The sequence below is a fragment of the Eretmochelys imbricata genome, chromosome 5 (genome assembly GCF_965152235.1).
Source record: "Eretmochelys imbricata isolate rEreImb1 chromosome 5, rEreImb1.hap1, whole genome shotgun sequence".
Taxonomy (NCBI): domain Eukaryota; kingdom Metazoa; phylum Chordata; order Testudines; family Cheloniidae; genus Eretmochelys; species Eretmochelys imbricata.
Window position 1 is genome coordinate 115,821,491 of NC_135576.1, and position 144,179 is coordinate 115,965,669.

General features: G+C 43.1%; 1 protein-coding gene across 1 annotated transcript; it reads right to left on the minus strand.

The window, feature by feature from the left end:
- Positions 1-7,679: 7,679 nt before the first annotated feature.
- MOB3B (MOB kinase activator 3B) lies at positions 7,680-80,039 on the minus strand. Its single transcript, XM_077816478.1, has 3 exons — positions 79,622-80,039; positions 15,368-15,570; positions 7,680-7,835 (listed from the first exon to the last, which is right to left on the minus strand). The coding sequence occupies exons 1-3, from the start codon at positions 80,037-80,039 to the stop codon at positions 7,680-7,682; spliced, it is 777 nt and encodes a 258-aa protein (XP_077672604.1).
- Positions 80,040-144,179: the final 64,140 nt, after the last annotated feature.

Here is a 144,179-nt window from a genome sequence, read left to right on the forward strand (position 1 = left end):
CTGTCCTCAACCTCACCTTCAAAAGGCCTGTTTCGGGCCGGAAGGTGGCTTGGATTGGCCAGAGCCCTGGTCTGATGACAGGTGTGGCCTTTTCCTGACACTCCCATTCCTTCTCCAGGAACCGTCCTGACCGTTCTGCTGGTAGAAGTGCGGGGGAGGTTGTGGTCTAAAATGCGTCCGCTGTGTAGCGGGAGTATGGAGGCCCAATGATTTGAGTGGCTCTTAAGTCCTTTAGGCTATGCAGTCTTTTGTCTGTTTTCTCGAAAAAGAGAGCCCAACCCTCAAATGGGAGGTCCTGAATAGTCAGTTGAACCTCACACGGCAGGCCCGAGACCTGAAGTCAGGAGCCCCTTCTCAGGGCTATGCCCGTAGCCATCATGTGGGTAGCCGCATCCACTCCATCTAGTGTGGCTTGTAGCAAAGTTTGCGAAATGAGCTTCCCCTCCTCCACCAGAGCGGAAAACTCAACACAGGAGTCCTGCGGCATCAGCTCTGCAAACTTCGCCACTGCCCCGCACGTGTTGTAGCAGTACCTGCTGATTAGAGATGTGGAGCTGCAATCCGCCAGTGGAATAGACCTTTCTCCCGTAAAGGTTGAGACGTTTTGCCTTCCGATTCTTTGGGGAGGGTCCCTGGAAGCCCTGGCGTTCACCTTGGTTGGCAGCATCAACCACGAGAGAATCAGGTGGGGGATGAGTATACAAATGCTCATAGCCCCTAGATGGCACACAGTAGCGCCTTTCATTGCAATTAGCCAAAGGGGGCAATGAGGCTGGGGTCTGCCACCAAGGTTTTGTGGTGTCAGAGATGGACTTTATAAAAAGCAGGGAAATACATGCAGATCCGGAGGGGGTAAGGATGTCTACCACTGGATCTGTGTCCTCCACTACCTCCTCCGCCTGAATGCCCAGACCCTGGGCAACCCACCGCAGCAATTGCTGTAGCACCCTGCTGTCCTCCAGGGCTAGGGCTGAGGCCTTGCCCACCAGCACCTTGTCCGGTGAGGATGAGGAAGAGACCCTCGTAAGGCTAGATGAGGTTTTTGTTGTTGTTTTCTTTTTCAAGACTTCAGCGTTCATAAAGGGCAAGCAACCATTGAGTGAACAAAGCCCTTAGTATCTTGGTCACAAAAAACAGGCTGTTTACTCGGGAACACAAGGAAGAAAGGAGAGCAGCAGAATACGGATGCTGGACTTTAGAAAAGCAGACTTTGACTCCCCCAGGGAACTGATGGGCAGGACCCTCTGGGAGAATAACATGAGGAGGAAAGGAGTCCAGGAGAGCTGGCTGTATTTTAAAGAATCCTTATTGAGGTTACAGGGACAAACCATCCCGATGTGTAGAAAGAATAGTAAATATGGCAGGCGACCAGCTTGGCTTAACAATGGAATCCTTGCTGATCTTAAACACAAAAAAGAAGCTTACAAGAAGTGGAAGATTGGACAAATGACCAGGAAAGAGCATAAAAATATTGCTCGGGCATGCAGGAGTGAAATCAGGAAGGCCAAATCACACCTGGAGTTGCAGCTAGCAAGAGATGTTAAGAGTAAAAAGAAGGGTTTCTTCAGGTATGTTAGCAACAAGAAGAAAGTCAAGGAAAGTGTGGGCCCCTTACTGAATGAGGGAGGCAACCAAGTGACAGAGGATGTGAGAAAAGCTAATGTACTCAATGCTTTTTTTGCCTCTGTCTTCACGAACAAGGTCAGCTCCCAGACTACTGCACTGAGCAGCACAGCATGGGGAGGAGGTGACCAGCCCTCTGTGGAGAAAAGTGGTTCGGGACTATTTAGAAAAGCTGGACAAGCACAAGTCCATGAGGCCGGATGCGCTGTATCTAAGAGTGCTAAAGGAGCTGGCGGATGTGATTGCTGAGCATTGGCCATTATCTTTGAAAATTCATGGCGATCGGAGGAGGTCCCGGATGACTGGAAAAAGGCTAATGTAGTGCGCATCTTTAAAAAAGGGAAGGAGGAGGATCCTGGGAACTACAGGCCAGTCAGCCTCAACTCAGTCCCTGGAAAAATCATGGAGCAGGTCCTCAAGGAATCAATTCTGAAGCACTTAGAGGAGAGGAAAGTGATCAGGAACAGTCAGCATGGATTCACCAAGGGCAAGTCATGCCTGACTAATCTAATTGCCTTCTATGATGAGATAACTGGCTCTGTGGAAGAGGGGAAAGCAGTGGACGTGTTGTTCCTTGACTTTAGCAAAGCTTTTGACACAGTCTCCCACAGTATTCTTGCCAGCAAGTTAAAGAAGTATGGGCTGGATGAATGGACTGTAAGGTGGATAGAAAGCTGGCTAGATTGTCAGGCTCAACAGGCAGTGATCAATGACTCCATGTCTAGCTGGCAGCCAGTATCAAGTGGAGTGCCCCAAGGGTTGGTCCTCGGGCTGGTTTTGTTCAATATCTTCATTAATGATCTGGAGGATGACGTGGATTGCATCCTCAGCAAGTTTGCAAATGACACTAAGCTGGGAGGAGAGGTGGATATGCTAGAGGGTAGGGATAGGATACAGAGGGACCTAGACAAATTAGAGGATTGGGCCAAAAGAAATGTGATGAGATTCAACAAGGACAAGTGCAGAGTCCTGCACTTACGATGGAAGAATCCCATGCACCGCTACAGACTAGGGACCGAATGGCTAGGCAGCAGTTCTGCAGAAAAGGACCTACGGGTTACAGTGGACAAGAAGCTGGATATGAGTCAACAGTGTGCCTTTGTTGCCAAGAAGGCCAGTGGCATTTTGGGCTGTATCAGTAAGGGCCTTGCCAGCAGATCGAGGGACATGATCGTTCCCCTCTATTCGACATAGGTGAGCCTCATCTGGAGTAGTGTGTCCACTTTTGGCCCCACGCTACAAGAAGGATGTGGAAAAATTGGAAAACGTCCAGCAGAGGGCAACAAAAATCATTAGGGGACTGGAACACGTGATTTATGAGGAGAGGCTGAGGTAACTGGGATTGTTTAGTGTGCGGAAGAGAAGAATGAGGGAGGATTTGATAGCTGCTTTCAACTACCTGAAAGGGGGTTCCAAAGAGGATGGATCTAGACTGTTCTCAGTGGTAGAAGATAACAGAACGAGGAGTAATGGTCTCAAGTTGCAGTGGGGGAGGTTTAGGTTGGATACTAGGAAAAACTTTTTCACTAGGAGGGTGGTGAAGTACTGGAATGCATTACCTACGGAGATGGTGAAATCTCCTTCCTTTGAAGTTTTTAAGGTCAGGCTTGACAAAGCCCTGGCTGGGATGATTTAGTTGGGGTTTGGTCTAGATGACCTCCTGATGTCACTTCCAACCCTGATATTCTATAATTATATGAACACAGATCAAGAATGTCAGGCTCCAGTGTTGCATAACTGAAACCTATACTTGGACATCTAATTAACCATGATGTGAACACTGAAGCCAATTCTGGAACAGTAAAGTCATTTGCAAGAGTCTTCTCTTCCTTTCTTTTCAACCTGTGTAGTAATACAGTGTTTTAGCTGAGATCCATGCCCCTATACTACCTTTACAAAAATCTTTCAAAAAAATAAAGATATTCAAACCTTTTGCCCTATCTCTAACGGTTGTATACCTCTCACAGATTCATAGGCTCCAAGGCCAGAAGGCACCATTGTTATCTAGTGTGACGTCCTATATAACACAGGTCAAAAACTTCCACAAAATAGTTCCTAGAAAATATCTTGATTTAAAAATGGTCTGTGATGGAGAATCACCACAAAATCAAGCTAAATTGTTCCAATGATTAATTACTCTCACTGTTAAAAAGGTTTCAGAGTAGCAGCCGTGTTAGTCTGTATCTGCAAAAAGAAAAGGAGGACTTGTGGCACCTTAGAGACTGTAGCTCACGAAAGCTTATGCTCAAATAAATTTGTTAGTCTCTAAGGTGCCACAAGTCCTCCTTTTCTTTTTACTGTTAAAAAGGTACACCTTATTTCCAGTCTGAATTTATTTAGCTTCAGCTTCCAGCCATTGCAGCATGTGACACTTTTCTCTGCTCGACCAAACAGCCCATTATAAAATATTTTTTCCCCATGTGGACACTTACAGATTTTAATCAAGTCACCACTTAACCTTCTCTTTGGTAAGCTCTCTCAATGCACTCCATATTCAGTGAGAGAGATTGTTGATCAATAGCCAACGGGTCTGATGTTCATTTGGTTGTTTCCTTTGTTAGGTTTTGATACCGTTTCACTTGAATTTACTCAATTATCTTGACAAACAGGACCAAATTAATCCTTCATGTAATACCACCGGCTTCAATGAGGTTACTTCAGAGATGAGTTTGGCTCAGTGTTCAGGGAATTATTATAACCCTTAATCTGAATCCGTATGGCAATGTTTGCAGGAAATAAACAATACTCCGGTACTGACTGACGTGTAATCATAAAGGGCCAAGCTCTGGCTTGCGACACACTTGCTAGAAAAGGAACCACAAAAACAAGGAAAACCTCATGAATAATCACGTGTGCAGACCCTGAGCAAGCTCCCACTGATGTTACTGGGAATTTCGCCACTGGCGTCAAATGTCAATAGGATTAGGACAAAATATTCTATAGAACATGTGCCAGTGTTATGGAATAAATCCAAGCCAAAGTGGATGCAAGGCAAGTATTCTTTGCTAACTCTCTAATCCATGATAACCCCCCCGCCCCCCAACCCAAGACACCCCAGTTGCTTAAGCACACCCTCTCCCAAAGCTCCAACCTTGTGGGTACACTAGTTTACCTCTCCAGGGACATATGATAGTTGAAGTACATAACACAGAGGGTTTGCAGAGGAATTCTAAAACCATTTATCTTTACACTAGATCAGTGTTTCCAAAACAGTGCTGTGTCACATGAAGGTCCTAGATGGGCCTAGGCAAACATACACTTCTCCTGGCCCGCAGTGGCGGTTTCTGTCCCATGGTGCTGGGCCGAGCTCCCCCTGTTGAGTCCTGGTGCACTGGGTCACAGCACCACTCAGCTCTGGCCCAGATGGCCCTCTGTCATGATCTGAGTGGTGCTGCGCCCCCATATATCAGCTCACAACATCCAGAATGGGGAGCTGGGCCCAGTCCTGCAGGACAGGAACAGACACTGCAGGGTGAGTGCAGGCAGGGTGAGCCTGCTCTCCAACTTCATTCTCCCCAGGGCCTCCCCTCAGCACTGGGCTGGGATTATGGTTGTGCTGCTGGGGAGGAGGGTGCACATGTGTAATGCAGGGGTCTCAAAAGGGGTCACCTTAGTAAAAGATTAGGAACGACTGCTCTAGACAGCATCAGAGATCTACAGATCCAGACAAAACAATAAAACATCTACACACACTTCCCTGCCTCTGTTCCCTCACCCCTTCCGAGCATTCTTTGGGCTTAGCTCAGAGTCCTGTAGGGGGTCCAGATCCTCTCCTTTCTTGTCATGCACAGCCTTGTCTTCTGCTTCTAGTCCCTTCTCCTTCCCACTAAATTGGCTCAGCTAGTGAGAGTCTCCTCCTTTTATAAAGTTGCAGGCCTCATTATCAGGTGACCTCAATCAACCTCATCAGGTGATCCATTGCTCAGTTACAACCCTACCTGGCTGGACTGGTTTTCCTGGTCTGGCCACCTTCTTTGACTAAGTGGGCTTCCATTTCAATAGAAGACTGTCAAGGTTTAATGACCCTCCATTGTTAGCCCTGTATTGCCAAGCCTTGAAATTTTATCCCTAAATAAGTATAAAGACACCAGAGCTGGCAGGCTAGTCTTACAATCAAAATGGAGTTTGCAGTTTGATAAAGAGATCAATGCAGAGAATTCATAATCTCAAACTGAAAGTCATAAATTGTACACAGATTCCCCAAATCCCCACATCAATATTAGGCTAGATGAAACAATAGGAGGCAAAAAAAAAGTTTCAGACAGAGGTGCTATATTTCATATGACTGTGCCCTGTTAAAGCTCTTCAGCATTTTATGTATTTGGAGGAATAAAATCTCTGCAGATTTGTCTAAAGTTTCCCACTGATTCCTACTGCCTCTAGTTTATCTTCATTAGACTGGGAAATTTTAACTCTTGTTTTTATCATATCTTAATGATTGCCTTTGAAGCAGATATATTTATTTTTTAACAATTTGTGAAACATGGACTCATTTAAAAGGAGGAGAAGTTGCAGAGCAGCCTGTAATTCAAATGTTAATGGAGCAAGCTTTAAGGCAGGACCTATTTAGTATGCTCCCCACAAGCAACTGAAACATACATTTATGCACCCACAATAAAGAGACAACTGCGTCACAGCTTAATACAAAGTCAGCTTTGCAGTTAGTCCAAAACATTATCAAAATCACAAGTTGAACAACTCAAAACCTGGCCTGATTTAATCAGACAAAGGAGATCATCAACAGGAACATTCTTGATGTTTCCTGTCCTTACCATTATATATTAGTACACTGAGCAATCAAAGCATCGGATGCACTAACAATAATCAATAAAATATGTATGCAGAAGATGACAATTTTGAAAACTCTGGCACCATTCCGTAGCTCGGGCCTTGCCTTTTCTGTTCATCACAGTTGAGAGTAAAATTTTTCAGCCACACAAATCCTTGAATGATAATTTTTGTTCATTTTTTTTTACATAGGATGGAGAAAATTCGTAACTGTCAAATTCTGGTCACTTTGACAACATGTAAAGTAAAATATTGGTCAATATGACTAGTGCTCACAAAAGATGAACTCTAATTGAAAAAGATTTTTAAGAAGGAGATTCTTCGAAAAAGAAGAACAGCTGGGTTAACAGCAAGGGGTCTAGTACTGAATGAAAACGTGAAATTTACACATAAAAACATTTAGTCATTTATATTCTCTTGGATATTATGTCAGACTAGCAATATTCAGTTCTTCCACTTTTGTATTTGTATTAGAACTTATATCCACTATTTACAACAGGCACTAAGAGGAACACTTTTTTGAGAGGTCAGTATTGTAAGCTTGCGTAGTAACATTATAGCATATGTGCCTAACTTTTAAGAAGTTACAAATGCAAGTGGATGTCTAATTTATATGCCCAATTGTAGTCAAATAACCATTATTAGCCAGTTGTACACACAATTAAAATATTTGCATGCCGAAGTACTATGATGGTGCATGCAAATTAGGTGTGTAATTGTATATACATTTTGCATACTCAAAATACATAGCAAATTTGTGCTAAAAAGAAGTGGACTTTAATGGACCAGCTTTAGTGGACCAATCTGAAATGATCAGCCTGTGGATGATGCATTCCATCCAGTAGAGGTACCCAATTTTGTGGGAGGGTAGACAAAAGATATATTAGAGAAAGGCCAAGGAATCAAGATTTCAGTTTTTCAAAAGTAACTAGTTGGATGTTGGTTTGGCATACCCCCAACCAGGGCACTTCAGATTCTGTTTCCTTTTTATCTGAACGACCAAAGTTTGGGCATTAGGGAAGGAGGTAAAGAAAAGTTTCCAGTTTCTTGAACAGATTTTAGTTAGAAGTTGTTGATTGTAAATTACTGATCATCATTCATCACCATCATCATGTTCCCATTACACCTGTGGCATTTAGGGCGGCGATGAAGCTCGTCCACTCCTGTCCGTTTCTGGCAAGTCTTTCAACGGTTCCCCTGCTGTGCCTCAGGTTTTTCAGCTTGGCTTCCACAGCTCTTCGCCATGTTGTTTTCGGACAGCCTCGTTTTCACTTGCCTTCAGGTGTCCATCTTATTGCTACTCTGGTGAAGGAATCAATTTCCATCCAAAGCACATGGCCAATCCATCTCCAATGTCTCCTGGCAATGATGATGCTCATATCGTCTTGGCTAACTGTGTCAATAGGTCTTGGTTTGAGATTGTTCTGGGCCAAAAGGTATGGAGAATTTTTATGACATTTATGATTTTTATGAAGACAGTTTGTACATATCATTTATCATCATTAAGCACCAACAATGTACTTGGACCCATACAAGACCAAAATACAGGCTGTCTCTCCCCCAAACAGCTTACACACTAAACAAAGCAGAGAGAGAGGACAGGATATTTTTAAAACAGTATGATAATGTTATTGTTGACTCACTTCTTGTGGGCAGAGCAGGAGGAATGAGTCTTCAGGGAGGATCTAAGTGAGGACACGGAGATACCATGGTGATGGTTTTATAAAATCAAAATATACAGAGAGAGGGGATAGGAGATATAGATATAGATAGATAGATAGATAGATATAGAGAGCTATATAAAGGATTTGGATAATGACAGCATGGTGGCGTCAGCGAAATGAAGTGGCTTTCTCACCCTGCAGGCCAGATTCCCTCACGGCTGCACTGGTAGTGCAAAAATATTTCTGGTTTTTTGATCTCTCAGTCTATTGCTCTAGAGATGACCATCCCTGGTGTATACTTAGTACCATTACTTCACAGTGGAATGCGGAACAGTCACGAGAGACAATGGACTGGGAAGGTGCAAACTCTTGTTTCAGCACAAACTTCAATAAGAACGACCAAAGACGATCAAAAAATCTAGTGAATTATACATAGATTTATATTTTAAGCTAAGTTTGAAAACTCCCCAGGATGACAATCTTGTTTAATCATTGATTTTAACCAACATACCTTTTAGTTCACTGTAACTGGACAAATGTAACTAACTTCGCTGGTTGGGACTGCTCTCTTTTAAAACATAAACAAAGCAAATAAAAAACCCCAAAAGCTTGCTGGTCCAAATTTCAGATGGGGCTAACAACAGAACAGCAGAGGAGATATATTTTTAGGATTTCTGAATAGTAGCAGTCTGTCAATAAGCTGCATGATTAATAAACACTTTATGTTACATAGATAAACATGGAGCAAAATTGCCAATTGTTTTGTGAAAGGATGAACTGTTCGCAAACTGGAGAGTAACAGTAGCTGCTTGTGGCTTAGGCATAGTGACAACAGTGTTGTGTGATATAAAAGCACAGTGATACTTGGTATGCACCGCTGCGGTCTGGGGATCACGCTAGTCATGCCATGGGTAAGCCAACAATAGGAGAAGAAAAATCTTAGTGTTTAATGTGCGTTGTTTGCCCTGAATACCTCTCTAATTAATACACCCTAATAAACATGGGCTGGCATCAAAAGTACAGTTGAACTGACAAAGATACGTGAAGAAATACTGACTCAGTGTAAGGAAGATGTTGGCCTGACAGCCCTGGATACTGAAATACTCTGTCCACAGAACAAGGTATGGCATGAACAGCAGCAACTCCTGCTTCCTGTCTAGGATCTGCAACCCTGCTGGAGGACATGGAGAGAACATTTCTTCAGTTTCCCTATCTGTTCAAATCTCTGGCTGCTCCTCCAAAAAGCCTACCAATAATGGGCTAATTAACATGCATCGGACAAAGCACACTTTACAAAGAAATACACAATAGTGCATGATGTTATATTAGCATTATTTGAGAAATGATTGCGTACTTCAAAACCAATGAGGCTAGACTTCACTAAGTTATATCTGTGTAAATCTAAAGTAATGACATTGACTACAAAAGAAATACTCTGGATTCACATCAGTGTAAATATGAATAAAATCTGGCTCTGTCTCATCACATACAAGGGACAGAGATAAGGCCAAGTTACGCAATCTGAACCATGGAACTTCCTGACTTAAGTGCACGCAACTAAAGGTGCTGGGGTGCTGCTGCACCCCCTGACTTGAAGTGGTTTCCATTATATACATGGTTTATGGTTTGGTTCAGTGGCTCTCAGCACCCCCACTATACAAACTGTTCCAGCACCCCTGTGTGCAACTGTGAAAACGTTAATGCTGCCCAGTATAGTGTAAGTTTTTCGATGTAGTATATAGCATTGCTTACTGTAAATCAACAGGACATACAGATATTCTGATTAGGTTAATGTAATAAAAAGCCATTGCCTTACTCTTTGGTTTGTCTAGTCCAACTCTTAGACTTGTATTCAGTAAATAGCGTTTTCTATAAAAAAATGTAAAACCATTTTCTTTCAGCAATTTTAGATGTTTATTTTTTAATTGCATCAAAAATTAAGTGAAAATTTATTGGAGCCCCTACCTGTTTTGAAATCAATGGCAATTTTAATACTGAATATAATGGAGCGGATAAGGACATTTTATATTTGATCACTGGGGGACAAATTTAGTCCTAGCATAAGACTGTACCAACTCCACTGGATTCATTCCATTAATTCAACTCCACTGATTCTACTGGAGTAGCTATTGCTTACACTAAGGCTGAATGTGTGCCTGTATCTTTAAATGAGAAACTGTTTTTAATACATATGGTAAGTAGACACTTAGAAAATATCTTGCTTTAATTTGCTTCATCTACACCCCATTTTATTACTTTTTGTTCTCATGAAACAAAATACTTGTAAGAAATGACATCTGGGAGAAAGCACAGATTTCCTGAGGGAGGAGGAGAAGCAGAAGCCACATCAGGAGGAAAAGTGAAGCAGAGAGCCAAATTCTGCTATCACTTACACCAGTGCAAATCAGGAGTAACTCCACTTATGCCAGTGAAGTTACACCAGTGTAACAGATCAGAATCAGACCCATAGTTTGTAAGGCACTTTAGGATCTTTCTAGGGCTTTTAGGGCTAGTCTACCCTAAAAAGGTGTTGTTACTATAGCTATATTGGCAGAGTTATATTGGTAGAGCCCCCTATCCTGCAACTTATGCTGACCTAAGGAGATCTTTTGCTGGTCTAGTTAAAGCAATTCTCTGAACAACACAAGCTCAAGGACTCTTTTGCCAATATAGCTGTGGGTTTTGCTGGCATAGTTATGTTGGCTAAGGGGTGTGGATTTTTCACACCTGAGGGACACAGTCATGCCACCAAACATTGTAGCATAGTCCTGGCCCGTATGAAAAGCATTATGTAAAACATTACTGTCCTTATTAAAACAGAAGAATATGCACATTGAAATATACTGCTACCTATGGCCAATAAGTTGCCCAGCACTGGCATAGGTATGTTTACAGTTCAATAGAATTGTATCGAGATTTGAATATAAGCTTATTTGTGTGCTGGGATTTCCCAGCTCCTAGCACATGATGGGAGAATCCGAGATAGCAGGGCGGAAGAATCACTTTGTTCATCCCCTGGCATTTTGCAGGACTGCCCCATCCATCACTCCCATGAATCTCGAGTGTAACTTGTAATGGAGGAACTCATGGGAGCCCTGGATCTGGTAACAGCTCGATGACATTGTGCCAATGGAAAGCTTGGGTGGTTTTGCTCAGGTAACCTGAACCTTTAAATTAAAAACACTGGTTTCAAAGTACGCTTTGGGTACCCAATCGCAGCATATGTTCTCACCCTCTCTGTGACCTTGCACAGGGTTCCACAGCAAGGAGACTGGACATATTTTTTGATTCATCTCTCCTCTTAATGAAATATAATGTAACTGCATGTTAATCAATAAAGTTCAGTAACCAGAAAGTGTGCTTTTAAAAACTCTTCTGCCTTCATGATCTTGTTCCTTCAGATGAACTCCACCATATTCTGAAGCTAAATTTAGCCTCAAAACCCCACCATTTAAAACAAATTCCTTTTAAAATGCTAATAAATCTAAAGAACAGGAGACAGCCCTGCCTGTAAGTTGCAGGCCAGCTCAATGCATTGAGTTAAAAAAAAACAAAAACAAACAACGACAACAAAACGAACACTGCCGTGCATCAAGGATTGTGCTCAAGACGTCACAGCTTTTCAGGAACAGATTTTATTGCACAGCTCAAGTCACCGTTATCCAACAAAAGGCAACGTACTGGGAACAAATCCTCAAAGCTCACAGCATCTACCTCTGACAGCTAGCAAGTGATTGAACTGACACTGTTGCTATAGCTCACCATTTTATGGTGTACTTACCATGTGCAACTGCCACTGTCCTCTTGAGGTACAGGGCTGGCATTAAATATAATTCTTGTAGGCAGCTATCTAGAGCACTAACTTTTTTTTTCAGGAGACCCTGATCCAGCTACACCAATCCCCAGACAGGAGAGTTTTCAGGAGCAAAAGTGAGAAGCTCTCTTGCCAACACAGCGCTGTCCACAGTGGCGCTTATATCCGTGTAACTCAGGTATTCACACCCCTAAGTGACACAAGTTATGCCGACATAAGCTGTAGTAAAGATGTTGTCGAAGATGTTTATACATTTGAATTTGATACTGATGGAAGCACCTAAACTGGCTAGAAAGCAAATCCAAAAAGGCCTTGCTAAAAGGCCAATAGTTTTTTGTACTTTATTTCTTTTGGATGTCAACACAGCTTACTTGAGGCGGGGGAGGGATAGCTCAGTGGTTTGAGCATTGGCCTGCTAAACCCAGGGTTGTGAGTTCAATCCTTGAGGGGGCCATTTAGGGATGTGGGGCAAAAATTGGGGATTGGTCCTGCTTTGAGCAGCAGGGTGGACTAGATGACCTCCTGAGGTCCCTTCCAACCCTGATATTCTATGATTCAGTGTGTCAGTTTCAGGGTCTCCTCTGAGGAAGAGGGGATAATCATCATATAACCACCACTACAGGCATTTTGCACTTCTAGAATACCTTCCATTCAAGGATCACAAAACATTTTGCAAGCATTCATGAATTTAGCCTCACAACCCCCCTGTAAAGCTGGTATTATTATATCGGTTTTATAGATGAGGAACTGAGGACAGAGATGTTAATTGGCTTGCCCAATGTCACACAGGAAATCTGTGGCAACAGAGTGCAATTCACTTAACAAGATTGGGCTTGAACCACAAGACCATGAATGACTCAAATTAACATCTGGAAGTCACTCTAAAGATGTAACGCACTATACAGTTATCTGTTATTTATTATGAATGGCACTTGGTTCGCTGCAGGAAAAGAGAATAAGCGCCAGGAGCGAGGCATTATATATACAGCAGGGCTGTCATTTGGTCAGTATATTGAAATCTCTCTGGAGCCCCATTAGAATTTTTACCAAGAATCAAATTTAAATTTCAAAATATTTACAGTAACGTCTCAGGGTGTCCTGCTTATCAGCTGTTCGGAAGGGCATGTTTTCAGACTTTCCCTATGATTCAATTATCCGTCCTTGCATTTCTCCTTAGAACTGCCCGCAGTGCTAGCAAGTGAGTCAGCTCTACCTTTTGCCACATGGGACAAAGAACTTTTAGAACTCTGTCAAAATAACCAGGTCTCGGGAGTGGAGGGGAATGACCCACTAATCAGCAGGGCTTAAAAATACAGCCCCATCTTTTGCTTGACTCAAAGAGCTAATCAGGTAACCACCTAAAGGAAATGAGCTATGTACAACCCCAGTTTGCGCTTTGATTTTACAATTGCTGTACTGGGATTTAAAAGTCGGGTAAATCCCATTTTAATAAGCCAGCATCCTGTCTCCAGACTAGTATTTGTCAGCTTTATTATTATTAATCCAGTACCAGCATTTGGAGTTGTTTCCCTTTTTCAAAAAAACTTTGATTCATCAGTTGGCTTTTGGTTTACAGAGCGCATGGCAATCTGTTTATTTAATCAGAGCTTGGCCCATTTTGTAATTTAGTGGGATAATTTTGGCTCATTTCCTGCAACGGTGATCTTGCGGGGGCACAGCTCATCCTTAGCGGTTGCATTAATGTTTGAGATGATTTGTCATGTCTGTGTTCACTTTGGCAATCAGTTCCCTCCTCTCTGCCCAGAAGAAAAGGAAGATACAGACATATGTTTTTATGCATTTCCATGCTGTGGTCTAGGCTGATAGTTGCCAAGAAGATTCTGGAGGAGAGGCAGCAAGAGCAGGTGGGGCTCCATCAGACTGCTGACATGGTACTTCCTCATGCAGGTCAGGGACATAACCTCTTTGAAGCTGCTGAATTCCATCAGAATTCTAAACAGAATTCCCATTCCCAGGAACAGATTGCTGGAATGCAAGAGGATTTGCACACAATGGACATATCACCAGCTGGATTACATTCCTTGCTCTGCAACTGACTCACTCTGGACTTGGGCAAGCTCCTTCGTCACTCTGGCCGAATTCAGGAATAAGGGAGTTAATAACTAAAACTGCCTTTACTCTCTCTGTATTCTGCAGCCAGCACAAACCTCAGGGCTGCTCTAACTTATGGAGCAGTGTTCTCCAAACACCTCTGGCTTATCTCTCATATCTCCTGCCTCTGACATGTCCCCCATGCTGGGCACAGAGACGGGGGATGAGGTGGAGCTGCTTTAGCATCTCTATGCCAGTGGGAAAGCCCTCTCTACCGTAGCCATATCCTCAAGGGCCTGTTTTCACCCCTTTAAGGCCCATTTATGCTGCCAGTGTGGTGTAAAGGAGTCACAGTGCAACAGAGAATCATCCCCTCTGTGCTTAAGTTTTCCCATCTGTAACATTGGCATAACAGGTACCTACAACACAGGGATGTTGTGGATTACTTAATATCATAAAGGCAAATTTCTTAACTGGCCATTCCTTTCTGGGGTCCATTGGGAAACTTGCGTCTCCTTTGCCTCACACCACATTTCCTGCTCCAGTCAACAAAAACACATAACCCTTCCTCGACACACAAACAGAGGCATCTGCTTTACACACAAATACATACAAAAGCTTCTACTTTTTGCACATGTGCATACATGCACACAGAGACACAGACACACAGGCAAGCATCTGCTTTCTACACACAGAGGGACACATTTCTGGTCAGCCATGCTCGTAATGTGCATTTAACCATTAAAAAAGGGGAACAGTGCTAACACTTCATTAATAACTTGTAGGATACAGAATTGCAACTTCTGACTTGTGGAGAACCCTAAGCCCCATCCATTCTAAACGTGCCCATGGGCCCGGTGCTAAAATTTGCACAGAGAACCCCTTTCCAAATTGAACCTTGCCTCTCCTCTCTTTCTAAGATGTTTTTAAACCTTCACGAAATAGTGAAAGTATTTCCCATTTCTGGAATCTAATATTTGGAGACAATAAGTTAAACACTGATCTATCTAGAGCCAAGTCTCCTAAGTCAAGGGAAGTGTCTGGTTTTGTTGCGCTATCAAGTGTCTGAACCTCTGACTGAAAGTGAATAAATGCAAGTGCAGCACACCCACTACTTTCACAAACACCTACATAATTATTACAAAGGAAATCCTAGTTCACCATTATACAGGTCACCTCTGCCCTCCCCTCCACTCCCCCCGCACACATCGCACTCTATTCTTTCTACTTCCCCAACTGTAAATGCTGCAGCAGAGGGAATTGGCCTATTGACAGAGGCACGAGTTCATTTATTTAAATGGTCTGTCTTGAAACATAGACATTTCATTCCTAGTGGAAATCAACTGTGACAGGTTTGGAAAAGGCTCAATGAAGGGAGAGGAAAAGGAGAATTCTCCATAACGTTAGGTTGTATATTACCACTTACCAAAGGCTCTAGTTCCTTGCGGTCTATGACGTTAAGCTCTGTTACAAAGTAATAAAAGTGCTTGTAACAGGTATTGACATGGGCCTCAGCTCCCATGATGATGATGCGGTCGAAGTGATGAATGTAGACATGAACGAATACCCGGAACAGTCTGCATAGGATCTTCTTGCAGATCTGAAGGAAGTTCTTTGGAAAGGGAACACCTGTGAACAAAGAAGGGAGGATAATTGCTTTCTGAAAGGGAGTTCTGAAGATTCAGATATAGGTGCCAATCTAGCAAAGCACTTACACCTAGAGCCCTGAGCACATACAAAATTTCTATCCACATCTGATTCGCAAACATGGTCTGTGGATATAAAGTGGATATCCACAGATTTGCAGGGCTCTAGAAGTAACATTTGGATCCTCATCCATCCACGGTCCATGGAGATCTACATCTATGGATCCAAAGTGGATATCCGCAGATTTACAGGGCTCTACTTATGCCTGTGCTTATCTTTTTACCTCAGGTACTGTGATTACTCACATGTTTAAAAGTGATCATGAGCTTAAGTGCTTCGCTGGATCAAGATCATAGGCACTGGGACTGGTCCCACAGATAACTACAAGGGCTTTGCCATTTACTTTAATTTGGGCAGAGCCAGACTTGTAATGTCCACGCATATGAATCTGATTCCCAAGTGTACCATCTTGCTTACACAAATCATTTTCAGCTCCAGGACACGGTTCCTTGTGCTATGAGATCAAGCCCATGATACATGTGATGAGTTTGGTTCCAGGGGACAGATCTTATTGACTGTGTTGCCATCTTTATACAAAGTCTAAGGTGGAAGAGACTGCTCCAGTCACTTTTTAACCTTCATCCCTATTCTATGCACCTTTTACAACGGCTATTTTAATAGAATGTCTCTTATAAAGTTGGGGCAGCTGCCCCAGTGTCCCATGCACTGTAATGAATAGGCACACACTCCAAAGCTGCAGCTACTGGCAAGGGAACAGCCAGACATCCACACCACAGTACTGAAGAGCACCTCAAAATTCTCTTAAATGAAACCTGATCTTGCAAGGTGCTCTGTATCTTCAGTTGTCACTGGACTTCAGTAAAAGCTGAAGGCATTCAGCTCTTCACAGGATCAGGCCCCTAATGAGCAGCTGTAGCGATAAAGCAATTTACCAGCACCCCATCTAAAAAATCTGACCTAGAGCCAGCCTTGCGAAGTATAGTAGTGTGAACTTTATCACACAGTCACTCTGCATGGCTTTGTGCGCCCTCCTGATTTTTGCTTGGATTCTGGGGTTTGATCAGATCCAACAGCAAAAATTATATTCACTGTGTTTTGCAGAGATATCACCCACTGACCAGGTTCATTTCAAACGTGGCCTGGGCTCATCTGAAACTCGATACAGTTTCCCTCTAAAGGTTCACAAATGCCTGGCCCACATTTCAGGTTCAGAATGAACGTCAACACCAGGTGAATACTCATCTGGGCTCGGAGTTGTGTCATGAAGGTTTTGCACAGCTGTAATTAGAAACTCTGCAGCTCCCCTCACAGTCTTTTGTTCCAACTGCGCTAGAGCTTTCCTTACTATTCCTTTATACCCCTTCTGAAGTGCTTTACAGTTACATTTGCACTTATACAATACAGCAATTGATGTGAAGGCAGCAGCTGTGTATGTTACAAATTATTTCAAAAGGGAGAAAACACTCATTTTTTTTCCTTTGCGTAATTTATTACCAAATGATTCATCTGGGCAACGAGAAACCAACCAGGCATTTATATAAGGAGATTTACTCCTTTTTAAATATTTGGTGATACAAAATATGTCTTCTCTATAAGTAACTCAAACACAAGGCCGACAAAACCAAATAGGGAAAAGCCTATGCTCAGGATCTCCCTCCTCCACTTCTAAACACCAGTGTCCAGACAGCACTCTCAGTAATGTTGCCACCTATTTACATTTAATTTTAGTTGAAAGCATCTGTTCTTCTCCTTTAAAATATTACTCAATCCTCACATCATCCTTGTGAGAGTGCTATAGGAAAGTATATTATCCCAATTTTACAGATGAGTAAACTGAAGCACACAGAGGCTAAGGACTGCCAAATAAATAAGCATGGAAGAGTATAAGAGGCAAAAGAACATATGCAAATCCATAAAGCAGAAACCACTTCTGCAAGAGCAAATTCCAAGCTCATGGAGGGAGAAGGGCATGGCCACATAAATCCACTGAACAGATGGGAAAAATATAGACATCCTGCAGGAAACCTGTGAAGGCACATTGCCAGCCGATCCTCTGTTTGAAAAGAGAAAGGGGTAGACTAATTCCCCTTCTGATGGAGCTCATATTGGTGGCCAGTCTGTTGCAACTCATCAACACATACTGAGACTCCAGAACAACTGGAGCCATTTTCAAATGCTTGAATCCCAATGCACAGGCTGCTCCACGTTAGTTAATGCTGCTGTGGTCAGCATTAATTTACAGGGAAAATCTCACCTCACTTCTACTACCTTGGAAAACAGCATAAAGTGGCTGATCCCCAAGTCCTTCTTCATTTCTGCCAGATACACAGCATAGTGTTTGCAGCATTTCTCATTAATGTAAATAGAAGGGAGTTGGTGGCAGCTGTTACAGAAGAGCTCTATCTTGGTGTATGTGTAAATAGTTAATAGATACAGTGACATCAGATGGTGCTCAAGAATATGCAGTATAGCTCCAAGGTTTTGCAGAGCTCAAAAAACCTGGTGTGTGCAGCTATTTACATGAAGCACTTAACAGTGGCGATGTAGTCTACATTATGGTTGCATAGCTCCATTTTCCCTCCACGGCCACCTTCCCTGGTCCTTTGCTGTGTAAATTTATTCCCATCTGTTACCCTGCACGTCACATGAACGAGGGGAGCAGATAGGTTCAAGTAACTTGTCCAAGGCCACAGAATGAGGCCAATATCTCAGGAATAGAACCTAGAAGGGATCTTGATCCCTAATCCACTGCTCTGACCACTAGAATCATAGAATATCAGGGTTGGAAGGGACCTCAGGAGGTCATCTAGTCCAACCCCCTGCTCAAAAGCAGGACCAATCCCCAATTAAATCATCCCAGCCAGGGCTTTGTCCAACCTGACCTTAAAAACTTCCAAGGAAGGAGATTCCACCACCTCCCTAGGCAACGCATTCCAGTGTTTCACCACCCTCCTAGTGAAAAGGTTTTCCTAATATCCAACCTAAACCTCCCCCACTGCAACTTGAGACCATTACTCCTTGTCCTGTCCTCTTCCACCACTGAGAATAGTCTAGAACCATCCTCTCTGGAACCACCTCTCAGGTAGTTGAAAGCAGCTATCAAATCCCCCCTCATTCTTCTCTTCCGCAGACTAAACAATCCCAGTTCCCTCAGCCTCTCCTCATAAGTCATGTGTTCCAGACCCCTAATCATTTTTGTTGCCCTTCACTGGACTCTTTCCAATTTATCCACATCCTTCTTGTAGTGTGGGGCCCAAAACTGGACACAGTACTCCAGATGAGGCCTCACCAATGTCGAATAGAGGGGGACGATCACGTCCCTCGATCTGCTCGCTATGCCCCTACTTATACATCCCAAAATGCCATTGGCCTTCTTGGCAACAAGGGCACACTGCTGACTCATCCACTTCTCGTCCACTGTCACCCCTAGGTCCTTTTCCGCAGAACTGCTGCCTAGCCATTCGGTCCCTAGTCTGTAGCTGTGCATTGGGTTCTTCCGTCCTAAGTGCAGGACCCTGCACTTATCCTTATTGAACCTCATCAGATTTCTTTTGGCCCAATCCTCCAATTTGTCTAGGTCCCTCTGTATCCTATCCCTGCCCTCCAGTGTATCTACCACTCCTCCCAGTTTAGTATCATCCGCAAATTTGCTGAGAGTGCAATCCACACCATCCTCCAGATCATTTATGAAGATATTGAACAAAACCGGCCCCAGGACCGACCCCTGGGGCACTCCACTTGACACCGGCTGCCAACTAGACATGGAGCCATTGATCACTACCCGTTGAGCCCGACAATCTAGCCAACTTTCTACCCACCTTATAGTGCAATCATCCAGCCCATACTTCTTTAACTTGCTGACAAGAATACTGTGGGAGACCGTGTCAAAAGCTTTGCTAAAGTCAAGAAACAATACATCCACTGCTTTCCCTTCATCCACAGAACCAGTAATCTCATCATAGAAGGCGATTAGATTAGTCAGGCATGACCTTCCCTTGGTGAATCCATGCTGACTGTTCCTGATCACTTTCCTCTCATGTAAGTGCTTCAGGATTGATTCTTTGAGGACCTGCTCCATGATTTTTCCAGGGACTGAGGTGAGGCTGACTGGCCTGTAGTTCCCAGGATCCTCCTTCTTCCCTTTTTTAAAGATTGGCACTACATTAGCCTTTTTCCAGTCATCCGGGACTTCCCCCGTTCGCCACGAGTTTTCAAAGATAATGGCCAATGGCTCTGCAATCACAGCCGCCAGTTCCTTTAGCACTCTCGGATGCAACTCGTCCGGCCCCATGGACTTGTGCACGTCCAGCTTTTGTAACATGTTCCCTTCCTACCATATGCATTGATAACCTACACTCAGAAATGGTTAATCCAAATCATTTGTCAAAATGTCATGTCTGTTCAAATTTAAATGGAACAAAACCTTTCAGATTAACAACTCAGTAATACGCCTGTGGTATGAAGCTGATAACTTCAGAAAGCTTTTGGATCCCCGGGCTGTGGCTAAACCTGGATTAACAAGATTGGGCTGCATTAAATCAATGGGAAACAAGACCACTGGTGAGGTCCTCTGTATTTTGTCTCGTGCTTCCACCCACCGATCACAAAATCTGGCAAGACAGGAATGGTTCACATCAATGTTCATGAAAAAAAACATCACTACAAGTGAGAGAGCTAGGAATTGGGAACGAGAGAGAAAGCCGGATTCTGCAAGATGGTGGAGCTAGAGAGCTCCCTTACCTTCCATTATAATTTTCCATGCACCTAACTAAAAATGTACCCATACTGCTCAATCCTTAGCTGTCCTGAGTTTACAGCTGGCACAGCTGAGGAGGGGGTTCCACATCACCTTTCCACTTCCCTCCACCATCCCAGACCAGTTGAAAGCCCAATCACGTGCTGATTAGGGATGTAAATAACGTTTTAAAAAGGCCAGCAGCCTGTGGCAGTTGCCAAGGATCACAGTCCTTTACTCCACTTCTGGCACGCGCGGATACGCACGCACACGCACACACTCTCTCTGGGTGCCAAAGGCAGGGGCACAGAGAGCTACAATAGGTTTATCAAATCTTAACTGCCATCCTTCTGTAAAAAATGCTGGACTCCCAGGGCACAGAGCATGCAGTGCTGGAGCTGTGAATTCCGACCCCACAAAACTGAGATTTTGAGGAAATGGCACTGTATCGGATTGCCTCACCAATATCTGAATCAAAATGGGTAGAAAGCAAAGGAGTACTTTTGGCACCTTAGAGACTAACAAATTTATTTGAGCATAAGCTTTCATGGGCTACAGCTCACTTCATCGGATGCAAGTGAGCTGTAGCTCACGAAAGCTTACGCTCAAATAAATTTGTTAGTCTCTAAGGTGCCACAAGTCCTCCTTTTCTTTTCGCGGATACAGACTAACACGGCTGCTACTCTGAAACCTGTCAAAATGGGTCAAAGCCTGTCAGAATTATCCAAGGGCCCTTAAGAACAGCCATGATTATTTCAAATGATCCCAATTACTTATCTTCTCAGGCCAAGTGAATACAATATATCAGGAAATGACAGGGACATCAGTTAGCCACTTGCTAATAAGGTGGATCAAATTTCAGCCTTTGGAGTGTTGCCTAACTCCATGAATGACCGCCCCACTACCATGCTCCAAAAATTAAAAAAAAAAACCGCACAGATCTCCAAAAGAAAATGATGTAAAATATATTTATGAAATGTTAAGGTCTGAATAGGAAATCACCTAGGATTGATTTGTGTTATTACAGGTTTGCTCGGATGGATAAAGTGTGAATTCTCCACGGCCCCGTATTCTGTTGTTTCGACATGCTCCATAATAGAGAGTAATTAGTTCCCTTTCCTCTGGGATTGAGTGACATGTCATTGCTAGCATACTGTCAAAATGAAGGAAGAAACTCATACACCATTATTAATTAGCTACCATTAGTTTAATAAATCAAACCAACAAAGGCAAAGGGCCTGATTCGCTACTGCCTTGCACCCTGTGTGCCGATTTACAGATGTGGGTGTATAACCCTACCGCTGGTGTGAGTGCAAAATTCCTGTTGGTGGCATTTTACATGCACTTTGCACTCGTTTTGTAGAGGTGTAAAGGATAATCGGGGTAGAGCAGTAGAAAAATCAGGCCATAAGGTCGCACATGTTCAGTGTTACCATAAAACTACCTACATGAGGCCAATTTTCATAGCCCTGAGACACCCGCAGCTCCTCTGGACTTCAGTTGTGGATGCTCAGTACCTCTGGAAATCAGGTTGCCTGAAAAATCTATTGCACTTACTGTAGATGTAAAACAGACTAAGGCATCTAATTTCCATCACAGATTAACACATTGGTATTATTCATCCATTTCCAGAGCGTCAGGGAATTCACAACACTGTATATTAGAAAGTGAAATCATTTGAATTCCACTTGCCAAGCCACAGGTCTGTGTTTTGGTTTGCAGTGTATGATCAGATCACTGGCTTAAGCTTGCTTTTATCTAGTGGCTTTATGGCTATACTTCCTCCCACTAAATCCTTTTCATGTTAACATGTAATACTAGCATGCTAAATATATTTCTTCCTACTTTATGAGCCATTAATTGTGGTCTTAGTCCTGAGGTCCTTAGTCCTTGGGATTTTGCCTGACTGAGGGCTGAACAATTGAGTAGGACCTCAGGATTTGGCACATACCAATGTAAACACTCAGTGGATAGAGGTGGCTGCAGCTTTACAGTGAACAAATGTCAGCCGCCTTCCTGCTCTGTTTTATCCAAATCAGCAAAAAAAATGAATGCTCCCAGGTTTCAGCATCTGCCTAAATTTGAAGATTGGGTACACTAACTCCACTAACATCAACATTAAAAAGTCAGTGGAGTTACTCCAGATTTAAACTGGGATGTGTGAGGTCAGAATTTGGTCAGATGTTTTGCTCCCATTGCAGCACCCATTTGTTTAGACGTAAACCAGCTGTGGAACGCTATCAGTTCTCAGGAGTCACTTGTACTGATTTCACTTAGATCTCTGACTTGGTAAATCACTATTTGTCACTAACTTGACTTATCAACAACACTATTTACCTCCCTCTCCTTCACAATCCTCTATCTGACACACAGCCCAAATTCAATCCTTCCTTTTCTGGCACTCTGTAGTAAAAAAAAAACCCCCAAAAAACAACAACAACAAAAAAGTATTTAAACAGTTGGACACTATTTTTTAATATAATAAATTCCAAAAGAGGAGATTATTGTCTTAATATAAGTCAAAGGATATTGGAGGCAGAGGAAGCACAAAGGCACTGGATTAAATTGTTGAGCTATGGATATTAAAAAGCAGAACAACAAAAAGACGACAGTGGAACTTCTGAGCTAGCTGCTTCTTGCTGAAGAAAAAAAAAAAAAGGATTTTTGGATGAGCTAACTGGCCTCAATTCAGTTGCAAACTGAGCCAGGGCTCAGTGCTGTGTGAGAAGGGGAGCGACAGAAAGATTCTTTCTGTTAACCTGGAGTTCAGAGTCCCAGGGCTCCCGATTATGTCCCAAGAATATGCCAAGTTATGCAAACGGCTCTCAAACATTCCAGTCACGCAGTTCAAGCTCCTTTGGTTCTATCCTTGCACGCATACACACATAACCCATAAACAATTCTCTGGAGATACAAAGGTCAAGTATATCAGAGGCGCTCGGCTACCTCGGTGATAGGTGCAGCATAAAAACAAGATAGTTTTATTTTATATCCACTCTCTCTTGTCCATACTCCCCCATTTTTCTGTTGCTGTTTGCTTGCACTGAGAAGGGCCTGATCTGAAAAGCTCCCATTAATTTCAGAGAGGCATTGAGCCTGATTTACTGAAGAACAGAGTAAGAGTGCTACTTCTCTCTTTCTTTTTTTGAATTTGAAAAAAAAGTTTTCTTCTTCTTTGCAAACACAGCCTCATCTCTCCTTATCTCTGTAGGTTTTATCCAAAACAGGACACAACTTCACGGTTTGCACAAAGTTACTTTGATCTTGTAGCCAGGCTGGGTGAGTGCACCCACACCTGACCCCCAGATTATTTAATACACTGGTAAAGTGAGTGACACATTCCTTTCTAGTAGCTGGCATTCAGGCTTTTCCAAATCATGACCTAATGTTACAAAAACAAAAATTTCAGTACACTTTGCCCTTCTAATCATAAAGACTAGAGGATAACAGCCTAGTACTGCTACCAGCTAATGAGATAAGTGGTACCTCAGATTATATATTACAATGGAAAAGTGTGTGACACATCCCTTGCCGGGGAGTGGTCAACTAGAGGATAGCAGCCTATTACTCCCATCAATTAATGGTCTGTTAGCTCACATGATAGAGGTATGTGCTGTGGTGAGGAAGAGCCTGGGTTCAAACACTGCTGGTATCCCCCAAGCACCACAGGACCAAATGTGGCCAGGGTGAAAAGAGGCCCTGAGCTGAATGGGTTAAAGGGTTCCATTTTAAAAACTCACAGACTAGACCTTCTGATTCCTCTCCTTGTCTCAGCTTCTGCAGAACTCCCAAAGGGCCTGCAAAATGTCAAGTCCAAAGTTCTACAAAGTCCTTGGTCTACATGGGAAAAAGAGCCACCCTCGATACGGTTTGACATTTTTGTTTTTGAGGAAGCCGGCTGTACATTTCAGACTTGTTACATAGATGGTAAGTCTGTGTAAGGTTCCTGAATGATGTACACCTGCCACGTGACATGGAATGAAAATAAATCCCCATTCCAGGGACGTCTTCTGGGATCCTAATAGTATGTTTGCAATGATTAAAAATGTCTGTTTCTGTGTTTGTTGTTTTGTTTTCATTCTAGTTCTATCTGGGAGAGTTTGGCGAGTCCCTTGGTGATTGTGCACAGAAATAACACTGCATATGTGAAAATCCTTCCACAAGTTGTAGAAATCATTCATTCATTCTCAATACTTCACTTAAAAATATACATGGAAAAAGAAAAGACGCCCCTTGGGAAAGAGACTGAGAACATGCCATTTCAAAACTAAAGCTCAGGTTTGTAATGAGGAGCAAGGAATAATATTCCCGTTCCCCTCCTTCTCTCTCCTCCTACCACCAGCCCCAAGCAAGAGTCTTGTGAAAGATGCCCTAAGCTATTGCTCCTGGAAACTCTTCTGCAAAGCATCAATCCTTCCAAGCAGATGTTTTATGTTATCTCTGTGTGTTACTCAAGGAAGCGTCTGCCCCAACTGCCAAGGAAAACAACCCCAGTGTTGCGGGACTTTGTTCCTCCCCAAAATGAGCTGACAGCTGCAAGTGGTTACAGATAAACCAGGCTACTATGTACTTGCATCCTTCTCGATGTTGCCCTCCTGCCTGTTATCACAGCAGCTGGGCAGAAGAAAGAAAAACAGACTAATCTGTGATCACACTTTCTAAACAGATCAATAATTACTACTACTTATTATTATTTTTACAGGAATGCCATTAGCAGGCAGATGAAAATGCTTCTGCTCTCAAATTACATCTGATGTGCCTTCAATGAATGAAATGACTAGTTGGGCTATTGTTTACTCCCATACGCTAATGATGCTCAGATACCATACTGATAGGCTACACAAACATAAGTACATTAGACAGATGGATTCTGTTCTCCTGTTGCAGATAGAAGAACAAAAGGTCAGAACTCCGTTAAATGAAACCTGTCTATATCCAACCAGCAAGCATCTTCCCTGGTTGGTCTTACAGTAGATTTGAAGACAACTCTGCCGCCACAAGTCAGGAAGAGGATGATGTACTTTTCTTTCGCTTGTTCAACTAGCTTAACAACAATCTAGACAGAGGTGTCTTCTGGGTAAAACCTAAAAACACAAATCCCACTGAAGTAAGTGGAATCAGGGCTTAAATCCTCTCACCTGTGTGCAGACTCTGAAGATTCCCTGGCTGTTTTCCTAAGCAAATTTAACCTGGTGTCCTTGGCCAAGATTTCACCTTTTCCCAGTTGCACTGTGTGCCAGTTGGTTGCTGCCCTCTCAAATGAGAGCTGGCTACATTTCAATGATGCTGTATATATATAGGAAGGGATCTTCAAAAGCTTGCAGCGAGGGGGGGGGGGAAGGGTCCTAGCTGAGCCTGTAGCCATGGTGGAAGCAGAAAAACTGAAGGGAACTTGAGAAGGAAGGGCATTTCCAGGCTATCAGTGACTGACAGGTCTGGTTCAATGCTGTAAACAGGCTTAAGTACCCATTGTAATGGATCTATGGACCTTAGCACAGTGAAGGCACTGGGTGCAATGGAAAGGAAGGATAGAGCCATGTGTCCATGTCACTGCAAATCATAACGCCCTAGCCCCCACAAGCAGCTCTAGATGCATATTAACTAAGCAGGGTGACATGATGGAACTCTGTGGCACTCTGCATTTGAGCACCTTTATACAACATTAATATATTATTCCCATTGGTTCACACACACACCCACACACCCCAGAATCACTCATTACTGAAATGCAGCCACCTTGGGGGAGGAATGCAGCAACCATTTAGCAGCACCCAACATAACAGTTTAGCGCATGAAGAGAAGAACAGCATCTTCAGATGAACCTGCAGGGGGAATTTAGGTAAACAGAATGTAAGTGCCCCACGGAGGACTTTGGGCAAGACATCAAGATTAACATCCCCACTGCATGAGGAGCCATAGATTCATTAAATAACTTTGTCCTCAAAATGCTTGTTCTGGCACTGTGAGCAGTAACACTGCCTCGACGTTCCTCTGTGGTTGTATCCTTTGTCAGCAGAGTCTTTATTTTTGTTAGTAACACTCAGTATATTTAGAAATAAACTTTCTGGTTTTCCATTTATTGCACACGCAGACTAGAAAACGAAGCCATTTCAACAGCCCTTTAAAAAAAAAAAGCATATCATAATTTTAAAACAACACATGTTTATTTTCATAAACTTGTCTCTTTCCTGGTACCACATTGAGATTTGTGACGGTACAGCTGTCAGTATGAATTTGATGGCTCCAGACTGGGAGTGATACAAGATAAATCTCAGAAGTAGCTGTCTGGGGGCAGGGAGTCGGGAAGGATTACCTCAGGCCCTGCTGTGATACCAGATTGTGCTAACTACTCTGGGACAGCTTTCTGAGGAAGCCTGCAGGTACCATACTGTTGAAACAATGGATGGAGGGATAAGTCTTTAGGAAGCCATTCCCCTCCTCTCTTTTTTATCTGTCAGAAACAGTCCCTGAAGAATTCACCACTCTAACACACCCTGTCAAAGGATATAAAATGTGTCCAACACAGCAACCTCTACTGTTTATAAGCCAGTCATAACAGGGAGTGAATCTATAATCTTCATCCACAGGGTGGCTGGGACCAGTGCCCAAATATGAACTCACTCAGTCAGCAGCATCTTGGAATTGGTCTCATTTTGGGAAAATTAAAGGGAGGGGAAACGGTCAGATGGAAGACCTAAGTTTCATGTGTCCTCTTGGACTGTCCTGTCTTGCTCCCAACACGTGCCTGGGGAAGTACACTCACATAAGAGGTTTTGTGTTTGGCGACACCTCAGAGTACAGCATTTACACCACAGAACTTTAACTACTAAGACAGGAGTACCCAAACTTCCATGACACCAAGAGATGCTGTAGTAACTCACCTGTCAGTACTCTGTTACCATGGTGCTAAGCACAATACAGACAGACCACACAAAGAGGGAAAGAGCTACATTTTTGCAAATCAATATATATATATTTAAAACCTGCACACACGCACATATGTAGCCTTAACATTTGTTTGTACTTGTATCTGCCTTAAAGGAAGAAAAGAAATTGCTTGCGTTCCCCAGTGTTAAAAACACACTGTTAATCAGCTATTTTCATCCTGCACGTAGAGGAAAGGGGCCCATGGGCCACATCTGGCTTCTGAGTGGGGTTTTCAGAAGGCAAACCTATTGCGATGCCAACTCCTTTGAGTGTAAAAAAACAAACACTTTAAAACGCATACAGAGAAGAGCAAACCTCAGCAAGCCAGGATGGATCTGCAGTAAAAGGGGATTATCCCTCTAAAAGATACAGTAGACTAATATTTAGCCTTTTAATGTGTTTACATCGTCTATCTAGCCTATTTCTAGTGCAGCCATCACCACAATATTTACATACCAAACAGAAAATTAAGGGTATACCTATACTGCAAAGAAAAAGCAACTGTACCAAGTCTCAGAGCCCAAGTCAGCTGACTTGAGCTTTGCACTGCAGGACTTAAAAAAGCAGTGCAGATGTTCCCACTCAGGCTGGATCCTGGGTCCCCCTTGCTGGGTTTCAGGGCATGGGCTCCAGCCCAAACATCAACACAGCCCTGCAAGACTGACTCAGTTTTCCCGGGCTCTGAGACTCAACGCTGTGGGTTGTTCTTTGCAGCGTACACATACCTGAAGAGTCACTTTAGTTATATTTGTTAAGTCAGGGGTTCTCAACCTTCTTCTTTCAGAGCCGCCCCCCTCCCCCCATATGCTATAAAAACTCCATCGCCCACCTGTGCCGCCACAACTGGTTTTCTGCATATAAAAGCCGGCGTTAGGGGATAGAAAGCAGGGCAATTGCCTGGGGGCCCCACGCCACAGCAGACCCCTGCAAAGCTAAGTTGTCCGGGCTTCAACTTCATCCCCAGGTGCCAGAGCTCAGGGCCCCGGGCTTCAACTCTGTACAGCGGGGCTTTGGCTTTCTGCCCTGGGCTCCAGTGAGTCTAACACTGGCCCTGCTTGGTGGACCCCCTGCAACCTGCTCGTTGTCCCCCAGGGGGCGCCAGACCCCTGTTTGAGAACTGCTGTGTTAAGTGATGACACTGTGTTTGGCCATGTACAAGACAGAGGACAGACAGTCTGTTCACTTATAATCTAAACAAGACACAGTTACCAGATCACTTGGAAGCCCAGAGTTGGGAATACTTAGGATTTTTCTTTCACCATTATTATTATGCTATTAACTATCTGCTTGTGAGTATCAAAGAAGAAAGGGCCAGATGGTCAACTAGCATAAACCAGCACAGCATTACTAAAATCTACAGGCATGAGGTGAGGATCTGGCTCTTTGTCTTCGGAGAGAGGGCTGGGCCAAAACTGGGAACCAACAATCAAGAAAAAATCCTGCACTGTCCATATGTTGTTTCTTTCTCTCCCACTATCAGTTTCATAGATTATTAAGGCCAGAAAGGGATCATTCTGATAATCTAGTCTGACTTCCTCCATAATTCAAGGTATAGCATTTCACCCAGGAATTTCTGCATCAAGCACATAACGTGAGACAATAAACATGTGTCATAGGTCCAGTACTGATGGGCCTAGGGCTAGATGAGTTACATCAATCATTAAACCCCAAAGTCTTGCTGGGTGGACAACCTTAGCCTAAATCACAAGACCGGACTATGATCAGCTACTGTTACTTGTTTCCATCCAGTGTCCCCCCTCTTCAGTCTTTGTCACTGCACACAGGTGCTTCTATTTTCCAGTTTTGTATTCTCCTCTCCCCCAGGAAGGAGTTCCACTCTCCAAGCAGAATGCTTCATGTCCCTTCCCCTCTGAGATTTTCACCATGGGATGAAAATGTCTAGACCACTAGACATTACATCATTAGTCCTGTTATATCATTAGATATAAACATCCTAGGCTTTGCTAATTAGAGCACCATAAATACTAAGACCATGCCATATGAATCTATACTGAGCTTATTAAGTGGGCATAAATCAAGCTCCACATCAGAGAATGGTGAGATCTTCTCATGTTTGGTATGAATCATCACTTTGCACAGTGGGACATTTTCCACATGAAGAAGGGCTTTTTGTTTTGTACATAGGCTTTAAAAAAACAAACAAACAAAAAAATGACTATTATGTAACTTTTTTATGGTGCACTGAGCAGTTTCTCTCCAGCTGATCTGGGCAGGTCATGGTCAACTCAGAAAAACCCCAGGTCCCCTAAAGGCAGCAGAATATATCCTGTTATATAGATCCCAACCTGAAAGCACACAACCCCAGCCAACTACTCATCTTTCACTTTATTTTCTGCAGTATTCCTACATTTAAGCAGATTCTCTCAGTTCAGTTCATTTCTATCCTTGTTTACACAGATTTATCTTAACCCTTAGGTCATGCCTGACGTCTGTGACTGAGTTAGAACACTAGATTTTCTAGCAGCTTGTTCTGGAGGTTTTTTGCCTCCTCTGTGGCATGGGGCACGGGTCACTTGCTGGAGGATTCTCTGCTCCTTGAATTCTTTAAACCACGATTTGAGGACTTCAATAGCTCAGACAAAGGTGAGAGGTTTTTCGCAGGAGTGGGTGGGTGAGATTCTGTGGCCTGCGTTGTGCAGGAGGTCGGACTAGATGATCATAATGGTCCCTTCTGACCCTAGTATCTATGAATCTATCCACTTCACATTACAGTACAGCATCACCACCAAGGAAGCTTGGGGATATCTATACAAAGAGAGCTCTCCACTTAATATAGGTGGTTCCATATGTGAAACCCTCCTATATTAGAGGGATATTAAACCCCCCCCCAAATCTCCAAGGCCATAACCAGAACCACAAGACAAATGTAAATCCTGGCATGACTCAACAGGTCCACATTTTTTATTTATTACCCATTAAAGTACTAGATCCATGTGGCAAAAGGCAGCTCCAGTGCAGCTCCGCTTATCAGATTATGCTGCGTTTGCACTGCTAATGACCCACTGGAATAATGACTTTTAAAGAGCAGCACTAAACATCAGTAATTCATGTGGGCTGTGTTATTTTTCATCATCACAAAAAGGATTAAAATATGCTCCTGCTACAGATGACTTTTGCTTTGCTCAGTTACATTCTATCCATCCACCCATAATCATCCCCTGAGAGTGGAAATTGCAAACATTTTTATTAAGGCAGTAGAAAAAATTTGTCTAGTTTCCCCCTACATTTTGCATGAACCTGTGTACCCTTGGCTGCACTGGTGAACTTAACTGTTCATTGGTCTCCATCTAGTTCAGTGGTTCTCAAACCTTTGTACTGGTGACCCCTTTCACAGAGCAAGCCTGTGTGTGCGGCCCCCGCCCCTTTATATTAAAAACACTTCTTTACATATTTAAACCATTATAAACGCTGGAGGCAAAAGGGGGTTTGGGGTGGAGGCTCACAGCTTGCAACCCCCTACATAATAACCTTGTGACCCCCGAGAGATCCCAACCCCCCAGTTTGAGAACTCCTGATCTAGTTCCCAGGGGACCTGGGCTCACAGCAGGAAAATCTACTGTCACAAGTGGCAGTCTAAGCAGAGGCCAAAGAATGAATGGGCATGGAGACTGATCTTCCTTCTCATTCCTGGAGGTTCTCTCCAGATGAGGGGTAAAGCAGTGAAGCATAGAGATAGCTTCACTGCAGCTGCCCATGCTGCACCTGCTTCTGTGGATAAACAGAGGACTTTAATCATAGAATATCAGGATTGGAAAGGACCTCAGGAGGTCATCTAGTCCAACTCCCTGCTCAAATCAGGACCAATCCCCAATTTTTGCCCCAGATCCCTAAATGGCCCCCTCAAGGATTGAACTCACAACCCTGGGTTTAGCAGGCCAATGCGGGCTATGTGGCCAAACCCTTTCACCAGCACTAAATTTGTACAGTTTGTTTGCAAAATTAACTGCCCCTGGACATATTTCTCATGGCATCACAAGAGACATGCCTATGTCTCTGACAGCAAGGGCTGGCCTTACCATGAGGCAAACTGAGGGTGCCGCTTCAGGTGCCAGACAGGGCACCACTAGGACCCAGAGTGTAGAAAATTGTGTCTGCTGCTGGTGCATATGGATTCTCTCTGCTCTAGACGCACAGGGATGGGGGAGTACGGTGCTGGAGGAAGGAGGGCAGAAGAGACACAACAGGCAGGCAGGAGAAAAGGTGAGAGGGAATAACAGAAAGCAGCAGGAGCTGCAGGGAGAGAGAGGAGGAGGATCCTCTTATGTACCTCTCTAGCACCCCCAGGAGCCTGGACTGATTAACACCAGCTTCTCAGGGAGCTTCCTGTTTCCTGCTGCTTCCCTGAACCCACTTGAGGAGAATAGGCAGTCAACTGAAGCAGTAGGTGCCAGTTAGGCTCTTAAGACGCTGATATCTTCCCTCACTCAGGCCCTGCTACCAGCCTGCTTATTTGTCCCCTTCAATGGAGTGTTGAGAGCCACCATAGCTGGCACAGAACAGCAGTCATGAGTGGAAGAAGAAAACACCCCTCTGGGGCAGCATTAGAAAAAGAAAGCAAGCAAAGGAAGCTTTTCTATCTAAGCAGGAAGGAGCTCTCCTGAGATACATAGAAACAAATGTTCACGGTGAGCCGTCTGGCCCCAGTGAGGATGTGAGTGGTGAGGAGATGCCTGATCTTCCAGTTAGTCAGAGTGCACGTGACCTGGCAGCTACTGCAGCATCCATATCTCCATCTCAAATGGATGTAACCATGCACATTCCTGAAGAAAAGTGTAGATCAGAGAAGAGTGTGGTAGGGGCACAAGAAACAGCTGCTGCTGAGTTTAGTTCCTTAAGTCTAGATGATCCAGGACTGTGGACCCACTTGAGCAGTAGCCTGAGGGACTGCCTTGTACTGCATGGGCCACAGCAAGTGAAAAACTTAATGTTCCCCAAAAACAATGAAAATAGAAGTTTCCATCCAACACATTACTGGTGTGAAATCCCCAATGGTGACAAAGTGGAAAGGCCATGGCTTATATACTCCAAAACCCAGAGCGCTGCATACTGTTTTTGTTGCAAACTCTTCCAGTCTAACATTCCAGCCGCATTGGGTTCTACAGGAACAAAGGAAATCTGGCTAGAAATCTGGAAAAATCTGACTAGAAATCTGACATGCCATGAGAAGGCAGCAAATCACCAGAGAGCATTCCATAGGCGGAAAGAGCTTGAGATGAGACCAAGATTAAAGGCCACCATAGATGATCAGCATCAAGAGAAGACTGCATCAGAGTCTCTTTACTGGCAAAATGTTCTGAAAAGGCTCATTGCCATTGTGAGAATGCTTGCTACCCAAAACCTACCACTGCGTGGCACTTCAGATCAGCTGTATGTGCCAAACAATGGAAACTTCCTTAAAATTGTGGACCTGATGGCTGAGTCTGATGCTGTACTCCAGGAGCATCTAGGAAGAGTCACCACCCAAGAAATGTACACACACCACTACCTTGGAAGAACAATTCAAAATGAGATCATACACTAACTGGCAACAAAAGTCAAATAGAAGATAGTGGCAGATCTGAAGTCAGCAAGATATTACTCTGTTATTCTGTACTGCACACGTGACATCAGCTATACGGAACAAATGACTTTAATGGTGCGTTTTGTAACAACAATCCAGTGAAAATGTACCTGCAATGGTGACTGTCAGAGAGCATTTTCTAGAATTTATTGACATTGACGATACTACAGGAGCTGGTATGACAAATGTGCTTCTTCAAAGGCTGGAAGATACAGGAATTGCGATAGCTGACATGAGAGGTCAGAGCTACGATAATGGTACCAATATGAGAGAGAAGAACAGAGGAGTGCAGACACGGATCCAAGAGTTTAACCCTCCACCTTTTTTTGTCCCATGCAGTTCTCATTCATTGAACCTGGTGGTCAGTGATGCAGCATCAGCTTCCAGTAAGGCTGCTGAATTTAATGTAATTCAAAGCATCTATGTATTTTTATCTGCATCAACTCATCGATGGCAAATTTTGAAGCAACATCTGGGAACATCCTCTCTGACACTGAAACCACCGAGTGCCACACGATGGGAAAGTTGAGTGGAGGCGATAAAGTCTATCAAACACCAAATTGGGAAGATAGATGATGCCATAGTTGCCATTATGGAGGATAATGCTATGACAGGAACTGTTCGTGGGAGAACGGTAGCAGAGGGAAATGGAATCACCAGAAACATACGTAACTTCAAATTTCTGTGTGGCTTAGTGTTGTGGCATGACATACTGTTTGAAATAACTGTTTTAAGCAAGAGACTCCAAGGTGTTGACTTTGATGTATCTGGAACAATGGAACAACTGGACAAAGCAAAGTCATACCTACAGTCTTACCAGCCAGATGAGGGATTTCAAAATGTTCTGAAGAGTGCACAGAAGTTGGCAGAGGAACTTCACACTGAAGCTATTTTCCCACACATTCAAGAATACAAGAGTCACCGAAGAAGACGACATTTTGATTACGAGGCATGCGATAATCCCATAAGAGACCCCAAACAACAATTCAAAGTTGAATTCTTTAACCAGGTGCTACATTGTGCAATAGTCAGTTGAAGAATGTTTCATGCAGCTCAAGGAACACAGTAGTATATTTGGAATGTTGTATGATATTCCAAAACTCCTCACTATACCTGAAGAAGACCTACACCAGCAATGCAGGGCACTACAGACCATGTTGACACATGATGACATGCGCGAGATTGATGCGAGTAATTTAGGTGATGTGCTGAAAGCCCTTTCAAGATACATTTCAGCAGGATCAACTCCAAAGGCTGTTCTGGAATATATGGGCACAAATAAGATGACCACCCTCTTTCCAAATGCTTTTGTTGCTCTGCGCATACTTCTAACACTTCCTGTAACAGTTGCCAGTGGAGAACGCAGCTTCTCCAAGCTGAAGTTAAAAAAACACATCTACGCTCCACGATGACACAGGAGAGGCTGGTCGGCCTTGCAACCATCTCAGTAGAGTATGAGCTGGCCCAGACTGTGGACCTTCAGGAAGCAGTTCAAATCTTTGCAACCAAGAAGGCACTGAAAGCACCACTTTGCTTATTCAAACAGATAAAAATGCCCGTGTTTACTATGCAGACAAGAAGAGTTACATTTGCGGTTCAGTTGTTTGAAAGCGTTACTTAAAATTTTTGAACAAGGCATTTTAAGTTGTTAGTTCGCCGTTATTGGGGTAGGTAGCAGAGCAGTACCATGAGAGGAGTAGAACAAGAAGATGGCAGAATTGAGACCTTTCAAAGTTTTGGCCCAAGCAAGGGGGTATGGGAGCATCATTTGAGCTCCTTACCTCAGGTGCCAAAATGCTGTGGGCCAGCCCTGCCGACAGCAATAGCATGCCAGTGGGACCCTACTGCCTATCAGGTAATGGGGAATGCTGCTATCACAAGCATAGTTGTGTTACTGAATACCAAGGTCCGGCCTGTTCTCTGAATATACCAATATGTCCTGCTTTTCAAAGGGTAGACCCCAAAGAGATTCTTTGTCTGATGACACTGGGAGAAATTCCCACCATGCACTGATACTAGAAAATTATTTCTGAATTTCTGAAATTTCAAAATAATTACTAGATGGAGCCAAAACTCCTAGAACAAATCTCTACATATATGGCAAAAGATATTTAATAAAAACCAATGTATCCTTTGAAAGTTTCCACTATTTGTAAAACAAGCTAAATAAATTATTTTAAAATAATTAACATTAATTATTACAGTTTCCAAAAGGCAATGATGTACCGCTGGGACATAAAGGCTTTCCTTGTTAACCTACTACAGCTGATATAAAATGGGCAGAAAATAAGCAGGACATAGTTATAGACCATCTTGTCCATGAAGGATGCACTACAACTTCCTGAGAGAAAAAGGCGGAGCTCCCACATGTCTCATGGATTTCAAGGAGTTTGGAAGCATTTTCCTTTATTTAAATTAAGGAAACAGGTTGCTGGATTGTGGGGCCAAATTAAACTCTTTTATAATGCAGGTGCTATTCCCATGGATTTCAAAGGGAGCCACACCAGAGCAGTATCGTCTGCAGTTATTTTATCAAGTAAGGGTATGTCTACACTGCAATAAAAGACCCACAGCAGTGAGTCTCAGAGCCCGGGTCCACTGAGTTGGCTTGCAGGGCTCCGGCTGTGGTACTAAAAATAGCAGTGTAGATATGCGGGCTCAGGCTGGGGCTCTGAAACCCAGCGAGGACAGAGAGTGTCTTAGAGCCTGGGTTCCAGTCCAAGCCCAAACATTTACACTGCAATTTTATAGCCCCCCAGCCTGTGAGCTCAAGTCAGCTGACCCAGGATCTGAGACTGTGCTGAGGGCTTTTTTTAATCCCTGGGTACACACACCCAATGTGTCATCTTTAACAGAGGTGGAGGGGGACATATGACAAATCAGGGGAAGTAGCTGAGTACAAGCATGGAAGGAGAACTACTCACTATACAAGCTCCAGAGCAACTGCATGTTATTTTAGGCTTCTTTTTTTTAAAGCTATTCTGCAATTCTTGTGGCTGAGAGAGTCGTGGGGTAACAACTGTAGTCAGTTTGTCAGAATCTGCTATGTGCATTCTGGGGGTATTATGCATCAGCTATTAGCTGCAGGACATTGCCTTTAATGAACCAATGATCTGATCTAGTAAATCCTTTGTTCATATATAACTTGATTCAGAGAGAGATCAACTAAAACAAACAACAAGTTAAAGATTGCATACAAAAGTTAATGATTCATACAAATCTTCTCCCCCGTTCTCTCCCGTCCCATTCCCCCCATAGCCAGTTTGCTGCAAAAGCAAATATTCTTAACAGCTTATTTGGGATTACTTCTCACTGCAGTTATGAAGGAGGTACAGATCTGTCATTGGAAACAGTGTTTCATTTATTTTTCTAAAGCCATCTCAAGCCTAAGGGTTGACAGTAACCTCTGGAATTGTTTTTACAACTTATCAGATGCTCCCTGATATATTTTATTAGCTCTTTGTGGCACCTAATGAAGTCTTAAAAAGCTGTTTGGCATGATAGACTAAAGGAACTTCCAGAATGATCATTCACCGTGGAAGTAGCAGCCATGAGGCCTTCAGAGAGAAGGCCAAATTGGACTATGGTTTAAGTGGCGATCACCTCAGAAAAGTCATGCCAGGTTTGAATTCGACCCAACCAACGTTCTCTGACGCTTTCCTCTATCAAAACCCATGAGTGCATGCCTCCAGTATGCAGAAAGTAAGAAAAGGGAGGTGATGTAGTGACGTATTTTGCTGAAGTAGTCTCTAATTTTGAATCCATCATCTACTGCAAGTGCAAATGGCAGTATTTAGATACCTGAAAAGGCAGAAAAAGGGGCCACGTGTTATCAAATCTTCACTGTGGACTAAAGCCCAAGAGAAATTTCTAGTGTGCGTGAACAGTATATTGGTTATTCAAGTGCTTGGTTTGTCTTGTCTTCTGTATGGAGTATTCCGATCAATTTCCTTTTCCAAACCAGTGGCATCTCTAGCTACTACTAATGGGAAAGAAAGCAGCTTTGATTTTGATTTACTGTGTGCAGTATTTGCTACACATGGATTTTCTTCTTATGGTCATAAAAAACAATGAAGACATTTCATTGCAGGGTAATGGAGATGCTTTTAGATACATTCTGTTGGAAGCAACTCTACCAACTTTCACATAAAATATTTTTATTACGTTTTATGGCAGCAATACGAAAGAATCAGACAAGCTGTATGCAGAGCTTTTCTCCTCTAGAAATATCCATATGGTGATTATTTTACTTATGGGCATACTGTAAGAGTGGATTCATCAGTCTCCGATAATGCTCTGCGTTACAGATAGAATTCATAAGGAATGCAGTATTTTACTTTCATAGGATATTTTCTTTTTTGCTCTCCAAGGCTGATCCTACCTATAAGTGCTACTGTCACAGGGTGCTGTAGTATTAAGGATAAACAGTGTGAAAATTAATTAAGTAGCATGAGCTCTCCACTCCCTCATGGAGCAATGTGGCTCAAAGCCATAAATCAGTAGGGAAAAAAAATTACTACTGCAGCCCAGCTAAATTACACCTAAATACGTTAGATGGCCATGGAGCTATGGTCAGCCACCTTTCTCGCTGACTCAATTGCATGAATTATTAAATTATGTTGCTTACTCAATCTCATCTTAGCTGCACAGTAAATTTTATGATCTGCCATATTACTCTTTAAATAGATATGATTTTTCTAGGTCTCTGGTTTACAATAAAAAAGTAGAAAACCCTTAGCAACAAATTGCTATTTATTAATGAGATTAAAAAAAAAAAGATTTACTTATCTTGCCGATGTTACCTTACAGAATGACATATTATAACCCATCAGAGCCTGGCTGCGTGCACGTACACACACACACAAACATAAACAATCAAACCTTGCTTATCAGAAGACAACTACAAAAATAATTTGAGGTCTGGAAAATATGTCCCACAATGAGAGACTTAAGGAGCTCAACCAATTTAGCCCATCAAAGAGAAAATGAAGCAGGGAGCAGAGCTACGGCTGGGGCTGGGAGCAGAGCCGGGGCTGAGAGCAGAGCCATGGCCAGAAGCTGGGCTGGAGCTGGAGCTGAGCGGAGCTCAGGGCAGAACAAGGCTGGATGGCATTCCCCTCCCAAGGGGGTGGCCAGGGCTCCGCCCCACCCCGAACATTCCTCTGTGGCCCCCTACATGACTTTCACACCTTTGGTATTTTCCCTGCCTCTGTAGATACAGCTCAATCATCTCTACCTCCAGGGCCCATCAAAAAGCTTCCTTAAAGAATCAGATTGCATCCAACAACAGCTGTACCAAAACAAAAAAAATCTTGTTCTGTCTATGAGGTCTTCACCCTTGTTTCAAAATTACAAAAGCGGAATACTGCACCATACTGTCAATATGCTCAAGTAAACCAAGAAACCAAGTAAACTTCTCCAGACAACACGCAGTTTAATAACTATTATCCTCTTGCTTGGTTATGGGGAAGAGGTTTCATTTAAATAGTTCCCAACTCTTCCACTCTGCAGACATTCATGCCCCTAGAATGTGGGGTTTAGTCACACATTAAAGGAGAATGATTTTGCTGGGAACCCTTGTTAAAATAGGTGAACATAGCTTCCCCAAAGTGAACTGCAGGGCAAGAATAAAGGGTAGATGGCAAAGACCTGATCCTAAGCCCACTGAAATGGAAAGATTCCCATTCACTTCAACAGGCTTCAGATCAAGCTCTTGCATGTTTTCATGACACCTTACCAGAAACCCATTATTTGTGGTGATGAAAAGGCCAAAGAACCATTTGAGCTGTTGAGAAACGTCACCACTTTCCAAATTATCTCCCAAAATAATGGGTGACATTAATAAGCTTTCACACAAGTCTCACTGTCTCTTGGGCTTGTCCCAGCTGGAGAGAAACAATATCAGAGGAAACAAGTCGGTACCTGCACCATTAAATGACTGCAGACTGCTCAAAGCCAGGCAAAACATTTTGCTGTCTCTGAGATGCACTTAGCTGGTAATTAACAATAAGTACCTCGATTCTTACACCAGCCAAAATCCATTCTGTGACACTAATACTGGCAATTTCATTTAGATTCTTAATTTCACAAAAGCAATTAAAAATACAGGTCACGGAACAGGAAAAAGGAGATATCCCTACTGAAGAAATTAAATGTTCCCAACACTCGATTTTTACTCTTAGGATACATACTTGGTTTAGGTTGATTTTCAGTAAGCAATTATGAAATATGTCCAAATAGTTTTAGTAACTGATTCAGTATCATAGATCAGGTGTCCCCCTTGTGGTGAGTCTAGCTCCAATTACTCCTTTAGTTTCTCTGTTGAGTTAGACAGAATCTTATATGTACAAAAATAACATCTTAGGTCTACATGGGCAGTTTCTCAGGAACGATCACAAGGCACGTTGCAAATTATAGAGGAATCAATTCACTCTCCCATGAAATGCAGCCACTTCCTGAAGTGGAAGAGACAGCTGTTTAACAGTACCCAGGAAGTTTAGAACCAAAAGTGGGATTAATCCAAATATACACAAGTGGAAATGAGGGCAGAATCTGGGTCATTGATTTTGGTGGATTTAACTGGCACAACGGAGACCATGATCTGGCCCATGGGTTTGTCATTATGATGTCTGACAGCAGAGAATTCTACAGGCTGCCTCAGGCCTGAAGGGTGAGGGCTACTAAAGGCTTTTAGAACTTTATATTATCTGTTTAACTCTCTGTGTTTTTATAGTAGCCTGATAATAGCATTGGGATTAGGTGTAACACAATGAATGTTTTCTGTAAAAGCAAAGCATTAAAAAACATCCAGTGGAAGAGACCATAAAACTGAATGAATCCACCAGCTGAAGACCAAAAAACCCTTAAAATATCAGACAACTGTCTTCAAATTGTATTCAAGTGAACAGTGCTTCCATTTATATTTAAAGACCTCCTCCTTGCTGCAAGTGCATTATCCCCAGATGATGAATATTTGGGGTGCTAGCCTACCTGTTTCTCATGATACCTCTGGTGCATAGACTGAGGGTCAGATAAAGCCCTGATGCAACCAAACTAGCTGGAGGAAGAGAAAGTGCTGTGAACTGTTTCATTGTATCAGACATTTCTAGCGCCATCCACAACACTGAGAAAACACCATTGCAAACGTACAGTGGTCTCCAAGTGGACCCACTTGAACTTGAAGAACTAAGGGCTTGATGCAAAGCATAGTGAAGTCAATGGAAAGACCCCCATTGACACTAAGAGGCTTTGGATCAGGTTAAAATGCTGAGAGACAAAATGTAGGAGCTAAATAAGGTGTAAATAAGATGATATAACAAGTGAAAAATGATCTGCAGTGTTAAGTGCATATTTCTGAGCATATGCTGAGATCACTCAGTTCTGTTTTCCGTTCTGATAGCTCTCGAAAATCACTTTCAGATTTGTAAGCTTTCCCTACTGATTCCTAACCAACTTAGGCTAAGTCATCATAGGGCACTCATACTGATTTAAGAGTGCCCACTCAAAGGGGTGGTGACAATTTTGATACATTGGTGCGACATATGTCTATAAGGAAAGCCTCTAACTTAAAATACTAAGGGCTCCTGAAAGTCAACAAAAGCTTTGAAACTGATTTAATTGGAAGCAGGCCCTGAAAGTCATCAAGCAACAGATCATCATCTTTATGGCCACGGGGTAAAATATAATGGCTCTGAGTGGAATTTCTTCATTTTAAACTCTCTAGAAAAAGGAAAATTGCAACTAATTTCTAACGTTGTATTAGCCTGACCTTAACCAATTATTTTTACTAGATAAATAACTCTACACTCTATTTAAGGGTAGCTGAATAAAGGGGTAGCCCAGCTGAGTTAGATGCTCCACGGGTCAAGTGAATTTCAACAGCAGTAAACAATATATGTAAATAAATACAATTATAATTATCCAAAAACAAGTTACCTGCCTGTAGCACCCAATTAGCATGGAATTTTGAGCCTCTGAGCCAAAGTGAGCCCTGAAAGAAATGGAGTTGTCTCTGCTTAACCCAAGGTAAAAAACTCATCCTAAAGTACTTTTAACAATAGATGTGAAAATGAAAATGTTTCTTTTCTGCCTTTCCTTCAACAACCTACCCAGCAACAAGGAAAAGACTTCTGAAGTATCACCAGGATTATCTAACAAAGGCAGAAAATGTCTACAGTATGTGGAATGTGCCTGGTGCTGAAAAGTCATTGAATAGCACATCTAAATGGAAAATTCCTTCGTAATAATAAGGAGAATAATTTCTGGCTTCCACAAAAACATAAATACCATTTAATTGCCTGGGGACCTTGGAATTCCTGAGAGCCTTGATTACTGCTTTCAAGTAGAAATTCCTTGGCCTGTGCTAAATGGAGATGGCTCAGCAGCATCAAAACATGGGTCATGTCATCACAAGTTATTTTAATTATTAAGAAAAAAATATTTCTGCATGGCAACAGTTATGAAAGAGATTCAGTTGCTTGACATCTTTCCACTCAAGTTCTCAGAAAACGCACTTAGAAACCTTTATTGTAATTCCTACCAAACTTGGCAGATCTCAAGGGAAAAGAAGGGAGGGGGAGAGATTGCTTTTAAGCCCAGTCTTCTTAGTCTAAAAGCTATCTCTTCAAGTAATTGGTGTTTTCTAAAAGCCCCAGCTCCTGGAGTCATGAGATTACACGAGAAACTCCATTTTCATTAAAAGCAAAACAAAGTGAAGTTTCTAGCCCTCGTGGCTGCAGATGTAACCCACACACTTCCTGGGTGTGGTGCTCTGTCCCATCTAGTGGCACCTAGACCACTTAAAGAGAGAGATTAATGAATCTACTAATAGCAGCTCATGCACTAGGCTCCAGAAGCTCCAGGGTTGATCCCGACCGCCAACGACCAGGGTCTGTCGGGGTTACAGAGATAAGCTTGAAAACATGAACCCAAAGGACTCAAAGAGCAGAAGACAAGTAAGAAGAGATCAACACTTTGTTTTAAATCTCTCATAATTTGGGGGGGCCTGATTCACAATTTTTGAATAGTGACAGTACTGTAAACCCTCACTACAATGCAGTGGGCAAATAACAGCTGTTTAAAGTTTAAACAAATGGCAATGAGAGAAACCTTGGTCACCGGAGTCAGAGGTGACTAGAGCCAGCAAGGCATCCCCCCAAATCCTTAATGATGGGTGGCAGTATTGTAATAGCTTGGGTTTTTTTCCTTACCTCCACACCCACATGCATTCACTAGCCTGACAGCTTTTTCTCTTCACTTTTAACTAACACTGATATCACGCCAAAAGAGCAGAGCAGGTTGAAAAGTTCCTTTTGAAATTTCTCAATGGAAAATTAGGTTTTTGACAAACCAGAAATGTTTAGGTAAAGTGTCTGATCTTCCTTAGGATATTTTTGGTCAGCATAATCAAAGGGTTGTTTGGTTGTTGTTTGGTGGTGGTGGTGGTAGTGGGGTGGTTTTGTTTTGTTTTTTGCTTTTTCAGCACAATTTGTTTTTGATGAAAATTCAAAATTTGAGGCTGCAAATGTGATTTCTTTTAATATTTGCCATAATTTTCTGTGGGGGGGGTGGGGGGAAATCCAGTCAGCTCCAGACAAAGTAGCTGTATTTTTTTCCTCTACGTTTCTATCACGTAACACATTCCCACCCTTGCAGACAACCAGAGACATTTTGCCAGCTTGCCACCACCATCCCCAGTCCCCTTCCCTGAAATCTTAAATGGAAACCTTCTTTCCAGCATACCATTTTAAAAATTACTCCGGGGCAACCTTATTTACAGTGCTGCAGGAAGGTGTTCTCTGTTCCTTACCAGGCCTGTTTACTACTACACTGTTTGAGACCTACAGTCTAGCTAAATGCACCACTACGCTAGAGATGACATTGCTTCAATTCAGCAATAGACTGAAGCACATGCTTAAATACTTGTTGAACAGGGATTGATTTAAACCTCTGCTTAAAGTTACACAGATGTTTAAGTATTTTGCTGGGTCAGCGCCCATATTATGAGCAACAACATGGCTTCCTTGTGAGATTATGTGCTAAATATTATTAATCATTATCGGTTTAATGAGGTTTAATGCTTCAAATAAGCAAAATCCAGACCTGCTAACATACTTTGAATTCTTACCCTAACCCTTCACTACTGCAGCCCTGAATTTCTCCTGTACAAAGACAGCCAAATATGCGGAATTATGTGATAAATACCAATCATGGATTTGAACAAGTCTTCACTGTAGATCAGACTGAGACATATTAAACCTGTTTCATTTGTGTTCTAAACCAGACTGGAACTGAGGCATTCAAAGACAAAAAATGACAAGTGTCTTGACTAGCTGAGTCACGGAGAACTCTTTCTGTTTATTATATCAAAACTTAATCCCTAATGCAGTGAAGGCAACATGGAGTGCACTAATACCCTTACCAGAAGGAGCTAGTAGCTGTGTCTAACACTGCTGAAGGAGGAACTAGATCCTATGGTGGTATTATCTGATGTACCGTAGAAAAGGAAGACAACTCAAGGAGCTCAAACCATTTAGCTTAAGAAAGAGAAGGTCAGTCAGAACTTGATCAGTCTGTAAGTACCTATACATGGGAACAAATATTTGATAATGGGCTCTTCAGTCTAGCAGAGAAAGGTATAACATGATTCAATGGCTAGAAGCTGAAGATAGAAAAATTCAGAGTTGAAAATAAGGTGTACATTTTTAACAGTGAGGGTGATTAACCACTGGAACCATTTAGCAAAGGTCATGGTGGTACTGACACTTTTTAAGTCAAGATCGGATGTTTTGCTAAAAGATCTGCTGTAGGAATTATTGTGGGGGGAAGCCTGTGTTAGACAGGAGGTCACACTAGATGATCACAGTGGTCCCTTTGGTCCTTGGAATCTAGGAATCAATGACTTATTGTTATACAATACAAACGGAAAGATTTGAGTAACTAAAATCATTGCTAAAAGAGAAATGCCAATTTAGTGCCAAAGTTTCGAAAGGCTACCCACAAACAGGGGCCAGATTTTCAGGGGCATCCATTTCCTACTTTTCAAAAGTAGGACTCTGTTGAAAACCTGGCCCTTCATTCCCAAGAACAAGCAAATGTAAGTAAATCCTCAAGGAAACAGGATCTGTTACTTTTGATTGCTTTGCCACAATAAGACAAGATGCCTTTTTGCGCAAACCACAGCCCCCCTGCTCATTCCCAGATATAATTTGCTAAAATCGTCATTGCAGGACAATTAGAAACTAGGGACTTTTAACCCCTTTACCTTCCAAATGTTCTCAGTTTAACCAGCCAGAAAACTTTAGATCTCCCTGACAATAAAGACCCCAACCTGACACACATTTCCTCTAGCCGAACACCATGGAAATAATGCTTAATGAGGTGTAATGTGCTACAAATGTGTTTTCAAAGGAGAACTCCACCGAAGAGGCAAGATGTAGAGAGACTCCAAAGCACACATGCCCATGATATGCTCTGAGTCTTCCTGTTTGAGAGCTATAAGCAACAGCAGCTGTAGTTCTGTTAGCAAAAGTAAAGGACAGAGCAGGGTTGTTCGAAAAGAGTGATTTCAATAACTGTTTAGATTTTTACATCAAGAAATTGCATCAAGTAATTCCTATATCGAGCCCGTGATGTCTGGGACGGTGCTGTTAGTCATTCGCTCACTGATCAAAAGCATACTTCCCCTTTGTAACGAGGTTGAAAAATAACCCAATATTACAGCGCTCCAGTAGCAACAACCCATCTACATGGACAATACCATCTACACGGACAATACAGTCTCATCACACAGGTAAATGTCCTCCAGACATTCTAGTTGAAGAAAGTGAGCCGAATTCAGTCTAAGTTAATTAACTCTATTGCCTTCAATGGACTTGTGACCGCTTACCACTTCAGGGCTAAAATTAGGCTAGTGTATTTCTCTTTGAATAAATAACAATGGTTAGATTCTGTAACCCTAACTCATGATGGTGAGCACTTATTCACACAATAGTCACAACTACTCATGTGAGTATGTGCTCACCTTTAACACCTGTGCAAGCTTGTGCTAGCAGTGTAAAGTCTGCACAAACATTTCACAATGATTGAATCTTCCCAAGTCCCCTCTGAGGTAGTTAAATAGGTGCTATTATCTCCATCTTAAAGATGAGAAAGTTGAGGTACAGAGGTGAAAAAACCTGTGCAAAGATACAGAGCAGAGGCTGAATTAGAAATTGAGATGGTGGGGGGATGGAGCAGGGGTGACTCCCAACCCTGTGCATATTGGACAATGCTGTTTCAGTGCCCATCCAGTGTTTCCAACTCTCATAAATTTTATCCAGTCTTGTGATATTTGGTGTTTTTCTTGAAAAGCCCCTGCCTCTGGAGTCATGTGATTGTGACAATCTCAGCTTTTTTTTTAAAAGTAAGGTTCTAGATCTCATAATTGCAGATGAAAGCTTAAAAACGTGAACCAGAAACCAGAAGACCCCAGAAAGAACCCAAATGTTACTTTTTAAAAAGCTCATTACTTTTAAGCCAATCTCATGATTTTGAGCACTTAGAGTGTACTGCCATATTGCAAACTCTCTCACTGTTGATAGCACACATTTTGGGGGTTGTTCCTATCACAGATTTATGATGACTGAAGGAACTTTTTATGCTGTGCCTCCAGATGCGCATAAAGTGCAAAATCATTGTAAGATATCAGTCCTCCTCTATTGTGTTTATTCGTCTGCGGAATCTCTGGGATCATCCTTTTTCAAAACATTTGCTACATTTTCACAGAGATCGTGACGGTCACCCGTAATCCTCATTAAAGTGTTCACAATGCTCCAACCTCAGCACTGTGGCTATTGTTGTGGGGGATGTCTCTTCACACCCAGGAAAAGAGAAGGACAAATATAAAAAAGCCCATGCTGTTGGAGATGATGGAACAGTGTGTATAGTTTGCAACACTTTCACTTCCTTCCTAGCAGGAAATTTTGGATTAAAATGAAAACTGCACCAATCCCTGAACCATGAGACGTCCATGGCACCTCGCCAATCTCACTGACCGGTCTACAGCACAGATGTTTTTCAGGATGTTTTGCTACGTCACTACTCCAGCCAGCAGCCCTGCTAGCTCCACAGAGAGCTGCATGCTGCAGAAATGACTATATGAGGCACCTCCAAACACATCTTAGAATTATATATATTAAAAAAAAACCCACAACAACGACTAAGGGCAAATGCACAGCCTGGTTATTCAATACACAAATCTTCCCTTGCCAAAACACACAACCAAAAATGACCTTCCAAAAGCAGTTGTTCTTTCTGAACAGCTCAAGTAATGATCACCTCCTACTATACTTGAGCTATCCTAATTGAAGTCACACACCTAAAAGATTTTCCTTAATTTCACTGACAAAAAAATTCTGCATTGCAGCAAAGGTTTAATATCTTACCTGTTAACTTAGTTTTTCTGCCTCTCTGAGCTAAAGTTTGAACCTGAAGTTGCTCTGGCCAAACCATAATTCCACGCCCTTACCTGCAAGAACCTACTCAGCTTAGGTCCCGATTCAGCAAAGCACTTAAACACGTGCTTAACTCCACCCATTTCGAGCAACGCATTTAAGCACGTCCTTAGGTCCCATTGACATTATAGAATGCTTACAGGCCTGATTAAAATCTCTCTGAAGTCAACGGAGAGATTTCCACGGACTCAGTGGGTTTTGGTTTAGGTCTAGTTCTGAACAGGGATGGATTTCAGCATATGCTTAACTTCAAGCACATGCTTCAGTGCCGCTTTGCAGAAACAGAGGTTTAGCTCCTGCCTACCTCTCTGTTTTCGCTTCTTTTCACTTTCCTCGTCAATGTTTTTGCTCTGCTCTCTTTGCTTCCTTCTCATGCTCTCACCTCCAGACCTTATTTCACATGGCCCTGGAACTCCCTTACTGACCTGCTCTGCCATCCTGTTTTCTTTCAAGTTGGCCCTTCTCCCATGAAGCCCACTCCTCCATTTTTCTTGAAAAAGAACTTTAGAGACAAAGTGCCCCAACATGGCGATTTGTTTGATGTAGGACCGACAATATTGCCATGTATTGCAATTTTATCGTAAGTCTTGCAATATTTGGTGTTTCTCTTAAGGCGCCAGCTCCTGGAGTCATGTTAGTGTGTGAGAATCTCTTTCTTCTCTCTCTTTTTTTTTAAGTAAATTTTTAGCCCTTTATAGTGAACAAGCAAAGCCTGCAAATATGAATCTAAAGGATCAAAAACCAGAAGGCAAATAAAAACATCCCATTTGTTGTTTCTCACAATTTTGAGGCCTGACTCATGGTTTCTGAATGTTTGGAATTGGCAATACTGCGAACTAATTTAATAAAACTATCCCTAGAATCTTCCTGACCTACAAGGGGCCTGAATCACTTATCGCTACACATCCTGAATTTGTTAGTGAGGTCTAAAGAAAGCATGAAGTTTTTTTATTTCTACTGAAGTCAAGTGACCATAGAAAGTCTCGTTTTCAGGACAACCTGCTTAAATGAATGAACACTGCTCCAAACTGGAAGTAGGAAAATGAGGTGGCTCTAACAAAGCATTTGGAAAAAGAACAATGGATTTCTGGTTCAGAACTTGCCAAAGACAGACAGACTGAACATCCTGCCAGACTATCTAAGGGCCTAGCTAGAGATCGATCCAGGTGGTATTCAATCATTTGGGATGCATCATGAGGAGGAGGAGGAGGAGGAAGAGCTTGGAATGGGATAAGCAGTTCCAAAAAATTAAGAACACTGAGAGTTTTTGTTTAAAAAGTTTTCACCAAGCCTTTGTAGAATGTTGGTTCTAGTACTCCAGGAAGCACTTGGGAGAAACCTTTTTCTCCTGCCCCAAAAGGATGAAGCCCCACAGTTTGTCTAGTGACTACACTGGAATGTAACAAGCGGAGGACAAAGATTGCATCACACACCATGTCTGCAGACCAGACTTCCCAGCACCTCCTCAGGGTGTCCTGGAAAGTGTCTGAACATCAAAAGAGAACTACTTTGCTCTCTTCATCCATCACATATAGTCTGGTAAAACCCAACACCTGGTATAATACTTCCAGTGAGGCACCAGATGCTTCAAAAGGTTTTCAGAGTAAAGCTTCAATGCTTCTCTTCTTTAGCTGTCACATTGCCTCCTGCAGAATAGGAGGAACAACTAGGCATGCAATGACTGCCATGCGGCCACCTCTCTCATCCATTCCAGAACTATAAAGTCTCTGAAAAGATCTCAGTGCATGTAGTAGGGTGGCTACCCCACTCCTTGAGAAAAAGGGCTGGAACAGGCAAGAGAGGCTGTGCAGACCAGCAGCCAATCAGCAAAGGCCTGTGGAGAGCCAATGAGAGCAAAGGGAGAGGCAGCCAATCAGGGCCAGGCTGAACCCTATATAAAGGCTGCCTAGCAAAGAAGAGGGCAGCCTCTCCCTGACTAGCAAGGGAGGAGGACTGGCTTCTGCGGTAAGGAGGTAGCACCTTGGACAGAGCAGCGATGGGCAGGCTTGGGGGAGCAGAGGAGAGCTCCAGCCCAGCTACCTGCCAGGCTGCGGCCCCCCGCTAAAAAGGGTCGAGAAGGTGCACAGGGCCAAAGGGGAAGTGGCCCAGGGAAGATAGGCAGTCAAGAGGGGAGCAAAGGAGGGCAGAGAGAGAGAGGCTGCCACTAGAGGGTCCCTGGGTTGGGACCCAGAGTAATGGGTGGGCCTGGGTCCCCCCCCTTACACTGCACCTGCCCACTGAGGAGTGCGGCTGAGACAGACTGCAACCTGCTCCTGAGGTGAGGGGCTAGACTTTGGAGTTGTGGTTGGCCACTGAGGCAGGTACAAGCCAAAGGACTGCTGTTAACTCTCCCCCCACCCCTGGAAGGGGGTGAGAATGGAGTAGTGGGCAGTGTCCTGAAGAAGATGCCGCTGCGCAGAGTAGCAACGTGGGTCCAAAACCAGCAGAGCAGACGATGGGTAAGACACCACGCACAGAGGGTGCCCCTCAGCTGACAAGAGCTTATTTCCAGAACAACCAGCAGGAGGCGCCAGCGATGGTAAGTCGTGACCCTGTTACAGTGCACAGCAACTGGAGACCAGCATATCTCAAGCAGGACCTCTGGTGTTGCTGGCATATCTCACAAGGGTGTTGTGGGGATCTGTTAGCTATCGGAGCAATTCTTTGAAGATATAAAATAAGTACTATTATCATCATCATCTACATTGCAGAGAGAGAGGGGTGGGGGGGAAAAATGGCCAATATGTGGTCGGGATTAGTAATTACACCAATAACTAGAGAGGTGTAATAATAGGTTTCCTAACACAGTGGAGAACTCTCAGTTTGAAGCCCATGACCAAAATTATCTTACCTGAATCTTATCTAGAAATGAGATGCATCCTGTCTTCAGGATTTGCTGAGAGACTTAAGAGATTTTCTTAGCCTGCACCAATTTGGTTCTATAGCTTTGCAAGACTAGCCTTTAAATTTGCTTGAGCGCGTCCATCTGACTCCACAGAGGTCGAAAATCAAGAGGACAATTTTACAGGAGGGACCAATCACAATCAGGGGCAAGAAGTGGAAAGGTGAAAGCCTTTGTGCACTATGCCTTGGCAGGCCATTAATTTGCTCTGGACTCCTCAATGGTTTTATTTAAAAAAAAAAAAAGGGGGGGGGGGGCAATAAAGTCAGGAGGTAAATCAACACAATGAGCACAAGGCCAGGAAAGAGAGGCCTGGAATCAAATATCCCTCAAGCAAACCTTCCAGAGGAGGAGGGGCGGATGTGCAGCAGGAGCAAAATGAACCCAAGAGGGACTAGGCACAGTCTAGGTATTTTGTCCTTTCAAACCCCCCCGTCAGCCATAAAAATAACCATGTCATCCGGAAAAATTATTCTGGAGATGGTCAGAAGGCAATCGGATGTCTGAGGAAGAAATCCAGTGGGGAGACAAAAGAGTTGGAGACAAGGCATGAAACAAAGAGCAGTTAATATTTACAGTATTTGTACAGCCACAAGTGCAGTACCGGAGAGAGCGTGGGCCTGATTTTCCATTGCATTGCACCACATGCAGTCACTTGTACCTGTGCAAATATATGAAAATCAGGGCCCTTTAAAAAGGTTTCACAACTGGGCAGCCAAAAACTGTGGCACCCAAATCACTAATCACTTTTGAAAATCTTGGCCAAAATGATTAGAATACAGAGATTTTAAAAGCTACAATAGATACAATACAAAAGTTAAGCCCTTGATTTTCTCTGAGATAAAAGCTAAAGACAATTTCTTAATGTGTGTCTTTGCACTCTAATCTAGTTATGAAAAACATCAAATAATAAAACAAAAATATGCAATGTTCAAGACAAAGTAGACAACTGGAAATGTGAACTTGGAGCTCTTTATGCTCGTCTCTCTTGTGGTAATAATCCTGTTGGTATGTGGCAGTAAACGGATTTCAAATGTGGTAAGCAGATGGAAAGCTTTATAGGTATCTTTAAATATCTTCAGATGACTTTACAGTTGATGTTTGTCCCTGGTAGGGGAGGGGAAGTAGCTCATTAAAGACCCAGTGCTAAAAAGAAGAAACATCTGCTGAAGCCAACAGAGGTCTGTTGGCAGAGTTCAGCAGCTGGAGTCTGCAGCTAATAGTCTTTATGTTCCGTTCTTAGTCTGTCTTCAGTCACTGGGAATCACTATGGAGAGTTTAAAAGAAAGCAGTGCCCCTTGGCTTAGCAGAGTATCCTGGAAAATCATATGGAAAGATAAACTTGCCTCTCAGTGCATATAAACTGACAAATAGGTTACAAATAAAATATTTCAGTCAGGGAGAATGGGATTTGTAACAGGATATGGAGCACTGTGCCTCTGATTTGCTGGTTTAAATCTGCTCCAGGTGAATATGAATGCTTGTCAATTCTCAAAACCAAAAATGTGTGGAAGACCTAGCGCCCTAAGAGAATTCGGAGCTGATCAAGAAAAGAACTGACTCCACAGCCAGAGGCTAGAAACATTTTTCCATTTAACTTTTAAGGATAAAATACTATTGAACTAGAAATATTTGCTGTAGATTAATTTTCAATATATTCACTGATGTGAAAAAAAAAAACAGCAAAAAATGATCAACAGCCATTGGGCCTGATCTCCATTGCCCTTTTGTGCATTTTGTGTAGTCACTCACACCAGTGCAAAGTCATGTAAACTAACATTATTCTGATTAAGTAGCATTTGATCCTACTTTCCACTGGTGTAAATGAGTACACAGGGCTCAGTGCAACAGAGAAACCGACATGATTTCTGGCAAAAGGGAAGCAGCAGAACACCCCAACAGAGGGAGGCTGAGAACATGAAAATGATTTATAGAGCATGTGTAGTTGTCTTTTTTTTGTACTAAAATATAAAATGCTACAGAATGAATTTCTGGGTCCTGGACTCTGCTCAAACCCTATCTGTTTAAATTAAAATGGACCTTACTGTTGCTGTCAGCTAGTGCTTATGGTGAAGAACTGTTGGCTTCAATTATTTGTGATCTGTTGTCGCTGTTGCAATACATAGTTACTGAGCACTGATCTACCAAGAGTTTAGTTACATCAAGATACATTTCATTTGTCTTCATCCTGCCTTTTTCTCTCTCTGTTCCCAAGACATGGGCCTGTCAGCTGAGGTACATTTCCCTTCCCCTTAAAGAATATGAAAAGAAATAGAACTAATTTTTCACTGGAGGGATTTTATATATTCTTATACTCTTTGCTATATCTTATCATGTACCTGTGACACCCTGGCACTCCAATATTCACCACTGTCATGTAATTAGGATATGTTTTGTACAAAGTATGTCTTGTGAGGTATCATTCTAAAAGTCTTGATCTGCTAGACAGTAATATCCCATTGGATGGTATGTGCTACCGTCGTATGTGAAGTGATGAAGTTTGGCTATGATGTATGTGTGACTGAAACAGGTTGTGAGGTTGAAAACACCCACAAGCAGCCTTTCAGATACAACAGTAAAAAGGCCAAACAATGTTAATGGCTTAATGAGGACATGCACACAAGCACAAGGATTACCCCAGGGACTGGGTACAGTAGAAACCTCGCAGAGATAGCCCTACACAATGGGAACTGTTTGACCCAGGTCACAGCACAAGAGCTTTCCAGCAAGTGGGAAGAAAATATAAAAGGTAGAAATTGCATCAAGATGGTATCTCATGCTCCCTGCAACAACACACCTGGAAACACCTGAGGGGCAAGGACTGAACTGGGGGAGGTGATGGTCCCAGAGCTAAAGGGATTTTTAGCCTGTATATGAAAACCTGGGAAAACCAAGGCAGCTTGTGCCTTAAGAATCTGCCAGCCTGTTTATCTCTCAGGGTGAGAATTTACTATGGTAATCTGCTTTGATCTGTTTGCGATCACTATAATCACTTCAAATCTATACTTTTGTAGTTAATAAACTTGTTTTTGTTTTGTCTAAAACCAGTGGGGAAACCCATACTTGGGGCAGAAAGCTGTTGCATATCTTCCTCCAGATGGAGGGACGGGGTGAATTTCATGAGCATACACTGTACAGTTCTCTGTGAAGCACAAGACAGTACAATTTTGGGTTTACATTCCAGAGGGGGGTGCATGGCTTAAAATCTAAGGCACCTCCCAGTTGCTAACTGTACAGTGTCATTAGCAGGCTAGTTTACCAAGTAAGATTACACTGTTCTACTGGCAAAAAAAGTCATTAAAGAGAAGTAACTATAATCACAGTAGTGACTATAATACTAGCTTTAAGTGACGGTATCATAGGACACATCCTGCAAGGTGCTGACACTCCAGCCCTGATCTAACAAAACGCTTAAGCATGTGCTTAACTTTGAGCACATGAGTACTTAAGTGCTTTGCTGGATTAGGGCCAGAATGCTCAATACCTGGCAGAATCAAGCCCATGGTCCCTAATGAAAATGTTTTTGCCCTGCCCTGGTGCTGGTAGAAAGGCATTACCCACTATCCTTTGTGACACAGACTAGTGACCCCGCTACATATTAACTGGAAAGGTTGTTCACTGTATCTGCTTAAAAGTTTTTAAAAACGTTTTTCTTTTCAGAACTAGCCCCTGGAGACAATTCTGGGCACAGGAGCTAGTGCCGGCTCAGCAAAGATGGATCTAGGTGCATGAGCAGGTTGAGAGAGAAAACACACACAGTGCACATACTTCCACTGCAGAGACCAGTTTGTACAGCAGGAATGGAAGCAGGTTCAAGGCATGGGGGGGCCTGGTTTTATGGCCTACTCTGAAGCAGCAGTGGGAGCTGGTTAGAAGAAGGGGTAAAATACCTTCTCATGGGCAAAGATAAGGTGGGAGGTATAGCCTCTCACCCATCCCAGGACGTGGTAGGAATCATTAGGCTAACACACAGCTAAAATCATGGATCTTACCAGAATAAGAGACATAGCCTCAAAAGGAAGCAAGCAAACAAAAGCTTAGACCTAAATGCTAACCTCAGACCTATGCATAAACCTCACCATGAGCTCAGGGAGAGCTGTGCCTGACCAAGGGCAGAATTTGACTCTTGGACTGTACAGTTCCTTTCAGGCCACTACGACAATCGGCAAATGAAGATGGAAGTGAACTGACACTGGGGACTTTTTGAAAGGCTCTGAAAGCAAGTCCCGCTTAATCCTCTTGGGCCAACAGCATGGCAAGTAGTGAAGACATAGGGTCCATTTCCACAACACAGCACAGAGTTTTTAGCAACGTAGTTCCCAAGAGGCATTGCCCAACTAAAGCACCACTTTGAAAGTGTACCCCGAAGACTACAATGTGGGATAAAATAATAGCACAGTGCAATTTCTGATACAGAAACACTAACTAGATCACTAACTGCACAAATAACCTCAACAGCAGCTCCTCTCTCTGGCACTGAGAGTATTACAAAGGAGCTGTCAAGTCTATTAAAGGGTCTAAAATGGCCCCCATGGCTGCTCTAATTTATGGCAACTTCCTCAGAGCTGCCTACGACCCAGAATGCTCAGCAGAGCTGAGAGATGCAACTAATCTCTGTTCCCCTGGCACAGTCTCATAAGACGGAGTCTGCAAGGGGGCAGTGTAGTGCCACTTTTGTCGGCCCTACGTAACTTATGCACTGGGGAAATTCTTCCTGGTGTCCTGCATTTCATTGCCCAAGTGTCATAGAGATTGGGGAGGGGGCAAAACCAGCCATATTTTTGAGACATATATGTATGCTGTCCTAATTGCTCCTGGCACTTTGCTCCCATATTCTGAGATTCTTGAAAGAACAGACATCATTATTAGCTCACCTTTCCCCAAATTATGAGACGCAGAATACTTATTTTTAGGGGAAATTTTCTAAAGTGCCCAAGGGATTTAGGTGCTTTAGCCCCCACAGAAATTCAATGAGTCCCACACTCTTAAATCCCCTTCCCCCCCATATTTCTTTATCCTGACTAAGAAGCCCATGTGATTCTGACAATAAATAGCAAAAGAAATAGAGATGAGAGAAAATAAAAGCAACAAAATCCAAATGGAATGAATACATCTTTTGTAAATAACCCCTACGGGAACTCTGGGTATAAATCAAAGTCTGCTTAAACACTTAAAGAGAAGCATCGTTCTCACTCATGTTAGCTTTGATAATGGAGGGACAGAGATTTTTAGTTTTGTTTTAGAAGCAGAACTGGCAAGACACATATTAATAAAAAGGAATGAAAGGAAGTTTTGTCTCTGTTAACAGCTGAGATCCCATAATAGGAGGCATGCTAGGATCAGCTCAGGCAGATGACAGGAGAGATAACAAGTAAATCCTTCATTTCAGCCGAAGGCTACATTCCACAGGAAGATTTTTTCAGCCTGAACATTTATGTCATCACTTATTTCACTGTAAGGCTTCCCAGCTCTTGTTCAGGGCAGCTGCTTCTTCAAAGGGAAGTCCCGAGCGCTCTGTGATCCAACTGTCTGCACAAGGCATGGAACCTGCAAAGCCAAAGTCTTACCGTGCTTGTGCAGACAAATATTTTACTTTACACAAAGTGACTGATTCTTTGGTGTCTACAAGCTGCAACTTACTTGTTTTTGATTTTCTTCTCAGAAAACAATTAAATGGACTGCACAGTTCGCTTTGGGGTTGTCTCCGCCAGAGATTTTGGTTATGCTGCAACTCAGAATGGGAATGTGTGTTGAACATCTACGTTCGAATTCACAAACGTGTTAGTTAGCCTGAGTTATTGGCAGTCTATTAGCTTGAGTTGCAGCATAACCAAAAACTCTAATGTAGCCTGTTTATTGCAGCCCCTTCATTTGTCTCACCACCTGGAAACGATAGGCACGGTTACCTTAAGAGCCTTAAAAGCTCCACCATCAAAGTAAGCCAATTTATGAAGAACACAAACGGCCCGAATCTCCTCTCATTATGCTAGTTTTGCACCCACAACATGCCGCTTACGTCAATGGAGTTTGCTTTTCACTTACAGTCCTGTAAAGAAGAGCAGAACTGGGGCCAAAGCCTTGAAATCGTTGTCGTCCAGTTGAAGAAGAAAAGAGGAACTGACTTGTCCCAAATAGGAAGCTGTCAATTTCAAATTGGTTCCAGTCTAGTGCGCTATGTCTGACTGCCTCCAACAGCCTCCTTCCTCATCAGCATTATTTACAGGGAAGCATCTGGGTAGAGACACTCATTGGAAAAAAAAAAAAAAAAAGATGAAACTAAACCAGCTGAAAACTGAGCTTCCTAAAACACTAAGAGGGTTTTGTCAGGGTAAGGAAGCAGCATGCTCTAGCAGAGAGGACATGGGACTGCAAGACACGAGACCTTAGTCCTGTTCTGCATTTCCAACCCCAAGCGTTCAAAAATCATGAATCTGGCACCAAAAATCATGAGAGGTGTATGTGAGTGTGGGTTTCCCCCCACTCCCAAAAAAAAAGAATACAACTGGGGTTCTTTTTATTTATCTTCAGTTTTCTCTCTGCAACCAGGGCTAGAAACCTATAGTTTTATTTTAAATGAAAGTTGAGACCCTCACATATTCACATGGCTCCAGGAGCCAGGGCTTTAAAAATATCAAACATTATGAGGTTTGGTAACCATTTATTCCTAGCTCTGCCACTGACTTAATGTGTGACTATGAGCAATGGCTTAGGCCCATATTTCCAAGAGAGGCTGTATACCCAAAATTAAGGCAGAGCATTTTGGCCTTATAAATTATCTCTGTCTCCATTTCCTCATCTGTGACACAAGGATAATCATACTTACCTTCATTTGCAGAGCACACTTTGAGAACTGCAGTTAAAAAAAAATAACCCGTATATGACTTCAGTTTAAATATAAAGACAGCCTGGTATGCAACTTAAAAGTGTATAAATTTTAAATTGCCTTATTGTTCTAATACCTAAAAATTTGCTGACACTTTATAAAAGGCCTGACCTCATCCAGACATGTGGTTTGGATCTTCCTCAATTGCTGTGCATTATAGCTCCAACCTTTACAGATTTGTCTATTACCGGGCAAATTTCTTAGTGTTATAGCTTTTTAGGGTTGACAGTATATGAACATTATTTCTTATTATTACACTAAACTAACATTGGTATACACATTCTATTGTAAACTATATAATACAGTATCTGGACTCGGGGGACCATCTGGCTATTGAAATAGGACATTTTTCCCTTACCACACTGCAGTTTGGCCTTTAAAGAAAGAAAGATGAACTTTTTTTTTTAAAACTTCCATCTATTGTCAAACATTAGGTTTCTCTCATCCTGGGTGTTTCTGACTTCATACGTCAGTGCTGGGTCTACTTCCCTTGCCCCAATTCCGAGAGCTGCTGATTCATGGTATGGGAAGAAGGGGCTGAAAACTTCTGCTGTAGCTTTGTGAACAGCCATGACTGTGCTGGTGCTCCTGAGGCACGCGGCTAATTGCGAGTCACGAGGAGGAAGAAACAGTGCGTGTCAGAGGTGGGGTAAACCTGACTCACAAGAAGCTGCAGGTATGTTTGGCTTTTTTTTTTTGGTCATCCCTTTTTCCCCCACTTGGAAAGTGGGTTCTCATCCAAAGTCACATCCAACAGTCATCAGGCAGTCACCTCAGTCATTCATTTGCTCATCATTCCACAGATTTTAAATATGCCCAGAGAATCAGCCAGGTAAAGGATGATGCCTTTGAAAAAGGAGACACTTTTATTCTTACAAGGGTCTGTGTTCTAAGAAACTCCCATCACTTATTTGCGAGTGGAGGAACTGACTCTTGTGGTTAGGAGCGTGCCTTCTGTAAGCCCTTTGGGAAACAGAAGCAGTCACAGCTTGGCTTCATGGTCTCCTTCACCTAAAAATAATTCTTTGAGGTTCAATTCATAACCACAAGACTTTTGGTCTCACCCCAAGTGCATCTGAAACGAGGAAAGTGATTTGATATTTCCCTACTCTTGCTGTCTAAGTATGCTTTGTGGTGGAAAAGAAAACCCACAATAACCAAAAGGTTCAGGGGTCTCTCTCTTGTGAGGGATGCCCGCTCAGTTCCTCTTTGTGGTACCGAGTTATCAGTCCAGCTCAACAGTGACTGTGTCAGACTGTCTAGCTCTTCTCCTGGAAGTGAGACAGCAACATGGGCTGCAGTCTATTAGCACCTGGCTTTCTTCTAACTCTGCTCTGGCATGCGAAGGCAGCTTTGCCCAGCAATAGCGGGAGGGGAAAGTCTGGTGCTTGAATGGGCACACCTAAAGAAGGTTAATCCAGGTTGCAGCAGGATGGGGAAAACAAAAATAACCCTAATACAGGGGGAAAGACTTCTGGCACTTAAGAAACGGGAGAGGATTATTTCATTTTGACAGCATGACAGCCAAACAGTATTTCAGCAACCCATCAGCTCTCTTCCTCATCTGCAATTAAATGAGCTTGCTTCGTCACAGCCACACGGCTGTGATTGTGTTCCAGCTGTAGGCTTCCAACAACAAGCTGCATAGGCGGAACACGGATTCTGGTTCTTGTCTCACTTTGTTCTGTGCTTCTCCGTTGTTGGCTGGTGGGTTTCCGTCACAGCTGCCCAAGCACAAAAGCGCTCCCAGGAGTTGTGTCAATTCAGAGATGCTTACAAACACAATCATGTGAAACCACAACGCAAGGGAACATTCAGCCAAATCCCAGCCTTAGTTACACTTGTGCAACCCCATTGCAGTCACTGGGTTTTGTGGGTGTAACCAAGTTGCATAGATGTAACCAAGGACACAACCTGGTGCTCTCTTTGGGGAGTTGAGCGTCGTGAAGGTAAGAAATAGTTCAAGGGGCTGTGTATATTTGTCACGGTCATATTTTCTATAAGCCCCAAGTCATATAGAAACAAGAGACGCAAAAGGCTTGTATTCAGCAGTGAACTGAAGAAATATGGCACAGAAGTATCAAAGGAAAAAGAACCCTTTTGCTCATTACTGGTTGTCTATCTCCACGGGGCTGCTCCATATGGTGGACATTTTTAAGAGGTATTTGCATCACTGCTTTCAAATGCTGACAGCCAGCTGTGCGAAACAGGACCCCATATGAAGACTATGGTGTTGTGAGCTGCAGGACATTAATGAAGACAGATGGAAGAACCTTTTCCCAGAGGTCAGCCTTCTCACTCAGCAGACGGTGCTGTCCAATGAAGACTTCATTATCATCAAGAGACAGAACAGGAGGGTGGTGAGAGAAAGGAACTGATGGGAAAGGAGTCCCTGAACAGAGGGCTAACGTTTATCTATCGTTGGGTTTTATGCTGCTGCCCATCACCACAGTACCCGAGCACCTGCTATAAAAAACCAACAGCAGTAGAATTTACGAAGACAGATGCTTGGACATAGCAGTCAGTGATTTACCAGGACCAGGGAGTGGATGGGAAGCAGAAGCAGAATTTAGTGAGTGTAATGCACAGGAGATGGCAGGCCTGATTATAGCAGTTTTATGGCAATATGAAACCAGTGAAATCAACGGAGTCAGTGTTCATGTCACGCTCCCCGTCAGTACCCGGACCAGGCCAGGGAAGCTAATGATCCAACCAGCAGACCAAATTTGGTGATGAATCCTGGTCATGTGCCACCTGAGGCATGTTGCACATATGCTAAGAAGAACAGAGTCACACCTATGGCAAACTAGTATAACAGAGAGGAGAATCAGGCCCTAACGTCATAAAAACTTAGGGCCAGATCCACAACTGGTGTGCATCAACATAGCTCCATTAACTTCATAGGAGCTGGGCCTATTTACAGCCACTGAGGATCTGACTGCTGGATGTTAGAGATGGACTGGACCTAGTAAGGGTCAGCTAGTCCTCCCTGGAAACAGAGGCTCTCTCTCTCTATATATATAATCTAGTTGCTATGTTAGTTTAAAACACCTCTCGAGATGGTGCTTATACCCCTCCACAGCCCAGCCTAACAGGGGATTCATCATTAGGAAGTTTTTCCTGATAGTCAGCCCACATTTTCCTCTTTCATCCCATCACAATTCTAATGACCCCAAAGAATTCATTTCTCTTTGTGATGTTCAGGCCCTTCAGACAGTGACTATCCTCCACCCCCTTAGCTGTAATTCGGCCACAGGTGATAATAGTTCAACCATCAAACACCAGCAAAAAGTTAGTGGTCAGCTTTAAAAATGTTTAATTGTTTTGGCTGATAGTAAATCATAAATGTGAGATAACTGATTTCCCCATCTCCATATAGCTCAATGTTATAAAAGTTATCTTGGGAAAAAGCCAGGAATTTAATGCTTCTAAAACTCACATCCACAATGTTTGCTCCAGGGAGATGAGAAGAGGACACATTGGCTGCAGGAATGTACAAATGTCTTTAAAATGTTTTCCCCCCTAGAAAAGGTTAAAGAAGCCAAGAAATTCCCATTAAATCATACAAAACAATAACAGTCAAGAAACACGAGAACATATGGATGGGAAGGAGACCACTAAAACACACAGTTCAACCAGCGTCCTTTTCACTCTGTACACCACACACCATCATCTCGGGCACTCCAATACTATTGTCATGGGCATGAGGAAAGAACCAAAGCAGAACAGGGGAAAAAAAACACAAACAGAATAAAGAAGTCTCATTCATATGTGCCGGATTTCTCTTAGGACAAAAGTAAATATTATTGAAAAGCAAATATGTTGACAAGGAGGAAGGATGGTCTTGTGGTCAATGAACTGGGATTCAGGAGAACTGGATTCAATTCCTCTACCACAAACTCCCTGTATGATCATGGGGTGACAAATCTCTTTTACCTTGGTTTCCTGTCCATAAAATGAAGATGATAGCACTTCCTTTCTCCTACACTTTGTCTGCTTGGATTGTTAGCTCCTCATGGCAGGGATCCTTACTAAGTGTGCGTACATCAACTGGGCCTTGATTTCTGTTGGGGTTTCCAGGACCCCACTGTTATACAAACTATAAATAAATAATCATGTACTGAAATCCTTTGAAAACTGGCCAGATATTATATTTACACTGATGCTGCCCATTGCTCTACCTATGATTCTGGCTTGCTATCGAGGTATCTGGTGAGAACCCACAAAATATTAAAGCGCCCAGAGCAGGAGTTGTGATGTTACACCCCATATTCTTAAAAATATGGTTCTGATATGAATATGGCATCTAAGATATACTTTATACAAGATGGCTCATGGAAGGTATCATTGGAAAGGTATGATTTACTGAATGTGATTATCCAATTTGTATGCCTGTATCATTTCTGTATCTGAAGTTAGGAATATTGGCTATGTAACAATTACAACTGGGTGTGTATTTGGGAGAGACCCATCAGACAACAGGCCACCAGCCTTGATGAACCACTAGGAAGAAACAGTGAGAATTTGAAGATACTAATCTCTCTCCTTCCTGAGAGGCATCTTGGGTCGTAGCTGTGACACTTCTAGGTCAGGTGGTCCTGTCACCTGGTACTAAACACTACCTTGGACTTCTCGTAATTTTCCACTAAAAGGAGGGGGAGGTCAAGACTGGGAAAAAAAAGATTCCCACATCATGTAAATCTTATTTAAGGCTGGGGAGTAGGGCAAACAGGACTCTCTCCTCCATTGCCTGCCCAAGAAGAAAGACTGCTGAAAATACCTGAAGAGACCAAGGAACTAACCCGAGGGAAAAGGCAGGGGTGAGTCCAGATTGAGACAGCGGTCCAGTCTGAAAGGAGAGATAACTGGAACTCTTAGCTACAGAAACTCTACAACTTGCCTAAAATAACATTTAGGGTGAAAAATTACTTCTTGAAACCAGTCTCTTTAAGATTTTAAGTTTAGTATGCATGTTTTGTTTTATTTCTTTAGTGATCTGCTTTGTTCTGTTTGCTATCTCTTATAATCACTTAAAATTTACCTTTTATAGTTAATAAACTTATTTTTTGTTTATAACATAACCCAGTTTGTTCAATTTAAACTGGGGGAGCGGAGGGGGAGAGAGGGAAGAAGTTGTGCATATCTCTTCACATTGAGGGAGAGGGCGAATTTTTATGAGCTTGCATTGTGCAGATCTTTCTATACAGCGCAAGACAATATTATCTTGGGTGTATTTTCCAGAGGGAAGCTGCACTTGAGTGCTGGGCAATTTCCTAGCTGACCTTCCCACAGAGAGCTGTTTGCAGCCTCTGTCTGATTCTACAGCTGGTGCTCCCTACCTGTGTGTGTGCTGCCAGAGGTCAGAGAGCCTGATTCAGCAAAACAGAAAGCAGGAGCCCAGGCTGGTGGAGCAGGCAGGCTCCGTGAAATCCCAGTACATCAGGTGACATCCCAGAAGGGGGTTCCAACCCGTCACGGGGGCATACACATCAATGATAATTTAAAACAACAGAAGTTAGAGATGTGAAAGACCTAGCAGGCCTAGTCCAGGCAGCTATCATACCAAGACTGTTCCTTTTAGTATATTTTTTCATGCTGCTTCATTCATTCTAGTTTATCATGGAGAAGGGTGATAAATGGTGTGTATTGAGAGTATCATAAAAAAATGAATAACGCCCTCTCCCCCTCACCAGACTTTATCAAGGGAATGAAAAGCACAAAAATCAAGGGCTTCTCAATTTCTTAAGTTGAGATTATTTCACTTGGAAACTGAAAACTGACTGACCATGAGACTGGAAGGTGTTAACCCTCTCTGCACTGCCAAATGCCATCCAGCCACTCACATTTGGTTGCTGCTGATACTTGTGTTGGGAAACTAGAAATGTCAGATTGGAAGAGGTTGGTGAGTGGGTGAGAGGCAGGGGGACAGGAAAGGAGCTAATATCAAGTATTTCACTGCAATATGTGAAAGGGTCCTAAATCTTACCTTTGCCCTCTATTCCATACATGCTGCATTTTTCTCTAGAGTGGGGAGAAAGATATTTCATGCTGACAAAATTTAAGACAAAATATCACTACAATTCTCTAGCCAGCCCTAAAGATCTCTGGTGACATTTCAAAATCAAAATATTATGTTTTTCAGCAGAAATGTTTGTTTGGGACCAAAAACTCAAAAGATTTATATTTTTCAGTGGTTAGTTTTTCAACAAACAATAAAATAATGATAATTTCCCACAGAAAGCAGATACTTTTAGTGAAAAAATTCATTTAACCGAAAACTTAATTTTCTATAGAAAAACAGTTTTGATAGACAATTTTCAGCCAGCCCAATAGTACAGTATTATACTTAATTTATATAGTGTTTTCCATGTTTGGAGCTAAGACACATTACAAATATTCATTAGTTGAGCATCAGAGGAGCCCAGCAATTACATAAGTATAATAATGCCCATTTTATAGATGAGTGGATTTGTGATCTCTGTATAAACCAACACAAGTTTTCATCTTTATTAGTTTCTGGTCTGTGTGCTGAATTATCCAGTGTTGTCCCTGATTTTATCATGAGTTTTACTACATTTGCTATTTTTCTTAATGCCCCAGCTGCTCGAATAAGATTATTCTGCAAAAACCTTAGCTTTCATTTAAAAATAAACTTCTAGCCCTCCTGGTTTCAGTGAAAACCAAGGATCCTGAAGGAAAATAAAAAGAACCCAAAATTATTTATTAAATCTCCTGATTTTTAGGGCCTGGCCCATGATTTTTGATTGCTTGCGGTTAGCAATTCTTATGACCTCATACGTAATAATGAACATTATTTTGCCTGTGTTATGACCTTGATTATATTGACCAAGAGTGCTCTGCTCTGTTTGTAGAATGGACAGACATTCATTTGAAATGGGACCAAGGCTTTTGGGGAAGGTAAACTTTCCAAATCACGACGATGGAAAGCACCGAACAGTTCATTTAAAAATGGCAGGGGGTAAAAAGCAGTGAAATCAGTCAGCCAAATCGACTTGGTCCTCATCCCTAAACGTAGAATCCTAAGGATATAATTGTTCAACTTGAGGACTGTAAGGATTACGCATTCATGTGGCCACACGGTTTGCAAGCATCAGCACCGTATGGTTTAATGACTAATAACACTAAGAATCCAAACAGCCACTCAGCTGTAACAGCACTGAGTTCCCCCTTTACACAGTTCAGCCATCACACCACATGTCTCTTTTCATCAGTCCCAAGGTGTGTAAAGCTAAATTCTTTCTCCTTTTCTGGAGCAAATAGCCAAAGCTATATTCAGACAGCAGACATGGGAGGTAACTGCTCTGCTCAGCATTGGAGTATTGGGACCAGTTTAGGGCTCCACACTTTAAGAAAGATGTGAACAAATTGGAGAGAATCCAGAAGAGAGCAACAAACATAGTAACAGGTTTAGAAAACATGACCTAAGAGTAAAGACTGAAAGAACTGGGCATATTTAAATACTACAGCACTGCAAGTTACTGTGATTGACAAAGCATAACTTTTAAAGGGCCATTTTGAGATTTCTGAACTGACCATTTTACCCTCACTGGCAACATACAATGAAAATGCATATTTCATTCATTAGAGGTAATAAATATTTACACACGTGACCCAGCTCTTTTAGTGGAGTGCTCCTCACTCTAATACTGCTTTGTCTGACATGCTGCTGGTGAACACAAACTGCTTGTTAGTTTGACTTCATGAGCAACAAAAACCTGCATTAACTGGGTGACATTTAATGGTCTGTAATATACAGTAGGTCATACTAGATGATCTAAGGATCTCTTCTGGCTTTAAACTCTATGAATGAGAAACCAGAAGTCAATTGGCTAGACCCAAACAGGGCAGTTACAGGCATTTTAGGGCGCCATTTGTCTCTCAAGACCACATCTCTGTATTCCAGCTTATTTTCAGCTATCTGTATGCCCTGTATCAAAGCTCTCAGTGATAAACAGGTCAAAGCTCCGATAAGAAGGGTTGTGATGGTTTCCCCCTTATTTCAGCATTTGCCAGATGACTGTGTTTTGTGTTGCTGCTGAACAAAGAACAGCGGTGGATGGTCAGTTAAAAGCTAATGAAAATAACTTGTCTGCTACAGAGTTTGTATTGTTTTTGTTCTAACAGCTGGCATCTACGAAACCTCCGATATCTGGTTCCCCCTTCCAACTGGTACTTAGATACAGCAACTTGTCACTTGAGACAAGTGCCTATTAAAATTACATAGGCACAGGTAAAAGTGATCCCAATGCACAAGGCGACAGCAGGCACACTTTCCTTCCGCCATCTCACATATGGCATTAGTCTCTCCAAACGTCTTTTCTTTTCTCTTAATAAATTTGAGTGCAAGATTGTTCCCCTGCCTGCCAGAAATCTGTGGGTCGGAGTCTGATCATCTTTTAGGTTTCTGAATGGTGCTTTAATTTTGATCTCCATCAAATAGTATCCAACCTGGCACAGCATACCCTAACAAGAGGGAATCTTACATCAACGCTCGGATATTAGGCCAAAGTTTGTTCTCAGTTACACTGGTATTTCTCTAGTAAGTGGCAGTGGCGTTACTCTAGATTTATACCTGAGTAACACAGCAGAATTTGATCCACTAATTTTAGGAAGGTTTAATATGTGATATGCTGTTAATTATTATAAATAAATTATAATTTATTTATCAGAGTGTCACATCTGAACCCAGAATTTTTGCAGATGAGTATTCACTACTTTTTAAAAAAGTTACTGATCTGTGGCTGAATTTAGGGCCCGATGCTGGGCATCTAACACATTCTTAATGAAGTCAATGGGAGTTACACATGCTTGTCACTTCCCAGGATCAGGCCTCCCCCATTCATCAGGGGCGGACAAGAAGTGACCTGAGCCCAGTGCAAAGCAGGCAGGCTCTGGTGTGAACTGTCTTAAATGCTGTAGCATTGCCCATGAATTTCAGTTCAGACCTGCAATAACTTTGGCTGTTCCAGTGCCGGGCTTCTGTTGAACAGAGACTGCCTTCTGTGATGCACAGGTGTTAAGCTGTGCAATAGATCTGTGACGCGACAAAAAGGCACTACACACTCATTTTCATTTGTGCACCACTCTTAAGGGACAAAAGGCCGCCTAGGTGTCACTAAATGTAAAAGTGCACTCAGCCTCATGCTCTCCACTTTAGTTACTGGCTGACACATCTAGCACAGGAAATACAATCTCACAGAACAGAAACTACATCTAGAACAACCACTGACCATCCGCAGAGCAGAAGACAACTGAGAGTACATCTCTGGTATACAAGAGTTATTCCTATGAAATGACTGTCACAAAGGACACACTCTTCTTCGTTTTCTCTTTTGCTGCATACCCTAACCAGTGTTTCCTTAACCTAACTCGGAGTTTAATATAAACACACAACAATGTTATGCTTTTACATTTGGGTCTGCAACTCAACTGCATATCTAGGAGAAAAATGTAGGCAACATGGCTCCTTCAGTACTTCATACTTACATCAGTTAAGCTATTAGACTTGTCACATACATTCGGAAATTTCCAAAGTGGTGCACAGCGATTGAATTGCACTGCTCCACTCAAGTCAAGTTTGAGGTCATGGTTCTTATCTTCAAGCCAGGGCCCAGTATACCTAAAAGATCACCTAAAGCTCTGGGATGAACACTGCAAACAATAACTCCACTCATCAGGCACAATGGAATTTTCTAGCACCAGGATAAAGCTAATCTGTGCAGGAGACAGAGCTTTCTCAGGGGACTAGTCCAAGACTACGGAACTCCCACAGGAACTAAGGGCCCACCATCACAAACCTCACTACCTTCCACTCCAAGTGCAAGGCTCACTGCTTCAAGCTGTCTTCTCTAATATAAACACACAGCATCGTATACACTGAACTACAGTCTACCAGACTAAAACACTACATTGCATACACAATTCTCCCCGAGGGAAGAGGATTAAAGAATAAGCCACACGTGACAGATGTTAGTCACATCACTCAATGCACTACCGGAAGGTGCTCAGACACACTGGGAATTACGATGATAGAAGAACCTATACAGAATCATTCTCTGCAGCACCGAGGAATCCAAGAGTAGTGTGAACTAATGTTTTAAACTATCTGAGTATATGGTCCCTGATATTTTTTTTAAAGCATAAGGGAGCACACATGTCTTTTATGATCAGAAGTGGTGTTTAACCAGTTACTTTTTAAGCACATTCTTGAATTAAGTCCAAATGTGTCTATAAAGACATGTGGGTTGCCTTTAAAGTAAGCCAATAATGACTTACGTCTGTTTGATTTCTAATTCTACCATTCTGTTTGCAAAAAAACCCAACAAACAAACCAGGTGCAAGTTCAGACCTAGTGTAATCAGGTGCAATGAGGTTATACCTACTTACAAAGCTTTGGAATTTGATCTGTAGTGCATATGACAGAGGCACCCAAGCAGCTCCATGGGGAAGACCGTACTGAGACTTGCACCAAACACTGGACTAAAATCCCTTTATTCCTTAATGATTACATTGCATTATGACTATTATTAGTGCATGACTGTAGCATCTGAAAGCCCATTTATGATCAGGGCCCCATTGGGATAGGTTCTGCACAAACACAAAAAGACAAGGTCACTGCTCTCAAAAGCTTGTATCCTAATGTAACACAATAAATAACTCCGCCAAGCACAACTGAATTTTCTACAATATTTGTATGGTAAAATATTTACTAACCTTTGCAGAGGAAACATGCGAAAATGAACCCTGTTTGAAAATTTTCTCTGCGAGTTTTACTTTCTTCGGGTCTTTATTGCTAAACAGCCAGAGACACCCCAAATCCAAAATGTCACAGACATCTGAAGTCTCATAACATCTCAGACACAAGCCACTTTTCAAAGGTTTCACACAAAGAGTTATTCCCCTTATTCATAATAATATCATTCAGCTCTGCAAAAGAAAGTCACTCACAGACACTTCAGCTCACTAGCAAACTTGCTTTCCGTTCTAATAAATAACCAACCCCCACGTAAGCATCCAGTTCCTCACACTCAAAACAGACCATGTGAACTCCAACACCACTCTAATACACTGCTGACTTTACCCGTGCTGTACAAATGTACAGCAATAGATCCCAGTCTAGGTGAGTTTGGAGTTCAGGTTGTGAGTGTGATTGTGAGTCCTCCATGTGACTAGCCCTAGTTAATGCAAGCGACATCTGACCCTATATGATCAGAACCTGCTACGGCAGTTACTTCCCGCTGGAACAGTTGAACTGGCAAGCTCAAGAGTGAAGACCTATGTACACAGGAGACAAAGCTCTTCTTGTGACTGGCCCGCAAATCTGCATCTTGCTCCCAGGAGAGATCAGATTGAGCACAAGTCTCAGCCCCTTTGGAATGAAATAGAAAACCCACTTATTGGCCCTAACCCTGAGCTTTCCCTCATTAATCCCACCACTAACAAAAAATCCCTGCAGCATGGAAAAAAGCTGAAACCTTCTTAGTTCATTGTAATAAACTCTCTCAGATACCATGGTGATGGCCATGATATAAAGGAACTAGACAGATGGGGAGCCAGTGCTGTAATATACACTCTCCAGCTGAGAAACAATTCCACCCTCATGCCAACTGAGCGAAGGATTCCCTTGTGAAATAATGTCAAAGAACTGACCGTTGTTTTCTGCTGCAGACTCTTGTCAACAGAGGACTGCGATAAGGTGTAATTTACATGTTTGAACTGGAAGCAGACTTTGTCCTCCAGTAAACTGCACACATGGCAACAAGCCAGCAGCATTTACTGGGGAAGAGGACTCTGGTGAACCATGAAGCCTTTTGTCAATGCGGAGTTTGCACTTGGAAAAGGTTCTCCTCAGCTAGATCATTAGGCCTTACATGCTATACCACTAAATGTGCTTATTTGAGGTTTACTACATTTGTACTTATGGCGAGGGAAACATGAGACCTTTTGATTCCTAATTTTGGGCAACATGGTCATTTTCCGATCTGCTCTATGCAAGTGGAGGGTGCGGGGGGCTTGCCAGTCCACCTCAGAGACGGCATAGGGAAGGAATCATGCTGCACAGAGGTACTATTCCTTCCCTCCTTCCATTTTACTCCAACACACTGCCTCTCAACAACAGCAAATTACTGCCCTTGAGCCCAAATCAGCTCATCCGGGGACTGCAGCAGGCACTGCTGCTGATGGATTGTTAATGGTCACGATTTAAAAGTGGGAAGTAGAGTCTGATTTTCAAATTTCAGGTTGAGCGTATACAGCTGACAGTTCGAAAACACCTTTTGGTTTAGAAATGGTGCAAAGCTGCTCTGAATGCCACTAAGAGAGAATAGATCTGGGACTCCACAATGTCATTTATAGAAAGCGCCGATGATGATGATAATAGCATTTTAAAGTATTTTAGACTCCTCCAAAGGACCGTTTTACACTGAGCGTCCAAGTGACAATTTCTGCTCTCAGTAACTCCAGAGCAGTCCCACTGAAGTCAATAGAGTTACACTGGTCTACATGAGAGCAACAGCTGGCCAAAGCTGTCCTGTTTCTGACCATAACTTGCAGCTATACACGAGCTAGTCACTTAAAACTCACAATATCCAATCCCTAAAGAACACTGTTTCCACACTGGATACTTACAAACTCAGCATTAGCCAGTGTTTTGAGTCTTGGCATTAGTCTACTAACTAAAAGAGCAGTGCAAATTGCTTCTGATTAAAATGGCATGACAAATGGGATGGTGACAGTAAGGAGCTGTGGTGATCACTCTTACCCCAAAGTAATTAAGAGTGATTGGGCCTGGAGCTTGTCTAGACTACTTCTACACTTTGGCCCTTATTCTTTCATAGGCCTGAGGTAGGTAAGGCATGTTCTGTAACACGTAAAAACAAGGACCCAAATTGCTCCCAGGAATAATCAGCTACGCAAGACAGGCATTGGAGTGGTGAAAAGGCCAGGCTTTTAATTATCCTGTAAACTGCATTGTTCATTATCCAGACGGGGCTAGTGGGATGCTTCTCAGCCCTGCTGGAGGAGGTGGCAACTCTCTCTCTCTCTTTTTTTTTTTTTTTAAGTTTGCGAGTTGGTTTATCTTCTGGCCCAGTTTATGCAGAGACATCTGTTAGCTCCTGAACGATAGGAACAAAAAACAGGGTGGTGGTGGAGGAGACTTTGACATATAGCCTAGGTCAGCAGAGCCTCAAAACCTTTCTTGAAAGCAGAAATGTTCTGCAATTTTCTCACACACCCACACACACGCGCGCGCGCACGATGTGGTTTAATGACTGGAGAGATGCAATGACCACACATCTGTTCGTGCCCGGTTGATTTCTTCACTCATGCAGGGCAAAGAATGCAGAAGGAATCTCCCTCTTTTAACCGATCTCACTTCCCAAACAGAGAAGGAGAAACCTATGCTTTCCTGGATCAGAGAGTTAGGATACTCTGCTGCCTTATAGAACTGGCTTCCCCAAGTGGTCCACCAGAGTCCAGGGCATACCTGTTTACTCAGGCCTTTAATTAATAACCAGTACCAGGATAGGGTGAGAGCCTATAAGAAGGGAGACACGGGCGTACAATATGTTTTATGCTTTTAGTTATAGTTATCCTTTATAGCCAAATGGAAATTGTTAAATTAATAAATTCTATTTAAAGAAGCCAATTCTTCCTTAGTGGAAATTCCCATGTAATTTAATAGGGATTAAATTGATAAAGTGTTAACGAAATTTAACAGGACTAAAGCTCTCTCACTCAATCCTGAGGCCACTGAAAAGAATCCTGGGGTAAGCGAACGTCTCAAACAAGCACCTGATTGCCAGCCCAACAAAAGACCTTCCAGGCTTCAGCCTACCCTGGAAACAATGGTCCACATTGAACCATTTCAGAACATTGCGTGGCAGATGCTGTCATCTCGTATACCCTCGGAAGATGAGAGAGAACCCACAGTATGACTGTGGACATTACCAGGAAACTATGGACTACACCATAAATTAGCGTTTGCTTTGACTGTTTGCCAGTGGTGTCAGATTTACACCAAGCCTCTTCTGAAGCTACTTATTGGCTGACTAATTTGGACTTGGTTATTTGAACGCTGCTAATCCCCTCTCTTGCCATCCTAAAGAAGAAAAGAACTGGCTTCTATAGAAATTACTCTTAAAACCTGTCAAATTTAATAGAGAATTAAATCCTTGCTATTTTGGGATTTTTTTAGGATTCAATAGTAGGGTTACAATTCTCTATTAAACTGTATAAGGCGGCCGCAAAACAAATATTTTTATATTAATTCTATAGGATTTTCTCAAAAAGTTGTTACTGGAGCTAATTGATCATTTGAGTCACCACTCTTTTTAACATTACCCAATAGCCTTAACAGTGATGTCACTTCCATGACAACAAATGTGCTGTCCCAAAGGCCAAAAAGAAAAGGTATGTGTGAGTGAGAGTGTAGGGTTTGCAGTGGGAAGAAGATCAACGTGTGAGGAGGAAATGGACTATGAAACATAAAGCTCTTCTTTAAACCAAATCCAGCCTTGGCATAAGCAGATGAGGAGCTAAAGTACAAGGGACCTGCTTTAACTTACACTCTCTTGTTAGTTGTTTTCCTGCCCATTCGGAAAAGTCTTATACCACTACTGGAAAAGTGATCGACAACTGTAACTATTCTATAGACTTTTTGAACCATTCTATGCAACTTAATAGAGAATCACATCCCTGTCTTAAAATGCTCCTCAGTGATCCCTCAAGGTCGAGGATGATCTCTTTCACAGGTTTTATTTTTCATGGGTCCTTTGGTGATGGAGGAGTCTGATCCTTGAGCCACAGGCTCATTGGCAGATGTTGTAGGTGTCGTTGGAAGACAGGGTTGGGCCACGATTGCTGCATGACAACTGTCTTTCCTTTCTTCCCTTGCGTTTTTCTGCAACCAGTGCAAGGTGATTTTCCTCAAAAGTGGACGTTCCTTCTCTGACAAGTCTTCACCAGTTATCCCTGTCCCGGGCTGCTGTCTCCCAGTGTGTGGTGTCGATGACACATCCTTTTATGTTTATCTCGAGGGTGTCTTTAAAGTGTTTCTTTTGGCCTCCCCATTTCCTTTCTCCTTTGGTGAGTTGGGCATACAGCAGTTGTTTTGGTAAATGTACATCGGGCGTGTGCACACAGTGCCCACTCCACCTGAGCTGGTGCTGGATAATCAGGGCCTCAACACTGATGATGTTGGCCTCTGTGAGGACACTGACATTAGTACGATGATCCTCCCACTTTATGTTGAGGATCTTCCATAGAACGTGCTGGTGTTCCAGGTTTTTCAGGTGTCTTCTATAGGTCACGCAAGACCTACAGCCGCAGAAGAGAGCTGGGATTACCCTTGCTTTATAAACTAAAAGTCTACTGTGTGTTCTGATGTTGTGATTGTTGAACACCCCCCTGGCGAGACAATCTGCCACAGGCAAGGCTGGCGCAGCAGATTTTGTGCTGAATCTCGTTGGCTATGTCTACCCTCTGTAAGAGATGGCTGCCAAGATAGGCAAAGTATTCTACCTTTTCCAGTTCTTCTTTATCAACGTAGATCTTCCTTGCTGGGTCTCATGATTGAGCAGGGACTGGCTGGTGGAGAACTTTTGTTTTGCCGATGTTCAGAGTTAGCCCTGGGCTTTTGTAAGCTTCAGAGAAGCAATTAAGGGCTGTTTGTAGAGCCTCCTTTGAGTGTGCAACGAGAACACAATCATCTGCGTACTGGAGTTCGGTTATTGTTGCCGACATTACTTTCATTCTGGCACGGAAACGAGAAAGGTTGAAGAGGTTGCCGTCAGTCCGATATTGGATGCCAGTGCCCTGTGGTAGACAGTCTTGGGTTAACGTTTTCATAGCTGCTAAGAAAATGGAGAAAAAGGTGGGTGACAGTACACAGCCTTGTTTTACACCAGTTTGGATGACAAAGGGCTCAGAGGTGGAGCCACTGCACAGGACGGAGGCAGTCATCTGGTCCTGGAGGAGTCTTACATTGGTGATAAATTTGCTTGGGCAGCCAAACTTTGACATGATTTTCCACAGAGCCTCATGGTTGACAGAGTTGAAGGCTTTGGTCAGATCGGTAAAGACCATATACAGCTCCTGTTGTTGGTTAAAAAAAACCCTATACAAACCCTATTGAATGTCTGTTAGGATCCCTGGTTTCATCCATATGACATTCTATAGAACTTTTCCCATGGGATACTATACGACTACCTCAACTCTCAGGCCTTATTGACGTCAGGATCTGGAAGGTGTTAGCTACCACGCATTAACATCCTACTATACACAGGACACTATATCTTTTAAGATGTGTTAAACTGGTCAAGTGAAAGCCTAGGGAGGAGCCTCAGTTTTAACACTGCATTGGCTACACTAGACCGTTCACATGTGTTAGCTAATACCTTCCAAATCCTAGTTTAGACAAGGCCTAGAGCATAAGTAAGTTTGCACTTCCACTGAATGCCAAATTGGTGCTCCTTCGGTACTTATCCAGTTTCTGATCAATTTATACCCAAGAAGTAAATTACACCACCACTTAAATAACTTATCAGTGCTGGAACTACAGTGCAGAAGTTCTTGGCTCCCAGCCCATGTTCAATCTACCAAAACATACGGTCTCTCACATGGAATTCTCATTGCAAGTTACATGCTTGATGCAAAGTCACTTGGTGAAGTTCTCTGGGTTTTGTTATGCAGGAGGGTCCCTTCTGGCCTTAAAAATCTATGACTCTGAATCTTTTTTTCAGTGACTCTTCGAAGAGAAATATTTCCCCAGCAAAATCTAAATGAAAAATAATTATGCCCAATGTAAGGCTCCAGCGGGAGGTGGGAGTGCAGGGGAGAGAAGAACCATCAGTAATTTAATTTATTTTGTGCAGGAGTCGGGGCACACAATGAGCACATCATCAAATAGCTGTTAGATCACCCAGTTCCCCTCAGCACTGTCTACACACAGCATGTTGTAATTAATCGCTCTCAAAGATGAAAACTGCAACTCACCAAATACAGAAATTGTTCCCAGGATCTACTATTTCCTGATGCTCGAATATAAAGATGTTCACCATGCCTTCTACCTGCTGACCAAATATCATACGGCGGGGGGGGGGAGGGGGTATGTGCGGAAGGAGAGGAGAGAAAAGAAACTGCATGGTCCAAGAGATACATAAGAGGCTATGGAGCCTTTGGTTGCTAAGTCATCAATTTGAATCCAGCCTGGGTAGACAGTCACTGAAAGTTGGTGCCATCTGATCGTTGTTTGATGGCCTACATGATGAGATGGTCTCTACTGGAGAAGAGTCCACATCAATAGTGCTAGGTTTCAGCAGCCAAACCTCTGCCGAAAATTATATCCTAGGTTATCTATCTGCTAAACTGGGTTTAACTCTACCACAAAGACTTTGGTTCTTGAGGGCTGCAATGAGCCAAGTACAAGTTTACAAAAAAGGAAGAATGGGCTTATGTGCAGAATAGAGCAGCGGTATACAGACCTGACTGACTTATCAGCCAAAGAAAAAAGAGCTTATCGCCATAGAGAGCAATGACATGACTCCTACGAAACTTGAACACCATTTCTAGATACATTTGTATTAACAAAAAAAAAAAAAAAAAAGTTGAGATCGTTCAACCTAACCTCTTTTCATTCCTAACCTCAGCCATTCCACCTAACCTCTTTTCATTTTTCCTCCCCTCACTTCCCTCCCCTTCCCTCTCCCTATTCATGTCCGTAGTCTCCAATTTATACCCAACAAAGAAAGTAACAGAACGTCACTAGCCGTCACCTTCAGCCCCCAACTAAAACCTCTCCAGCGCATCATCAAGGATCTACAACCAATCCTGAAGGACGACCCATCACTCTCACAGATCCTGGGAGACAGGCCAGTCCTTGCTTACAGACAGCCCCCCAACCTGAAGCAAATACTCACCAGCAACCACACACCACACAACAAAAACACTAACCCAGGAACCTATCCTGGCAACAAAGCCCGTTGCCAACTGTGCCCACATATCTATTCAGGGGACACCATCATAGGGCCTAATCACATCAGCCACACTATCAGAGGCTCGTTCACCTGCACATCTACCAATGTGATATATGCCATCATGTGCAAGCAATGCCCCTCTGCCATGTACATTAGCCACACCGGACAGTCTCTATGTAAAAAAGTAAATGGACACAAATCAGACATCAAGAATTATAACATTCAAAAACCAGTCGGAGAACACTTCAATCTCTCTGGTCACTCGATTACAGACCTAAAAGTTGCAATACTACAACAAAAAAAACTTCAAAAACAGACTCCAACGAGAGACTGCTGAATTGGAATTAATTTGCAAACTGAACAACATTAAATTAGGCTAGAATAAAGACAGAGTGTATGGGTCATTACACAAAGTAAAACTATTTCCCCATGCTTATTTCCCCCTTCCCCCCCCCCACTGTTACTCTCACCTTCTTGTCAACTGTTGGAAATGGGCCATCCTGATTATCACTACAAGTTTTTTTCTTCTGCTGATAATAGCTCACCTTAATTGATCACTCTCATTATAGTGTGTACGGCAACACCCATTTTTTCATGCTCTCTCTGTGTATATCTAGATCTTCCTACTGTATTTTCCACTGCATGCATCTGATGAAGTGGGTTTTAGCCCACGAAAGCTTATGCTCACATAAATTTGTCAGTCTCTAAGGTGCCACAAGCACGCCTTGTTCTTTTTGTTTTTCAGAGTAACACAGCTGCCACTCTGAAACCTATTTTATTACTGTTATTCACACCCTAACATGTTATGTTTATGGTGTCTGGCTTTATGTTGCTTGGCCTTGCAGCTTTGACAAGTTGTAAAATTGCATCATTCTATAATTCTGCTGGCAATCCCATGCAATGTGTGGTATTTGGAAAAGTATTCAAGTTGAAAGCCATTTAGCTTTTTGTACCTTTTGTCGTCTGCTTTTTTTAGGAAAATCATTAAAAAATTAATTACAAAAAAAAAAAAAAACACCCCCGCCAACAAAACCAGGGTTGATGGCCTCAACACAGTAGCCTCGAGTGGGCGTGGAGACTGAACTATCTTTCACACTACAGATATAAATCCTATAAACCAGGATTGAGGCATATGACTAGGGGAATGCAGGGAGCTTGAAGTTTGTGGCTATATAATTTCAGTCTCTAGAACTGTTAGCCTCGGACATGCTATAATCTCACTTCACAAAAATTCAAACTGAGAACAGTGGGGAAAAATTAAGGAAACCACTCCCCACAGCAAGAGGCTATCAGCATAAGAGACCCTTTAAGGCTTTACACTGTCAGAAAGAAGTGCGCCTATCTTCAGCAAGTGGTTTGCTTAGCCACTCACCACTCTGCTATCAGCACCTCAATTCCCATACCAGGTCCTGCTCTCATCCTCCAGTCATTCCTGTGTGTTAGCAACAGCAGATGCTAGCAGGAGGGAGTGAGAGAGACGGAGATCAGCAAATGAACTGCTCAGAATGACTGCAGAAAGCACAAAAGGAAATGGCCATAGACCACAGGAAACACACAGACTGACCCTGATAGGGGGCCCAGGGATGAGAGTACAGTGTAAATATATACAGATGTCCATGTTATAAATTGGTAAATCTCATTTTAACTCACCCAGTTCCTAGTTACAGTTTTTTAACCACAAAGGACAGGAAAGGAAAACAAAAACCCCCCAAAACCAAAACAAAAAGAAACCCAATACGATTGGCCCTTCTGAAACTATTTTTTGACCCCTTCAAGTAGCTCATCAGTAAAAGCTGTGTTTAATAGCAATTATGGAAATCCTACTCTAAATAGTCTGCGTGATGTACATACAATTAAAGAGGGCGTTATTTAATAGGATTAGTTTTGGAAATGTGCACAGTTTCTGTGGATTGCCATTACAAATTCCTCCCTGAATTCCCTTAAGTAAATTCATTTGCTAATGGAAACGGCAGCTCAAATCCTGTAAAAAGGACACAAACTTTTTTTTTAAAAGGAATCTATGGGGGACTCACTGCAGAGATGCACAGCAGTAAATTAATCCTTCCATTAATAACCAGACTTTTATGATGCAGAGTTTCTTTCTGCAGACCTTTTTTTGATCACAGAAGTAGCTGCAGCATAAAGACAGCCTAAAAAGAGGTAAAATAATGCTCGCTGTGCTTTAGAACGACTGTGGTAGCAACAACAGTGCACGGCACAAGATAAACCTCTTTTGGTCAGATACCAGTTTGTAATCAAGTTCAGTTGCTTCAAAGAACGAGCATTTGCCATTTCACTGTGATTAATTTTTCTGAATGAAAATAAGGAGAATCGAAATAATAGAAAGGAGAACGTGCACAGATCCCTTAAGGGAGCTGTGACTCAGACAGCAGCAACCAGGGCCAGATTTAGGGTCAGACGACCCGCCCAGGGTGCTGCAAGGTATTAAAAAGTTTAACAAATGGAGCGAGGAGGTGCCAAACGCACTTCTTGCCTGGTGCACAATTTGGTCCAGGACCAGCCCTGGCAGCAACCCTGGCACACCACAGTCCCAAAGCTTCTGTCTCGTGCAGTGGGGACAGTGAAAGGTGGAACATGGATGGAATGTGCCAGCTAAGCACAGGTATTATTCTAAGAGCTTTCCAAGCAACACGTTAATCATTGGGTGGCAATTATCTCCATTTTACATATGCAGAAATTGAAGCACAGAAAAGTTATATAACTTGCTCAAAGTTTCCCAGGGAGTCACTATTTGATCCTAGAATGTAACCTAGAAGTTCTGATGCCCGGGCATCCACTCTAACCTCTAAGGGAAAACTGACTCTCACGGCAACATTTAGGTCCAAACTTTCAGTGGGCTACGAACCTGGGGTACCTAACTTGGGATGCGTAGGGCCTGATTTGCAGAGGTGGCAAGCACCCATTACTCTAGCCCAAGTCAACTGGTGCTGCACATCTCTAAATGTCAGCACCTAACGTCACTCAAGTTGGGCATCCAAAATCTGAGCCTTCACAACCAATCCAAAACAGAAACTAGTGCCTGCAATAGATAGTGCTTGGTACTCGTGTACAGATGTACTCAGAGCAGGAGATGTTTCTGGTAAGCTAAGAAAAAGGCATTATTATGCAATAATGCTTCATTAGGGTATCCATAAAATCTCCTCCTGAAGTGCCTACGTCTCAGAGGTGTGTAAACCACGTGTAGGAGCAGAAGAGAGTCAACTATGTGAACGAGTGATGGAAATTAGTCTGGGAATTGGTACCGTGTCCCTTTATAACTCACCCCACAAGTGATCTGCATTCCTGGCCAAATTAACAAGATCCAGGTAGCATGGAGGTGCTCCACCGTTACCTGAAATTCCATGCCCAGTGCTATGGGGCAAGAGGCAGGTCAGGTCCCCCAGCTCATGTTACTGATAAAAGTTCTAAGCTGCACAAGCACAGTGATATCAGCCTCATTCCACCATCCTTACTTCTGAAGCGTGGACAATACCTATCTGCCTATCTCACAGGGATGCTATGAAAATTAATTAGCCAGTAATTGCACAGCTCTTTGAACATGCAAAATATTATTACTGACCTTCTTTTGCCTCTTTTCTCCTCTCAATCTGCCATTGGTTGCCACTGCCCTGGTCCCATGGTTGCTCCAGTCCCAGCACAGTGTGCCCCCACAGCAGGGAAATTAAGTGAAACTTAGTGATAATAAGTCTCACCTTGCCTTGGAACTGGTGCAAGAGTACAGAGAAGAGAAGCAAGGATCCAGCTGTATTTCCACTCCCGCAGGGTAAGGGCAACAATTAGGGCAGCATATGAACCTGGCTGGCCTGGTTGGGGTGAAAGAAGGCATACATGGGAGTGGGACCCTCTGGTCTCAGGCATGAGTTTTCACAACCTCTGCTGTTGCATCCGTGTTCTCACAGCATATGTGCACTTTGACCAGAGAGAAGAACAGTCATGTCAGGCCCAGAAGTGTTTGGCTCAAGTATTATAGAATGCAAAGCTATTTTACAGATGAACCAGAAGGCTGAGACCCGAGTTTGGGGTTCTGCTGGCTTCCTGCAGTGTTCCTCCGGTCACTTCTTCCAAAGAAGGAGATTATTAGCACTGAAAGTTTGGGTATTATAGATTATTTCTTGGTTCAATAAAAGCTGTCAACATGTTATCTGCCTCTCCCAAAGCCACAGAATTGACCATAAATATTTTCTGCACATATAAACAAAATCACTGATATTACCAAAGGGAAGTGAAACACTGGAACGAGCCATCACACAACAACGGTACAACAAAGCCCACATACATTTCAGTGAAAGTTCAAAAATCAAGGAGACCTGGAGAAATCTAAACCACTTCCCACTGCCCATAAAATGAGTCACAGCTTCCTTTGAAACCTGCCTTCTTCCTGCTGTGCGATAAACTGGAGGAGTTTAAGTTACAGCCTGTAACCACCACCTTTCATACCGATATGCAATGAGAGGAAAGGAAGAGGGACAAGTCTCTGGAACACAAACCCACAACAAGTCTGCCCACCCACATGATAATCAGAGCTGGGCAGTAAGCAATCTAAAGGTCAGCAGAGCTTACTGATATTTGCAATCTTGCTACATGCTCTCACCTCCCAACAAACCCTTCTAAACTAAGCCAGCCTGCGTAATCTTCTAACCACTTGATTTCAGTATTGCCCTCCCCTTGCTACTCCTTACCTCACTTAAGCCAGATCTTTTCTGAACCTCGTGCTGATAAACACGACGTTCCCTTATCCCTCAGGATAATCACACAGCTTTGAGATTTGCAAGAAGTTAGAAATAATAAAAATAAATTGTTAAATCAAACTTTCTCTAAAGTGCAGTTCTACCTTGAAAAGTGACTAAGGAAAAATGTCGCATCCACAGTTAGCAGCATCAGTAGCCATCATAAAGACTTGGGCACAGACAAGATTTAGATTTTTTTTCCTTCAGAGGATAGTTGCTCACTTTCCCCCCTCTTCGTCTTTTCATGGGGGGACAGGAGAGGGGGCAAAGGGACCATGGATAACAGTCCACACTGTGATCCTGATTCTCCACTGCCTTGCATTATGCACAGCCATTAGAGAAGTGGATGTAAAATGCCACCATCGTGGATAGGTTTTTATGCTCACTTTGTATAGGTGTCAATGGCTACTTAAGATGCAAGGGAGTGAAGGTTCAGACCTGATTGGCCTCAGATAGGCTACTATAGTATTGTTGCCCTTGCTGTTGCCACCCCTAAATAATTAAGCTAAGTGGCTTACCAGGGATTAGTGGCTGGGCTGAAAAGATTTTTATTTTTTTTTTTTTAAAGCAAGCAATCATTTCATCTTTTGACATGCTACTCCTGTGGAATGTCTGACATCTCCCCAGCAGCACTCCAGGGCCTAACACTCTGAGTTCAAGAGCCATTACTATTAGGAAAAGAAATGGAGCATTCCAGGCACACAGAGTGAAATACGGTTTGTGGCTCTAGGCTTTGCTTGGACTCACCCACACTAGTAGGGAATATGTCCTCATTGTTGATCTGCACCTCGATCCAGTCCATGAGAAGGTTCATATACTGGGGTGCTGGCAATGCAGTGGGCTTCTTGTACTTCAAGTCATCCTGCCACCGGTACTCATACTTAGGGCCCCCAGACATCACCGGGCAGGTCCTCTCTGTGCAGAACTCACAGATAGTTCCATAGATCAGGTTGATCCTGTTGAAAAAGTCAACCACGTGAACTGCCACCCAGTCATTTAGGTCTTCTCCATTGGGCAGCTGCACAGCTGCTTTCAGGTCCACTCCCGAGTTCAGTGAGGCCTGTGCTCGTTTATGGAGCTCAAACCTCTGGGTCCCAGGTTCAAATTTGCGTTTGGGACGGAAGGTCTTGTCCTTATTAAAAACTTGCTTGAGGGCTATGGACATGTCTGGTAATTTTCTGCCCTCTAGCAATTAACGTATATATTCAAAGCGAAGACTTTCCTGTCGCAGGTCCCACTCTCGTCACACAAATTGTTGTCAATGTCTATGCAGTCCACCAGCTCTTCCTCTTGAAAGCCCAGAAGACCTCATGTTCCTAAAGACATGGAAAGGTATGTTAGTGTTAAGCCCAGTTCGGGCCTTGTCAATTTGCTACTGTTTTATCATCACGCTCAAAACCATGGGAAGCATATTTTTGGGGAGCTAAAAAGCAAGTTTCCAAAACGTATCAGCCAAAATTTTCAAAGGTGACTAGGTATTTTGGGTGCCTCCAATTTTTAGTACCCATTGTGAAAACCCTTCAAGGGGCCTGATCTTCAGCATGCACTGAACACCTGGCCACTTTAAAATGTCTCAAGTTGGGCACCCAAATCCCGAGGCTCTCAAAATCACTAGTCACTAGCAAAAGGGGAACGAAATGTGTCATGTATAATACATTCCCAGGCTCTTACTGCATCCATAATTTGGGAACATACCTTTCAGTTGTGCTTAATTTTACAGTGATCATGCCTCCTTTATTTACAATTTAACCAAGAGTAATATTGTATCTCAGTTTAGAATGTGGTGTCTAATTGTTCATAAACAACACACAGTATCTATACAAAACCTTAATGATAAATCCATGCTCTCCTTTCTGTGTCTACAGATTAGAAGTATTTATTTGCAGTATTTGCTGCACTTTAATTTTTAATTAAATTAGTATTATTAGTATTAATATTAGTAGTATTTTTAATTAGTGAACCTAATCATTTTACATATCCTTTAGGATCTAATGAGGTGAAACCTATAAGACTGTATAGAAATAATTCTTAAAATGTGTACGATAAATGGAGAATGACATCCTTTATATTGTTCTTTTGAACCATTCTGTGTAACTCTATAGCACAGTCTTACTTTTCTATTAAATTCTTTACCGTGGTTTAAAAAAAAAATCTATGAAAAGATTGTCACTTTCTAGAAAACTCTGTAGGACTTCTCCACAAGAGAATGCTACGCATATTGGTCCCCAAGAGTTTGTGGTGTGTTTTCTGAATGGGTCTGACAGGACACCATTTATGGTTTTCATAGTTAGCCTGCCTGAGGGAGAAATTATTCCTTCCATAACTGCGTTCTATGAACGTGTGCCCAGGGATTATCATCATAAGTAAATGAAGCATAGTGACAGGTGATGTGGTGGTTAGTAGCCAGTTTAATGGGATTTTTTCTTGAGTAACATGTAAGGGCTTTACGAATAAATCTCTAGAGAGGGGGCATTTCATGCAGTGTGTTATTGAAATACAATAACAGACTTCAAATATGCATAAAACTACAAAACTCTTGTACCATTAACTTCTAATGAATTCTCTTTAGGGGATTATGCTGCTCCACTGTTTTCCTCAAGACATACACACGAAAATTTTGCTAGATCGCATGTGCAAAGCACTAAATCTACATTCTTCTGAAAATTATCTCCCAGGCCTTTGCCAACTGGGTAGGAGGAGAAAGGAAATACCCTCCCCGCCTTTTCTGACACCACAAGATACCAACAGAGACCTCGACAGACAGCAATCTGGTGTGTGAGGTATCCTCTCCGTAATGGAGCATTTATAGCCATAAAGAAAACAAAAATAGTCAGAGATTGGCATCCTGCCAATTTGTCAGCGAGACCAGCTAAGCAACCCTGGCACATCCTTGTGCTGCTTCTGGCACATCCTTGCACTGCAAGGGGAGCTAACGAACAGAGGACTGCAAAGAGGGGAGTTTGAGAGAGAGTCATACTAGAATTGCTATGGTTAGGAAGGGCTGCATTGCCAGTGCCAACACTGCTCCTCTATCCAGATAGACAGCCTAACCACGGATGCCTCTACCCAGATCCTGGTGTGGATTTGCGGAGACTGTGGCCTGCATTTCCCACTCACAGAAAGCCAGGCTGGGGGGACCATCCAATATGAAAGGTGCCTGCTGGTGGAATCTCTCAGGAAGCAGGTGGGAGAGGTACAGGAGGCGGTAGCTAGGCTGAGGAGCATCCATGCCCATGAGGAATTCCTCAAGAGTATTCATATGGAGACATCCAAGGCTGAGAGAGCTATCCAGCAAGAGACGACTGCTGTTACACCACTAGGGGAGGAAGATATGGCTCTGTCACAGGGAGGACACTGGCTGCTGGTTATTTCTGGCAGCAGGCAGTGCTCCACCCCTACTCCCAACCCACCCACCATGGTGATGGAAAACCGATATGCTGCCCTGGCAACGAGCTACGAGGAATGACCCCAAAAGGTGGCGGAGGAGAAGCCATGCACCCCAAGGCTGGAAGGATCGCAGCCACCACCCCAATAAGTGACTACAGGGCTCTGGGAGTAAAAGTTGTGAGTGCAGGTGGTGGTCTCTTCAGCCCTTCCAGTCAAGGGTAGGGGGACAGGCAGACACAAATGCATTCTAGAGGTGAATGTCTGGCTGCGAAGATGGTGTCGACAGGAGGGCTTTGGCTTCCTTGACCATGAGATGCTGTTCCAGGAAGGACTGCTAAGCAGAGATGGGGTCCACCTAGTGAGGAAGGGGAAGAGCATATCTGGATACAGACTGGCTAACCTAGTGAAGAGGGCTTTAAACTAGGTTTGAATGGGGCAGGTGACCAAAGCCCACAGATAAGTCAAAAACATGGAGACGTGGGAGAAGGGTTGGAATTTGGGAGGAGCATGGGTTGTTATAGCAGGGATAAAGGAGAGAAAATAGAATTGGGGGAGGAAATCAAGTCAGTATCTTAGATGTCCGTATACTAATGCGAGAAGTATGGGGAATAAGCAGAAAGAACTTGAAATGCTAGTAAATAAACACAACTATGATATAGTTGGCATCACAGAGACTTGGTGGGATAATATGCATGACTGGAATATTGGTATAGGAGGGTACAGCTTGCTCAGGAAGGACAGGCAGGGAAAAAAGGGAGGAGGTGTTGCCTTATATATTTACAATGTATATACTTGGACTGAGGTTGAGATGGAAATAAGAGACAGACTTGTCGAAAGTCTCTGGGTAAGGATAAAAGGGATTAAAAAAAATAATGGTGATGTCATAGTAGGGATCTACTACAGATCACCTAACCAGGAAGAAGAGGTGGATGAGGCTTTGTTTAAACAACTAACAAACTGATCCAAAGCACAGGACTTGGTGGTGATGGGGGGACTTCAACTACCCAGACATCTGTTGGGAAAATACACAGCAGGGCACAAATTATCCAACAAGTTCTTGGAATGTAGTGGAGACAATTTTTTATTTCAGAAGGTGGAGAAAGCTACTAGAGGAGAGGTTGTTCTAGATTTGATTTTGACAAACAGGGAGGACCTGGTTGAGAATTTGAAAGTGGAAGGCAGCCTGGGTAAAAGTGATCATGAAATGACAGAGCTCATGATTCTAAGCAATGGTAGGAGGGAGAACAGCAAAATAAAGATAATGGATTTCAAGAAGGTAGACTTTAGCAAACTCAGGGAGTTGGTGGTAAGTTCCCATGGGAAGCAAGTTTAGGGGGAAAAATAATTGAAAATAGTTGGTAGTTTTTCAAAGAGACCTTATTAAGGGCACAAGAGCAAATTATACCACTGCATAGGAAAGACAGGAAGCATGGTAAGAGGCCACTCTGGCTTAACCAGGAGATCTTCAATGATCTAAAAATCAAAAAAGAGAGTCCTACAAAAAGTGGAAACTAGGTCAAATTACAAAGGCTGAATATAAACAAACACCACAAGTGTGTAGGGACAAAATTAGAAAGGCCAAGGCACAAAAAAAAAATCAAACTAGCTAGAGATGTGAAGGGTAACAAGAAAACATTCTACAAATACATTAGAAGCAAGAGGAAGACCAAGGACAAAGTAGGCCCGTTACTCAATGAGGAGGGAAAAATTACAGAAAATGTGGAAAGGGCAGAGGTGCTTAATGACTTCGTTTCAATTTTCACCAAGAAGGTTGGCAGCGATTGGACGTCTAACATAGCGAATGCCATTGAAAATGAGGTAGGGTCAGAGGCTAAAATAAGGAAAGAACAAGTTAAAAATTACTTAGACAAATTAGATGTCTTCAAGTCACCAGGGCCTGATGAAATGCATCCTAGAATACTCAAGGAGCTGACTGAGGAGATATCTGAGCCATTAGCCATTATCTTTGAAAAGTCAGGGAAGACGGGAGAGATCCCAGTAGGCTGGAAAAGGGCAAATATAGCGCCAATCTATAAAAAGGGAAATAAGGACAATCCCGGGAACTACAGACCAGTCAGCTTAACTTCTGTATCCAGAAAGATAATGGAGCAAGTAATTAAACAATCGATTTGCCAACATCTAGACGATAACGTGATAAGTAACAATCAGCATTGATTTGTCAAGAACAAATCTTGTCAAACCAACCTGATACCTTTCTTTGACAGGGTGACAAGCCTTCTGGATGGGGGGAAGCGATAGACATGGTATATCTTGACTTTCGTAAAGCTTTTGATACTGTCTCGCATGACTGTCTCATAAACAAACTAGGGAAATGCAACCTAGATGGAGCTACTATAAGGTGAGTGCAAAACTGGCTGGAAAACCGTTCCCAGAGAGTAGTTATCAATGATTCAGAGTCATGCTGGATGGACATAATGGGTGGGGTTCTGTTCAATATCTTTATCAATGATTCAGATAATGGTAGAGAGAGTACACTTATAAAGTTTGGGGTCAATACCAAGTTGGGAGGAGTTGCAAGTGCTTTGGAGGATAGGATTAAAATTCAAAATGATCTGGACAAACTGGAGAAATGGTCTGAAGTAAATAGGATGAAATTCAATAAGGACAAATGCAAAGTACTCCATTCAGGAAGAAACAATCCGTTGCACACATACAAAATGGGAAATGACTGCCTAGAAAGGAGTACTGTGGAAAGGGATCTGGTGGTCATAGTGGACCACAAGCTAAATATGAGTCAACAGTATAAAACTGTTGCAAAAAAAGCAAACATCATTCTGCGATGTATTAACAGGAATATTGTAAGCAAGACATGAGAAGTAATTCTTCTGCTCTACTCCGTGCTGATTAGGCCTCAACTGGAGTATTGTGTCCATTTCTCGGCACCACATTACAGGAAAGATGTGGACAAATTGGAGAAAGTCCAGAGAAGAGCAACAAAAATTATTAAAGGTCTAGAAAACATGAATTATGGGGAAGATTGAAAAAGTTGGGTTTGTTTAGCCTGAAAAAGAGAAGACAGAGGGGACATGATAACAGTTTTCAAGTACATACAAGGTTGTTACAAGGAGGAGGGAGAAAAAAAATTATTCTTAACCTCTGAGACTAGGACAAGCAGCACTATGGGCTTAAAGTGCAGCAAGGGAAGTTTAGGTTGGACATTAGGAAAAACTTCCTGTTAGGTTGGTTAAACACTGGAATAAATTGCCTAGGGAGGTTGTGGAATCTCCATCATTGGAGATTTTTAAGAGCAGGTGAGACAAACACCTGTCAGGAATGGTCTAAATAATACTTAGTCCTGCAGGGGACTGGACTAGATGACTTCTCAAGGTCCCTTCCAGGCCTATAATTCTATGCCCTGGTCTACACTAGGACTTTAGGTTGAATTTAGCAGCGTTAAATCAATGTAAACCTGCACCCGTCCACATGATGAAGCCCTTTATTTCGACTTAAAGGGCTCTTAAAATCGATTTCCTTACTCCACCCCTGACAAGTGGATTAGCGCTTAAATCGGCCTTGCCGGCTCGAATTTGGGGTACTGTGGACACAATTCGACGGTATTGGCCTCCGGGAGCTATCCCAGAGTGCTCCATTGTGATTGCTCTGGACAACACTCTCAACTCAGATGCACTGGCCAGGCAGACAGGAAAAGAACCGCGAACTTTTGAATCTCATTTCCTGTTTGGCCAGCGTGGCAAGCTGCAGGTGACCATGCAGAGCTCATCAGCAGAGGTGACCATGATGGAGTCCCAGAATCGCAAAAGAGCTCCAGCATGGACTGAACGGGAGGTACGGGATCTGATCGCTGTATGGGGAGAGGAATCCATGCCATCAGAACTCCGTTCCAGTTGTCGAAATGCCAAAACCTTTGTCAAAATCTCGCAGGGCATGAAGGACAGAGGCCATAACAGGGACCCAAAGCAGTGCCGCGTGAAACTTAAGGAGCTGAGGCAAGCCTACCAGAAAACCAGAGAGGCGAACGGCCGCTCCGGCTCAGAGCCCCAAACATGCCGCTTCTATGATGAGCTGCATACCATTTTAGGGGGTTCAGCCACCACTACCCCAGCCGTGTTGTTTGACTCCTTCAATGGAGATGGAGGCAACACGGAAGCAGGTTTTGGGGACGAAGAAGATGATGATGATGAGGTTGTAGACAGCTCACAGCAAGCAAGCGGAGAAACCGGTTTTCCCGACAGCCAGGAACTGTTTCTCACCCTGGACCTGGAGCCAGTACCCCCTGAACCCACCCAAGGCTGCTTCCTGGACCCGGCAGGCAGAGAAGGGACCTCTGGTGAGTGTACCTTTTAAAATACTATACATGGTTTAAAAGCAAGCATGTGAAAGGATTACTTTGCCCTGGCATTCGTGGCTCTCCTGGATGTACTCCCAAAGCCTTTGCAAAAGGTTTCTGGGGAGGGCAGCCTTATTGCGTCCTTCATGGTAGGACACTTTACCACACCAGGCCAGTAACACATACTCGGAAATCATTGTACAACAAAGCATTGCAGTATATGTTTGCTGGCGTTCAAACAACATCCGTTCTTTATCTCTCTGTGTTATCCTCAGGAGAGTGAGATATAATTCATGGTCACCTGGTTGAAATAGAGTGCTTTTCTTCAGGGGACACTCAGAGGAGCCCGTTCCTGCTGGGCTGTTTGCCTGTGGCTAAACAGAAATGTTCCCCACTGTTAGCCACGGGGAGGGGGGAGGGTTGAGGGGGTAGCCACGCGGTGGGGGGAGGCAAAATGCGACCTTGTAACGAAAGCACATGTGCTATGTATGTAATGTTAACAGCAAAGTTTACCCCGAAAGAGTGTAGCCACTGTTTTATAAAATGTGTCTTTTTAAATACCGCTGTCCCTTTTTTTTTCTCCACCAGCTGCATGTGTTTCAATTATCACAGGATCTTCTCCTTCCCAGAGGCTAGTGAAGATTAGAAAGAAAAAAAAATGCACTCGAGATGAAATGTTCTCCGAGCTCATGCTGTCCTCCCACACTGACAGAGCACAGACGAATGCGTGGAGGCAAATAATGTCAGAGTGCAGGAAAGCACAAAATGACCGGGAGGAGAGGTGGCGGGCTGAAGAGAGTAAGTGGCGGGCTGAAGACAGGGTTGAAGCTCAAACGTGGCGGCAGCGTGATGAGAGGAGGCAGGATTCAATGCTGAGGCTGCTGGAGGACCAAACCAGTATGCTCCAGTGTATGGTTCAGCTGCAGCAAAGGCAGCTGGAGCACAGACTGCCACTACAGCCCCTGTGTAAGCAACCGCCCTCCTCCCCAAGTTCCATAGCCTCCACACCCAGACGCCCAAGAACGCGGTGGGGGGGCCACCAGCCAACCAGCCACTCCACCACAGAGGATTGCCCAAAAAAAAGAAGGCTGGCATTCAATAAATTTTAAAGTTGTAAACTTTTAAAGTGCTGTGTGGCATTTTCCTTCCCTCCTCCACTACCCCTCCTGGGCTACCTTGGTAGTCATCCCCCTATTTGTGTGATGAATGAATAAAGAATGCATGAATGTGAAGCAACAATGACTTTATTGCCTCTGCAAGCGGTGATCGAAGGGAAGAGGGGAGGGTGGTTAGCTTACAGGGAAGTAGAGTGAACCAAGGGGCAGGGGGTTTCATCAAGGAGAAACAAACAGAACTTTCACACCGTAGCCTGGCCAGTCATGAAACTGGTTTTCAAAGCTTCTCTGATGCGTACCGCGCCCTTCTGTGCTCTCCTAACCACCCTGGTGTCTGGCTGCGCGTAACCAGCAGCCAGGCGATTTGCCTCAACCTCCCACCCCGTCATAAACGTCTCCCCCTTACTCTCACAGAGATTGTGGAGCACTCAGCAAGCAGTAATAACAGTGGGAATATTGGTTTCGCTGAGGTCTAAGCGAATCAGTAAACTGCGCCAGCGCGCCTTTAAACATCCAAATGCACATTCTACCACCATTCTGCACTTGCTCAGCCTGTAGTTGAACAGCTCCTGACAACTGTCCAGGCTGTCTGTGTACGGCTTCATGAGCCATGGCATTAAGGGGTAGGCTGGGTCCCCAAGGATACATATAGGCATTTCAACATCCCCAACAGCTATTTTCTGGTCTGGGAATAAAGTCCCTTCCTGCAGCTTTTGAAACAGACCAGAGTTCCTGAAGATGCGAGCGTCTGTACCTTTCCCGGCCATCCCATGTTGATGTTGGTGAAACGTCCCTTGTGATCCACCAGAGCTTGCAGCACTATTGAAAAGTACCCCTTGCGGTTTATGTACTCGGCGGCTTGGTGCTCCGGTGCCAAGATAGGGATATGGGTTCCGTCTATGGCCCTACCACAGTTAGGGAATCCCATTGCAGCAAAGCCATCCACTATGACCTGCACATTTCCCAGGGTCACTACCCTTGATATCAGCAGATCTTTGATTGCGTGGGCTACTTGCATCACAGCAGCCCCAACAGTAGATTTGCCCACTCCAAATTGATTCCCAACTGACCAGTAGCTGTCTGGCGTTGCAAGCTTCCACAGGGCTATCGCCACTCGCTTCTCAACTGTGAGGGCTGCTCTGATCTTGGTATTCATGCGCTTCAGGGCAGGGGAAAGCAAGTCACAAAGTTCCATGAAAGTGCCCTTACGCATGCGAAAGTTTCGCAGCCACTGGGAATCGTCCCAGACCTGCAACACTATGTGGTCCCACCAGTCTGTGCTTGTTTCCCGAGCCCAGAATCGGCGTTCCACAGCATGAACCTGCCCCATTAGCACCATGATGCATGCATTGGCAGGGCCCATGCTTTCAGAGAAATCTGTGTCCTGATCACTCACATGACCGCGCTGACGTCGCCTCCTCGCCCGGTATCGCTTTGCCAGGTTCTGGTGCTGCATATACTGCTGGATAATGTGTGTGGTGTTTAATGTGCTCCTAATTGCCAAAGTGAGCTGAACGGCCTCCATGCTTGCCTTGGTATGGCGTCCGCACAGAAAAAAGGCGCGGAACGATTGTCTACCGTTGCTCTGACGGAGGGAGGGGCGACTGACGACACGGCTTACAGGGTTGGCTCAGGGAGCTAAAATCAACAAAGGGGGTGGCTTTACATCAAGGAGTATTTCAGGCAGGACTTCACGGAGGGTTCCAATAAGAAATGGTGCACCTAAATTATTGTTCTTACAGGAACAAGGAGGTTAGTCTGGCCTCTGATTGATACATGACTAGATTTACCTCGCTGCACCTTCTCTGTGAGTGACTGCAGTGTGACCTAGAGGAATGAGTCCCCTAGACAGGGGAGGAGGCAAATTAGTACAAAACAAATCTGATCTGTGTCTTGTTTTGATCCACTCCATCTATCTTTCACATCTTTGGCTGGCAGCAGACGGTGCAGAAGGACTGCATGCCATCCACAACTCATGGCTGCTCGGCAGAAGATGGTGCAGTAGGACTGTTAGCCATCCTCATCTCTTGCCTGCCCGGCAGAAGATGATGCAATAGGACTGCTAGCAATCTGTATCGCCTGCCTGCTCACCATAAGACGGTTCAATACAACTGACTGCAGGACTAAAGAGAATGACCTGGTCAAGTCACTCCAAATTTAGTCCCTGCGCCCATGTCTGCCCAGGCGCTCGTGGCCGATGTGGCCAGGAGCACCCGGACATGATGATGACGGCTACCAGTCGTACTGTACCGTCTGCTGCCAGAAGGCAATGGGTTGCTGCTACTGTGTAGCAATGCAGTACCGCGTCTGCCAGCACCCAGGAGACATACGGTGACGGTTACCTGAGCGGGCTCCATGCTTGCCGTGGTATGGCGTCTGCACAGGTAACTCAGGAAAAAAGGCGCGAAACGATTGTCTGCCCTTGCTTTCACGGAGGGAGGGAGGGAACGGGGACCTGACAATATGTACCCAGAACCACCCGCGACAATGTTTTAGTCCCATCAGAGTGCTCCATTGTGACTGCTCTGGACAGCACTCTCAACTCAGATGCACGATTGTTTGCCGTTGCTCTGACGCAGTGAGGGGCGACTGAGAACACGGCTTACAGGGTTGGCTTCAGGGAGCTAAAATCAACAAAGGGGGTGGCTTTACATCAAGGAGTATTTCAGGCAGGACTTCACGGAGGGTTCCAATAAGAAATGGTGCACCTAAGTTATTGTTCTTATTGGAACAAGGAGGTTAGCCTGGCCTCTGATTGATACATGACCAGATTTACCTCGCTGCACCTTCTCTGTGAGTGACTACAGTGTGACCTAGAGGAATGAGTCCCCTAGACAGGGGAGGGGGGGGAAGCAAATGAGTACAAAACAAATCTGGTCTATTTCTTGTTTTGATCCACTCCATCTATCTTTTACATCTTTGGCTGGCAGCAGACGGTGCAGAAGGACTGCATGCCATCCACATCTCTTGCCTGCCCGGCAGAAGATGGTACAATACGACTGCTAGCCATCCTCATCTCTTGCCTGCCCAGCAGAAGATGGTACAGTACGACTGCTAGCAATCCGTATCGCCTGCCTGCTCACCATAAGACGGTTCAATAGGACTGACTGCAGGACTAAAGAGAATGACCTGGTCAAGTCACTCCAAATTTAGTCCCTGAGCCCATGTCTGCCCAGGCGCTCCCAGCCAACGTGACCAGGAGCACCTCGGACACAACGATGACGGCTACCAGTCATATTGCACTGTCTGCTGCCAGAAGGAAATGGGTTGCTGCTACTGTGTAGCAATGCAGTACCGCGTCTGCCAGCACCCAGGAGACGGTTACCTGAGCGGGCTCCATGCTTGCCGTGGTATGGTGTCTGCACAGGTAACTCAGGAAAAAAGGCGCGAAACGATTGTCTGCCCTTGCTTTCACGGAGGGAGGGAGGAAACGAGGGCCTGACGATACGTACCCAGAACCACCCGCGACAATGTTTTAGCCCCATCAGGCATTGGGATCTCAACCCAGAATTTCAATGGGCAGCGGAGACTGCGGGAACTGTGGGATAGCTACCCACAGTGCAACGCTCCGGAAGTTGACTCTAGCCTCGGTACTGTGGAAGCACTCTGCCGAGTTAATGCACTTAGAGCATTTTCTGTGGGGATATACACACTCGAATATATAAAACCGATTTCTAAAAAAACGACTTCTATAAATTCGACCTTATTCCGTAGTGTAAACATACCCTATGATAGATGGATCGTGGGTTGACAGACACTTTCCCAGTGGCATCCAAGTCAGTCCAAATTTCATGCCCAACACGCCCCTTGAAGCGATGTTAAACCAAGACCCAGACAAGCTACCAGGCAGGGTAAGGAAAAAAGAAAGCTAAATGCAACTGGCTTTGGAACTCTTTAGTTAAGCACAAAGCTACAGCAGTTTAGAAAACAGCTTCCCAACACAGTTTAATGCTGCTAAGCGACATCAGCTGCAGCTCACTCATGCTAAGCAGCACTGGGCTGTGTCGGTATTTGGATGGGAGACTCTCAAGGAAAAGCCGAGTGCTGTGGGAAGTTGCATTAATAATTCATTTGATAACATGTTCCCTCTGAGCCAGCACTGAGCCAGTGTCCCAGAACGGAGTTAGGGAGTGCTGTGCTGCTGGAGACGCCAACTTTTAGATGAAAAGCAAAATCAAGGTTACAACCACTTCAAGAGCCCACTGTGCTTTCTGCAAGAGTAAGGATGCTAACCCTGGCGTCCTAGCTCATTCCAGCTCAGGTTATTACATTACAGCCACCTAACGCCCTTGACATTTCCATTCCAATATTCAGTTTTCCTTTCTGACCTACACTGTTAAGCAACTACTCATGCTCAAAATGCTTTACAAACCTCAGGCCCAGTCCTGCTCTCACTCACAGCAATAGGAGTTTGGCCACTGACTTCAATAAGAGCAGGATGAGGCTCTTGATCTATTTAAAATACAGGCTGAAAAAATCCACCTCTTCCTGGGACACAAGCCGAGACAATTCTCAACAGGCTTATATTTCTATGGGAGAAATCAGAGGAATTTTTCTGATGACTCCTTTGTATTCCAGATACAAACGTTATTGATTGTAGTAAAACATGTGCCCACGTAGCAATATCTGTGAATTTACATTGGTGTAAAACTGGTGTAACGGGGCAGAGAAACAGGTCCAAATTATTCAGCATAGACAGAAGCAAAATTTCTCTGTATTTGTTCTCTCTGATCTTCGGTAGTCTTCTGTGTATCAAGAGTTACAGTTAAATTCTGCCCTTGGAAATGCACATCCAATTCCCACTAGGCCAAATTCTACTCCAAGTTACACAACTCCCACTAAATTCAATGGGCCAAACCCTCCCCTCAGATACATGCATGCTGCTGGAGGAAGCTGTATGTGAATACCTAAAGGCAGAATTTAAACAAACGAGAAATGCCTGCACATATCTTAAGTGCAGAATTTAGTGCTCAGTATTGTGCGATATAAACCCAAGTGGTTCTTCATTCATCTCCCTGCCCCTTGATTCAATATTAAAAAGTATAACTCTGCACTGATTCTGCATGTCAGATTCATGGTTCATGTTCAGCAAAAGGCATTTTTGATCTCTGCTAAATGTGACTGAAGCAGGGAATACGCAAAAGGCAGAAGAGGCTATTTCAGTAAAAAGACTCATTTTTTCCTCTTTTTCCTCTCCTGTGAAAGTGCAATGGGAAAGAGTATCATCCGACTTCCATGGGATCCTGTGGTGAACCAACCCATCTGAAATAATTTTGTGAGCCCTGCCTGCTGTGGGTCTCTGCCAGCTTATTCAACACCCTCCTAACCCAAAGAGCAGCACAGAAAAGAGAGCGTTTTCCTCTTGTGAAACAGCCAGCATTCCCTGCCCCCTCATTAAAACAACCAGCTCCATTTGTTTTCCAGAATTTACCTTTTCTAAAACTGAGTACTCATGAAAGGCAAAACCTTAACAGCCCAGGAGAATGAAGCTTTTACATCACGTGCAGGCAAGGAAGGAGCAGTGTCAGCTGTCCCACACTGCTTGCCAGGTTGCCTCAACTCCAGCCTGTAGGGATGGTTCCCTAGGATGAGTGATAGTTTAGGTTGGGATTTCTAAAGGAGTCTATGGGAGTGAGGCACCCAACTTGTAATGGAATTCCATGGGATTTATGGAGGCGTGCAACTCTTTTAGGCTTAATTTGAAAATCCCAGCCACAGTCTCTAGGCTCAGTCCAAACCTAAAAGCCCCTCAGCTTCAGTGTTCAGACTGCGATCAAAGGCTGCTCGTGGGGTTGGGGGTTAGGAGCGAAGTACAGCGTGAAACTGGAGTGACACCACCAAGCCATTTCACACAGGCCACCCAACGGCCATTAGATGGCAACACAGTTCAGCCACCACTGAACTACACTGGAACCAGTGATCTAGCAATAGCAGGTCCGACATCCCCTCTACCGGGTTGGGAACACAAACAAAATAAAAACTTGTTGGTGCTTCAGAATCCAACAGTATAAACAAAAGGGAACCCCCGCCCCCCCCAAGTCTAATTTCAGGCAGCTTGAAACACAAAAAGTAACATTAAAAAAACGTAAGTCCTATCCTCAACTGGTATAAATCAGTCTGGCTCTGTTTACTGTCAATAGCGTGAGGCCAGTTTTCATCTGCTGAGGAGGCATTCTCAGGTATAATAGATTGAAGTATTATTGGTAACACAGATTACTTAAGCCATTTTGAGTCTGGCTTTCCTCTCGCTTATACCATTGTAACTGCCTTGACGTCACTGGAATTACTCCCGATTCACCCTAGCGTCAGCAGCAGCAGAACCAGGTCTATTCTGTTAAATAGCAATGTCCTTTGAAAGAGGTGTGTCTCAGTTACCATCCGCTGCCCAAAGGGTAGATTTGGATCTGAGGAATAATTCAGTTCAGCGAACTCCCCTTGCATGTTGACAGGTGTTACGGGCGATGACACTAACTCTGTTAGTGTTTGATAAGCAGATGCTGAGATCTCCTCACGAAGAAAAGGTGGGATCCTTACCGGCTTTACCAGCGGCACCATGGAAATAGAGGCTGCTCTCGCTGCATCTACCACTCAAATACAGGACTCAGACGAACTTTGAAGCAGCTTTTAGTGAGAATATCAGACAGATAAAGGTCACAAAGGAGCAGAAAGCACTTCTTAACCACCCAGTCATCACAAAGAAATCCATGTACAAACATTGTCTGAGTGACTAAGGACAAAAACATATGCCATTTGTGTACACACTTTTAATTAAAATTGCACAATTCCAATGAGTTGTAATTGCAGTCAATAAAAAGAGGATACGCTGTGTTTATGCACACACCTTTCCTACAATGGTGTCAACATACTGCAATCATTCATTAAGCCTCATCATGCCCCTGCGAGGCAGCGCAGTATTATCCCCATTTTACTGAGGAAGGAATTGGAACAGGGTGAAGTGACTTGTCCAGCATCCGTCACAAAGTGAGCCTCTGTTGGCACCCGAGTTGGCAACATACTCGAAAATTCCTCATCACCAGCCCTAACACTCTCCTCTGCCATTCCAAACGCCATTCTCTGTCTTGAGTACTCCACAGACCTGATTCAAAGCCCAAGGAAGTCGACAGAAATACACGTTGACCTTAAGGGGCTTTGGATCAAGCCCTTTACACACTTCTCAAGTTTGGCCTCCTGCCTCCCTATCCATTCAAGCAGCTACATTCATCCCTGGCGTCATTCCAGGATGTAATGGAGTTAAACCAGGAAAGAATTTGGCCCACGAGTGCGTGTGTAAGTGCACATTTATAGCATCACCAGATTCCTATTTGCAACCCACAGGGTTTCACAAGCTAAAATGCATTCTCTGTTTGAAACATCTAAATGCAGCAAACCTACCAAATAAGAAAAACAAAGTGCTGTCCTGAGTGCAGAATAAACTTTTCCTGGGGGTAGGAGGGGGGGTATCTTAGTAGCTAAGGACAAAAACATATCATGCCATTTGTTCATATACTTCTAAGTAAAAATGTGCAATTTGAATTACACTCAAAAAAAACCCCATGTATCTATATCATCGTAACTACATCACAGGGAAAGAGATTCAACATGGGGAAAATTCCCTACTCATCTACAGTGTAGATCAGGCAACAGAGAGTCATACAGTAGTCATGGTTGTGCCTGTATTAACCTGTGTAGGTAACAAGAATCATAAAGGAAATCCTAATCCATTGGCGAAAGGGCCCTAAAACGGGCACACAGATATGTGTGGAGCTCAATCATGCATGCAGGTTCTGACCAGCAACATCCCCTCTCTTCCTCCCCACCCACGTCAGACACACACACCTTCCACCCAGATTATTTGAGCTCCTACCAACAATGGTAAAAGGTACATAATTGCCATTGCCAGAGTAGGCATACATACAAATGCACCGACTGCACCTCTGGCCTTTATGTGCTGGCCCCTCTACATGCCTTGTGGGGAGAAGTTTTGGGAGCAGGCAGATTCAAATGTTTTCTATTTTATGCTCCCCCATCCCTTTGTCCACAGTTTGTGAGACTACTTGGCAGCCAGTATATGCCCATACATAAAATATAAACACTGGAAGATTAATACGTCCAGTGAAAGGATGCAGTCTGTGGCTTCAGGGCCAGATTCTGCTGGCATTTACAATGGTGTAAATCCCACTGGAGCCAGTGGAGTTCAGATTTGGTTCAAAGTCATTTTCATTAAGGGATTACAGAGTTTATTTCACCCTGCATTTTTCCCTTCTTTCATAGCTGTTGGAAGGCTAGCTTTAAATCCTTACATGACAACAAAAAATCAACACTTCATCAAAGTGCTGACTGGAAATAAGCTTTCCCAAATGTTTAGAAGCGTTTGCCATGTAAACCAAAATCTGATTAGCAAGCAATAATGTGCATTTAATTCTGTGTGTGCAAGGAAAAAAACAGGGAAATTGCCTTTACTGACTTACCCCGTTAGTCCCATGTTGTAGGATCATGCCAACAGTGTAAGGGACCCCAAGAAACCCCCCCACAATATTTGATAATTTAATTCTCCAAGGATCAATAGAGTAATTCATATAAATGACACAGGATTTGAGTCTCACCTTATTTACACCAGTATAAAATCAGTTGCCCAGTGATGTAAGATCAGAAATAGGGCCACAATATGTAGAACAAAATATTGAGGAATGTACAAGGAACTCCAATATTTTATCTACTATGACAGGTTTCAGAGTAACAGCCGTGTTAGTCTGTATTTACAAAAAGAAAAGCTCACGAAAGCTTATGCTCAAATAAATTGGTTAGTCTCTAAGGTGCCACAAGTATTCCTTTTCTTTTATCTACTATGGACCTGCAAATACCCACATAAGTAACTTTACTTATGTGAGTAATCCCATTGACTAAAATTACTCAAAGGTGTTTGTACAATCAGGTCCTCAATCCTGAAGCCTACCAGATCCACAAAACCTACTAACCTATGCACGATGGGAGCAACAGGGTTTCAAAAATCACATCTAAACTCCTGATACAAAAGCCTAATTAGCCTACGCTCCCTGTGGATTACTGAAGAAACAAGGAGGAAAACATTAAATAACTTCAAAATAAATAATGACAAATAAAAAAATATTAAGAAATTGGATGTGACTGGAATATAGCTAGAAAACATCAGGTAAGCAAGATACAGTGCAACAAAGAGACAATAAATCCATTTATTCTGACTGTAAACTCTCTAGGGTAGGAAGCGCCATCTTCTTCTTTTGCCTCTGTACAGCACCTAGCACAATAGAGCTGAGGAAGCGTTGTTCTAAGTACCTGCTGTAGCAGGGAGTTTGTTGCCGTAGGCCTCATGAACAGGTCGGATTATGTACAGGAGGCTGCCAGGCAATTCTCCAACACCACATTCTACAGGCCACTATCCTCCAGTCCCACTGAGGAGTACCAAAAGAAACTACATTATCTGCTCAACAAACTCCCTGCTACAGCACGGGAACAAATCTACACAGACACACCCCTAGAGCCCCGACCAGGGGTATTCTATCTGCTACCCAAGATCTGGAAATCCTGGACGCCCCATCATCTCAGGCATTGGCGCTCTTACAGCAGGATTATCTAGCTATTTGGACTCTCTCCTCAGACACTCCGCTACCAGCACTCCCAGCTATCTTCGAGACACCACCGACTTCTTGAGGCAACTACAATCCATCGGTGATCTTCCTGAAAACACCATCCTGGCCACCATGCATGTAGAAGCTCTTTACACCAATATTCCACATGAGGATGGACTACAAGCTGTCAGGAACAGTATCCCCGATGAGGCCACGGCACAACTGGCTGAGCTTTGTGACTTTGTCCTCACCCACAACCATTTCAGATTTGGGGATAACTTATACCTTCAAGTCAGTGGCACTGCTATGGGTACCCGCATGGCCCCACAGTATACCAACATTTTTATGGCTGACTTACAACAACGCTTCCTCAGCTCTCATTCCCTAGTGCCCCTCCTTTACTTGTGCTCCACTGATGACATCTTCATCATATGGACCCATGGGAAAGAGGCCCTTGAAGAATTCCACCTGAATTTCAACAATTTCCACCTCACCATCAACCTAAGCCTGGATCAGTCCACACAAGAGATCCACTTCTTGGACACTACAGTGAAAATAAGTGATGGTCACATAAACACCACCCTATACCAGAAACCTACTGACCACTATACTTACCTACATGCCTCCAGCTTCCATCCAGGATACATCACACGATCCACTGTCTACAGCCAAGCCCTAAGATACAATCGCATTTGCTCTAATCCCTCAGACAGAGACAAACACCTACAAGATCTCTATCAAGCATTCTTAAAACTACAATACCCACCTTGGGAAGTGAGGAAACAGATTGACAGAGCGAGACGGGTACCCAGAAGTCACCTACTACAGGAAAGGCCCAACAAGGAAAACAACTGAACACCACTGGCCCCCAGCTAAACGCTCTCCAGCACATCATCAACGATCTACAACCTGTCCTGGAAAACGATTCCTCACTCTCACAGACCTTGGGAGGCAGGCCAGTCCTCGCTTACAGACAGCCCCCCAACCTGAAGCAAATACTTACCGGCAACTACACACCACACCACAGAAACACTAACCCAGGAACCAATCCCTGTAACAAACCCCGTTACCTACTCTGTCCCCATATCTACTCTAACGACATCATCAGAGGACCCAACCACACCAGCCACACCATCAGGGGCTCATTCACCTGCACATCTACTAATGCGATATATGCCATCATGTGCCAGCAATGCCCCTCTGCCTTGTACACTGGCCAAACTGGATGGTCTTTACGTAAAAGAATAAATGGATACAAATCAGACGTCAGGAATGGTAACGTACAAAAGCCAGTAGGAGAACGCGCCAATCTCCCTGGACATTCAATAACAGATTGAAAAGTAGCCATCCTTCAACAAAAAAAACTTCAAAAACAGACTTCAAAGAGAAACTGCAGAGCTACAATTCATTTGAAAACTAAACACCATTACTTTGCACTTGAGTAAGGACTAGGAGTGGCTCACTACAAAAGCAATTTCCCCTCTCTTGGTATTGACACCTCCTCATCAATTATTGGGAGTGGACTACATCCACCCTGACTGAATTGGCCCTGTCATCACTGGTTCTCCACTTGTAAGGTAACTCCCTTCTCTTCATGTGTCAGTATATTTATGCCTGTATCTGTAATTTTCACTCAGTGCATCAGAAAAAGTGTTTTTTTACCCACGAAAGCTTATGCCCAAATAAATCTGTTAGTCTTTAAGGTGCAACTGAACTCCTCATTGTTTTTGTGGATACAGACTAATACAGCTACCCCTCTGATACTAAATTCTCACACACACTCACAAAATATCATTACGGTACAGTGATCATGATTAAGATGTCAACAGTTACCACACAGCTGTACCCGCAATATTTCCCTGTATTTGGAATATGCATTACTATTATTATTTAATATTTATATTACAGTAGCACTCAGAGACCCCCAGTCAGGATCAGGGCCCTAATATGCAACACACCCTATAGAATTAGATAATGCTTACATTTACAGTGGAGGAGGCCATATAAATAGATGGGTTAAATTAAAGTTCAGTCCCTGCTCCTATGTGTTTTTACAACCTAAGGCCCCGATGCTGGAAAGATTCATACACATGGTTAAATGAATACATATGAGTAGCACCATTTGAGTTTATTGGGATTACTTGCATGCACAGCTGTTTAGTAACTGTTAGCAAATGCTGAATTTTTAACACCACCCACAACAGATCACATCATGAAGCCTATAATCTGACTGTCCTTTTAAGCATTGCAATTTTGCTATACCGTGTGGCGTGTCCACCTCTCCCTCCATATTCTTTTTGGGCATTTAATGGTCTGAGTTGTAATTAATACAGCAGCAGCTGCAGTTATTAGAATATGCCCTCACAGTAGAGGAACAGCATATGCTTCCAGTTTTCAATCCCTTGTGACCCGGCACCTCCTTCCACCGCAAATAAAATATGGCTATTATGGTGGCATGTGCATGGTTTGGGAAGCTGCTCTTATGAACATCACTTTTATACGTTGCTAATGTTTTTATACTCGATTTGATAGTTGGGTTTGGTTTGGTTACTGTGGTATGCGTGGAAATGTAACTGACTTGCCGTCCCAGAATTCTACCAACTATCTCTACAGATATAGTTCTCACCACAATAATTTTTGAATCTCAAGTGTTTTGCATTACACAGAATTTGGAATTTGCAGTAACTGTTTAAAAGGAAAGACAAAGGACTGTTATATTCCTGCCTTTCACCCTTTAAAGAATGGGAGAGCAGGGCAGGTGAAAGGAGAGAAAGGATATTCACAAACACCTTTGAAATTAACAGGTAATGGAATAATTATATACATGGTTTTCTACTAAATATATTTATTTCCTTCAGGTTTGATTTGGTCCCTTCTCAATATGGACTCAAAACTGGCTCTGGATCACGGGTGCAGCTTAATGGGCTGGATTGCGTTCTGGAAAGGTGCACACCAGCATGAGGGCTGCCGTACCCTTTAAAAAGGTGCAGCATGAACTGCCTCTGCTCCAGTGGCCAGCATGGAAGGGGTTGGTGCCACAGCCTGCCTGCCCCATTGTAATGAATGTTGTAATATTTAACACTTGTATACGGTTTTTCATTCATAGACGACCAAGTATCTTTAACCCCATGTCACAGATGGGAAGACTGAGGAACAGATTTCCCTAAAATCACCGAGAGTCAGTAGCAGAGATAACAGAACCGAGGTCTCCTGAGTCCCAGCTTGCAGCCTTATCTGCTCGATGACAGAGGCCCTCCCACTTAGAGATGTACAGCACCTGTCAGAATTTGACAAGCCCAGTCTGAGAGTGCATGACCAAGAAAGTGGTTTCTACTTACAGAGGAGAGAGATGGATTCTGCCTGTTCCTATTAAGCATCTAAGCACGGCTTGCCAAATCTAGTGTGAAATTTCTAGTTCCTTACAAGATTAATAGGTTTGAAAGAAAATGACCAATTACCTACAAATATAAGCAATAACGCAAGCTAAGTCAAAAACCTTGCAATTTTCTCATACTTATGGATTAAAAACGTTACTTAACCTGGTGACTGAAGTTTCCACATATGTGCATCAGAGATCATAATACTTAACTCTCTTCGTAAAACAATGTAAAATCCACAGATGAAAGGCGCTATGTAAGTGCAGAGGATAATTACTGTTATTCCAAACTTTCTGATGCTTGCGCATTACTATTCAGCGAAACACAGCATGGACCTCTGCAGGACTCGATGTGGTGACTTTAATTGTAATCTAGATCTCCTAATGGATGCCACAACGGCTAAGGATCTGTCAGTACTGGCAGAAATCTTTTCAGGGGTTTGGACAGAAATACTCAAAATGATACGTGGCAGCATCGTTCTGAGCTGCAGTAATCCGCTGTATCACAAAGAATGTCAAACTCAGACCAAAGAGAACCTATTGCAAGATGCATTCATTTCAGAATTCCAAGGGAGAATTCATCTTTCTAAGTACTGAATGGAATAACTGTCTTGTACTTAAGGCCCTAGACTAGAACCGAGGAGATCTGGGTTCAGATTCTGGATCTGTCAAAGATGCCTATTATGTAACAATGTCTCTGTGCCTCTTCCCCACCTGTAAAAGCCCGGTAATGTTACTTCCTATGTCCACCTTGTCTATTTACATTATAACCTCTTCCCAGCATGGACTGTCTCTTACTATGTTTATGTACAGTGCCTAGCACAATGGGCCCATGATCTTGGTTGGAGCTTCTAAATGTTGCTAAATACAACACAATAATATACTTGATCCCTAGAGTGGGCAGCCATGCTAATTCTGTACTTCACAGACAGCTGCTTGCTTACAGTTCTTACAGGGACAGCCCCTACAGTCAGTGGTGAGGTCAAAGGGACTGACTGGTCATGTGCCCTGTACTTTCAACGATCAGTGAAATGAAGCTGCTACAGTGTCTGTGGAAAGAACTCACTTCAGAACCTGGTCTTCCTACGCACAGCTAAACATTCCAGCGCTGAAGAGATTTTCTCCAAAAACCTCTCTGTTCACCGCCCTGTAATTTCATCATTCATTCAACCTTATCATTTGGTTGAAATGACCTAGTAATACACAGCAGGAAAACAGCGAGTAAGCTAAATATGTACCTCCTTAAATAAGGATAGTAACATAGCACCTGAACTGTGTTAGTCACCTACATTCTAAAAGCCTAAATCAATATACCAAGTCTTGCTGGGTCCATCTGCAGGACCACACCTATTAACACAGAGCTTTCAAGAGCATTTGCTGTACCTGAAATCTGATCAGAGAAACTACATACAGACAGATCCCTGCCCAGCACATGCGCCCACACACCAGTAAAACCTACCACCTCTCCCTCCCAACAAAACTTCTATAAACTTCTTCCATTTCCTGCACTTACGTTCCCACCCAGTCACACTGAACACAATCAACATAGGAAAGAAGGTGGAAGCCCTTGTCAAACCCTCCCATTCACAGTCTCACCCAGCCTCACCTTCCTTCCCATTCAGTCACATGACTGTGATACCTACAGTGAATGATCACTTGTAGAAGTCACCAAAAAAGTAATAAATACGTTCATCTGTCTTTTAGTGTAATTTAGCAGCTGGAAAGAAGAAAGAGAAGGCAGCACCCCAGTGGGCTTCCCAGACCCCGGTTCTGGGACCTCTGCACTAGAAAATACATTGCGGGAAATAACTCTGTATTGACATTCTTCCGCCTCCACGCTCAAGGGGAAGTCTATAATTCTATTTTATATTTGGATTGAACAGTTTAAGTTGTTTAACAAGCTTTCAAAGGCTCTTCTCTAGCTTTGCACATTGTTTAATCACTATACTACTTAACACAACAAGGTAAGTAAAGAGGTGCCTTGCCCCACAAGCATCAGCAACAATCTGAGAACAGTTTCATCTGTCTCTGTAAACCAGTTTGCACAGGTGGATCCAAACCTTTCTAGCCACTTGGAACAGAGGATTTGCCACACTAGAGCTAAAGGGGCAGATCCTTACCTGGGATAAACTTGCACAGCTCCATTGACTTCAAGCTGAGGATCCGGCCCATAAAAACAAGTTTGCCCCACCAATGCCCAGTACCTGATGATTCAGAAGGAAGGGAACAAAAAATCCATTACATACATGACTGTGAAAAACTGATCAGGAAGGAAGGTTAGCCGGATTCTTTCCTGCCCTGGCGGTAAACAGCTTATGTCTTGAAGCATCATATCTGATTACCCTTTGTGGTCTATGTGGTCACAGCAGCCAACCACCAGGGTAAGTGCACATGATAAATGCTATTTCACTGAAGCCAGTTTGAACTGGAATCATCTCCCTCCTCATGGAAGAGATGAATTTAGTCCTTGCTAAAAAGCAGTTGCTTGTTCTAATTTAAAATCTTAACTGTGAATCTGACACAATTTAAAAGTGGGAGTTTTAATGATGGCTAAGCCCTTGCCCCACAAAATTAGTTTGTGCTGCAAATTTCCCACACCATAATTTCACTAGCTCCCACAAAATCCCTGACCAAGAAAAGAAACCCAGGGCTTCCTATTTATGCTCATGTGTATGTGCACATGTAAGTCCTGTATATCTCTACAGGCAGTTTTCTATTTGTTCCAGGATTAATATCTTCCTCCAGAGCAACAGTGACAGACAGGCACAAATAATAATCAGGAAGATGTGAATTCAGTAGCTCTGACAACAGTCCAGTTTGAAAGTGCATAGCACCTAGTGGAAACAAAGGAGTGACTTCAATTCCAGTAGCTAGGGTTGCCAACCCTCCAGGATTGTTCTGGAGTCTCCAGGAATTAAAGATTACTCTTTAATTAAAGATTGTGTCATGTGACGAAACCTCCAGGAACATGTCCAACCAAAACTGGCAACCCTGCCAGAAGCATCCACATGGGCCCTGATACAGCAAGGCGCTTAAGTATGCGTGTAACTAAGAACATGAGTATTCTGACTGACTTAACTCTTGGTAGCCAGTGGGACTCCTCACGTGTTTAAAATAGGGCTATCGCGTGATTTAAGAAATTAATCGTGATTAATCACGTGATTAAAAAAATTAATCACAGTTAATGTGCTGTTAAACAACAGAATACCATTTTAAATATTTTTGGATGTTTTCTACATTTTCAAATATATTAATTTAAATTACAGCACAGAATACAAAGTGTACAGTGCTCACTTTATATTTATTTTTTATTACAAATATTTGCACTGTAAAAAACAAAAAAATTTTATTCTTCAATACACCTCATACAAGTACTGTAGTGCAATCTCTTTATCATGAAATGTAGAATTATGTACAAAAAATGTAGAATTATGTACAAAAAAATGGCATTCAAAAATAAAACAATGTAAAACTTTAGCGTCTACAAGTCCACTCAGTCCTACTTCTTGGTCAGCCAATCACTCAGACAAACAAGGTTTGTTACAATTTGCAGGAGATAATGCTGCCTGTTTCATGTTTACAATAGCACCTGAAAGTGAGAACAGGTGTTCACATGGCACTGTTGTAGCTGGCATTGCAAGATATTTACGTGCCAGATGCACTAAAGATTCATATGTCCCTTCATGCTTCAGCCACCATTCCAGGGGACATGCATCCAAGCTGATGATACTCATTAAAAAAATAATGTGTCAGTTAAATTTGGGACTGTACTCCTTGGAGGGAGAATTGCATGTCTCCTGCTCTGTTTTACTCGCATTCTGCATATATTTCATGTGATAGCAGTCTCGGATGATGACCCAGCCCATGTTCGTTTTAAGAACACTTTCACAGCAGATTTGACAAAACGCAAAGAAGGTACCGATGTGAGATTTCTAAAAATAGCTACAGCATTCAACCCAAGGTTTAAGAATCTGAAGGGCCTTCCCAAATCTGAGATGTGGAGCAAGCTTTTAGAAATCTTAAAAGAGAAATATTCTGATGCAGAAACTACAGAACTAGTTAGCTCAAAGCCCAGAGCATTTCCACTGTGAATCGTACTGTTCAAGAATTCTAACTCTGCCAGAAGGAGTTGTTTCAGACACGACCTTAACAGAGAAATCTATCTGCTCACGATTTTTTAAATTTTTTTTTTTAAACAAAATCTTATTGGCCACTTTAGTTTTGTTTTGAATCTTATAAATTAACAGTATAGGTCAAGGATGCTTGTTTAAACTTCTCTAAACAGCTTTGTTCTCCAAATACAATTTTCAAGGTTATAATCATCCTTAATATAATAAGCTGCCTCCTTTTGCCATATTAAAAATTATATATTAACACTCAAATTTTACTATTTGAAAATCAGACAGTTACACTGTCTGCAAATTAGCTTTTATGTATTTACAGCTACATATAGGAATATTGCAATGGCGCCATACTACGAGCTGATGCAAAGAGAACCTGATATATTCATAGCCCCGATCCTAAAGCACTTAAACATGGGAATAACGTTATATACACTAGTAGTAGATAAGTATCTGTCTTATTTTTGGCTTCTTTGTTCTGAAAGCCCACGTTCACAGTGTCTGACATCCCTAGGGATGTACTTTCATGCAGTCTTCCACACCACAGAGACAAATACACCATAATACTCATGTGTCGGAGTAATACTACAGATGATGTCTAATTGATGGCCATTGACACCATGTGTCACCCTTGGATAAACTCTCTGCCTTAGAATCCCAGCTGTGCACCCATTTAATCTACAATGCAAGGCAAAATTCTGCAACCACCCTGTGCTATATCCCCCCTTTGGTCTGCTCCTTTTTTCGTTTCAAATGTTTTATTATCCTTTTTCTTTTCCCTTCCCTATTCACAGTCAAAGCCCAGGAGATGACACAAGCCTTTGTAAAGGCCATGAAAGCAGCAGCCACCTAAGCAAAAGGCTTCTGGCTAGATCCTAGGCCTGGTCTGCACTACAGCATTCGATCAACATATGCCGCGTTAGGTCAAATTGATAATGTGCGTGTCTACACTACCGAGCCCTTTCCGCTGATCTAAAGGGCTTGTAAAATCGACACCTGTACTCCACCTCGGCGAGAGGAGTAGCACTAGAGTCAACCTTCCCAAGTCGAATTAGGGGTAGTAGACACAAAGCTGTGTAATTCGACAGGTTTTGGCTCCGGGAGGTGTCCCAGAGTGCTCCAATGTGACCGCTCTGGACAGCGCTTTCAACTCCACTGCACTTCAGCCAAGTTCACAGGAAAAGCCCCAGGAACTTTTGAATTTCATTTCCTGTTTGATCAGCATGGAAAACTCACCAGCACAGCTGACCATGCCTTCCCAGGACCGCAAATGCGCTCCAGTATGGAGCATACAGGAGACACTGGATTTGATTATTGTGTGGGGAGAAGAGTCTGTGCAGGCAGAGCTCCAAACCAGCAGAAGAAATGCTGATATCTATGCCAAAATTGCACATGGCATGGGGGACAAAGGCTACACCAGGGACATGCAGTAATGCCACGTGAAAATAAAGGAGTTCAGGCAAGCGTACCAGGAGACAAAAGAGGCGAACAGTCATTTTGATTCTGAGCCACAGACATGCCGCTTCTATGAGCGGCTGTATGCGATTCTAGGCGGGGACCCCACCAGTACCCCAACACTCTCTGTGGATACCTTACAGGGGCCGCAGGCAAAAACAAGGAGGACATTGTTCAGGAGGAAGAATGCACAGCAGGCAAGCAGAGGATCCATTCTCCCCGACTGCCAGGACCTTTTCCAAATTCTAGAGTCAGTCCCCTCCCAGGATCCACTGTTGCGGGACCGTGATGACGGGGAAGGCACCTCTGGTGAGTACACACTTGTAGTCACACTACAGGGGTTAATTGCAATTGTGGTTAATGTTTAATCGGAGGTAAACAATTGGGATACAGTGGCAGCCAGTCCAGCTCCGCAAAGGGTGCTCCCCGGAAAAGCCTGTTTATGTGCCAAGAGTTTCCCCACCAAAAAATGTCCCCGGGTGTGCCCTGACACTACTTACCCTTTCTTGTGTGTTTACCATGCCTGCCTGCAAACCCAAATCTGTTGCCCAGTGCTCTGCCATGTGTTGTACTTTACTGGAAGACACTTCTTTTAAAAGACAAAATGTGGCTGTGTACTTCAGGGAATGTATTTACTGCTGTGAGGTGTTTCATTCATTGTAGGAGTTAACCTTGTGTTTTCAACAATGTATGTTTTTCCTTGCAGCTGCAACCTTGTCTGTGGGTGCTTCCTCCACACCAGCACAAAGGCTGTCCCGGATTAAAAGGAGAAAAAAGCGGACAAGGGAAGATTTGATGCATTCTTCCGAGACTGACGGGACCCAGTTGAATGCATGGAGGTTTACACTATCGGAGAACATGCGCACTGACCAAGAGAGCAGGAAAGCACGCAGGGAACCAGAGCATAAGACACAAGAGGAGATGTTGTAGTTTATGGGGGGAGCAAACAGACATGTTGAGGTGTCTGGCTGAGGTGCAGGAAAGGCAGCTAGACCTTAGAGTCCCCCTGCATCCAATGATGAACCAGCTGCCCTCCTCACCAAGTTCCATATCCTCCTCTCTCCAGTCCTAGAATGCGGAGGGTGCGGGGAACTCCATTAGCCCTTGAACTCAACTCCAGGGGATGGTTCATGGAGCAGAAGGCTCTCTTTCCCACAGCTTTGATTGCTAGACAGTGCAATTGCAGTAAGCTGCATGTCCATGTTCTTGTCCCTCCCCCACTGTGTTATCAGGCCTTAGACCTGGGTTATCTTTGCTATTCATTACAGTCTCTGTTCCGTGTTTGTTAGCATAATAAAAATGCATGAATTGAGGACAAGAGGCTCTTTATTCACTGTGCACACTGTGGTTGGCGGGGGTTTAGTTTACAGGGCAGTACATGCGAAAAAAGGGGCAGCTTGGTAAGGAACAACACACAGAACTGTCACATCAGTGTTGGATCATTCATGAAACTATTTTTCAAAGCCTCTCGGAGACACAGTGAATCTCAATGTGCTCTTCCTATTGCCCTGGTGTCTGGCTGCTCAAAATGGGCTGCCAGGCGATCTGCCTCAACCCCCCACCCTGCCAGAAACTTTCCCCCCTTACTTTCACAGATATTATGGAGCACACAGCAAGCAGCAACAACGACAATATTTCTTTCACTGAGGTCTAACCTAGTGAGTAAACTGCGCCAGCATCCCTTTAAACGTCCAAAGGCACATTCTACCACCATTCTGCACTTGCTCAGCGTATGGTTGAACTGCTCCGTATTGCTGTCCAGGCTGCCTGTGTACAGCTTCATGAGCCACGGGAGCAAGGGGTAGGCTGGGTCTCCAAGGATAGCTATTGGCATTTCAACATCGCTTACGGTAATTTTCCAGTCTGGAAAGAAAGTTTCTTCTTGAAGCTTTCTGAAGAGACGGGAGTTCCTAAAGATGCGCGCGTTGTGTGCCTTTCCCAATTATCCCACGTTGATGTCGGTGAAATGGCCCTCGTGATCCACTAGCGCTTGCGACACCATTGCGTGTACTCTTTGGCAAGGCAGTCTGGTGCCAAGATGGGGATTTGTGTTCTATCTATCACCCCACCACAGTTAGGGAACCCCATTGCAGCAAAGCCACCCGCTATGTCCTGAACATTCCCCAGAGTCACTACCCTTCTTAGCAGAAGTCTATTGATTGCCCTGGCTACTTGGATCACAGCAGCCCACACAGTAGATTTACCCACTCCACTACATGATTCCCGACTGACTGGTAGCAATCTGGCATTGCAAGCTTCCACAGGACTATTGCCACTCGCTTCTCAACTGTCAGAGCAGGTCTCATTTTGGTATTTATGCGCTTCAGGGCTGGGGAAAGCAATTCGCAAAGTTCCACGAAAGCAGCCTTGCACATTCGAAAGTTATGCAGCCACTGCTCCTCATCCCGTACCTGCACAACTATGCGATGCCACCAATCTGTGCTTGTTTCCCAGGCCCAGAAGCGGCGTTTCACAATGCTACCTCCGCCAGCATCTGACAATTGCTCCATTCCATGGCTTCCAGCACGGCTATTTGTATGGCATCACATTCTTCCACATGGCGGTTCCTGGCTAGGCTCTGCAAATACCGCAGGACGATGCGTGAGTTTGCGATGCTCACAACAACAGTGTACAGCTAAGCAGGGTCCATCCTTGTCATGCTGTGGCATCTGCACGAATAACTCAGGCTTAGGCGTGAAAATGATTGTTTGCCATTGCTTTCAGGGACGGAGGGAGGAAGAGTGGGAGGGAGGAGGCAAGTGCATCATGGGAGGCTGATGACATGTACCCAAAACAACTTGCGAAAATGTTTTTGTCCAATCAGGCATTGGGAGCCTAACCCAGAATTCCAATTGGCAGCAGGAACTGTGGGATAGCTGCCCACACTCAATGAGTTGATGCTAGCCATGGCAGTGAGGATGCGCTCTGCTGACGGAATGTGCATAGTGGGGACATGCAGCATCGACTTTGTAAAATTGGAGGCTAAATGTCAACTTAATTAAATTCAACCTAATTTCATCGTGTAGCCATGCCCCTAGTTTGTATCTCTGGGTTTCTAATCCTGGATTTAACTTTGAAAATATATGGGCAGATCTGCAATAAAATGTAAACTCAAGACAGTCTTTCTTTTTTATCATGTGCATATAGATCCAGTTATTGTGTCTGCATGTATGTGCATGAGTGTATGAGTCTGACAGAGAAAAGTATTCACAGTGAACATTTATTGCAATAATGGGACAACATATTACCTACCATGCATGTTATATAGTCCTCAAAGGCCAACTTTTACTCCTTTACCCACTTAGGGGCTGATTCTAGTCTCACTTACTCTGGTACAAATCAAGATTAACTCCAGTGAAGTCAACAGAGTCACACTAATGTGGATATGCTGTGAGATCAGAAACAAGTTCACAGAGCAAAGCCTTATTTTTTCAATAGTCCCAATGAAATCAATGTAAGTAATGATGGCAGAATCTGGCCCTGACTTACTACCATGATGAGGTTTCTATATCTGAATTTAGAGCATATCATGGTATAATGATAACTAAGAGAAGGGGAGAGGTAAAAGATCTAAAAGGAAAACAGCAAGCACAAAGAGATTAAATCATCTACTCTACAGCTGTAATGGAATAACCTTATGCCTCAAGGAAATCAGGAGTTTCCAGACTTTAGTAAGTGTCATTACTGTTCCATTTCTTTCAGTAGCTACTTTTTTTCCTCCCAAAGGTACTAACTGCTACTTCTTCCTGGGCCGCACGCTCTGGAAACAGAAGTGACACAAACAAATTGACAGCTCTGAAAATCAGCCAAATGGAAAATATGCACTAACAAATATCCAGATATATTCATATTAACGTACATTTTTTTCTCACTGGATTTGACTTTGGAGGCCAAATTCTGTACATAATTCCCTTAGGGCCTAATCCAAAATCCATCAACTTCAATGGGCTTTCAATCAGGCCAATGCTGAAAAATCTTATAGAATGTAATAAGCATTAAACCTATAGGGTTCTGTGGAAATGTAACCGCATTCTACAAAAATTATTAAAAGCTATAGAGTTTTACAGTAAAGAATGAGAGCCTTTCTAAAGTTTTTTGAAACAGCCTGTAGAAATCTATAGCAGGGATCTAATTCTCCATTTAGTTCTATGGGCTAGTCCAAAAGGCATATAGAAAAGTGGATCTGTTTCCATTAAATTTTATAAGGCTTTTCCATAAGGGAGTTACACATCCGTGCAATCTCATTGTTTTTAATAGGGGTGTAACTGAGTGCAGAACATGGCTCTCTGTGTCTAGTTTACAACATATCAATTCAATACCTGCTTCCCTGGTACACAACATGGGAGAGATTTCAGTGCCAGGTACTAGGGAATAAGGAGTAACCCTTCCTTGCTTTTTTATTCATCACGTCCCTTGGCTGGTAGAAGTGTTAGCATCATTTCACTTTGAACTTCATTTTTCCATTAGCAGGCAGATGTTATGGAACGGCTTCACCCAAAGGGCACAGAAACTGTGTTTCAAGCATTTAATTTGTTATCTGTTTAAATCTTCATGTAGACTTGGCTTCCAGGACACTATCAGATGACAACATCAATACTGAATGAAAGCATTATTCGCTGCAGCTAGTGTTCTCATCAGGCCTTGCTGAGATAGGTGACACTTCTCTCAAATCATTTGATTTCTCTTTCTCTCTCAGTGCCTCAGTCAAAACTGATTATTATTATTATTATTAGATAGATTCCTAATGCACCCATCAGCACCAGAATATGTGGAGGACACTTAGTTAAGATAAGACAATACTTTGCAGACTCAGTACATAAGTAGGGATTGTTGGAGTGCAAAGTCGTACACAAGGAGAATCCTTAGTTGCGCTGTTTAGACAACTCTCTCCCCTTTTGCATGGCATGGGAATGGCACAAAGGGGACAGAGGGGAGACCAAGGATCTGGCCCTTAGTTAAGAGAAATTGTAGGCATAAGTTAATAGGCCTCTGTCAAAAATTTGCCTCCAAAAGATCATTTGTTCTGCTTTCCATAAAATACATTAAAAAAAATCAGACGGTCGACTCCAGACAGTAGATGTTTACGAAAGGCAGCTTTCACACTGGACAAATATTCTGACCGATTGCAGGTTCATTCAGTTACACTAACCTAATCAAACAACAGCAGAAGCTTATCTCAGATCATTAAAACTGGTACAGATTGTAGCTGGCTTTAATACTAACGCCTGACAGCATTAGTGCAGCGATATAAACACTGCAATTGTGCCATAATTAAAACACACAGATGTATTACAAACCAGGGCATTACAAACAATATGACAAATTATAATGCCTATCAATTTAGTTTACTGCACTAACGATACAACCCCACATCAATAGCGGCTAATGGCACTATGCTACAAATTCAATAATTACATCCAAAAAATTTAAAACTCAGCAACTTCACATTTCTAGATGAAAGATCAGAATCTAGATCTATACTGGATATAAATAATCACACACATAAAAATACACAAACGAACAAGAAAACCTTCTCAGCAGCAATTAACGCTACGTACAGACACAAACTGGGTCATACATTCTGATTTGGATCTCAATGCTAAAGATGGTACAGAGTTTTTTTCCCCGCCTTATTAGCATTGAATATGGAGAGACATACCTTGGTCAAGACCTTCAGAAGTGAGTAGTGATTTTGGGTGCTAGGTGCCTCACTTAAGGCACTTGAGAGGTGCCCGATTTTCATACATTATTGAGCACCCACTGTATGAAAATCAGGGGTCCCTTGAAGTTGTCTACTCCAGAACCACTACCTTTTGAAACCTTAGCCCTTGCTTTCAGTCTCACCCAGCGAGATCAGGCTAAACACCACATCATTCAGATGGATGACCCAAATAGGCCCCTTGCCACAGTCAAGTTCATAAAGTTGTGGAACTGATTTCTTTGGGTACATTCAGTCCCTTTCCTCCTCACTGGGAGGAGATGCACTGCAATGGTAAAAGCCAGGTAGTCAGGACCCTTGGTGGCTATTCCAACCTCTGCCACTGACTCACTGCGAGAGCTTGGGCAAATCCCTTTGTTTATCCAACTCTAAATGAAGCATAATAATACTTATCTGCATTTAAGGTGAGGCTTAATTAATTTATCCATGCAAAGTGCTTTGAGATCCTGAGATGCAAGTACTTTTAGAAATGAATATTTATTATATTACTGAATACTGGGGGAAGGGAGGAATGACACATAGGGTTCAATAGAAAATTAATACATTTTCTACAGAAATTACTAAAACCCTACAGAACTGAATGCTGAATTATATTATTGCTATGGGTTTCATGAACCATTTTATAGGATTATCCAGCAGGCATATAATTCTCTATTAAATTCTATAGGATAGCCCAAAAAGCTTCCAGAAATATTGTCAGTTTCTATTAAATTCCATTGGACTTCTCCATAAAAGGGAGGTCTCATGATGTAAAGCAACCCTGTCTGCACTCAGACAGACACACACAGTGCTGGCACTTTGATGTTACTCTCCCTTTCTCAGTTATTTAACTCATCATAAGTACACTACAATTCCATTTGTTCAGCAAAGCAAGATATAAAATGTACCACTGACCAGAGAAATGGAAGTGTGCTGGCCTCTGTTAGTGGAGATATTGGCTATGCAGCAGAATGCTATGCTACTGCCAGTACTAGAATATTGGTTATTATGCTTATTGCCAAAAACAGCTGGAAGGCCTTTGTAGCAGCCTTAGCATAAGTAGGCAGGCCAGGAGAGGAGGGGGAGTGACCATGAGACATGTGTGTGTGTTGGGGCTACAGACTCTGCAAAAACACATCTGTAGAACTAATGGCTTGAAACTTCTTGCTTAAAAAACTGGTTGCTCAGCCGTTACTGGTGATAGACAAGCTATGTGACATTTTGAGCATAAAAAGGGAAAGAGGTGTGCGTGATTTGGATTTGACCTTCTGGACATCTCTTGGAACCCCAGCAATAGGCGGGTAGCTGGCCACTTGAACCCTGTTGTTTGACCACTCAAGACCCCTTCAGACTGTGGGTTGCTATTGTTTGGGGGCGCTCTGCATATTTGTATGTGCTTGAGATCTAATAAAATAGTAAGTTTGGATGAAAGCATGTTGGGTTTGTGCCAATATTAAATCAGACAGATGCGCTGTGTCCCCCTTTGATTTGTTCCTGACACCGCCTCGGAAAGAGTACAGCTACCCCGAGCTTTGGGTTGAGAGAACCCTGGGTAACAGCCAACCCTGGGTAACAGCCTCCGAAATTTTCAAACCTGGATGTCTAAAGTTAGGCTCTTAAATCTGTATTTTGGTGTCTAAATAAAAGTGGCCTGACTCTGAAAGGTGTGGAATACCCACAACTTCAATTCAGTTGGAGCTGATGGGTACTTAGCAATTCTGAAAACCAGGCCACTTATATCTAGGTTCCTAAATATGAATCTGGAAACTGAACTTCAGGCACCATGCTTTGAAAACATTGGTCTCACCGAAAGAATTGAACAAACACAACTTTCCTCTGCTTCCCCACATCAGCCATCAGCATGGTATGCTCACGCCTGCATTCCTTCCTCAGGAAAAATTCCCACCAAAATCAAATTGTGTATAATACAACTAAGGACTCTGGGTTTCGGCCCTAAGTGTACACTATTCCATCTTTCGCCCATCCCACTACAAAGGGCATATTTGCCAGACCTGTATACTCAGTTACTCCAAATCATCCATTCCAATCTTTTTTTTCAATTTCACTTTCTGCTCCAGGTCTGGCGTGTTGCCAGTAGGAATCCTGACCTGGCATTAAAAGGCTGAATTTACTGTCTTTGCTGGAAAGCAAAGGAAATTCACATCTGAGCTGTAAAATTCAGAATTCACAGCTGGGATCCTGATTCAAAGAAATCTGTTGCATATTCCCAACCCTGCATATGCAGCCTTTGGCTCCATGTAGTAATTAACACCTATAGCATATCCAGCTCTCTCCGAGCAACCCTCAAGCCCAGAAAACATGACTGCCACCACCTTCTATCCTAGCCAGACTGCTAAATGGAGAACAAGATTATGCCTGAGTAAGAAAAACAAAAGCTGGACTGGCCTCCTTCCATCACTGAGCACTGGTACTGCTCTCTCTCTAGTCTAGGCCATTATTATGTGCTGAGGTCAGTCCTGTTGCCAAGTGAACTTCCTGCATCAAGGGCTGATCTATTCAGAAGATTATCTTGTTATGACGGCCTTGTTGCTGAATATCCTCTTTGCCGAGTAACCTCATCAATAGTAACATATGTGGATTTTGCAACCTTTGGGCATGATACAGCTGAAAACACCCATCGCCTTCCAGGCTGCATTAGCCCTGCGATGCTTGCTCTACGCTGGCCGATCTGTTTAGGGAAGGAGAGTCCAGGTATATGAGCATCCGACCTCAAATGCTCCATTTTACTGCTCAGGATTGTATTATTAGTCACAGGCCTAACAATTATTTTGAATTGGCAATTCAGCCAGAAAAAGCAGCCGGCACCTGGCACTAGGTAGATTAAAATTAAAAAGCAGCACTTCATGATACCCTGATGTGTGATACTGCAGAGTGCCAAAAGCAGCATGGAGGATCTGCTATCAAAAATACTTCCTTGGAATAGGGAGCAGGTTCCCCAGCTGCTTTCCAGGAAGGTCAGCAGAATTCCCATGGACTTGCAGCTGTAAAAGCTTCTAATTCCCTCTACCTTCAGAATCTAGATGGATTTAAATAATAAATCCCATATACAGTCTTCTGTATACTGCAGTCACATTTGCCAGTGGACCCCTCACACTTCTCTTCCTTGTTTCCAGAGGCAACAGGCCGCAGTCCATTTCTCAGCCTGAACAGCTCCCTCTGGGAACCACTAACAACTTACAACATTTTGGCTCTGTGATAGGTTCAGTCTAATAGCAGGTGTCTGATCACAAAAATTTTAGACACTACCTACGACAAAAAATCCTAATTATTCCCCTGGCATCAATAACTAAGGAACCATTATCCATTTCTGCCCCAATGGACACATATTGCCTTTGAAATCAAACACAAATAATGATCCTAAAGTAGCCAGTATCTTACCAATGCAAAGCACTAGAAGATAACTGATAGAAAACAATCTTGCATTTGCCTACAGAACAAACTACATGACCTTTCTCTAGACGTCTGTGACTGTATAAATGCCATTAAGGAAATCAAGTTTCTTGGGGTGGAGTGGGAGGTTTCCATCTTCCTTCCCCGTGGCTTTGATGCTGTAGCAGTTTACAAAGAAAAATGAGTCTTAACAAGCATACATACACACACGAGACAGACAGACAGAGACAGGATACCCTCCAACAGCACTGTCTAGTAATTGGCATGAGGTGGGGAGATAGTTGGTCAAGAGAGGGAAACTGAAGATTTGAACAGATGGGGAAGGAGAGCTTGGACGAATGAATGAGAATGAAAGGGGAAGCTTTGCATTGTTTCTAATTCCCCGCCCACTTCCCTCTCCCAGCTACCCCTACACACACACACACTGGCATCCCTCGGCAGCTCTGTGATTAATGCAGAAAGTTGTGGTTCTCGTTCACTTAGGATGCTGGAGAATAACAGGCTCCTGTTTTTAATATCTGTACCTCACATGATTAATAACTTCTTAAGCTCTCAAAAAAATTCTTACGGCTTTTCACATCAATCACAGAGCGGTTGTTACTTTTCCCCAGCCCAATGTGGTGCAAGAAAATTGTTTGACTGGTTTTCATAATCCTCTCAACAGTGGAGCAGTCAGTGCTCTGCTCTAGTGAGAGATATTCTGGAGCCAAGGTCTCTGGGTCTGGTCATAAAATGCAGCTTCTTATAGCTGATTGAAACTACTGAGAAGAAAGGAATGAGACCTCTCTTGCTGAGAGCACATATGGGAAAGCAGCTCGTTTGCATTTGGCTCAAAGAAGTCAGCTGAAGGGCAGAACCTAAATGAGAAGGAAATTCCCCCAAATTAAAAGTTATTTCCAGTCTCTTCTTAATAGAAATGCTGTGTATTACTCATTTATAATAGTGACTGTAAGGAATTTAATTGTGCACAGCAAAATACCATAAACCTCCTCTGCTCAAGAGCTGTGCTCTACCCACATATTCCCCTCTCAATGCTTCAGACTGAGGATCAAGGACACAATTAAGTCCCAGCCATAATAAGGATGCCAGGCATGAGGAACTCAGATCTGAAAGTTGGGAGACACCCCTAGCACTGGGTAGGCGTGGAGGGAAGAGCTGGTGTGTCATATAATTATTATTATTTATTCGGTAGGCATCCACAGTTGCCCTACCCATCCCATAGAACACCCTAATTAAGATGCTGCTTAGCACACAGCAAAAAGAACTCGCCATACAAATTAATGGGACTTCTCTCTGCCACCAGTACAATGTTCCCAAATAAAAGAAATCAAAAATGGAGAGGGAGAGGTGTTGGGAAACCTGCAATGGCATTTTCACTCCATAGAGAATGCCAATTATTCTGCAATTACAAGGACCCTGCAATAGGAATCAAGCCATGTAGTTACCACTTCAAACACAAGCCTAGTCCTGGAGTGCAACAGAGGTTTAAGCTTAATGTAACTTTAAAAGCCAGCTACTGTATTACCTTGCCTGAGAAGTGATGGTCTCACAGACCCCTGAGCGAGAGGTAGCAGAGTCTGAAAGGACTGCTGTCAGGCATCAGCAAATCCTTCTCTATATTCATGGAGGGAGGATCAAGTAGGAAGAAGCACCAGTTTGCTTGTCATGCTTCTTTTAGTAGACAGCAGTTCTCACACTGCCCTGCCCACAGCTAACCTGTGCAAGTTCCTTAAGGGACCCAGAAACTGATGCGCACTCCTAAATGAGAAACCACTTCAGCTCTCAGTGGATAGACTAGTGAGAGATGGTGGGGCATGATGTGGGGGGAGATGGAGAAATATATACTTTGTCCTCTCTCTCCCACAGATTGGGGTGGGTCTGTCTCCCCGGTCTCAAAGTGTTGCAGTGCTAGACTGAATAGGGAGTGACTCTCTTCAGAGTTAGCCCTGTGAACGACAATTTAAGTCCTTTCACCTCAAACTGAAAACCAATCAAGAAGATCTGGGAGAACCTCAAAGGATTACACTCATTATATCAAAAGTAAACGCTACTGAAGTTAATGGAGTTACAACAGCATGAAACTAACATGAGAGGAGAATCAGGTCCTCAGTCTGCGTGTAAACCTACCAGCAACCTCACTGGGAGTTCTACATCCAGAACAAGGACAGGCTTTGGCTTCAGACACCTTCATTAGCAGCAACAATGGGAAGTTAAAACATTCTGAAGAGTTGGTGTTGAAACAGATCTGTTCTGATGATGCTGTGGCATTTATTTACCATGCTACTTTTCCTTTCACTTTATAATTCTCACATACACAAACACAGCAGTCACCTCCCCCTTCACATGACCCACGCTACCACTAGACAAAAAGAAAAGGAGGACTTGTGGCACCTTAGAGACTAACAAATGTATTTGAGCATAAGCTTTCGTGAGCTACAGCTCTCTTCATCGGATGCATTCAGTGCAAAATACAGTGGGGAGATTTAGATACACAGAGAACATGAAACAATGGGTGTTACCATACACACTGTAACGAGACTGATCAGGTACGGTGAGCTATTACCAGCTGGAGAGCGTGGGTGGGAGGGCGGCGGGAAGAAACCTTTTGTAGTGACAGGCTTTCCATCCCACCCAGTAAGTGGCTATACCATGTACAACAGTTTATGAGTCTGCTACTGCCTCCCACAGTTCAAAACTAGTCCTTTAGCTCGGACAGGAGACACTCATGCTTTCAGTCCCAAAGGTGTCAGTTTCAATCTGCAGAAGACCCAGCCAGCAGTAAAGACATAATAACCAAATGCAGTAGTGTGGACTCATGCTCCTAGGACTCTGTTACTTTTACAAACGAACTACAGTATAGTTACTTGTCTAGCATGAAATGTGAAAAAAATAATCAACACTAAACTGCACTTGTCAAAAGAAATGTAATGGATATACTATTACTAGGGCCCTCCTAAATTCGTGGCCATGAAAAACGTATCGTGGACCGTGAAATCTGGTCTTCTGTGTGCTTTTACCCTATACTATACAGATTTCACGGTGGAGACCAGCGTTTCTCAAATTGGGGGTCCTGACCCAAAATGGAGTTGATGGGGAGGGGTCCCAATGATATTTTAGGGGGGTTGCGGTATTGCTACCCTTACTTCTGCGCTGCCTTCAGAGCTGGGTGGCCAGAGAACAGTGACTGTAGGCCGGGCAGCGCGGAAGTAAGGGTAGCAATACCGCAACCCCCCTAAAATATCATTGGGACCCCTCCCCATCAACTCCATTTTGGGTCAGGACCCCCAATTTGAGAAACGCTGGTCTCCCCCGTGAAATGAGGGCCCAGCTCTGCAGACAGCAATGCAGAAGTAAGGGTGGCAATACCATGCCATGCCATCCTTACTTCTGCGCAGCTGCTGGCGTTGGCTCTGCCTTCAGAGCTGGGCTCCCGGCCAGCAGACACCGCTCTCCAGCTGCCCAGTTCTGAAGGCAGCGCTGCAACCAGCAGCAGCACAGAAGTAATGGTAGCAGTACCGCAACCCCCCCTAAAATAACGTTGTGACCTCCCCCACAACTCCTTATAGCGTCAGGACCCCTACAATTACAACACTGAAATTTCAGGTTTAAATAACTGAAATCATGAAACTTACGATTTTTTAAATCGTAATTAATATATACTATGTATTTTTGCATGGTATCTTTGTGACAGAAAGGATAATTTTTAAAATTTGCTGATTAAAAAGCAACTGCAATCTGCGCTGGAATCTTCATCATTAATACTAATCAATAATGTTCTGTAAAGCATCAATGACATTCAACAGCACTTTGAGGAAGATCAAAATATGGAAATATTAAGGTGGGGAAGCAACCAACTTTGATTTTTCTGGCATTTCTGTTTATCGCATTCATTGCTCAATATTCTGAAGAGCAGCCTCTGACACGTATTGGTACAATCAGTGGTAATTTAAATACTAGATTCACTGAATATGACTATCAAGTCATTAGCACAGCCCATTTTTCTTCCATGACCATACTCAGAGATGCGTCACGGTGGGGTCTCTTCAGAGCTCACGCGAGAGGAGCTGTGTTGGCCTTCCCACACTGTCAATCGTCTGCAGCAGTGGTTCTCAACCCGCGGCCCAATCAGCACACAGCTGCGGCCCATGCAGATGTACAGGTAGTATATATTGTGTGTGGACATGGCCCACATAACACACAGAGAGCTGCATATGCGGCCCACAATGGTAAATAGGTTGAGAACCACTGGTCTACCGAGCTCGGTCACTGTGTGAACCAGTTGCCTGGGCAGGCAGCTGGAAGTGAAAACTCCTGGACCTGTGGCAGCAGCTTGCTACTTAACTGCCACAAAAGGATTTCCTTTCCTTGATGATAATTCAAACCTATTTCCAGAGAGACTGCAGCAGTCCTATGTTACACCCAAGGGCCAAACATAAAAAGGGCTACTCATACCAGGCCTGATCCAAAACTCACGGACATCAGTGGAAAGACTGTGATTGGACCAACAGACTTTGGTTCAAGCTCATACTCTTTTGGGGAGTGTCAAGCACACCAGGATGAAGAAATTTACAGCAGAGCAGCACGTTTTGGCAGCCCACCAATGACGCACAGTAGCCCACTTGTTTGCCTGATGTATAGGTTTCCAGCTAGAACAATATTTTGCCATATTTCTTTCTCTACCATGGGATTTAAAGCTGGCAGCACTGTAGGCTTTGAAATAAACTTTATGAAAAGCTGGTCTGCAGCCCTGTTTTGGCACATCCACAGCTACTTGGTTCACTCACAGTACAAAATATTGCTGTGTTGCATGGAAGCCTGCTCTGCTGACTCTGTCACATTAAAAGCTGTGATGAGCCATTTCAAAATAAATCCTCAGAGCTAAAAGCTTGGGCTGCTCGCTGACCTCACTGCGATGGAAAGGTACTTGCTCCACGAACTCCTCCCTGCTTCAAAAGAGTTTCCTCTCATGGATTCCAACAAAAACACTTGAGATCCAACTCCTTAGGAACAAAGATCTACAAATGGCTCAGGAAATTGGAGGGTGGCTAGATCGGTGTGTGTCTCTAGGACAGGGCTACTCTAACTCCCACACAAATGAGTTGCAAAGTGAGGAGGCAAGTCCCAAATCAGCATGCTGGATCACTGATTCTATTTCTATGCAAATCACATACATCGTGTATTGGCCAACAGTGCTAGAATTAGGACAGGGCTGTGTTCTGTGTATGTGAGCATGAACCAATTTAGTGCTAGTGCAAGATGCCAGAATGGTAGACTCAGATTGCAGTCCTTTGTTATGCACACAGCAAGCCAGGGCCCGGTGCTAATCTGGGATGAATCAGAGCAGAATAATAATGTCAATCAGCTATGCTGATTTGCACCAGGTGAGGATCTGGCCCACAAAATGGACAACAAAGGTACATGTTACCCCTTGCCACTCCACCAATATGAATCAATCTTCAGCGTGCGGCACACCAGGCAAGAAGGGAATAATGTATCCATGCCCATTCAATCTTTGGCCTTTTAGCCAAAATTATTAACCAAGTTACCTATTAGTACTGCTGGTGAAGGCTGTTTATGCAATGTGGACACCCGTCCAGTGGGAACTGACCTGATAAACTTGGAGCCACAGCGCCAGATCCTCAGCTAGTGTAAATGGGTGTAACACCACCTGGTACCGCAAGCTGATGGTACCACCCATAATAATAAGTTAAACTAAGCAAAAGTGGACTCCCTCCTCACCTTACATCCTATTTGCCCACACACATCTAGCTCCGGCAGCAGTCCTGGGACAACACTATTGTACATTTACTCACTGACAAAGACATTCCATATAACATTTGCTACTAACTTCTTAGTTATACATGGAATTAATTCCTAGTGACAATTTTTCAATTTAATTTAGCTAGCTGATTGAGACTTTAAGTCATTTCAGCTGGGCAACAGCATGTCACTAAACTTAACAGTCCCCTCCTCTTTCTCCAACCACGATGGCCAACTTTTTTCTAACCCAAACCCATTCCCATATTAAAACTGCAGGGGCCTGTCAGCAGCACAACGGATTTTTTCTAGATAAGACAACCCCATTGCTATGTACTGACTGGCAGCTGTCCTCTACCACAGAGGTACGGTACACATATATTTTTTGATAACTCGGGACTATATAGAGTATTACACATTACATATTACAAGATAATACTAATATAAATTGCTTTAATATTATATATAACATAGGATATAAATATATATTAACCTTATTCTATCTTGTATTATTACAGGACATAAGAATACTAATATTATATTGCTTTGTAGGTAACTGGCCCCCATCTCTGTAAGTGAGGAACTATAGCTCACACTCAACAGGCTGCAATCTCAGCCCCAGCCAGTAAGATGTCTCTAAACAAGCAAATAAGGAACAACTCTGTCTTTACGAACTAAAGGAGCAGGATTTCTATTTTCTTCTTCTTCTTCTTCTTCAAATAGGTTTTGCTTGTTCAGTCCTACATTCTGCAGTCAAGCAAAAGACCATGCACTGGCAGTTCAGAGCAGTGGTGGAGGATGAACTACTACCACTCTACAATATTTCTAGGTGAAACTTCCTAAAGGTGGGATTCATAGATTCCAAGGCCAGTAGGGACCATTACAACCATCAAGTCTGACCTCTTGCATAACACATGCCACAGAACCCAAAATACCAAGTTTCCTGCCTCCTGGTTTGGTATCTCCTTTGAATGAAGCACAGAGGGGCGAAGAGACATGTTCAAGACCAGAGAGTCACTGCCAGAGGTGAGAATATAAGCCAGGAGGCTCAACTCCCTGCTCTAATCACTAGCCCATATTTCCCTCACATTAAGGACACCTAAAGGGCATCAGCAGGATTTGCAACTTCGACCTTCAGGCTTCGATCCCTAAATGTACAGAAGTTACCAAAGTCCTATTAAAGTAATCAACACTCTCACAAGGGAAGTAGTGGAAGCCCCATTGTTTGAGTCATTTGACTGGGCAAAGATCTAAAAAATATAAATTTAGAGAACACTTTTACACTGGCAGGGGATAGACAAGGTTATTGAGCGGCGTTTTCCCTCTCTAGCTTATTTGATCCTGTGATTCAAGTCCACGGGCCTTCCACCTCTTTGAGAAGAAAGACACACAACAAAGTTGCTTCTGTATGGGAAGGGAAAGTCACTTGGTATGCAAAGTAATTACAAGAGCTCATAGATTCTGCAAGAGAAAATTGATGACATCCTGATTTTGTACCTGCTAGGGGATAATTTAACTATATGGATACATGATGTTAATAAAGCTAGACTCTTCCTACTCCCTAAGAAAGATGAAGAAAGATGACTAAAATCCAGATATCGCTAATTGGTGCAAATAGGAAACCATCTGGAACCTTATCCTCCCAGTCGAAATCACCACCAAGAATGTTCTGTTGAGTGCTAATTTTACTGGCTGCCAAGATGACCACTTTAAAGACAGAGCAATAATGTTAGCCCAACTATTTATAACAACTGATTTATGACGTGTTTAACAGATGTTATGGTAACTGAAGCCAAGGGCAATCTAAGGCACAGCAGCAGAGTGGTCCACAGACACGTACGTCTGCAAGGAGATGTCTGGGGATCTGCACACTCCTGTTTTTAATTGTGGACATTTGAATGCTCCTGGTTTCTTGATATCTTGTTATTTTCACAATCATTAATTCTCCTCCTAGTGGAGACTTTGTACCCCCCCGTTTCCAGAAAGCCCGATCTCCTGCCAATTTTGAGGCCTGTTCTATATTAAGGCTAAGGCAGGCAAGGTCAATAGCCACGAATTCCCTCCAGCACACATCCAAGAGGTCTTCTTTACCCAGATTTTGTTGGTTCAAATGCATAAAGCTGGCAGACTGGTATGGACTCCGGCTTACGGAGCTGATGGCCTTCTTGCTCAAAGGGTCTGGCCAATATCAATAAACTTGACCCCCTGTGCCCACTAGGTCAGCCCTGCTGGCAGGGTTGAACCAACGTCCACACACTCATCACGCACCTGCTCAGGGAATTGTGGGAAACAGAAGGCTGACCGATAAAACCCACAAAACAGTTGTTAATAAAACCAAATTGAAATTCTTTGTTATTTGCTTGAATTCCAAAGAGTATTTTGTCCTTACTTTTTGTGCCGTCTATTGAGACCTTATTATTTCCCCTCTGTAGATCCTCCATGCTCTAGATGAAATCTTGATTATCCCTCCAATTTTTTCCTTGACTGAACCAACCCCACTCTTAACAATGCTTATATACAAAGGAGACAGGTGCCTTATAAATACTTTAGATTACATTACGGGTTTTATATTGCAACCACTGGCCTTCATCTGAAAGGAAATGAAGAGAACTGCATTCAATCTCCAACAATGTTACCATTTAACTAACCACAAGGGGTTCAACCTGTTGAATGGCACAAGACATTCCAACAATCAGAAGCATTTCTTTTTTGATGAACAGTGTAGAACCAGGGCTTGATAAAGTTTATCAGTCCTGAAAGCATTTCAGTCAGACTGCAATATACAGAATCCTATCAGATCAAGACCTTCTAATTACTCATCTCAAGAAATATTCCAGTTCAGAGATGAATGCTTTGTACCACTTGAAAACTGGGATCGCAAGCTTTCAGAAAGTATAAAATCTCATTTTTAGCTCTAACAACTCTTGAGACAGTGGCTACTAAATTCATGTGATAAAGGAAACCGGGAAAAGAGTCAAAAATGAGAATGATGTGAATTTATGGGCCAGTGTCAAACAGTCTGCCAAGGCTACAAACAAATGTGAAAAAAACCACCACTCATCTATCAAAGATACAGTCTAAAGCATTTATTTGTAGTCCTGGTAATTCATAAAATATCAGATCTTAAAACCATCACTATTTCCTCAGACTAGTCATGATTTTTCGGCCACCAGTTCAGGAATTAATATAGCAAATTTCAGCCCTCTGACCAGGATAATTCTAATACACCACCTCCATCTAACAATATCAAAGTGAAACATCTATTGAGCTTCAGAACATCCTGACCACAGGAGATAGTAATGAAATTACTATTATGCCCATTTTAGAGAAGGGTGACTAAGACAGAGAGACATTAAATGGTGTGCCCTTAGTCAGCATCAAGATGTCGTCGGCTTTGGGCTTAGAACCCACATTTTGGGACACCTAGTCCCCAGGTCTAACCACAAGACACCTCTGTCTCCACAGTTTTCAAACCCTGTAGTTTGGTCTCCCACTAGTGAAGACTGAATTCTTGACTTATGCAACATTCCCACTCTCAGAGACCCTGGGAATAAAAGGGCTGGTCCAAGACCAATTCCTAGACATCTTACATGGAAGCACACACTGCTAGTCCATGGCAACAGCAGAAGGGGATTAGGTATTCCTCCTTCAGCGTGAAACCAGCATAATGAGGGGAATAGGCCCTTTTGTTCCTGTATTTGCTGTTTAAAAAAAAAAAAAAGTGATCTAAAATGTGAGTTCTCTCTCATTTTATGGCAAACAAGTCCTTTTATGGAACACAGGTCACTAGCCAAACTCCAGGGAGTTTTTTCAGAGGTGAAAAATTAATGTGGGACTTGTTTTATTATTATTTTTTAAAAGATCACAGAGAGTCACAGTTTCTACTTAGATCAGTAGAGTCTGACACTACGCCCCATATTTTTCATAGAGATATTGTTATGATATGATTATGACATAATTATGATGTACTTGTACTTTGTGCAAGATAAGTCATAGGAGATGTTATTGAAAAGGTTATAATGTATTGAATATGATTATCCTACTTGTATGCATGGGCCTGATTCTGTTCTCCAATTGGCATAAATAGCTGAGAGGAGAATCAGACCTCAGGGAGTTTTGTTTTTTAAAGGAGAAAGGAGAGCATTTGTTCCATGCGCATAATTGAGACACATTTTCCTCTTACACTTCTTTTACACATGTGAAATTAAACTGGAATCAGCGAATTATTTCCTCATTTACAGGCACGAGACAGCAAAATCAGTCTCAACTATCCCTAGCTATAAAGGCCCTGACTCCAGTTTTATGCCATTGTCACCGTACTGAAATCATTGGGGTTGTAGTGGGGAAGTAACAGCGCAGAACCAGGCCCAAGTTTACCATGGGATGGTTCCACTTTGTTTGTTTGTTTGTTTAAAGATTAAGGAGCTGATCTTCATCTGTTATAAATTGACACAGCTACTCCACTAATTGCAATGGAGCTATGCAGATTTACACCAGATGAGAATCTAACCCTGAGAGTTCCATTACAGTTATTGAGCCAAATCCAAGTCCAGATATTAGCAGGCACTTATTCACTGAACAGCATTCTACCTGCTTATGCTAGGGCTGAATCTGGGCCATCTATATTGTGACTGAAACCTTACAATGAAGTCCTGTAACGTTTTCTGTTAAAACTCTTGCACTAGATTCTGATTTCTTTGCACTGGTGTGAAGTCTGCATACGTCCATGGAGTTACACTGCCTTTACATGAAGGTAACCAAGATCAGAATCTGACCTATTTTACTCACTTTAATACTCTGTACAGTTGATTCAGCCCAGCATACTTAGCTAATCTCTCTCACCATATGCTCTTAGCCATGTATTAAGATTTGAATCAGCTGGTTACTTCATCTGCCCTAGTTATAATCTTGTGTCAATGAGAGCCAGAGTTTTCTGTCACTATGCCCCCTCAAGTATACAAGGGGCATCATACCACCATTCATACTGCTCCCTTTGTGTCGACATTTCAAATGAGAGTAAAGAAACGTATTGGCTGCTGCTTTGAACTGTGCTTAACTAATGACAAATGTGCAGTGTTTCATCAGACTGGGCCTAGGGACCCTTTTGGGAAGGATGCTATGTCAGTGAAATTTGTTGCTGTCCCTCTAAGATAAACTTCAGTTACTTTTTATTACTTAAAAGTTCAGACTGATATTCCCAACAGTTTAACACCGCATAGTCTCCATACCAATAAGGCAGCTTCCTCACAGTTTGAAGAAAAATTGTAACAAGTCTTTCTAGCTTCAGAGCTGCAGAAGACAGCATGTTCGGCCAGTACCCCACTGTCTACTAAGCATCTTTGGAATAATGGTGACTATCTTTATATTCCCATTAGACCATAAAGCTGTCACCATCACCACCAAGGTACTGTAGCCATCAATTGCCCCTGATTTATGGCTTAGGGTTAGTTGTTGTAATAGGCTGCAATTTGCCTTTGAGGAATTTTAATCTACTAGTGGAGAAAAACCCTAAATCTTTGTTCTCTTTAGTTTCACTGCGGCATTTTGATTATTTCAGCTTTAAAGGCCCTGCATATCTTAACAACAGGTGAGAAAAAGAGAGGGAATAAGGTAAACCAGTGTCCAAACCTCATCGTTCACCTGCAGGACACTAACAGTGCGCTGCATAATAAATAATAATGCTCAAAACCCAGCTCTTATGCTTTTCATCAGTGGATCTCAAAGCACTTTACAAAGGAGGTCGGTATCATTAGTGGAGAAACTGAGGCACGGAGATGTGAAGTGTCTTGTAAGCCTGGAATAGAACCCAGTTCTCTTGAGCCCTAGTCCAATGCGCTGTACACTTTACCACATTGCCTCCATATGACCACCTCCTAATGGAGGAAAACTAGAATCATCATCAGCAATAACAGGTATACCAGACTGGCCATAGGAGCTTTAAGTACTGTAATCATCAGACCCCTGATATCTAGATGACTAAACCTACCCATTACTACCTGAAGAACAGCCTATCTTCCCGTGTCTAAAACCTTTAGTAAGAACAAAAGGCCCACTCTGAAATTAAATCTACACTTGGTCACTTTTCATTTCCAAGTGTGTTAGTGATGGTTTTTTGCTACTTAATTCAAACAGTTCCTTACCCAAGGATTTTGTGATTACTTTTAAGGTACTACTGCTGTGAAAGCTGATTCCCCCACACTCCTGTAGCATTCTGGCCTCCAAACCATAATACACCTTATTCTCCAGTTCAGCAGCACGGCCAGGATAAAAAGAGTTTGGGAGCAAATGCCATTTCCAATCCCACGAGAGGGTTTTGTGTTTTGTGTCATGACTTAATGCACCACAGAACTTTACTGAGCTGCAAGAATGGACAGAATACTGCATTATGCTATATCTGAGTGACCTTTCAATGGCAGAGAGCTATTTCAGGACTTTACAATTCAGAGATTCCTGCAGAGGGTAATTGTCCGGGGAATAACCTGAAACAACTACTATAAAAGATGTATCTTTGCATGAATCTTTTCTGATTGTTATAAGAACACAAGCTATATTACATACAATATATATATATATATTTTACTGGAGGAACTAGATGGGAAAGGGGAACTGATAATGGTCTACAGAGCCACGATTAAACCACAGAAAGAACGAGGAATACTTGTGGCACCTTTGAGACTAACAAATTTATTTGAGCATAAGCTTTCGTGGGCTAAAACCCACTTCATCGGATGCATGCAGTGGAAAATACAGTAGGAAGATATAGATATATAGATATATATAGACATAGATATATACGTACATAGGAGAACATGAAAAAATGGGTGTTGCCATACCCACTATAACGAGAATGATCAGTTAAGGTGAGCTATTATCAGCACAAGGAAAAAAAAAAGAAAACCTTTTGTAGTGGAAATGGGCCATCCTGATTATCAACAGTTGACAAGAAGGTGTGAGTAACAGTAGGGGAAAAAATAAGCATGGGGAAATGAGAGCCAGGCCAGATCTTGGGAGACAGGCCAGTCCTCGCTTACAGACAGCCCCCCAACCTGAAGCAAATACTCACCAGCAACCACACACCAAAACACTGACCCAGGAACCTATCCTGGCAACAAAGCCTGTTGCCAACTCTGCCCACATATCTATTCAGGGGACACCATCATGGGGCCTAATCACATCAGCCACACTATCAGAGGCTCGTTCACCTGCACATCTACCAATGTGATATATGCCATCATGTGCCAGCAATGCCCCTCTGCCATGTACATTAGCCACACCGGACAGTCTCTACGTAAAAAAGTAAATGGACACAAATCAGACATCAAGAATTATAACATTCAAAAACCAGTCGGAGAACACTTCAATCTCTCTGGTCACTCGATTACAGACCTAAAAGTTGCAATACTACAACAAAAAAAGCTTCAAAAACAGACTCGAACGAGAGACTGCTGAATTGGAATTAATTTGCAAACTGGACACCATTCAATTAGGCTTGAATAAAGACTGGGAGTGGATGGGTCATTACACAAAGTAAAACTATTTCCCCATACTTATTTTTCCCCTACCGTTACTCACACCTTCTTGTCAACTGTTGGAAATGGCCTATCCTGATTATCACTACAAAAGGTTTTTTTTTCTCCTGCTGATAATAGCTCACCTTAACTGATCACTCTCATTACAGTGGGTATGGCAACACGCATTTTTTCATGTTCTCTGTGTGTGTGTGTGTGTGTGTGTATATATATCTTCCTACTGTATTTTCCACTGCATGCATCCGATGAAGTGGGTTTTAGCCCACGAAAGCTTATGGTCAAATAAATTTGTTAGTCTCTAAGGTGCCACAAGTACTCCTCGTTCTTGTTGCTGATACAGACTAACACAGCTACCACTCTGAAACCTATTAAACCACAGGTAACCTGTTCAAATTTGACCCAGGTCAGTAGTGGCTGAAAAAGTTATCATAGCATTTCCATGGCATCTTGCCAGGCTTCAGTGACCAACATGCAGCAAGTTGATGGTGATTTTGGTTTAGCTCCTAGCAGATGATCACTTGCACCAGCCACCTTTTACAGCAGTTTCCAGGGACATGCCAAACACTGGATGGTCTCAGAGTTAACTAGAACCTCTCCCCTTAGAGACACAGTGACAGTGTGAGAAAACTCACACCAACACTGCCCTGTGTTGAGGGTGGAGGATTTCCCCCATTCAAATGGGTCAATCCAGTCACAAAAAAACCAAAACACAAACAAAAAAAGAGGAAGGCTGCCTATTATGAGTAACAAATGATAACTGTCTCACTCCTAATCCAGATCACAAAGCTGTCTTCCTTAAACCCTAATACATTTTCCCCACAGTTGCCAGAGACCAGGTACTGTAATCAGCACTACACCTCTGAGTTGCAGTGTCTCGTCTGTATCTTCACAATCTCATAATGTCTTATTGTTAATCACCTGCCCCATATAAGTTTGTAAAGTGATGGGGGGGGAGGGGGAGGAGAAGAATATCAGTGATACAATTTATGGCTTGTGTCCAATCATAGTAAGTAGGGTTTATGTATAAACACAAAAAGATTTTCAAACCCAGGGAAGTAAAAATTTACGAAATGGAAAATATTAGTGGTTGTATTTTTATGCATAAATGTAAATAATAAACACTTTAAAGTATACAGTCATTTGCAATTAGCTCTTTAAGAAAGACAGACTATCTAACCGTTTCCTTGAGCCAATTCTGCAACATGAACTCAAGTTTGGAGAAATCAGGCACAGCAGTCTTCGCCTACATACAATTTCTGAAAAGACTTGCTTGGTACATGCACATATATGCATCAGATGCATATATGTCATGCATACCCCAAAATAAATGACACACACACACACACCCCTAAATACATGCATCCAACATGAAACAAATGCAGACACAGGAAATGGTCATTGCATTTTGCCATGTTGCATTCTATTCTAAAATCTGCTCTCACGAGACACTGTCTACAGCTTTCCTTCGGCCTTTTTAAATAGTCCTGAAATTTTATATCTGAATATTTGTTACCTGGCAACGTGCTAAGAGATATTCATACCTCTTTTGTACCATGTAGGTCAAGATGTATTTGTTCCTGCTAGTATTCTTGTTGTTTGTGTAAGCTCTGGCAATGTGCGCGGTGCTGTACAATACACTAAACAGAGACAGTTCCTGCCCCAAAGTGCATACAGCCAGCTAAAAGACAGCCACACAGAGAAAGAGAAGGTGTCCTGAGAAATACAGAAGTGAAGGAACCATCTCTTAAATAGTCCTGATCTTTGATGCACATATATCATGTTAATATTGATTTACAAAATGCAATAACTTAAGAACTGGCTCCAAGGACAAAATGCTTTGTAATCAATAGATCTGCAAATGTGTGTTAATCACTGAACAGTATGTTGACTGTAACAGAGTATTTTAAGCAAATCAAACCACTCCATACTCACACAGAACTTCCACTGCGATCAATAGGAGTTTCACCAGAGTAACGAGCATCAGGTCACACGGGCAGAGGCAAGCCAAGATGATACCGTGCAGCAAGTTTTGCTCTACGGCCTTAGTGCCTGGTATTCAGCATCTCTTTTTGTAACAAAGATCCAAAAATTGCTTGAGAATATAGACAAGAAATTATTCCCCTTATCTTTCTCCTAGGTATCTAAGGGTTTAGACAGTGGGAGCGTAAGAGAAGCTGCAAACCAGCTGCTGAAAACTCCCAGAGCTGGAGCCTTCAGAGAGAGACGTTCAAATACACACTGGGTTTGCTGGGAGGATAAAGGATGCCAGAAGAATCTCCCGAAACTCACGATCATATGCCATCCTATCAAGCAGCTCTGCTGTCACTGCTCATCTTTCCAATGGACTGGAATGAAAAGAGGGATAGTAACTCAAGCCATGTTACAAACCAAGCCCTACCTTTACATTCCATACAGGACCAAACTTGAGACACTGACCTATCAAAACAAAGCTAGAGAAAGGCAGGTTCTCAGCTGGTGTGAACTGGTGGAACTACACAAATGTACATGAATTGAAAAATCTGGCCCAGAAGCTTACTTCCTGCTGTAGTTTTATTTTGTCCTTTTGCACAAACTCACTCTAATATCATGTACAATCGCAATAATCAGTGGTACAGCTGGTCAGAATTTTTCTATTGAAACATTTTTTAAATTAAAATTCTTTAGAAAAAATCCTTTTTTTTTTTTAATTTTTGGTTTTCAGGCAACAACAACAAATATTTTAGTTTCTATCACAAATTTTCATGGTAAAAAACCCCAACATATCCCAGTGAGCTCTCATAGGTGCCCAAATACAGAAGAATTGGGTAACTAACATGTAAAATATTTTTATTTACCTCTTCTCACTTTTTAGTGAACACACACAATCCCTGGCTGAAATCTAGTTTTTCAAAAAGAAAAAAAAAAGGGGGGGGGGAGAACTGTTTGTGTCAAAGGGTTTAAAAACTTTTTTTTTTTTTTCAAAATTTTACAGTAATTTTTTTTTACACTGAAAACGCTAACAAAATTATTATTGAAAGTTTATTTAAAACTTGATCTTCAGGTCAATGCTTAGGTAACACTTAAAAAAAAAATTCTATTTCACAAATTCCATCCCGAAAGGAAAACTGTTGCCAAATTTTCATGAATGATTTTGTTTTCAAAAATGGTCATTTTTCAATGAAAAATTTCATTTGAAAAATTTCAAACCCAGTGGATCCCAACTTGCATGCTAATGCTCATGTGTATTTCCAATTGAAATAAACAGGAGTGGCACATGCACATTTCTGGGCATGAACACACACAGTACATTTATTTGATTTGCACTAAATTGTTAACTACAGGGGAGCTTTCAATTTTGAGATGAACTAGGCCCTAGGGAACAGACCTGACAGTCAATTAAATTTTCAATTCATTTTTCTCCTTGCCCTCCACCCAGTTTCAACAGCATTCAGTTAAATGAGCTCCCGGAATGCTCCCCTGTAGTTAACACCTACAAATTCCCATAGCTGGTAACCAAACTCCAAGGAGACGAAATCAATAAGATGCCTCATCCTGTTATCCATCTGTGCTTTACTAAAGTTTCGGTTAACTTCTGTCCAGTGATTTTTGGTACCAATAAACAGAGACCTGATCAAAAAGTTTTAATATGTTTAGTGTAAAAAACCAGACAAGTTTTTAAAAAGAACAGTTCAGTCCAAGAGCTATAAAAACTTGCTATGCTGTATTAGAAAGAGAAAACACTATCTTAACTCAGCCATGTGAATGGCTAAGTGTAAGAGTCTAATCCAGCCTTCCTTGCGCACCCAGAACAGTCATTGATTTCAATTCAAAGTAGTGCAGCATTACGCACTTGGTCCCCACATGAAGGGTAATTAAAGCCAGACTTTCTGACCCAAAGAAACTGGGGTAAGAGCTCTGAACTGCAGATTGAAGATTTCTCTCAGTTTCAGAATATCATGGCAGCCTGGAAATTTGTAGTAGGCTGATCCTGCCCCTGCTCAAGCCAATGGAGTTTCACCATTAACCTCCATAGATGAATGTGAGTGTGCAGCAGAGGGAAGAAAAACATTAGATTAATGCTTCAATTACCACTTGGAAGCAAGGTCAAAGGTGAGGGAGGGACACAAACAAAAACACAACCACCACTCTGAGCAAGAAACCACTGAAGATCTTGGAGCAAACGGTATGGAAAAAGGCTTTACTCCAAGCATCCTAGGGAGAGGACGAGAGGATGGGACATGTTTGGGATCTGATTAATCTGTTATAGGATAATGTCTATTATCTGTCAACAGTATATTACTTAATATCATACTTTTTAAAGAGGGGTCAAAGGTGGTGGTAAAAATGCCAGACAATTAACTCATTAAACAGAAGCCTCAAAAGCATTAAAAAAAAAAATGAGAAAACCACCACAACTCCTCGAATATGATTAATACAACTGTCTCATGCAGAATAAATAAATTTAGAGTCATGGAAGAGCAACAATGGAGTCCACAAAAGACATTTAACAAACTCTATCCTGGCTTACAGTTCTGCAGAAAGACAAGGAGAGATGGACCGACAACTTCATCGGCATGATTACCTGGCTCAAAGACATTTCTTGCAAATTTCTCTTGGGCTGGTGTTCTCTAACAAACTCTTATCCTCCACCAAAATCTCATCTCCATACTGGCACTTCCTACAAGCCAACATGAACCAGAGCAACTTATACTTCCTGTGCAGAATGGGTGGGCAATTTCCTGTGCAGTGTCTAAATGAAAGGACAGACTTCAGGTTCCCCATGGCCATTCTCAAACCTAGAGAGAAGGTGAATATCGTAGTGACAATCCATAAGATCTTGCATGAGACCTTCAATTTATTTAGCAAGAATCTTCACGCTGCCTGGAATACAACATGCATAGAGAAATTCCAAAATGGACTTCATTGGCAAATTGAGCAGCTGGAGACATGTCTGGGTGCAGAGACGCAGAAGGCAATAGACAACTCAGGAAATGAGGTCCTACAGAGCACTCTGAATGTGAAGAAATACTTCCAAAGAATCAAAGATTTCCTAAAAGAGAAGCACTACAGCCACTGTTCCTGGGAACAGTATTTCTATTTATTGACCATCTCGTTTAAAAAAAAAGTAGAAATTAAAGGTAATTTCTCCCCCCCCCCCCCGCCCCGGACAGAAAGTAGCAATTTCCCACTTAAAAAAAAATGTAAAAGGTTTAGGGGCACATTTTCAAAAATATCATGCCCCCATAATCGGGGCTAGCTTTCCAAGAGTTCAGCGCCTGTTTAGGCAGCTAAAATGAAATGGCCAGAATTTCAAAAGCACTCAGCATGCAGCAGTTCACACTGCTCTCAGTGGGAGCTGAGCTCTTTTGAAAATTTGGCCCGAACAAATTTATCCTAAATATAGGTGGAGAGTTTTTCAAGAGTGCTCCTGGATTCTCTCCTGGCGCTGGGAAAATGTTTTATGTCCATTTCTCTGGGTGTATCAACTGTTTTATGGCTTTTAGCTATTGTTGCCTTTTATCATTACACTGATTTTGTTCTTTTCAGAAATATAGGGATTTCTTCATTAATAAAAAAGAAGAAGTCTCAAGGGCACACATGTCTGAGTCGAGAGGACAACACACCTTCCTAAAGTTCTGGTATGGGTTACCGAGATCTTAGCTTTGTCACATAAGAAGATCTGACACTGTACCAGAATTTTCTTAAACTGATCGATTAGAATATTGGAAGGGCACAACATATACAAAATAAGAAAAGCTCAAGAGTATTAGCTGGCAGAGGTTCTGACCTAGAAGATTAGTTTGCAGCTACGATCATCTACTTTCAAATGCACCCGTCACTGTAATCTCTAGGGTTGTTTTCTCCCTATTTACTACAGCACATTCCAAAATTGGTACAGATTTTTGGATGCAATGGTTTACACCAATACAGAAGACTAACAAGGAAGTTTTTATTTATACTGTGTTCATTTATGTGGTCAAGTTTACAAATAAAGACAATGGCAGTTTTAAACAGTTCATACATTGGCACTACTGTAATCAAATCTCTCTCACCCGCCCCTTTTTTCTTACATAGATCAAACAAATAATTGTCTTCAAACATCAGTCAGATTATTCGCCATTCAAGAGACCTCAGGGCCCATACACAGTATTCAAGGAAGGACTACATGGCTTTTAGATCTGCTCAAGATTTTCCTCTCTGACTGTATAACAAAAGATCTCTAAATATGCACAGTTCTGAAAGAAAATTAAAATCAGGCCAGAGTTAAAAGTTTCCATGAATTTAAAGAATCTGGAGGGAAAAAAAAAATCTAATATCTTTTGCCAGTCAGGTTTAGAAGTGCCGTTATTATTTCACACCTGTGCAGAGCTGTGGAGATTTTCAGAGCAGTGCAGGAGGTTAGTCACTCATCTTCCCTTCACCTGAATGGAAAACATTCACTGCTTTGAAAAAAATTTCAATCTTTAATTCTGGACAGAGAATGCCTATTAAGATGGGTGTCGCTTCTGTGCGCAGGACTATGCCTGCCTAGGTGTGACAGAATGGCAGTGAGGAACCACTTAAAAGCAGCAAGATCAAAGGAAAATTTAGTATTACATGCACTGCAGTTTAAAACCTTTCCAGATTAAAATGATTAATTAAAAAGAAAAAAAACAACACTTTGACTACTGTTAAACAGCTCTATGGTGTTATATCAGCAAACTTAAGTACATGAGCAATCCCATGAATGAGACTATTCATGTGCTTAAAATTAGGCATGCGCATAAGTACCTTACTGAACTGGAACCTATGTGCCTGAGGTTTCCTTGTGTATACTGTACCATGCAAGATATATGCAGGTCATATCTATATATTTAGATATATGCTGGACATATCTAAACCTCTGTGCTTAGACTTTATGCTGGACATATATCTGTAGTTAGACTATGCAGGACATCTGTATTTTTGCCTAAGAAAAGCAGGCAACATGCAAAGCACTTTGTAGAAACTACAGGGTACAACTCTGCCAAATTTACTTAGGCAGAATGCTCACTGAAGCCAATGGGTACTTTGGCTGTGCATGGACTGCACCACTGGGACCACAGACTGTTATTAGAGACTGTTAGATTAGATTTACTGTTTTGGAGAAATACTTCTGTGAGATTTAAAGCAGCTCTGCCTGCTAGTCTGTTTTCTCTCCAAGTGTGACTTGTCTTTGTTGTGTCACTGTATACAAGATATAGCTCTCATTCTGGCAATGAGACTCAGAAGCTGATTTAGGTTTATACTGGCAGAAGAACTAAGAGTTTAGCTACACTCGAGGTTTTTCCTGTTGAGTTAATGGATTGTCAGGTGTCTTGAGGTAACTACAAGTTCATAAAGGCTGGCGTGTCCTGAACAAATGTTTGTGAAATGTCCACTTTGGCCTTTATAAACATGTTGGCTACCTTGAGTTATAAGGTAAAAAAAAAAATTTTAAAAATAGTGTAAACAAGACCCATGTTAAAGATCTCCTCTCTGGAAGTCCGAGTTCATCCGCAATGGGGGCTTTACAGGCAGCTGTCCATTCCTATGGAGAGAGTTTAATTGCCTGAGATCCTGGAGCGTGTGTGGACTTCTCTTCTTTGAGGTTACATAGTGTAACTCTTAAACGTTTATTTTTAAAGGAGCACTTTCAACTTAAATATCACATATACTAGTAAAAGTGTTTAACTCTTCTGTTAAAAACAACATCTAAAAATTACCATAATTGAAGAATCAGAGAAACAAAAATATTTCTCTGTTTATTCAGGGTGGGTTTTTTCCCTTTATGTATTTGACAGCTGAGTGTTGACCACCTCATTGATTCCTCCATCAGTCATTTCCCCTTGTCGCTTGTGTGGCTTTTTCCATCCAGCAACATGGAAAGGAGGTCATTTATTTTAAAAAAAAAAAGGAAATTTTGAATGCAAAACCACAATTGGTCAGAGGAATCCAGCAGCTGAAACTTCTTTTAACAAGTGTTTTTTTTCAAAAACTGACCACATTTCCAGATGACAGTATCCCTTTAACTATGACATTGCCTGTGCATTTTGCTGGATTATTGGATCAAAAAGAAAGAATAAAACAAGGTATTTTTGTGAGAAAACGTTATACATCTGGATTATTCACTATTAACATTTAGACCATTCTGTATCAGGTCCATAATGACAAACATTAATTTAATTATTTTGTTATTTCAAAGCGATCCAGGTATTGCATGAGGTGGAGCAGATGGACCACAACTTTCTCAGTACTCAGCGTTTGCACGACCTTTATATCTGCTTATATTCATTCAGATATTTCACAGACCTCATTAGGACTTGGATACTGTCACTCGTTTGTGAACACAACAAAACAAGTTAATAAACGGTTTCACTATTTTTTAAAAATCTACTACAGTAGAGAGTGACACATTTTAAGGCAAGAAGGGGCCCATGATGACGAGCTAGTCTAACCTCCTGCTTTAACCGGTCCACAGAATTTCACTCACTGATTCCGGCATTAAGACCAACAACTCGTGGCTGATCTAGAGCAAATCTTTTAGAAAGGCATCCAATCCTCATTTTAAAACTTTTAGGTGACGGAGAATTCACTACCTCTCCAAGTAAATTATTCCAATAGTTAATTGCCCTCCCTGTTAAAAAATGTGCACCTTATTTCTAGTGTGAATTTCAGTTTCTAGCCATTGGATCCTGTTATTCCTTTGTCTGTTAGATTAAAGTCCTCTGCTACCAGGAGGACAAGTTCTACCCCGCACTATAATTATGCTGGTGATTTCTACAAAGGCTAGAGATGTATTTGAAACATTCTGTTTATTGCTACCCTGGGCCTGCGTTCATAATCCTGGGTGAAAATGACCCACGCTGTACACCCAGGTGTCAAGTACACTTCCCAACAGCAGCGGATTCTTTATGCCCCACTCAGAGGAAAGTCAGGTGGTCACCAGGGTTGGATAGCTGCGAACTGCAGTCAGGACTCCACAGGAGCCATGCCAGCAGAGGCTGCTCCACGCATGGCAGCTGTCCTACCCTTCTCCCAACTAGCACTAAGCCACTTCTAGACTCTGTCGGCCCCTTGCACAGCACCTACCCCCAGCAGTCTCACTTCAGCAGCTCTGTGCCTGGAGCTCTTTTAATACTAATAAGAGCTACTATAGGTTTGGTGAGTAACCAGAGCAGCTAACAGGAACAGCAGCACCTTTGTTCAAGTGTCATTTAAGAGTCGGTAAAATTATCTTAAAATTCAAGAACCAACTTAAGAAGCATTTGTGAATTATGAAAAAAAATGAGAAATTGAAATGTTTGTACAGTGCTTTTCACAATGGAGCCCTGATCTTGGGTGCTACCCTCATACGAATAATCATTATCTGATTAGGAAAGTTTTCCCCACGTCAGGCCATCTACTGTTGGTTGGTTTATAACCAAAACTGATGATTGAACCTGTTCTCTGCATTGGGCCATAGAATTCAGGGTTAAACGCTGATTATTCATCTCTCAGCTACTGATCCAGGCTCCAAAAAGCCTGCAAATCTGGCCTGTCACACTAAGATTCATAAGGAAGATTTTAATCCCTTATTTCATCACTCAGTAAAAATCATTCTTCATGAGAGAGCGATCATTTAAAAACACCACTCAGAGAAGGAGTCTGTCTCCAAACGAGTAAGACTTGGCAGGTTGTCTGTACTACGCTGAAGCAGTAAAGGCAGCCCTGGTAGTAAGTATTGTGCAATTTCAAGTTGTAAGGGAGTTGTGCCTGAAAGCTGCCAAGGAGGGGTGACAAGTAGATCACAAATCCCTGGGCTTGGGGGCTCCTTCCCCTTAGTCAGTGTCAGCACAAAAGCATGAGAGCAGCTATAATAGGAGTTCACTCATTTGAGACTCCCGCCTTGCAATTTCAGAGCAATCCACAGAGAGAGGGCTGGGAGAAAACCACCAACCAGTGTTAAGCACGGAGGGGAAAAAAAAATCAGGATCGCTTTGCTAGCTATCCTCCTCCTGGTTCCCTTATTCCACTCTGCCTTCCTGTAAATCCTCCCCTGGAGTGGAACCAGACACTCCCCTTTGCACATGGCTGGAACAACAGGATCAGATGCACACACTTGTTGACCGCTTTTATTTTCATCTTCATTCGCTTTCAGAGGCATCGATCAAAACCACACGAGCCATGTCCCCAGTTGATTCCCCAATCCCCAAAAGGCAGTAAAGTGGCAGCCACTTCCCCTAAGGAAAGCCAAGCAAACTCCCACAGGCGCTGAAGGAAGGAGTCATGATCATCCACCAGCACAAAAGACCTGCCCTGCTGAGCAGCACAGCAAGAAAAACTCCCATGGCATCCAAGGAGCAGGAAAACACGCTTTGCCGCTGGCTCACCGCCCTCCGTATAATTTACTATTATACCTGCCTTGGGTTCCAATTATTTCCCTTTTGCTATTTCAACCTTTTGCTCCCAATCTCCATCGCAGCCTCCCAGCCTCTACACAGTTTGATGCAAACAAAAGCCCAGGCATTGTTTTGTTCTGGTGGGTATCCCCCCCCCGCTCCCTTTTTACTACGAATGCCAGAGACTTTAAAGGACAGCCAAGACCCTGCTTGCCTGGATAGGGGTAAAGATTTGCCCTTTAATAGTTTCGTTAGCCTGGGCTGCTGGGGAGAAAGGGGAAAACATCAAAGCAAACGAGCAACGCGATTTTTTAAAAATTCTCTTTCGCTGCATTGAAGGGAGGGGCTGCGAATCCAGATGTTTGACAGCGGTTGCCCAGCGGCTGGAGCAGCCTTCCTAGTCCCCCACCCCAAGAGAAATCAGGATTTAGTTGGCATGCAGCTGTCGGGGGGTGGGGGGGGGGGAGAAGGAGGTCTCTTTAAATGCAGGGTGGGGCTAAGGAAATCAAGCGAAATCTCCACGTTACTTTCCTCTTTTTACACACCAGAAACCCCCCCCCCATCCACGCACACTATTGCCCCCGCCGGCGGGACCAGAAGCCAGTGGGTGACGGAACACACTTCAGCAGCCTGCGGCGCCCAGCGCCCACCCGCTCAGGTCCGGCCCCGCGGGAAGAGCGGAGCAGCCGGGGGCAGCCCGCGCAGGGCGGCGCGGGTCCCGGCCCTGCGGGAAAGCGCGTTTCGGCCCTCAGGCGGCAGGGCCGTCCCGGGAGGGAGGTGACCCGAGGAGAGGGAAGCGGCGCCACGCCAAGCTGCCCCCGGGACTGGAAACCCCACGGCACACTGGGGAGAACGAGCCTCCCCCGTCTTTTGTCAACTTCTGCCACATGGTTGCACAGCCATTCAAGGGGGGGGGGTCCCGTCCGTCTTTTCTCCTCCCCTCCCTCCTTCCCCAGGCGTGGCCGAGCCCAGCTGGGGGCGCTCGGGTCCGGGGTGGGGGGGGGGGGCAGACAAACCAGCGGGATGAGCGACCTCCGCGCGGGGTTTTTACCTTCAAGCCCTGAGCCCGGCTGGCTCCGCCCGCTGCCTCCCCTCTCGCTCGCTCCAAGGCGTCTGCCTCACGGGGCGCAGAGATCCCGCCCGCCCGCCTAGAGCCGGGCTCCCCACCCACACGCCGCGCCGCGCCGGCCCCCCCCCCCGGGAGAGCCCCACCTGCCCCGAGCCGCGAGACGAGCAACCGCCCGGGACCAGGGCGCCCGCCTGGCGCGGCGGAGCGTGGGACGGGCAGACACGCCCCCTGGCGGTCACCGCGCGGCGCTGCAGCCCCTGCCGAGCTGGCCGCGGCGCAGGGGACCGTCGCCAAAGTTTTCAGGCGGCGCGAAGAGGCGGCGGGGAAGCAGAGCCGGAGCTGCGCGGGGGGGGCTCAGCGCTGAGCAGAGGTGCGGGAACACGCGTTATAACGGGGCCGCTGAAAGCGGAAGCTCTGCCCGGCCCGGGGGGGGGGGGGGGAAGGGCTGTTACTGCCGCTCGCCCTGGGGTGCTGCCGCCGCACCCCCAGTAGCACCCTTACCTCCAGCACCTACACCCCGAGGAACATAGCCACCCTCCTGGCTCCGACCAGCGGGCCAGCTAGTCCAGCGGCTTCAGGGCCAAAAGTCACCCCCGACGGCAGGTAGGGGAGCGCCGGACTCCCTGGAGAAGCCGGCTTAGCAGAATGGGATCAGTGGAGAGCTCACGGACTCCTAGAACAGACCCAGACAGACAGACAGCGACTCCGTCCCGCTCACAGACACCCCTCGTCCTCCGATTGCAGGAGACTCGCACGGCCTGGGATTGATCCTCCTGGATCAGGCTGAGACCCCAGTAATCTCACATGCAAGGCTGGCTCTTTTGCGCACACAGCTCCCCCGTGCTTGCGCTCCTAACCACGCCGGCATCTGCGATAATCCCAATCCCTGGTTGCTGGCCAACAGAGTCTCTCTCTCCTTTCCACAATAATTTCATCAGCCTACAGTTACGGCCCACCACGTTTCTTTTACAACCTGTTTTGTTTTACTCCCCCTTCGCCCTAGCACAAAGAACAGCCCACACTGGGGCATGCAGGGAACAATTTTTGACATGGAACAAAACATTTTCTACTTGGTATCCCACTACCCAACTGCAAAACAAGCAAGGTCAGATTTATTTAAAAAAAAAACCTGTATAATCATTAACAAGGCTTACTAAGAAATTTATCTGCAGGGGGTGGCTTAGGCAGCAAACACATACTTCTTTGAAACTAAAGATGTAACAGGCAGCAGAAAACCTCTAACCCTGAAAGTCTTTGACAGCAGCCCTTTACAGAGACCAAGCCTTGGGTTTACACACATACAAATTGTACTATTTTAACCATATTAGAACAACCTCCTCTAACATGGATGCTTTTATACCAGTATAAAAGTGCTCCCACCACCTTAGCTTATTCCTATCAATCTTATTTCAGTTCTATTTGACTCAAATTAAAACAAGTGTTTCATTTCAAATCATTTTGTTGGAAACAAAAACCTGGAAAATTTCATACTATATAGAAAATGGCTTTCAAAAAGCCATTTTTTGTCACAAACACCCTCTTCAACCAGCTCTGACCTTACAGGATTGGGCCCTTAGCACTCATGGAAGGTGTTAGAGTGACTGCCATGGGAACTGAAATGCCTTATTTATCCACAGAACAGATACAGCATAGGCAGGAGCAGGCAAGCATCTCTAACTGTTCCTCTGAGGCACCTCATTTCCTCACGTGGGAGAAATCACTAGTAGGAGAGAAAAAGAGTGAGAAAGTCCAGTTGCTGATGCCATTCAATCCTTGGTTTCCCCGCTAAAGCAACCATCAATAGAACTAATGCTTATTGTGATTTTAGTATTGGGACACTGGTCCATCAGAAACTGTGCTGAGGCCATTCATTGCTATCCTGTAGGTGTCCAAACAGATGTTAATGGGAAAAACTTCCAATCTCTACCAGCATTATCCTGGTTTAAACCACTAATTTAGGCACCTTTGAAAATTTTAGCCTTAGAGGCTGTGTAATCTAATCATCAATCTCTTGATTCAATCAGCACCTTTTTTTACTCTGGTTATTATATTCCCAGTCCGTGCAGGGTCTCATCTCTTCGCATGCAAAACGGCCACTAAAACCAACAGGTATGCATGCAGCAAGTTTGCAGGATGAAGTTCATTGACCAGTAAAATAGAAATCGTGCATACACAAAAGTTACAAGCTAAGGGGTTACTAGAGTTGTTTTGTTTTTGAGAGAACAAGTTCCTCTGGTATTTGAAGACAAACGTTTAAGGAATTATTGGGATACACCCATGCCAGAAGTCACCTGTATATTGGCTCACCCAAAATCAGATCCTAGAGTGGTTTTCAAAAATTATAAAAAAATTGAACCACCTACTCAGGCACTTGCACATTACCCATGTTATCCGAAGCCAGATCAAGAACCCTTGTCACCTAGACACAAGTGATGAAGGATGATCTAAAAATGCATCAGGTTAGATTGATAGAAACAATCTTGAAAAGCATGTTATGATCTGAAGATTTGCTAGGGCAGATGGGGCCTTTGAACACAAGATTGTCTGCTTTGTACTTCACAGACATTAAACTATATCAAGAAACTGATATCAAGAAGTTATTTTTGGTATCAAACTGGAGCCCACAGAACACAGACTGTAGACACAGTTCTCTTCAACTTCAATCCATTCTTGTTCTTGTGGTAGTAATCACAAATAGCTGCTAGTGGTGAGCATCTATCTGTTCACTTCACACTCTTTCAAAGTGTCTTACAATACTTCAAGGAGATCTCACTTTCTGAGGTAGAAGAAGCATATGTATCATAGCTTTCTACTGACTGGAATAGGTGTGCAGATCTTACCTGCTCTGATTTAACAATGCCCTGGTCTGGCTGGGCTCATAGAGCTGCTCCTTTAGCTCATGCAAGAGAGGCCAGAGTCAAAAATCACAGCGTAAAGTTCATTTACTTCTGGGGAGTTACATCAGGGATTGCTGTATTATATTCCCTGTTCTGTATGTATGGGGTTAGCTGTAATATGTGTCTGTCATCCAAGGTATGGGTCTCTCTCTCGCTCTCCACCTTAAAATTGCATTTTAAAATACGGAGCTGAAATGATTGATTGTCATCTCATATTGGTGTTTTGTCAATAGTAGTTCATGGGGAAACGGAATGTCATTTACGGCAGCACTGAATTGATGGAAATTACTGTTCAGTTCCCAATGGGGATAAGTGCTGCAAATAATTCCTCCTTTGAGAACAAAATTCTGAGTTTGCTTTTTCTCCAGCTGTCTCCAGTAAATGTCACATCCTGATATTGGAAGGGACTATGTTAAGTTTGCAGTGAAAGATAATTTTGCAAGATGTGCTAATGATATTTCCATTACATTAAAACCTAGAGACCTCCTCCCCGTTCAGGCTGATAGTCTCGGTGCCATCGTCAACAAAGAGACATAGAACACTATCAACACCACAAGGATAGCCATTTTTTGTCATGCAGTTCCTTACCCATCCCTTGAGGTGCCCAATTAGGAGTGCAAGTCTAGGCAAACACGATGTTCTTCCAGACTTCGCACTCACCAGTCTGCCCAGACAGCAACACCACACCACAGAACCCTGGGAAACCAAACCTGCAAAGGGCTGTCCTGACACACAGCCATTTCCAGCAGGTCAGGTGACCCATTGTGGGCATGATCCAGAGCCTCCAGATGTCAGTGGAAAGACTCCCATTGATTTCAGTGGATTTGGGATCCAGGTCCAAGACTGGCTTCCTTTGATACTATACCCTGCAGTAAAGGACAGGGAAAGGGGTGTTTCTCGGGCTATATATCCGGAGAATGAAACCTACAACTGGGGAGCATAGGGCAAAGTCTAGTTACAGATAAGCAAAACTGAACGGAGCTTGTTTTAGTCTAGTGAGAGAACTTAGTGAGTTCAGCTCGCCTTGTGCTGGGTGAAAGGACATTTTCAGCTAGCTCTCTGAGCCATATTGTCAATTTCGTTTATCCTATTCCATTAATATCTGTTGCGATAAACAACCACACACAGTCCAATATCCCAAGCACACCTATTGTACTAGGCAAGCTAAAAAAGTAATGTGCTTTTGGACTTGAGTTGGTGACAATATGGCAATCTAAT

Coding starts and splice junctions, on each gene's coding strand:
- MOB3B (XM_077816478.1), bottom strand. CDS start 80,039: ATGTCCATAGCCCTCAAGCAAGTTTTTAATAAGGACAAGACCTTCCGT. Junction 15,571..79,621: donor CATATTCCCTACTAGTGTGG/GTGAGTCCAAGC, acceptor CTTTGTTCACAG/GTGTTCCCTTTCCAAAGAAC. Junction 7,836..15,367: donor GCAAGGAACTAGAGCCTTTG/GTAAGTGGTAAT, acceptor CTTTTGGCCCAG/AACAATCTCAAACCAAGACC.